The 144,179-nt window shown below is 37.4% G+C and overlaps 4 protein-coding genes across 6 annotated transcripts; 2 read left to right on the plus strand and 2 right to left on the minus strand.

Annotated features, from left to right (window-relative positions):
* The first annotated feature begins 7,946 nt into the window (after window positions 1–7,946).
* On the plus strand, window positions 7,947–89,190 carry LOC140232999 (serine/threonine-protein phosphatase 2A 56 kDa regulatory subunit delta isoform-like). Of its 2 annotated transcripts, XM_072313110.1 has the most exons (17): window positions 7,947–8,037; window positions 13,424–13,495; window positions 33,734–33,887; window positions 51,952–52,151; window positions 53,069–53,179; window positions 59,923–60,015; window positions 64,714–64,844; window positions 66,367–66,426; window positions 70,359–70,467; window positions 72,052–72,105; window positions 72,661–72,711; window positions 73,034–73,153; window positions 74,067–74,194; window positions 77,077–77,178; window positions 78,501–78,573; window positions 80,712–80,816; window positions 83,366–89,190. In XM_072313110.1, the coding sequence occupies exons 1-17, from the start codon at window positions 8,011–8,013 to the stop codon at window positions 83,507–83,509; spliced, it is 1,734 nt and encodes a 577-aa protein (XP_072169211.1). In that variant the 5' UTR covers window positions 7,947–8,010; the 3' UTR covers window positions 83,510–89,190. The 2 variants fall into 2 exon arrangements, with proteins under 2 accessions (XP_072169211.1, XP_072169218.1); XM_072313117.1 differs by lacking the exon at window positions 80,712–80,816.
* Window positions 89,191–93,263: 4,073 nt separating this feature from the next.
* Window positions 93,264–101,293, minus strand: LOC140233018 (proteasome subunit alpha type-6-like). Its single transcript, XM_072313128.1, has 7 exons — window positions 100,822–101,293; window positions 98,875–98,969; window positions 97,809–97,890; window positions 97,259–97,414; window positions 96,342–96,520; window positions 95,730–95,824; window positions 93,264–94,883 (listed from the first exon to the last, which is right to left on the minus strand). The coding sequence occupies exons 1-7, from the start codon at window positions 100,895–100,897 to the stop codon at window positions 94,826–94,828; spliced, it is 741 nt and encodes a 246-aa protein (XP_072169229.1). The 5' UTR covers window positions 100,898–101,293; the 3' UTR covers window positions 93,264–94,825.
* Window positions 101,294–101,771: 478 nt separating this feature from the next.
* On the plus strand, window positions 101,772–118,712 carry LOC140233039 (dynein axonemal assembly factor 10-like). 2 transcript variants are annotated; one of them, XM_072313158.1, is made up of 9 exons: window positions 101,772–101,956; window positions 102,433–102,607; window positions 104,258–104,358; window positions 107,562–107,692; window positions 108,810–108,911; window positions 110,776–110,891; window positions 113,175–113,309; window positions 114,376–114,473; window positions 115,739–118,712. In XM_072313158.1, exons 2-9 carry the CDS (start codon window positions 102,434–102,436, stop codon window positions 115,944–115,946), a joined length of 1,065 nt encoding a protein of 354 aa, XP_072169259.1. In that variant the 5' UTR covers window positions 101,772–101,956; window position 102,433; the 3' UTR covers window positions 115,947–118,712. The 2 variants fall into 2 exon arrangements, with proteins under 2 accessions (XP_072169259.1, XP_072169251.1); XM_072313150.1 differs by having other exon boundaries at window positions 101,772–102,607.
* Window positions 118,713–120,912: 2,200 nt separating this feature from the next.
* Window positions 120,913–142,730, minus strand: LOC140233055 (fumarate hydratase, mitochondrial-like). The gene is made up of 10 exons (XM_072313170.1): window positions 142,563–142,730; window positions 137,152–137,277; window positions 136,361–136,471; window positions 134,107–134,283; window positions 133,228–133,383; window positions 131,867–131,978; window positions 129,682–129,762; window positions 129,174–129,377; window positions 125,213–125,444; window positions 120,913–124,577 (listed from the first exon to the last, which is right to left on the minus strand). The coding sequence occupies exons 1-10, from the start codon at window positions 142,650–142,652 to the stop codon at window positions 124,385–124,387; spliced, it is 1,482 nt and encodes a 493-aa protein (XP_072169271.1). The 5' UTR covers window positions 142,653–142,730; the 3' UTR covers window positions 120,913–124,384.
* Between the last annotated feature and the right edge of the window lie 1,449 nt (window positions 142,731–144,179).

A 144,179-nucleotide genomic window follows, 5' to 3' on the forward strand; every position in this document is an offset into this window, starting at 1 on the left:
ATAAAAACAAATTAATTGCCGAAGAGCGAATTCTTTCATTTATTTCAATTTTCCACAAATTACATTCTTAACATAGGCCTAATTTACAGCTCAGAAATGTGAAAGTTCCATGATACATGATATAATTTACATGATTCAGTGTACATATAGTTGTATTTCAAATTAAAAAGATAAGAAAGATTTGTAAAGGGTAATCCCATAAATAAAATATTAATGGAAAGAAAGTCACAATATTAGCAAAGAGTAAAACGATAAAAATGACCAACGACAACGTTCACACTCTATATCATGTCCCTTTTAAAGGTAGTTAATCTCACAGATTTCTTGAATGTTCTGAATTACATTCCATCTCCTTCCGAATGTACCATTACCTACTCGTATCACCATTGTTACTCTTAATCATTTTGCATTTTTATATACATGTAAATGAAATGGAATGAAATGTTACTCTTACCTCAATAGCTGCAACAGTAGATTTTTTTTTTTTTTTTGGTATTACATTCATTATTCATGTGTGTGTTTTTCAATGCTCGCAAATCCTAGTAATCTTAGATAAGTAAGATAGCTAAGCATGAATAATTTTCCAAGGAGGACCTACTTTTGTACAAATTTTGCTACCGAAAATAAGAAGTACCTCACTTGTAATAATATTGTTTGTCATTGTGTCAATACAGGTTTATGACAATCTTTACACTTGATTTCTTGTCTGCTTCCGAAATATTATTATCATGTATATACTAATAGTGATCAACGAGATTTCGTCCATTATGTCTGAAATTATATATATATATATATATATATATATATATATATATATATATATATCAATAAATTTCATACCTTTGTCAATTTGTTAATTATTGATTGCAATAAACCCATCATGATAGGAGAGCCATGAATTAATGATATGTCATTCATGTTCACGCACTGGCAGATATTATAGATACAAAGGTAAAGGAAGAAAGAAAAGAAGGACGATGAGAAGAAGAAAGAAAAAAGAAATGAAGAAAGAAAGAGAGGTAGAGAGAAAGAGAAAGAAATAAAGAGAGAGGGGGAGAGAGGGGGGTAGAGGGAGGGAGAGAAAGAAACCATTGCAGAGCAGACTATATAAGGTACTAGTACACATGACTTATGATCTCCAACTGCACCTGATCACGCAGTAATTTCTCCCTTTACAGTGGAATGTACTAGTAGTTCTAAATTTACTTATACATTTGTATTTTAGAAATAGTAATATTAATGTTGCTTATGAATTTTCACATTGAAAATTCATTAGCACTTTCATCCGTGACGAAGGGTGAGGCCCCCCAAAATTGGGATTTTTAATTAAAATCAAGGCAATTGCCATTTAATGCATTCCTCTAGTGTGACATATATATATATATATATATATATATATATATATATATATGTATAAACACTCAGCAAAAATAAGAATTAAAGTAAACACTTTTTCAAGTTCGTATTTTTCATAGAAGATTTTGATAAAAAATCATTGTGTCATACACTATACAAGGTTATGTAATTGGCTATCAACCTGGTAGGTTTATACAAAGGGAAACTATACGCACGAGTGAACACATTCGTTTTTACCCTCCAAGGCAGAAAAATAAAAATTGCAGAAATTGACATATGGATATTCATTTGGAAATGCCCTTCAAAATAGCAGTGTTAACAAAAGACTAATTCAAACGCAATGACAGACATGAATGAAATAGCAGAAATAAGTTTTCGTTCCCTTGTTTCTCTTTATATTCCTAAAACAAAAACATAATGGGGAAAGTGAAGGGAGGGAATAAGAATTTTCTCTCAACCCAAACTTTAAATAAACATAGGGAGTAAGCCGCAAAGGTGATAAAATGGACAGAATTTCTTGATTTCATTTTTTTTTTATGAAGGAATCTAAGAATGCATGAGACAAATTCAAGAACCATGCAAATATTATTTCAAATTTTCTTAATTTGGAATAACATTTCAAATTTATACCACCTTTAATTGTTACCATAGCTTCTTCTCTTATGTCTTTTGACAATGGATTTGACAGAAGATTCTTCATTTTCCTCCATTATTTCTTGCCTTTCTTTATCTTTGGAGGGTTACAGAGGCATTATAGAGATCCTAAAACATATCGCGTATACAGTGTCCTACATGCGTAAATAGCACAAGACTATATCAGGGGAGACCCTCAAAGAAAAAGTAACGAAATAAAATCCTTCAGACTTAAGTTTTCCTCTCCACTGACAATCTTATTAAATCATATAGAAGTGTGTCTCCATTCGATTTGGCATTACTTGGTTTTATCCCACTTTCACTGCTGTGTAGGCTATAGGGACCTACTGATGCCATCCTCTTTAGGCCTCTGTGCTTTATTGACTGTTTCATCAGAAATTTGTTGTTTTAAATCTTTCCTAAAAGTATGATAGCAGAATTAAACCTAATAAGAGTTTCATTATTGTGTCATATTGCCTAATTATCTCGTCACCCAGTGTGTTAATTATATAAATTTATTTTAGGTATTACTGCATCCTAGTCGTCCCTGAGTGTTTGGCAGGTCATCTTTTAAGGTTTATTGATCATTCCTTTAAATCTGCTAAAACTGGAATTATTTCTCTCGAGGATAGGCCTAAACCATGTTTTGAACTCCCAAAGAGCAATCAAATGGCATAAGGTTATCATCATTAAATACTGATTTTGTGCAGTGTTGACAGCCCATGATAGTGAAATGTTGTATGTTTCATTTTTAATTTCATTTCATTCATTTATTTATGCACGGCACATACTTCAGCCCGAAGGCTGTTCTTCCGCAGGTCCGTGCGGATAAAAAATACAACATAGATATACATTTTATACAGACATGAACAAAGAAACCAAACAAACAAAAACAAAACTCATACTTAAAAACAAAAAAAATATAGAAAAAAAAAACACAATAACATGTTGATGAAACTGCGGCACACATTTCGACAGAAACAAACATGATCAATCAAAGATAACCATGTACAATTAAACAAGTACATCGCCGTAGTTTAAAATGAAAGAGACGAAAAAAAAAATGAGAGTTCAGGAGAGAGAGAGAATGAGGGAGACAGACAGAAAGAGAAACAGAGAGAGAGAGGGAGAGAGAGAGAGGAGAGATAGGGAGAGAGAAGCCCATACAAAGGGGGGAAACTGAAAAAGTTGTCAATGAACAGTTTCGGTCAAGTGCGTTTTTAAAGCTTACAAACGTTGGTTTTTGTTTCAATTCCAATGGTAAGTTATTCCAATGCATTGATCCAGAATATGTCAAACTTTATGTTTGAAACAAGTCTTAATCAAAGGTAACACAAAATTTAACGATGAATTCCTTACGTTATAGCTGAAAACTTTAAATTGAAACATATCAAGCAAATATTTCGGACAAAACTTGTGTGCAATTTTATACATAATTTGTAGAGTATGTTTATGTCGCCTCTTATCCAGTTTATCGATGGGTAGTGCTGTGTATAATAAGTCAGTTGGAAACCTAGCTTGTACGTTCAGTACTGCACGCAGTGATCTATTTTGAAGAATTTGGAGTCTTTGAATATGAGATTTCTTTATATTCCTCCACACAACATCACAATAATCTAATTTACTTTGAATAATTGATTTATAAAACAAAAGGGCAATATCATCAGAAATAAAAGACCGAATTCGTTTCAACGAGTACAAATTTTTCACTGTACTTTTACACAAATAATCAATATGTTCATTCCAGTCAAGTGATTGGTCAACATAAACGCCAAGATATTTACGACAAGAAACGTGTTTAATGGTTGTATTGTTAATTACTCTATTGATATATTGCTTTTTAACTCGCTTATGTGAACCAATTATCATAGCTTCACAATTATCGGAATTTAGAACTAAGTGATTACACTTCAGCCATTTAGATACATATTCCAAATCGGTATTAAGTTTGGCTTCAATCTGACTGATTCTCTCTCCAGAAAAATAAATACATGTGTCATCCGCGTACAACTCTCTTCTCCCCTCCTCCCACCCCCCCCCCCCCCCCTTGTCCACCTCGGACTTACTACCTTCTTCACTACTATATCCTCCTCAATTTTTTCCTTACAAGAGAGCCGCCATGTGTTTGTTAATGTGCGTCCGTAAGTGTGCTTGTATCTGTGTATTACTCTTGTCTGTTTTTTTTTTTTTTTTGCTACCGCTTAGGGAAATTTGTTGTTGTTGTTGTTGTTGTTTTTGGCATTTTCTTTTTCTTGATGAGGGGACTGCATTCTACAAGCTCTGCTTTTTAGCAGTCCCCTCCATTTCCAGCAATATCGTTTCTGCATTTACCACAGTGACGTATAACAGATATTTGTATCTCTGTTGATAATTTACCTATATTTTTCTTACAATGTTATTCTGTTCATCGCATTGTGGTATTGATTTCATGACGTCTGTGTATATGAGTGTTTCTTTGTATTTCTTATTTGTTTGTTGGAAGTGAAATAAAATCAACTTGAACAACTTGAACAACTTGAACTTGAACGCAACAGATGAATGCTGCAAACAATTGGGTAGGTCGTTAATGTAGATCATAAACAAAAGAGGACCGAGATTGGACCCCTGTGGGACGCCACACCTTACATTCAAAGGCTGGGATCTAACTGCATTGACTTCAGTGTACTGAAAGCGACCATTCAAATAATCCCCAAACCATTCACAGGCGAGAGGACCCATACCAATCAAGCGCAGTTTGTCAAGAAGTACAGAGTGATCGACTGTATCAAACGCTTTTCGCAGGTCAATAGTAACCATGCCAACGAGTTTCCCTGTGTCCATAGAACTTAACCAGTCTTCCGTTACTTTTAGGAGGGTGGTCTGAGTGGAGTGCAGAGAACGAAAACCAGACCGGTTTACATTGATAATATCAGCAGCTTTCAAATAGACATGAACTTAATTGTACACAATTTTCTCTAATATCTTAGCGCAAAGAGGTAATATAGATATCGGTCTATAGTTATTCATATCAGTCTTTTTACCACTCTTCAAAACGGGTGTAATTCTGGAACATTTCAGTTTCATTGGAACCTTCCCTGTTCGGATGGACAGATTGAACATTTGGGTTAAAGGAATCGCAATATATTTAGAAATAGGTTTCAATAAAAACAATGGTAAATTATCACTTCCACAAGACTTTTTATCTGGTAATACGTCTATTACGTCGATTACATCTCTTTCCGAGATCGAGTGAAATTCAAACGTATTGTCACGTGCTCTTATGAACTGTCTGTATTGTGCACTATCATCACACTCCACACTTTTTTGTATGGACTCACCAATTTCAGTAAAGAATGAATTAAAACAGTCTGCTATTTCTCGTTTGTCACTTATAATTCCATTCTCTTTTTCTATAGACATAATATTTTCTTTCCGACTTTTGGATGGCATGAGATGTTTCAACGATTTCCAAATTGCACTGGAATTACTAATATTCGATTTTACGGTATTACTAACAAATTCAGTTTTGGCCTTTCTCACTTCCTTTGTGACGAGATTCCTTAGTTTCCGATATTCAAACCAATCACATTCTTGCTTAGATTTTATTGCTTTTTTCTTTTGTACATTTCTTGTGCGAATTAATTCCAGTATATTGACAGTCATCCATGGCGAGTTTTTCTTTTCAACTTTTTGTTTCTTTAATGGTGCATGTTTATCAATGACTTTCATTTTTCCTCAAACGAGCGATATGCATCATCAACATTTGTCATAGTTGTGATATCACTCCAAATTATTTTACTCACATCATCGACAAATTCTGTCATATTTACTTTATCAACATTACGCATTTCTCTGTACCTGTGACAATTTCCTTGTAATCCAGGCGATTTATTTCCCCATGTACAGTGTATCATAAAATGATCGCTCAGAGAAATGGGCAAAATGGGCATCAAAAGAAAAATTCAGGTGTCAGAATAATTAAGAACAATAACTCCATTTAGATATTTTTCCAGTCCGTGCTATAAGTATTGAACTGCACAGATCAACCAATTTTAATTACTTTCACACTAAGACGACACCGAGGGGCAAATAAGTTTGGTTTCACAAGATACGCCAACTTCAAAGGAGTATGTTATCCAAGGTACCACAAGGGAGTGTACTTGGCCCGATTCTAATTGTAGTGTATATAAATGACCTCCCAACATGTGTTCGGTCTAGCTCAAAACTCTTTGCAGATGACACAAAGTTGTATGTGCGCTCAGATAAGCCAGGAGCTACTGAGCAGCTGCAAGAGGACTTAGAGGCACTTGAGTCATGGGCAGATAGATGGCAGCTTCGTTTCCACCCTGACAAATGTGTTGTAATGAAAATTGGTCGGTCATATTATTGTTCAGACTCCCAATATGTCATGAAGAAAGGGTCTGACACAATTGTCTTGGCTCAAACAAAAGCTGAGAGGGATTTGGGTGTTTTAGTGGACCCACAATTGACATTCAAGGACCATATTTCCCAAGCTGTTGCAAAGTCAAATAAGCTGTTAGGAATTATTAGGAGATCCTTTGTATATTTGGATGAGGATACTGTTAGGCTCTTGTTTAAAGGCATTGTGAGACCCATCTTGGAATATGGTCAAGCTGTGTGGTCACCTTTCAAGCTAGGTGAGCAAAGAAGACTTGAAAGTGTTCAGAGAAGGGCGACTAAAATGATTCCAGGGATTAGGCATTTGTCCTACTCTAAACGTCTACGTCACCTTTCACTGCCATCTCTCAGTTACAGGCGAAAAAGAGGGGACATGATTGATGTGTACAAGTATCTACATGGACACTATCACACAAAGTTTGACATGTTCTCTCATAATAGTAATGGACGAACACGTGGTCATTCCATGAAACTGGGAAAACGGTTTGCACGGTTAGATGTCAGAAAGTATTTCTTTGCTAACAGAGTTGTTGGTATATGTGGAACTCTCTCCCAGAAGAAGTGGTCTCTGCTTGTTCCATAAATGCCTTTAAGAATAGGCTAGACGAGCACTGGAAAGATGTTGTGTTTGATTATGACTGAGTATAGTCATTACATGTATGTGTATTGATACATACTACATGCTCTTGGTCTCCAGTAGCTGTTAACTCCTGCCATAGACCATTTTTGGTAATAACGCAATAATTATATGCAATAGAAGTTGAGCTGTTAATAGCCTGTTAATATTGTAGTAGAAGGGTAACAGCGCTGGACAATTGCTTGAATGGAAAGAGAGCATCAAGAGACAACACTACCTGATCGATGAACAGGCTCTGTCCTACACCATCGTTCCGGAAAAGTAAAAGTAAGTAAAGTAAAGTAAGGTATGTAACTTCGTGCCCTGAAAATACTGGCATATTAAATTGCTATGCCAATGCTTGATAGCACTTGATTCATTTTCAGCCATTAACAAATTTGTGAAAAATAAGCTCTGAAACAGGTCTTTGTAGACGACGACATTGCAAGTGTTTAGTAGTTCAAGAGGTGTATTTCCTTGATACAGATAGGTCTAGATACCTTCTGTAATTTACACAATTATTTAACAGTACCACTACCAGGGTAATTATTAATCGCCATACTTAAAGTACCCGGAAACCCTCTTTCAACTATCCGAGTAAAGACGTGAATATTTTTTACGCTTACTGCCTGTTCTTGCCCTCGATGAAATAAGAAGGAGCAAACTAGAAGAATAAAAGTGAATGTAACATCGGAGGTGAAAGGAAATATTTTAGTCAACCAATAAATTGACAACTCCTGACACAAACTCTCAACAAACAACAACATCACGCTAAAAGGATGACTGTCGTTCTATTAGTCGTGATACGAATTGCAATTGTACAGCGCTAGCTTCCAAACTCTTTGGGCAAGTACGGTGAGCAGTACTCAGTATACTACTGAGTCATGTGATTGTTTTAGACCAATGACGACGTTCGGCTCTTGTTGCCTATTATCCGAGGTCGCGCAAACGTAGAAACAGGGACCTATCCATGTTGGGAAATAGGCGATAATATTCACTGATCAGAAATGCCAAATAAAACTAGAAAGGACAAGGTGAGTAATAGAGTAAATTTCGTGTCCATTCCACCCTTTGACTATGTCTGAGACATTTTGCTTGTAAAATTACATACCATGACAGTGTTCGGTTCTATGGATAGTATTGTCATCGTAGTTAGACTCCCATAGACCCATGTGTGTTATTCAAGTTCAGCGTAGCTTGTGAGCGGGATAGATAGGCCTTTGGCTTTGCCTGTGTACTGTTGTGGATAATTCTAACAATAATGTTAACATTAGCATAGAGCGAGAGGTAGTCTACTTAGAACATATATGTATAGAGGATGAGTCGACGGTACCCTGTTGACGACAGCTAGCAGTGGCTAGTGGATGATATGGTACATAGTATGGAGCTTGGAGTGATAAAGTTTCCTCCATCTGATCTGTACAGCAATGGCTAATGCCAATCACCATCACTGCCAATGGCAATGCTAATGATTGCTATGCTGCTCCTCTGCACTGCACACACACACACACACACTGCATTGAGTAACATAAGACATCTAACAATTTGCAGAAATATCCACTAGTTTAACTGGGTGAATTACAGAATACTCGCAGCTGCAATTGTAATCACATCACACACAAAGCGCAAATTGCTCGTAAACTGAAAGAGCGTAATTACGTGCTAATTTATCTACATAACTCTAACATGTTAAGGCTTATTTTTATAACATACGATTGCAATAAGTATTAAATTAAAGTAAGATCCTTTCCAACGGCAATGGGAGATACAGAGCCAGGGCGGGAGAAATTAAATCTAGAGCAGGAAAACGGGAGATTTTGCAAAAATGGGCTTTCGGCGGCCGGCGGGAGATCTCTCGTTGAAAGCGGGAGATCTCTCGTTGAAAGCGGGAGAGTTAGAGTCTCTGTAACTGTAGTTCTAGATCCTTAATACGATCCTAGTCTCGACCAGCCGTTAAAATTTCGGCCTAGAAACTAGTCTAGGGCGTTAGGCCCCACCCAATTTACGAATACGATGTTTAGATAAATTTTAGTTGAGACTATATAGAAAACAATCACTAGGATCTAGAACTCTACTTGTAACTAATTGCTGTTGCTTGAGCTTATGCACTGTCAGATGCAGGTATGCTTAACAGCCCACCATGTTGACTCAATGCAGTACTTGTGTGTGTTGTGTACATGTGTGACAGTGGTAGCACATATTGAGTCTGCAGAACGCCCGCATGTTTACTAGTATACGGTGTACAGTACGTAGCAGTTGAACGCGCAACAGTCTCGTGACAATACGCGTACGTGTTGCCTTACCAAACTAGTGTGATGTGAGTGATCGTGAATGACTTGTCAAGCGTCGAAAAGAGATGACAGAAGAAGGATGCCTGCACACTGTAGATCGCATTTCTCTTCACGGTTATCACGCTACTACTTGCATATTGCGATGGTACACTCTGCTGCATGTTCCATTAAATCTCTATAGAAATCAGAGGTGCATGCACAGAAGCTATTGCTGTAGATCTATGATCTACATTTGTATAGAGCACTTCAGTCACGCATTCACACAATCTTGCATCGTTCAAAGTTTGTATTTTGAATTGTGCAGCGATTGTCAGGATTTGCAGTTAGAAACTGACATTTTTGCTCCATGTACCTAGTGCGAGGGCTCGCTATGGACTGATAAGTATACTCAAGTCCAAGCATCCTACTCCATGTCAGTGTAACATAATATTTACGGTAGAATGTAGAAAATTTCAACAGTTTTGTAGCTGTGTCAGGGGTATGACAGTTGGTATTTGGGTTGAACTTCAGATGCCATGGGCAAAATTTGTTTTCTTCTAAACCCTATTGCATGTTAGAACTAGTGGTGTTTGCAGTGTTTGTCATATACTGTATGTTGTTTAAAGGTTTGCAAGATGGAATAACTGAGAAGGAGAGGTTTGCTTTTTTACATGTTGTATATACCTTGTGTAATGACTGAGAGTGAGTGGTTCTGTGACACCAAAACATGTGCTGCCTGAGGAGCAAAAACAAATCGTAGAAGTGTGTTTCAAGCACATAGCTCACTAGCAGTAGCCTGGCTGGCCCAGATAATATAGCATGTAATGATGGGATGTGGGATATAACACTTATGCGCTTGCCCACATTTTATTGGGGCCCCCGTACGCAGTTTTTGCCCCTCAGTGTGCCTGGATGACATCATTCTTTTGTGGCAGTAACAACTTACCTTGCTTGTGTTGTATGTGCAGATGTTCTTTGTGAGCTTCTGTATTGCCCTAGGGACCATAACACTCAACCTGTGCTGGCATGGCACTGACAGAGCTGGGTTATGATGAGTGCAGTTTGTTCATTATGCATTGCTGCAAATGACAAACTGTTCTTTTTTTTTATGACTACATATAGTTTACCTCCAAAACCATAAATGCAGTTCTGGAGCTGCATGGACTATACATATGTATATCATACTGCATGTCATTTAACACTAAATTTATGAATGTTTTGATTGCTGACCGTCATCATGAAGGAAAAAAAAAAGATCATTACTAATACACAAAGAACATAGTAGTAGAGTACCTTTGTACTCCACAGGATTGCACTAGTCAGCTACAGCGTGTGGTCATTGTTGGAGCAGGACATTGTATGGCAAATTTTTCATTTTGAAATAATGTAGAGTGAGGAATTGTCTTCTTTGTTCCAGATTTTTTTTTTTAGGGCTATGAGGCATCTTGCAATGATGTGATATACTTTGGGTGTGTGTGCCCATTGCAAAAATTAAGTGCCCTTTTTGTTTCATTCAGTTTAAATTTGTGTTGTATTTATTTATTTATTTATTTATTTATTTATTTATTCATTCATTCATTTATTAAGGTCTACAAAAAGTAAATTCTGTTGAAATTAATCAGTGATCGTGAGTGAATGTACAAGAAATATTAAAGCTGAGTTGTTGTGCAAAGGTGCCTCTTGGTTAATATGCAAAATGGTCACACTTTATTTCATCATGGATTTGTGGCATATATGTTTATAAGGATATTTTATACAGTGGCATTACAGTAAGACTGTTCAGTATTTACAGTGTACACCTGTAGTATGATACCATTGTCCCAACAAGTACATGTAGCGCTCTTTGCTTCTGTACAAATTACATTGTAGATTCCAAGAGCTGATCTTCATTTTAACAAGTATGTTTGTGCAGAAGATAACAATAAGGATGAAAAATCAGCCATAGCACATCTTCACCCTGTGCATAAATAATCAATTTCTTTCATTCAAGTAGAGTCCTTGTTTGAAAGGTGTTTGTCTTAGAAAAAAAAAAAGTGAGGCCATGCTTGTGTATAGAATATCAAAATCACACTGCTTGATTTCTACATTTAGCAGTGGTATATACATGTATATAGCGGTGTGGTTCTGCATCTTTTCAATTTTCATAGCATCAAGACTGGTGTAGGTGTCCCATACAATGGAGCAGTGAATATTCAAATATACAAATTTGTAAGGGCCTACCAAATATATTTTACAGTACATGCAACTTTCCTGCAATACATAGATAGAGGCCTGATGATAGCCTTCCAAGCTGTTTTTTGTTGTGGTAATTATGTGATTACCACTATTGGGTTTTGGAGATTGTGAATTCATAAACCAGAATATTAATGATTGAGGTATTTGAATGGAAAGAGAGTTGAATAAAGAAGCAAAAAGAATACACCGTACTTAGGAGACATTTCACCATACTGTATCTTTGTTGACAAGCAATCTTTACCATAGACCACCCTTTTTGTTTGTCTGTGAAGGTGTCGTAGCCTTTGACCCTACATGACATAACTTTAGGTATTAGTGTGCAGCAATTGATAAAAAGGAAAGACAATTGAATTCCAGGCCATGAGACCACTTTGCAGATACTGTAGTAATATGGCAAAATCAACAGACGTGTAAACTTATCTTTGAAAATTGTGGGGTAAAAGAGGCATCTCTCATGTCGAGTTCAAATGTATTCATCATAATACTACAGTATGCAGTCCATTTTAATGTACTGTACCTACTCAGAATTGTGCCTCCTACATGTACATCATTCATGCTCTATTTTTCAACAAATTTATTGTAGATGCTGATGACAGCCATTATAAGATTCACATTTTTATATGTTATGATGACACTTAATATGATCATGAATTATCTAGTCAATTGTCCAATTTTGCTACAAGTTTGTGTACTATTTCTTTGATTAGAAGCAATAATCATACTCATAAAGATCATGTGCAAGGAGGTGATAGTAAAATATGGATGAAAGTTCATGCACTTTGGTTTTATGCTAAGAAAAGAGATGATAGATGCATTGCTAACCTATAGGAGATTGCAAGAGGAATACCGAAATACAGAGAAAGAGTTGCATGTGTGCTTCGTTGATCTGGAGAAGGCATAACTTGATAGGGTTCCATTCAGAGGAAGGTGGTTGAGTGGGCACTGAATGAGAGGTGTAACGGAGGTAATGGTAAGGGCAATGATGAGTGTATTCAGAGCAAGAGTTAGAGTTGGATTGGTTGGATCAGAGCTGTCTTAGTGTCAGAGGAGTTTGGGTGAGAGTTGACATATTGTACATCAAGGATCAGTGTTGTCACCATTTGTGTATGCGACAGTGGTTGATGTGATGATCGAGAGTGCAAGAAAGGGATTAGTGGAGATATTGTAAAGGGAGGGAACACGCAGTGAGACGCAATGAGACCAACTGGTGCAAGTTGCTAGTGAGCAGGAAACGAACAGAGAACGTGCTACTAATATGTGTAACATGTTGAGCAAACTGCGTCTATAGTCCTGCTTCTGTGAGCAGCAGGGAGTTGTAGTGAGGTAATAAGCAATCATACGCAACTGAACGCAGTCATATTACGGGTAGCATACATGTTACCTATGAGCTGATATATATACAAAAGTGTGACTACAACCTTCAAATTTACTGCAAATTGCTGCTGTAAATTTGATGTATGCCAGGAAGCGCAGCACTACGCAGCGTAATATTCAAAGGTGTGACAGTAGCATCAGAATGAGGTTAATGTAGCCACTCCTGTTACCGGGAACACACCAGGATGAAAACTGGATGATGATGATGATGATGTTAGTATAACTAAGATGAGTAAAACTAACTAAGATGAGTAAAACTGAGAACAAAAATCAGAAATAAATCTGCATTTTGTACTATAAATATTATAGGTACACCAGCTGACATGTTTTTCTGTTGCTTCTTTCAAGATGAACATTATGGTCATGTGATGGTATACTGTGTACACATGTACACACAAAAAAGAAAATAAGATAAGACAAAATGACTATAAAGATGGGGTCTTTCTTTTGCATACATGAAGTATGCAGTTTGTTCCAGAGAAATAACATTGTAAATAAGGAAATGCTGATTACTTTTGTTAAAAAATGTGCTTTGTTTCAGGCACCAGCCAAGACTGGAACTGCAGCTGTGAGTAACAACAAAAGCAAAGATTCCACAGATGGTGCTGATGAGGTTTGTATGTCAATGTTGTCTCAAGTATCTTCAGTCAGTATATTCAACATTACAAGTTTCTGCTAGTCATTGGAGAAGTGAAATGGAAAAGAATTTTCTTTTTTTTTTTTCTTTTTGCTTTGGAAGTATACCTGATAAAAAAGTGCATGGAAATCAGAAACTCTATAGTTTCTCCTACAGAATATGGCTGTTAATTAAGCAGCTATTTACTCCCCTTGTTAGAGAGGGGTGTACCTCATAATGAGATTAAAGGCTGGAAGTTGGTGTCACAACAAAATCATTCTCATTCCCAATTAGCAATCACAACTCATTGTGATCCTCTGAATTAGATAGGTTTGGAACAGCAGCCGTAGGCAGGTACACAATGCTGTCTATCCTGCATAACATCTGTGATTGACACATGTATACTAAAGTGCCTGCTACAGATGTCTTGAATACTGTATACGCCGAATATTTTGCGAGGTTTTTATTTTCGCGAATTTCGCGAGTCAGTGCTATTCGCGAAACTAAAGACACGCGAAAATATTGACTCTGATCCCGATGTGAATGTGACGTACGCGTGTACACTTCTCCGTTCAGTAGGGGACTCCCCAATGGCGAATTTAACCACTCGCGAAATCGTCGAGAGTTCCCGATTCGCGAAAATTTAGACTCGCGAAATATATGGCGTATACAGTAACAGCGACACATCAGTGAACAAAGTGTAATAAATGATGTATTCAACCTTAGCCAACATTACTTTGCCATTTAAAAGTGTAATGTTTCTGTTCTGCTACTCTGGGAGGATTATATATAGCAGTATAGTCTTTGTTATAAGGCTTCCAGGCAAGGTTTGTATACCGACATGATGCACAAATAGCACAGAGCACACTTCTTTGTGTGACAGACAAATCAAGACAGTAGCACTCCAACAACTCAAGCCCCTGTGTACTTATTTCTCAATCCCAGTTATCGTATTGTTTGATCAATTATTTATAACAGGCTGAGTCATACAAACCCAGAACAAAGAAAAATACTGATTTACATTACTTTACCTGCAGTTGCTGGTTTAGTTGTTTGGAACAGTGTTATATATATAGTTATATGTGTAGATAAATAATCATGTCATCTGACAGAATTCAATGCCTATTTTGCAAAAAGCACTGGTATGTCACTGTAAAATGATTGTATAAGGAGAGGTGTTTGATAATTTCTAAATCACTACTATACAAATTGTATATTTCAAGGAACCACTAAATTACTTGAGTTTGCACCGAGAGATCTTGTGACAGAGACATACATTACAATCTTTGATATAGTGCATGCTACATTGTATGCCTAAATCTGCCTCTTGGTACTGTCAGGATATTAGCAGTTCCTGAGACATGACAGCTTGCTATCAAACATAAACAAAATACATTGTGTTGTTTGATGTATGTCCCTTTACTGCACTTTGACCCACATTGCAGGACAGACGTTAATCTGTAGGTCTTGATGTTTTGAAGACTATGGTAGTTTGAGATACATTATATAGAATTTCTAATAGAAAATGTATCATAATTGGAGCAAGATTATGTTGAAGTACAACCGTACTTTACAAAGTACCGCATGATTACAATAATCAAGCGTTGTTGCAACATACACTGTACACAAAGAACAGCATTGCTATGTACTGTTTTGTACTGTAAGTGACGTGAATTGCAAGAATCCTTTTGTTAGAATCATTATATCATGTATTACAAGTAGTGTGCTTTGTAAGGCAGTGAAGATGAGTGACTCCCTTTGCAGCTCTCAGTTTGTGCAGTCATGCACTGAGCAAAGACCATTAACATTTGAGAGAGAGCAGTGGCAGGCAGAGTCAGCTGAATGAACGAGGGCAGTTGACCCACTTGTGTGTTCCTCAAATGGACAAATGGATTGATGTATTGATTGGTCACCTGGCCCATGTACTCTCTACAGAGATTACTCTCACTGCATCTGTGTACTCTGGAACATTTCAGCCATGATGTGAAAGCATTCTGATTCCTCTACATGGATATACTGTATAATGTCATATTTCAGAGTGTAAGTTATATATAGTAAAGGAAATATCTATTACCTTTGTAGAAATGAAAGCTGAAAATTTGAAATGGCTTCCCCCATCATTTCTCTTTTGTTTTTGTTATTCATTTTTTCTTTGCAGGGATGGGGGGAGCTGTTGATGGTGTAACTTTTGTACAGGCAGATGTACAGCATTTTCTTCTTACAAAACAAGGGAGACGTTTTTTTTTTTTTTTTTGCAGAATGTATGGACAATGGTTTTGTTGTATTTTCAGGGCCATCAACGCACATTACACTGTCATTTACTTGTGAAAATTGCACAGAATTCCAAGAGCTGTAGGACAATGTACTCGCTATAGGTGCGGAGCTCAACATTAGCGGGTGTGTGGGACCACCAGATATTGATGTCTGGCCACCAAATCCCAGTATGGTTAACTGTTGGTTTCCTGATCAGCAACTATGATCAAAATGGATTGTTATGATTCCTTCTTATTCGGGCCAATACATTCTCTCTTTTTTTTCCTTTGTTCTGACCACCAAAATATTGAAATTTAAAATGGAAAAAAAAAAAAAGGTTAGTGTCATGCCCTGAGTAGGTATATAAAAAGTGGCCAATCATAGAGTCAAGAAGATGAGGATGACTTTAATCAAGATCCGGTAGCATGGGATTCATGGAGTGAGAAGGCTGGTCTGGTTTGTTCCAGAATCCCTGTAATGAATGTGTACAGCCTTATCACTAAACAGTATGTACATAATACACACACAGCTAAGGAATCTCGACTGGAGTTGACCGTTACCGAAGAGCATGTATGTATGCTTCCGTGCACATATTCGCTGACATGTGGCTGATGGGTACTATTCATGGTTTCAAATGTACTCCGTTGAGCCTTGAATATACCCTGCTGAGCAGCGAATGAAGACCAATTCAATTAGACCACCATATTTCCACATGCCTCTGATTTCAGGTTCTTTCAAATCACCTTCCTTAGCTGACCTACAGCCAGTATTCATACAAGTGTAGACTGTACATGTGTTACATGTAAACATGAAAGGCACTGTGATTGATAAGTTTACTGATGATATTTTTCATTTGATTCTTTAATATGCACATGTAGATCTAAACTAGGTTGTTAGCTTTTCTAGTTTCTCAACTCAGTCACAGCTTGAAAGCAAAAAGATGATAAATACAATGTAGATACAAAGAAAGAGAAATAACCAAATAGTAGTCAACCCGATTAACCCCAGTAGCGACTAATGAAGAAGAAAAAAATATGTCTGCCATCACAATAAACTGCTGGTAGTAAAATGATGTTTATCAGAGGCATTTTATTGATACAAAAGTTGTCTCATCCTGTTTATAAAATGTGGTAGAAATAACATGTCTCAAATGTATTTCTGCAATGTTCTTGTATTATCCGATGCCCAATTAATGGTGACTGTTATGTTCCATTTATATGCATGGTATAATAGGGAGACTACACAACTATGCATTGTTGTTCATAGGAGATAATTAGCGCCAGTGATATAATGACTGTGGTAGTCAGTAATGAGCTGAAGTGTTTGTTAGTCATAAGTCCGTGGCTTTATTGTTTTAAAGGGAATCTCTCCCCTAACATTTAAATTTGAGAGGTGTGAGAGCATATCCTAAGAACTCTAGAGAAAATTCTATCCCATCACAATAAATGTCCCAAACTGTGAAATATCAATTTTAATAAATCAGCATGCACTAGTGCGTGCTGCAATAGTAGCCAGATCTGAAAATACGGTAGTAACCATGCGTAGACCATCATTGTGTGCACGTTTCCTTCGTTCGCCTCCGTCTGCACACAGCTATATCGAATACTGTTTATTGGTATCGCCTCATCGAGCCATAATTATGCATCCACATGAGTAGAGGCTGCTGCGGCTGCCTGGTCAGTAGCCCGGCGCAGCGCGATAGCACCAACCTACGTGTAGCTGCGTACGTGGACATTTGCGTGCATTTGCTTGTTTTGAGAGTATGATAGTAAACTGATCGTACAGAAAATTATCGAACTATGCAATCGTATGCAGTCGATAAGGCCAGAAGACTACTCTTAGATCAAGGCGCATGTAATTTTTGGCATTTTAGAGATTGCTCTATGTCTCTTTATATATTGCTATATCTCTGTATTTGAGTAACGTTGCCCTCTATATTTCATCTATAAGGGATATTGCCAGTACAATAACCTACAATGTCAGAAAACTCAATTTCTGTGTACAGATACACTTTAAACTACCGGTACAGATGAGGTACAATCCCTCATAATGGAGCCTTAATTATCGTGGAATATCATGCAGGAGGCATAGCGTTTGCAAGAAATTACAGCACAATATTGATTGGCTGGTCATTGGAAGGGAAAATGTAACTTGAAAAATTTGTATGGTTCTCTTGGTAGTTTATGACAAACCATCCTGCAGTCATCATGTGATAAGTGAAAAATCAAAATCAGTTGATTGTTCAGTAATCTCTTCACTATCGATAGTCTCCCATCTAAGGCTGCAGTTTGTGTGCCACATATGGGCCACAGTGGTACTGTTTGTTAGAGAGCTCGTACATCAATCATTGAAGCCATTCTGTACCTTGATATTTCCCAACAATGTGTATTCTAATATGATTTTAAAATATGTGCACTCATATAGGAAACAGAATAGGTAACTAGGTAATGTAGTGGAATATTTACTGTAAAACAAAAAAGTTTTCATATGCATGAGATGTTTGCAAATTTCACCAGAAGCTGAGATTCGCAAAAGTAAAATGCAGGTGAAAGTGTTTGTTTGGTTTTTTTTTCTGTACAATGCATTGAATGCAAGTGGAAATTGGTGAAAGTTTCCTGCTACACTGCACACTAGGCTAGTGGCTCCAATTCAAGAAAGTTTTACACCATGAGTGTTTCTAGTGTTATTCGTAGACTGGTCAGAGTTATCTTGAAATGTCACAGTGAGGCAAAAGCCAGACACAGTAATGGTGAGCATATCTCTTCCCCATCTCTTTCAGCTTCTCTCTAAATGTAAATAGAGTACGGCTTTCAATGCATCCTATGTATGTAAATTATGAACCATACGTTTCCTGAAGTCACTAGGCTACTGCGAATATCCCTGAACTCTGCACATATTTGTCTTGTAACCTTAAGTTGCTTGTGTGCTTTTCATGCAAATTTCTCAAAATCAAGATAATTTTCAGTGAAAGACAAATGCATAAAGGTGCAAAACACTTTGCATACAGAAGACATGAAGTATGGCAGTGGAAGAGATACCGAAAGATAAACACACTGTATTCAGGTCACATTTCCATGCATGAGTTTCATTCAATATGCTCTTGGTGCAGTGGTCACAAAACACATTCTGAAGCAACATGATCATGCACCTGGTGTGCTTGCGTGACATACAGGTGTCCTGAACAAGGAAAATCAACTCTGCATTACAGTGTACATTTGTAGTGCACGCTCGGCACGTTCTTCTCATGCTGATTTCTGGTACGGAACACTTTTGGACCACTTCGTGTTCGAGTGCTCTGTGCCATGGTATGGTACAGTACATGTACACTTTAGAGAGCATTCGAGGGCCCCTATAGCATGGGTACGATATGGTACGAACAGTACCCTTCGTTAGATTCCTTGGGATACTACATTAATTTTCAACTAACATCCATGAAATCATCATGTCTTTAATATGAGCGTCTTTTTGTCTACTACATGTACTTGTACTTTTCCTGCAAGAAAGCTTTCCAATTATTTAAGTACTAAGTATATCCAACACCAGGTTGGAGGTAAGTTTATGTATTACTTGACATGCAAATGCCAACTTATGAAGCTACATTGTATCGTAGTAGAGGCATGGTGAAGGGTAGACATTTTGCAGTGCCAAGAGGAAGCCAATTCACCAGTTTGTAACTACTCAAGAGGAAATGGGCAGACCATGTTAGTGAATTTGCAAAAGTGAAACTTCACAATATCAAAGCATGCACACAAGAAATAGAGTTGATCAATACGATGGGAGTGCTTTTGAATATTTAGGACTATGAAAGGTATGATTCATTTTGTGGTTATCAAAACACTGATACTGCATTTAGAAATAAAAGAGGTTTGACTGTACACAAACACCCTCTCCCATGAATACTAACTGTTGACATGATATTTTGCATGCTGTGGTCTGTATAAAGGGGTGGCAAAGTCCATGGTTTAATTGCATTTATCAATTAGGCCAGTGGGCATAAATAAAAAGGACATGAAGATGGTCTGCTGTACAAACATCACCTAATGGTAATAGGATGTGTGTGCTGTTATGCTGTAGTTGCTAGAACATACAGCAAACCCCTCTTACTCAGAACACAGATGGTACGATAAGTTGTGTGGACTTGCAGAGGAGCAAACACCCACTCAGATGAAAGGGAATGCTGGATTCCATCTTCATCTCATGCTGTAACTGATATTGATGTGTATTCATGTCCTGGAGCTACAACCTTTGTATTCATGGAGATCTGTGGTGTATGGGAGGGAGATACTAATTGCTTGATTGCCCTTAAACTGTGTGTATTGTGCCTGCCTACAATACGCCACATACTGTGTCATTGCTGGCATCTCTAGCAGTCTCAGAATGAAACCAGTCAGTACTGTATACCAGTATCGTAGAGAGAACATTTCAGCCATGAACCAGAGGGACAGCTCAGATGCTTTATACTACCAAGGGACAAAAATGATGTCAATGTATGTAGTGTCATTTCTCTGCAAGGATTCAATTGGTAGATCTTGATGAGCCTGGAACTAAGGCAACCCACTTGGAAATTGTACAGGTAGTCAATTACTCAATGACATCCACAGCGTCGGCAACTGGAAAACTGGTGTTGAGAGAGCCAGTCGGTGGTGTGTTGTGCTGAGAGCTGGTTTCTGCCTTCTCTCTCTTTCCCTCCCTCTAATAGCGTTCACAAAGTATCAGTTCCTGTAATCTAGAGCTGTCGCGCATTGTTCCATTCAGTTGTCTGTTGGCTCAGACCTCTGCTAGGTATCTGGCAGAGAGAGCCAATTTGTAGAACAACATTTATCAGCATGTCACGAAAGAAGCCTTCAGAATGGATATCTTCATTGATTGTAAGTTCAGTAGCACCAGAACATTCATAGAATTTGTTTGTTGTTCATCGTTGTAATGTTTGATATTTGTTCTAGTGCACTTCATGTATTACAGGAAAAATAGTTTTACCACACTTCCACCAGGCCAGTACTGATGTAAAAACCTGTACTGACATGCATCAAAGCAAAAATTAAAGTATACCTGTTTGGCTCAATTTCTGTCATTTTGATCAAAGAGGGGAAAAGTTTGGCAAAGTTGAGAGTTTTATTTGCAATGGTTAGGAGTTTTAGATGCAAAGTCATGTTATTCTTTGTTTTATGGACTGCAAAATAATACCAAAGAACTCACCTCTCACCTTGAATTGTTAATGTAAGTCACATCTATAAAGGTAAGTGGGATAAGTACTTTTTTCTTGGTAAGAGAAGAAATGATTTGGCAGTGTGTAAATTGCTCAAATATTGGTTACAGTGTTATGTTATATAAAGCTTCCTTACCTGGTTTGTGTTTTATTTCCATTCATTTGAGCGAGAACAAAAGCAGCACATGTCTGCCAGTTTCCAAAAATCTTCAGGGGCTTCAAAGGTATTATCTTACATTTGCCAAACATTGTTCAAGGTCTCCACAAAATGTATGTGATACGAACATTCTTAATAAATTACAGTAGGTATATTGTAACTGTCAATATATTACAGAAGACACTGTGAAGCAGCTCTTCATTGTTGGTTTGAATACAGAAAGATATATTACAAAAATATGATTTTCAGAAAAGCTGATTTATGAAGTCTCTAAAGGCTCAGTCACTGTGATGCACACCGACTAACAAAATTAAAACCTGATAAAAACATTTTATACAATGTACACTTTGAACTATCTAAATTATGCAATGGAGCACCAACATAATATGTGGACAGGTGAGGCACACGCTTGTGTTTTTGTCAGTGAAACATGATTTCATATAATCAAATGCCAATTCTTCCAGAGAATTGTCTTTTTTTTCTTTATTTAGAGTGTCTTGTTTCATGTGAGCTTGGAACAAAAGCCAAATTTGGCCATATCTTGTAGGTTTTCAGAAATTAAAGTACGATTTAAGTGTCAGTGAGTCCAAAAAGAAATGTATTCAAGATTGCTTTTAACTCATGAACAAGTACTTCATTCAGTTTGGTCTGTGTTAATGATATACAAAATTACCTCAAATAGTACTTCTACAGTCAAGAATAGTTACTATTGGTATTGCAATACTGTATTATGTATTCACTGTAACTTTTATGTTTTTCATTGATCAAGTTTGATTTTAATTACATCATATACTTCAACATGCTACAGTGTATTGACTCTATCTCAGGTGGGTTAGACATTATTGAAAGGACAAAAGTATGAGATTTCCATGCAGTTTTCAGACCAATGTGTTCTGCAGGAACTGGCCTAGTCACCAATACTAGTGAATATCATACTGAACAGACAGGATCAGCCATGCAGTACAACACTGTAATACCAGAGAACTAGTATCGTGCAGCTTGTGCTTTCGTATCGGACAGTATCCTCCAACCTTCATATTTGTATAGTGGCATGTGTGTGAGTGAGTATGTGTGTGTGTGTGTTTGTATGCATGTAGGAGTGAGAGTGAGAGATTGAGAGGGAGGGAGTGCGAGACCATGTGAATTCATTTTGAAAATTAATTCTAATTCAGTATACTGCCTCAGTCCATGCTGAGTTGAACAAGGATGTCATGTACAGTTGTTGGATAGTAGAATAATATTTATTGTATGTGGTGCCTATACCAGTGGAAGTTCCATTGTACTCTTTTGTGCTGAACACACAACATATGACTTGTTTTTCTACTCTTCTGTCACATGTTTTAAAACAACAATGTAATATGCAACAGACATCTGTACGATTTTTTTTTTTTTGCAAGATGTTAGACTTTTCCTTATGAATTGTGTGAGTTGTTGTGTATCTTTGTGCACCAGTTTTTCCTGTTTTTATGCTGCATGGCAAAATAAACCAGATGTTAGGAAGTGATGAGTTGACATTTTATTGTAACTATTTTGCTCAGAGTAACACATTTTATTACAAATGTACCTCTGGAAAGACAACTACTGGTACATATTTGGGTGTTTACTTTTCTGAAGAAAACATTGAATTCTGTCTGTGTGTGAAATTTACAATTTGCTGGAAGCAGGCTGGACAAGCTACTGAGAATGACAAAACATTATTCTACATCAGTGATGTCCAAAAGTCTTGTGCTTTGCAGCAACATTCAAATAAAACATGTACTGCAGTACTCGTCCGACTAAATTGGAGACTGCTTTAAGCCCCGGTCACACAGCACTCCACGTCCAAATCACGTACAAAAAGTTATGAAACTGGTGGACGTGGTCGTAAGTGGTAATTTTTTGTTGAAATTGTCGCGCAATTCGCGCAACCCGAAACTAGCGCGAAAATAAAAGCACACGAATATTTTTGCTTGCCATACATTGTATGTTCCAGTAGTTGATGTCTTGATTCCGCGGAATTAAAAACATGCGAAACTCTTCTCAGCCCGCCGAGGGCGAAAAAATTAGTCACGCGAAAATATCCACCTTTACAGTAGTGTATCATGTCTTTTTTGTTCCCATTTTTATCACGATTTTGTTTCGAGGTGTTGTAGTGTATATTACTTTACTTGCTGCCATTTCAATGGGATAGATGTATCTGCACATGGTTTAGTGTAATGCCCACATACTGGATGTCTTGTGGTGAGATTTTCACAGGCTAATACTAATACAGACCACGGCTTGAACAGGAGAAAAGCATGCCTCTGGACCCCTCATGATTAAAGTAAGTTGGGGCCACCGTATTACTATTATGATACAAAGTTATAGTGCACATATATGCAAAAAGACCACTTGATCAGAGCAGAAGTTGAACAGCATGAATATTTAGTCTTTGTTAGCCGCTGCTTTTGAAAAAGAAAATGCAGTTCAGCATGTCCAGACTAGACACACAATGCTGGCCAAATTCCATACAGCATGGGGACAGAGTGAGTGTTTAGATTGAGTGCTGTAGCTTGTTTCCTACAAAAATCCTGGTACCTCGGTTGAGCCCCAACCTGGGACCATTGACCAAGCAAAATAAGAGCTACATTGTATAACAGGAGGTTTGTTTGGAGATTCTGATTTCAAATGCAAAGTAAAGTTCACTTCCTGACATTCTGTGGTAAAAATTTTCAGTGGACAACCAGAATGTGACTGCATGGGACAAGGATAGAAAAAGTACAGGGTGTCCTTACAGTACATGTAATCATTAGGTACTCTTAGTACGTCTTTCTCCAGGCACAGATTGTTTGTGCAGAACTTAATGTTTGGAATGTGATCATACATCTGTACTGTCCATTCAAATATTGATGAAGTGTGTAAAGTTTATGAGTCTTCAACCAGTGAAATGTGAATTAATAGTGAATTTAGATACTGACAACTGGCTGCTACAAACTGTATGTCAGAAGCTTAATAGAACACATAAACAAATGTCTGTATTGTTGTACACAGAAATTGTGCATCTCTTTTGTTAATTACTAGAATTATAAAGTAGGAAACATTTGTTTTTTCCCAAGTATCAAATTATGCATGATACATGATTATACATATTTGTATTGTATAAAATATTTCTCTTTTTTTTTTTGGGGGGGGGGGGGATATGTCATGCAGTGTGCTATAGCGTCCAGTCATAGATCATGAATCTACAATAAGCCAGTTCGGGGTTAGCTCATGGGCACATCGGTACAAATGACCTTTCTTCTTTCTCAGTTGATTAGGCACTCCACGAGTTTTCAAGCAAGAGAAGGTATTTCAGCTTACCCGACGTAACAATTTATGGAATTCATCAGTCATGTTCAAAGAAAGAATGAACTTGCGTAGACCAGGTGACCAGAATGATCCATCAATTAGCACTTTGGAAAGCATCCATTTCATTATTTCGCATTGAATGTATTAACAATCTTTTTCTATTGATATTGTCAAATACCGCATTTGCTGTCAGGTGGATGTGCTAGCAAGCACCACTCATAATGATCACTTGAATAATCATTACATCAAAGATGCTTATCTCAGTGAATAAAAAACCAACATGCTCTGCCGGTACTGATGACCTTTTTCTGCTCATGCTCAAAGTGGAACCCCGAACTGGCTTATTGTAGGCTGTTGCCATGAACTTTAGAGGCTAAGTAGGATTTTTCTATGGCTTCCTGGTGTAGGCTTAGTGTAATTTCTGTTTCATTTTCAATGTTCTTGCTCACATGCAGCATACATGCTACACCCATGTACCTGTAGAAACTCCTGCACAATGTCCAGGCTCTTAGGTTACCTTTTCTTCATTCAAAGACATTATATTCAAATGCAAGTAATCCTTTTACATGAATGCTTAAAGGTTGTAAACATCACAAAATTTTACATGGTTGAAGAATATTGTCTCCCAACATCATGTGTATGAAATCTTACAGTAACACACTTAAAGAGTTTTAAAAAGAAATAGAAAACTAACCCCACATCACTTGAGAATGCATTCTTTTTTGTACCTAAAATTATGGATTTTTTTTAAATTTGTTATTTGTTATTTTATTTTATTTAATATGTATTTATTTATTTTTTTATTTTTATTTATTTATTTATTTTTTTTTTTTTTTTTTGGGGGGACTCTAAATCAATTCACTGGCAATCTAACATATAGGATTCATTTCTCCTCCATCATTCATAAAAGATTCCTGTTTTATTGTTCTTATGAATTATCACTGGAAATTCATTGTTTTTATTCCCCCTCCATTACAATGTATGAAGTTTCATGTTTTGTCATTCTGAGGAAAGGCCTGAATTACCTACTTCTGCAATATATACCAGCTTGAATGAAGGGAATCTAATATCTAGAGTCACAAAACTAAAAGGGACATGCATTTTTTGAATCATGAATCCTATAGCATTATTTCTCCTGATGTCAGTTAAAAAACAAAAACAAAACAAAACAAAAAACAACAACATATATTTTCATTCAGTACATGTGTGACTGTATGTACAAATGTGTATGCAGAATAATATGATCACAATTTCGCATCCAACAAATCTGCAAATTCATATTGTGTGGTCCACATCTTGCTTATGAAAGTGAGCTTGATTAAATTTGAGGTGCAATTAGGTCTAGTTAATAGTTCAAAGGGGAATGAACTTGAAATGAACAGTTTATTATAGTGCCTGTAAAGATGGGTTGAGACTCTTTATTGATGTACTTTATCTGATTTCATGCACACTTTCATATCTGGACAGAGGACAAAAGCTTTGATGTTCGGGCAAAGCTTGCAGCAGGTCTGCAGTGGCTTTTTCTTTGTGTGTATTTATACAATGTACACTATACAAAGAAATAAACTGTGACATGACTTGAGTGTAGTATACAATGTTACTGCAATTGTATGACTTTTTAAAGGACAAGTTCACCTTCATAAACATGAGGATTGAGAGAATGCAGCAATATTAGTAGAACACATCAGTGACAGTTTGAGGAAAATTGGACAATCGATGCAAAAGTTATGGATTTTTAAAATTTTTGTGTTGGAACCGCTGGATGAGGAGACTACTAAGGCTCGTGATGTCATATGAGTACAACAGTATAAAGAAAGTGTAAAGAAAATTCAACATATTTTCACTTTTTTTGCATAATAAAAGAGCACATGACTTGCTTCTTTCTAAAGGCAATGGGAATAATATTACCCAAAACATATGTCAGTAACGAGTCAAGGGAATGCATACTTTTTTCAAAAGATGTAATTTTGTGAAATTCTCTTTATATTTTCCTTATATTGTTGTACGTATGTGACATCATACACTGCAGTAGTCTTCTCATCCAGCGGTGACTGCAGAAAAACTTCAAAAATTCATAACTTTTGAACGGATTTTCCTCACACTTTCAATGATGTGTTCTACAAATATTGCTACATTCTCTCAATCCTTATGTTAGTGAAGGTGAACTTGTCCTTTAAGGATCCTTTTGCTACCTTTTTATCACCATATTACTGCTAGAGAATTACAGATGCTTACACAGATAATAATGATATCACAAGTTATGATTTTTTATGAAATCATAAATTGTACCATGGTACAGGATGTATCAGAATTTATCCTCAGATTTACAGCTTGCTTTCCTGATAATACAGAATCTCTTAAGTAGGAATACAGCTCAAGTGCAACAAATCTTTTTCAGTTTACACTGTATTTTCTCCACAAATTAGGACTACATCACCGTTCCATTGTCATTTCATAGGAGAATTATGATTGTGCTGTAGCTTCTTGTGTGATGGTACCATGATTTTATGAAATACTGTATACGCCATATATTTCGCGAGTCTAAATTTTCATGAATCGGGAACTCCCGACAATTTCATGAGTTGTTAAATTCGTGATCGTGGAGTCCTGTACTGAAGGGACATACGTACATACGTACGTCACATTCACATCGGGATCAGAGTTAATATTTTCGCGTGTCTTTAATTTCACGAATAGCACCTGACTCGCAAAATTCGCGAAAATAAAAACCTCGCGAAATATTCGGCGTATACAGTATTATATTTGTTAAAAGGTGAAATTACATCTCAAACCACTCGGTAGCTATCAGAGTAAGCCGCAGCAAAATGCCAGTTGCAATAGGGTTGACAATTAAGTGCTTACAGGGTTTAGATGGATGCAAAATGTACAATACCATCTCACCTGCCATGTACACAACTTTTGTCAAAGCAGAATAACTAAATTGTTCTCACTTTGCTGTCTTGGCAAGTTATTTTGCTGATTACTTAGTCAACACTGAATTTGGAATCCTTTTGTAATCTATGTTTGTATTATTAAAGGGAATCTCTCCCCTAAAATTCAAATTTGAGAGGTGTGAGAGCATGTCCTAAGAACTCTAGAGAAAATTCTATCCCATCACAAAAGATGGACAGACCATAATGCGACAAGACGGTCTGTCCACGTTACACGCGTTCACCACTGAGTCTAGAAATGGTATAAAACACAATTTTCAATAGAATTTTACAGCTGTTATTATCTTCTCTCATCAAACTTAAGCCATTCAATTGAAAAACAGCAAAGTTTCAGTGAGCATTCATGATTTGACCTTCATGTGTTAGTACATAGATTTCTGTCCTGCGTTAAACGCATTCACCCGAATTTTTTCATTTTGGCATAAATTTTAATAGATTGCTTGTTTGAAGCAATTTTGGGACAAAGTTATCTCTCATTGAAGTGTTTTTGAAGATCAGATTGTATTTGGGGGTACTGCACATTGGAAACAGAAAATAAAGAGACATCCCTGAAAAGTACCCATTTACTGTGGAAATACCCATGTGTATGTGTTTTCTTCGAATTACAAAACAATTGTATATTTACCCCTTATGTTAATGGGTTTGAACTTTATGGTTTCAGATGGCAAAAAAATTCATTTAATTTCATTTATTTCCAGATTCTTATTTAAATGCAAAAGATCAACAAAGGTAAAACCATTGTAACATGCGCATTGTATGTGATATCTCATACAAACACACACACACAAAATGTGGGATACTATAAAGAGAGAATATAACCAAGCAGATTTTAAGAGAGGGGGGGGGGGGGTGCACAGTAGAGACCATTACAATTATTGTACCTTTCTGTAGCTGTGCTCCGGCATATTTATACACATTCTACGATACACTTAAAAGAGAAAAAGAGGGAAACTATGGGAGGAAAATGGAACATGCTGCAGACAAATAAGTTTTGATTAATTTTAGTGCTCAGTATTTTACATTTTTAGTGCTCAAAATTCTAAATACTGTATGTACTACTTGATATGTACAGGATCTATGAACATTATGTATCATATTTGATCTAGGTGAATATTGAAGTCATCGGTTTGTCTAGTGTTCATAAGTGTATTATGTCTCTTTTATGTTGTCAAAAATGCTTCAAAGACTGTCATCCTAAGGTAACAAATGGATGTTGGAATCAATGAGTTGTGACTGCTTGTCTCTGAGCTATTTTTTGAAACTTTTTTGCTTGCTTATTAGCTCACCTGAGCCAAAGGCTCAAGTGAGCTATTGCGATCGCCCTTCGTCCGGCGTCCGTCGTGCGTCGTGCGTCGTCCGTCATGCGTAAACTTTTTACATTTTCATCTTCTTCTTGAAAACCCCAAGACCGATTTTCATCAAACTTGGCAGGTAGCATCCCTAGGGAGTTAGGAATTCAATTTGTCAAAATGGGCACCATGCCCCACCCAGGGGGCCCCCAGGGGGGCCCAAACCCCCCCCCCCCCCAAACTAAGGAATCTGTAAAAATCTTCTTCTCTAGAACCAGAAGTGATAGAGCTAACTTAATACTATGAGTTAGTACATTGATGACTGTAGTTTCAAGTTTGTTCATGGCAGAATCAGGGGTGCCCCCCTTGGGACCCAGGGGAGGGGGTGGGGAGGGGTCCTAATGGGGCCTAAATTGTACATTTTCATCTTCTTCTTGAGAACCCCACGACCAATTTTCACCAAACTTGGCAGGTAGCATCTCTAGGGGGTTAGGATCTCAATTTTTTTAAAATGGACACCATGCCCCACCCAGGGGCCCCAGGGGGGCCCAAACCCCCCAAAATGAAGGAATCTTTAAAAATCTTCTCTAGAATCAGAAGTTACAGAGCTAAGATAAAACTATGAGTGAGTACATTAATGACTGTAGTTTGTTCATAGCAGATGCAGGGGTGCCCCTCTTGGGGGCAGGGGGGGGGGGTTGGGAAGGTCCAAATGGGGGCCTGAATTGTACATTTTCATCTTCTTCCTGTAAACCTCATGATGGATTTTCGTCAAACTTGGCAGGTAGCATCCCTAGGGGGTCAGGATCTCAATTTATCAAAATGGGCACCATGCCCCACCCAGAGGGCCCCAGGGGGCCCCAATCCCCCCAAATTAAGGAATCTTAAAAGATTTGGGCCCTTATTGTACATTTTCATCTTCTACTTGAGAATGCCTGGTCAAATTTTAGTAGAGCTGTGAATAATTTAGATTAGTGACTGTGTGAAAGGTGAACTTGCGATACTCAGGCGAGCGCTAGACCCGCGGGTCTCTTGTCATTATCGTCGCCGGTCACACGAACCGACGAATCCCTCAGGTTTGCGTAAGAATGACAATTCGAGAAAATCGCGTTTGAAGTTAACCCATTTTTGACTTATGGTTGCTACACTTTCATGTCTATAATTTCCAATTATTTTTGTAGTACATCAGACTTCAATTCTTGCTCTAACTTGTGAAGTTTTTATCGAATTGTATTGTTAACAAATAAGCGGGAAATTGTCAAAGAGCTGCATGCATGTATTTTCGGTCTGCAAAGAACGTTGTCATTTTCTATGTGTGTCCATATGTACATGGGCAATTCCACGGTAACTGACGTTACACGTAAGGATTTTCATGAAATTGTTTACCTTGTAGTTTTGTGAATGAAAGCACCTTGGGCTTGCAATTAGCATTGATGAATAAGTTCATGAGAATGAAGAAATAGGTGGAAAGTTTTTCTCTCAAACTGCATTTCTTATCACATAGCAAGTGAAAATGTGTCGGTAACTGACGTTACGGAAAAAGGACATGGGAAATTATGGTGTAGGTGTAAATGGAAATATCTCATGTCCCTGACTTTGAGCCTTTATGTGTTTAATATGGCAATACACCTAGGTTCTTAGGAACAGGTGTGCAAAATAATGTGCACTTTAGCTGTCTCCTTTTACCACCATGCCAATTTCAGTGAAGGCATGACGGTAACTGACGTTACGTAACTGACGTTACGCTTACATTTGCCATAGGGTTTACACATGCAAAATCTTGATTGGGAATAGCTATGTGATATTTCATAATTCTGACCATTCAGAATGATTTGGTTGATATGGAGTCATACCTTGGTTCATCAGTCATAAATACACAATGAAATGAAACAGTAGTCCATTTTCTTTGTGTTCTATGAAAACTTAAAGGTAAACATGTCAGTAACTGACGTTACGTAACTGACGTTACACATACTTTGCCGTGGGGTTTACATAGAACTAATTTATTTAACAGGTTATTATACTGCTGCAATGTACCAGTGACAATCCCAGGCAACTACAGCAACAAATTAAAACAAAATCTAAAGACACAAATAATATTGGGTGGGCCCTTAGGGGGCACCCCCCCCCCCCCATGCCATAGCACAGTTGGGCAAAAATAATGTAAATGCACAAGAGGATATTTCTTGACATTTGTCTGAAGATTGAATTTTTATTCAACATTTATGATTACACAGAGCCAGTAATAGATTAAGCAGTTCCAAGTTTAAATATATTGACATGACTAAGGGCTTTTTTGTTTGTTTGTTTGTTTGTTTTTTGATGAACAGGAAAGTTTTTATCTACATAGAGTGCTCCACCCATAATACCTTGCAGTACTACACAAAACATGGATATTTTTGTGCTTGAAAATAATATCAAAATATCTTCCAGGTCATGGGGAAAAAAACATGTATCAACTCATAAATATGCATAAATATGTATGAAATCTATTGTGATATATTTCTCCTTCTTTTCTTTATCTTACTCCTGATGATCTCCATCATCAATTGATTTCAATGAAAAGTGTCGCACTTTTAATATTTCTTTGTGAAGAAGAAAAATAAATGCTTTTTTGGTCAAAAGAGCATTATTTTATTCCTAGCTTGAAGTAATTTAATTGTTTTTCTTTTCCTTTTCACTGATATATCACGGCTTGCAAATACATTCGAGATACCAAGAAATCGGACTTTGTAACGAAAGAATACTAAAATCAATATAAAAAACTCTTCCTGTTCATAATTATCATGTGTTGTATTACAAAATGTCTCTGCATGAATAGAATAAAGTAATCAACAAATACACACTGTATGAACAATTTTTTTAAAAAACCCTATAGAATCCTCTCTCACTTTGAGCAACATCAGTGTTAAGTTTCAAACAATAATGAGTACATGCCTTACGTACCATAATAGAAGATGAGCCATGTTAACTACACCACACATTTAAGTGCAAGAGAAGAAATATCTGTTTGTGCATTTGCCTTGAGGTAGAAACTTGACTAAGCTTCCTGAAAAAAAAAAATGCCAGCAAAAGTAAACATTGGTGAAGATTGTTAAACTGTTGGTATACAGCTGTGCAGAAGTTTGTTTTTTGTTTTTATAGAAAATGTGGTTAACATGCAATCATGTCACTGATTAGGCCTACAAACTTTGGTAGCTTTATCATCCCGTAGGACTGGGAATGTACTAATTTGAGTGCATATACTGCATGTGGCAAACTAAACTTCCAGATGATTTAACCTTAAACTTGTGCTGAATCAAAAATCGAAAGCTCAAGCCGCCCCCCCCCCAAAAAAAAAAAAGATAATCGTGGTAAATGAATGAATAAATGAATTTAGAAATAAAATAAAATTTAAAAAAATATCCATGGACATACCATGGTAATGGCATCATTTCCTATGAAAGGGATTGCTGCTCTTTGTTGTAAGTTGACTTCCCAGATGTATTGAAATGGCCAAAAGTCAAAAAATTTGCCTCAGTTGTAATTACTGTCATGGTAACTGACGTTACATACTCGTGTATGACGTTTCGGTAACTGACGTTACACATTTTGTAGTGTTCATTTTGACTCTCCAGTATGCCAAGTATCCTTATTTCTGGTATCAAAATAAAGGCATATGGGCATACATTAGAAATCCCAAGTTACATCATACAGCTCACTTCCTTTGATGAATAAACTTATAAATTCCTTGTTTTTGGTAACTGACGTTACATCCATCATTACCAAAGTAATTAACAGTTTTTATCAAATTCTTTAAAGCTACCAGCTTTTTTTTTCTATCTTGTGGTAAAAGACTTCTCTGGTAACTGCATACATATGAAAGATTGTTGTTTAGAGTACTAATAAAGTGGATATACAGAGAGTAAGTTATGCGACAATACACTCTTTTCACCATTGAGTTATAGGCATATTTTGGCAGCCATTTTGAAAATCAAAATGGCCGCTTTTATTGAAAAACATAATGATTCTTAAAACTTCAACTCAAGTACTGTCTGAAAATGTATGGTGTTTGAAACAAATATCATTTTGAATTTTTGGCACCTGTGTCCTAGTTACCGTGGAATTGCCCACATGTACATTGAGCGTTGTCATTGTCAACACATGTATTACATAGTACGCGCACAGTGCGCGCGGTCAATGAACTGTTGAATCTCAAAAATTACACGCAAGTCAATGCGCACTGCGCACTGAATCGCCTGATTGTTTAACACACGCGTCTATGGGGAAAACAAATAATTTTCACAAATGGAATTACATACTTCTACAAAAGTGATAACTACGTAAAAATTACACCGAATTACACACTGAGAATGTCAGAATATGTAGTATGGAATATCTACTATCGAAATGATTGAAAATCTCAAAATCGAAAATTTGACCCAAAATCGAGTGATTCGTCGGTTCGTGTGACCGGCGACGTTATGTTTGTTTTAGGTGTAACATACCTCCATTTCTGTTAAATGACAACGCAGTTATGATAGCACAAATAGCAGCATTGTGTTTACTATCACCTTGACATATCTTGCCTAGTTGTAAAATAGAACTGTTATGAGTTTATGGTAATATTCTCTTATATGAAAAAAACTGTTTAAGAAATAGATTTTGTTGATAAGTACTTTGTGACAGGACATTTAAAACTACACCTTTGAGATTACTGGTGTAAGTGGACATAAAAGTTTGATAATTTCTGCAGATTATATTTTATTTGCTTTTATTGCTGACCTTTTACACCCAGATTGTCCATCTCAAAAATGATCAAAGCTCATAAGGCAGTAAGAAGTCAGCTATTTGCAGAGTACTGTACAGTGTATATTGCCAAGCCTGAGTATAAGAATATACCAGACCTAAGTAAAACCAGAATGGCCCATTTGTTCTGTCAGCTATGGTTTCATAATCTTTTGTTATTCAATGATATGGAGTGTGCACTTATGCAGGCATCAGTATTTAAAAAGAGAAAGTGAAATGGCCTTTGTTTAGGATGATATTGTCACTTTAATGGCTTCCTTCTTGTTTATCTCATATCTCTTGCAGGGAAGTAAACATCGGCCCACCAATGTGCCTCCACCAACACAGCTCACGCGAACCAAAGGCACCGGTCCCCTGGTAAAGAAAGAAAAGAGACAAGGATCATCACGATTCAACATCTCAAAGAACAGGGAGCTCCAGAAGCTTCCACTACTAAAAGGTAGCCATAATATATTTTTGTGTTGGGTTGGTCCGTCCATCCGTCCGTCCGTCCGTAATCAATTTTGTGGACAGCGTAACTAAAAAAAAAAAAATGTTTTAGGTATCCTAATGAAACTTGGCATGTATATGTATGAGTGGGCAAAGTTGTGCCTATCAACTTGAAGGTGCACATGCTCAAGGTCAAAGGTCAAAAGGTCAAGGTCAAATGCTCAAAATTTCAATATTTCCCCCATATCCATGCAATGCCTGAAGGTATTTACTTGACACTTAGTGTATGTATGAACTACCAAATAAAGATTCTCCAGAGAGAGTTTTGGGTCATGAGGTCAAGGGTCAAAGGTCAAGTCAAAATCTTGAAATTTCATGTTTTTTCCCATTTCTCACAAATGGTTCAAGGTATCTTCGTGGAATGAAATGCATATGTACTAACTGGCAGTGATTATCTAGGGAATTTGGGGGTCAAGGGTCATGGGTCAAAGGTCAAGGTCAACTCCTCAAAATGTCACGACTTCCCTCATATCTATGCAATGCCTGCAGGATTTTTCTTGAAACTTGATATATACATGTATTACCCAATAGAAATTCTGAGGGAAGTTTCTTGCCAAAAGGTCAAAGGTCAAGTGAAATGCTAAATTTCACTTCTTCCTCCATATCTCGAAAGTAACTCAAGGTATCATCATGAAACTTATGACATATTTATGCATGTTCTACCTAACAGTGGTTCTCTTCGAAACTCTTAGGTCAAAGGTCAAGGGTCAAAGGCCATGTTTGAATACTAATATTTTACCATCCAATACTGAAATTACACTTTTTCTCCATACCTTGAAAATTGTTCAATGCACGAACTTATAAACTGGTCAAAAGTCAAGTAAAAATCTTCATATCCCCAAATATCTGCACTCTGACAATTTAGTCATTCATCCAATTTAACCTAGTTCAAGGAAAGTGAACATTCAGCACATTTGTGACAAACCTGTCATTTTAATATTTTGCCAATTATGTGAAACTGTCATCACACATTGTCAAGACATTGTACTGTAAACCTATTAGGAGAACCATGCATTATGGTGAAGGCATACCAGTCGCTGTAGCGACATTTCTAGTTGTATCATGGTGCTGTAAACGATGCCTTGTGTTTCTGCAGTATTGTACTATGTACGATGTGAGTTTGTTTCTTTTTACTACCACAGCACAGCCATATGGAGGTTGTAGAGCTGGATTTACACTGTACAATAATTCACTCATGTTTGAAGTACCTGTGGTGTGTTTAAATTGTAACATCCAATGTGTTGAATTTTTTTGTTTGTTTGTTTGGGTTTTTTTTTTTTTTTCTGTGCATGGGGAAAACACAAATGCATAGGTCCTTTGCTTCCAGACATTTACTCCTTCACTACTTTCAAAAGAGAAAATGGTAAATGTATCCTTAACACTGGCACAGACAGTCCCAGATGGGTATAGATGGGTTGTTGGTATGCAAACCTGAATTTGAGTTAATGTACAATGTAGAAAAGTACCTGTTATAGTATGTACGTGTATGGCAAACATTTCTGGAGTGTGGGCCACATGGCAGATTGAAATTCAGTATAGGTTTATGTCATCACCTCTAAACAGCTACAGGTCATGAAACCACCCAGGCTAATCGTAATGGGATATCATTGAAACACATAGATACAGTATCATACAAAGGCAGGTCCAGAAAAAAGACAGCATTGCAAACTATGTGGCTGGGAGACAATGGTAGACTGATTGATGGCACTTTGATTTTTTTCCTTCTTTTTGACATTGTTTAGCATGATATAATATTCAGTGTCATCAGTGTCACATTCTTCAGTGTGTTTACAGCTGACAATACTTACTACTGTGTTCTGGCTTTGAGGACACAAGATTGTATATCATTCACAGGCTTACAGCTAAACAAATTTACATACTGCAACAAAATTTAAGAATGTCCAAATATAAATGTAATCGGCAAAATTTTAGGTCAGTAAAGACACAAACACACACACACACATGGTATATTTCATATATCTTATACCCATATAAAATGTGAGTATATTTCCATTTCAATTCTTAAATTTTTCATGCACAAAATGCTTCACGTTTGATATTAACTTGTATTATAAATCAGTTTATAAGCACAAAGAGTGCTCACTGCATTTGATAAAACGAGAAGTCTCTTGCACCCCTGCCCCAACAAAATAATGAACTATACCTTTACAACTGTCTCCTCTGAAGCCGCCGGCTCCGGGCCCCCGAGACCGGTGCCGTCGGCAGCGGGAGGGTCTCTTCTATATCCCGTTTGGGTTTCGTCCGCGCTCCTCCTCCGTGTCGACGTCGAGAGCGGTACAAAAAACAAAGAAAAACAAAAGACAAACAACAACATGCAGCGTTTGCGCACTGGACTCCCGCTTCAGTGGCGAAAGCTCCATCATCGTTCTTGGACACACACACACGCACACGATGTATACGGGTAATACCGGTATATACAGCTCGCGCCAGCTCGCAGGCTCAGGTCGCACACACAGAACTCTATACAATCTGTGGTAGCACAGTGGGCATTCTCGCTCGCCCAGCTGATTGTTCGCGGAGACATGATACACGCACTATGGGTACTGGGTACGGGCAATATATCGCAGAGAGATAAGTGTATGCATTGAGCCTGTCGCTGTGTTGCATTGCATATCATGATGCGTTCTCGGTACACACACACGGGAAGCTACGAATGCCGTATTTTATTTCCAAAACTGCAGGATCCTCTGCAGCTCAGCTACGTCATTCAGTTTACTCTCAAGTGGGGTATCATTGTACTCAGATTGTTTAGCAGTGATGTTGACGGCTAAATATCCACTTAAATTTTGTCCTTGCCGATCGTGCCTTTCCATCATATCAGATTACAGGCCTGCGCCTGTGTATGTATCGACGATGGTTACACGAAACCACTATCTGCGTGCACGTGATATGAGCTCTCATAATGGTAATACACGGCTCGGTCATACAAGGGCATTTACGTACAGTTCGCCATTGGCGTGCCCAAATGAAAACAGCGAATGCTGTTATTTTATTGTATTTTGCACAACTACAGGATACTATACAGCTCAGGTACGTCATTTAGTTTGCTCTCACGTCGGGTATCATTGTAGTCAGACTGTTTAGGACGGCTAAATATCCACTTAAATTTTTATCCTTGCCGATCGTGCCCTTCCATTTCAGATTACACGCGCCGCTGTCCATTCGTTTATTGCATAGCTGCTGTAAACATGAATATTCATAAGACATGTGCGGATGTAGGGGAAAACCTCGCTTTGCCGACCGCCTATTTTTGAAGTTACAAGTGGAAATTAAATGGGTGGTTCTATAGTCCGGCAAACCAAGTTTTGGTGATAAAAATAAAAAAGAGGGAGCAAATGAAGACAAAAATATTCTTCTTTTTCCCACAACGTGGGAAAAGAAATAATAAAGAAAAAGTACGAGGCCCTGAGACCCATGGATACCCACAGATGCCTACTTATTAAACCTATAATGACTATATCATCTCCCCTTCCAAAATAATATTTATAAATGATGATACAATAATAGTATTCATGATATAATAATGATAATAATGATAATGTACAGTCTGAAGCAGATAAACGGGCGAGGATATGTAAACATATTGTTGTTGTGTGTGTGTGTGTTTTTTTTTTAATGACGTGGTAAAATGAATATTATTCATGACATACGCCACTTTTCAGCTTTTTCATGAAGAGAAAAGATGTGTGTGCGTTGGGGCCAGATAGGGCTCATGTCGAGACTGAGGGCGAATGGCATGGGGAAGGGGGAGATATGCAGGGCAAAATGTCAATGGCACCCCCCCCGGAAGAATCTTTGGGCAAAGAAGACAATCCTCAAATTTCCACGGGTGCTGCTAAGTTGATCTGTGATAACAGCAAGCGGGGCGATTTTAAAGGCATAATTTACCATTTGCAGATGAAAGCATTAGTGCTTTCATCCAACTGTCAAAATTTGAATCCGTATAGTCGATGTTAAGTGTTGTTAAATACGCAAAATGTGAACAATAGTTATAATAAAAATGTTTCCAGACTAAACCGTATACAGTTACGGTTTACTGAGAAAAACCCTGATATCTCCTTATATTTTAGGTTTTATTGCAAATATTTCATATGGTAGGATGTTTTATGATACAACAGACCTACACATATGCATCAAATGTGATATCTTGAACATTTTTGAAATCACTGCTCCCAAAGGTAAACTGGACCTTTAAAGTCCCATTCCATGGACCGGCTCCTCAGCTCAGGTGTTAGGAGGGCCATGGGTAGAAGAGGGTGCAAAAGAAGAAAGGAGAAAATAGTAAAGTTCTTTCTTTTTGACTACATGTACTAAAAACGCAGGGAAAATAATATGAATAAATTCAAAAAAATATGAGGCCCTCAGACCCGTGGATTTCCACGGGTGCTGCTAGTCTTGTTATATTAGCGAAGGAAGAGCAAGTTTCACACTGTCATTGTAGAGCTAATTACTGAGTGGGGTGATACAGGGATGATATGAACGTGGTGAAGAATTATACACACACACACACACACACACACACACATGCACGCACACATGTGTATCGACACATTATCTATTCATACACGAATGTATATGGTTCAAGTACTAAAAATGGTTGAAGCTTCCTTTTTTTTTTTTTTTGTCTTCAAGTTCCAATGAAGAAGGAAGTTCAGTGGCTAAGGGAGCGACAATATACATTGTATCCTGATATGATTTTATGGAATGCATTTTAGTGTCTCTAGGCATAATGCACATGAAGCTAACAGTTTGGCCAAAATATGCCCTGAAGTAAAGGTTGAGATGCAAATGAACCTAGAGTAAGACCGTCTTGAATACTGTGGTATTTTATGATACAGTAATTGATAATCCGCAAGTAAAATAGTGTGATCCAGCCTTAATTATGTAGGGCCTACTGTGTAGATGGAAGCAACAACATATTTTTGAGACCTAAATTGGGAGCTTCTTCTGCTAATTAGGCAGACAGCAAGCTACAGCTCACGACCTAGCAAGCTACAGCTCACGACACAGCAATCCTATTCTTGTTGATTGCCCCATCATGATGGGCATAGTGCAGTGTACTTTGGAGAGCAATGATGTATGTCTTGGCAAAGAACCCTACAACTGTATGAAATGAATGAGGTGTAACGATATAGACTTCAAATGGCTGCAAACAACTCTTTCTGGGGCATACCTTGAAAAACTTTAAAAAAAACCAACAACAACAAACACTTAGGATAAGAATATAACTATACACACCTTTCACTGGCTCCCTTTCTATTGATATTGAATTTTAAGAGACATGTTGTCTTTGGGGGAAAAGGTCTGAAAATTAACGTGAAGTGAGCTGCAACAGCACTGCTGTATGCTACCGATGTCAGTCTACCAAGCTACCAACAGCCAACCTAGTAGCTGGAATACGCGATGTACAGGTATCATTACTAAATTACCGATACCGTAAAACTTATCAATGTACTAGCATCAATATGGCCATAGACAAAAGCTGTAAAATACGGAGTAGGATCGACACTATGTCACCGTAAATATGAACGATGTGTGAAGCATGCATGCATATCCATGTCGTTCATTTGCTCTTCATTTCACGAGGCCAGCTAGGATAGCATAGCTACACTGCTAGCTAGCTAGCTAGCAAGCCTTTGTGGCAAAGGCAGCAGCTGCAGAGAGGCTTTTGCAATGGACTCGCGTGCACACAGCGATCGGATCGGAGCGCGCTTGCCCGTTGCGCGCTGTGTGTGCAAGTCCAAGTGACATGCGTCAATATTGAGACACCCTCTGCTATGTATGACAGCAAAGATCGTACTGTACACTCATGAGTACGATATGCATGACACATGTACCACAATTGATAGGCGAAACAATAGCAAGTGAGTACCGAGACAAGTCTCGCATTTTGCGTCTTCCATATTTTGCCGATGTCTGATGAATACCGTTAAAAGAAAGTATAAAAAGAAACAAAAAATGGAGCAAATACATGCTGCATTCGAGGGAAATTTTGAGCTGAAATAATATGTATGACACACGCAATATTTGCGTGGAAATTTTCGTTTTTTTTTTAATTTTTTTATTTTAGGTCCGAAAGTAGGGGTGCGTCTTATACACGGGTGCGTCTTATACACGGAACTTTACGGTACACAAAATTGATCCTACCAGGCCCAGCACGAAATATTCCTCACATGAAAATATCCACTTTTCCAGTAAACCTTTTCACAATCGTGATTTTGATTACATTGTAAGAACGATTCTCATAGTTATCATATTAATGTGATTTGCATGACCTCTGTCATGCAAACTACCATTGTAATATGCTGTGTACAAAAACCTGAGATGTTATTCATAACTCAAGATTATGGATGCCTCCCAATAATGGACAAATCTTCACTGTGTTTTCATTCACAACTACATGTGTGCAAATCTCTTCACTGTTCCTTAAATGAAACTGTCATAGATTACAATAATTACACTACATATAAGAAGTCACCAGGGGAAGCAGTTACCTCATAAAACAGCAGAGTGAGAAATGGAGAGGGGGGAGAGAGAGAAAGAAAGAGAGAGACGGATGTGCAGAGTGAATGAGAACAGTTTCCATGGCAATATGAGAGAAGTGTGAGCTATTTATGTTTGTGACATTCAGGATATTCAGACAGTCTCATGCTTTGTGTACAATGCTTCCTACAAGTGAACACCTTCTTTCTTAAACAAGAGAATTGAAGCTCTCACAAGTTCAATTTCTGTCAGTGTGTTAATTCATTAAACCTGAAAATCTTTCTTACTGTGGTCATTTACTCACTAGATAGAAGAAGCTATAAAATGCAGATCTATATTTTTGCATTGGTTGGTTTTATCGAAACAACAAACAATTTTTCTATTTATAAAATGTATTATATTTTAGAATGTATTATCTTTTACAACATTTTTTTTTCAATTTCTTTTTTATTTCATTTCAATTTAAGCTATATATTTCAGCACTGGGCTAGCAATCCAGTGGTCTTGGGTTAGAATCCCAACGGAATCCCATTTTCTTTGTTCATTTTTTCCAGTAATAAACCAAAGATTGTCAGTTTTGGTGTACATGAGTGACCTTTTGTCATTAACGTAAAACAAACTACAAGTGTTCCATTGATTGATCTTGTAGCATTGCATGAGTTTGAAATATGTGAAATTTCCCTCATCAAAACCTCAATTTGAATACAGACTGTGAGAGAGGAGACCAGATATTATCATGTGTAATGCTAGCTTCTTTGACTCAGTACTTTTGAATCAATGATATAGTGTGTATTGTGTAGGTGGCATTATTATGATGAAACATGTTTCTTACTCATCTTAGGTTACACAGTTTGCATAGTGACTATGAATCAGAGGGAGTTCACTTAAGATTGTCATAGATAATTCCAGGGAGAAATCAGCTTTAAGACTTTTTCACCAATCAAAACTGAAGTGATGAAATCAGAGCACATGGTCTTGTGAGATGATACACAATTTTACCAGCAAGCAAGATAAAACAGCAGAAATTATCTCCAGCACCTGTAGCCTGGCCAGTTTTCTACTATTTTATTGTTAGTTCCTCTAAACTAAAGTTAACCTTAGCTTTAGTTAATCAGCAGTAGTAAGGCCCTTGAATATAAGTGTAGATTATAAGTAAATGCAGTTGGTATTCTGATAGCCAGAACTCGCTAAACCTCAGACTAAGAGTAGGCTAAATATTAATCCAGTGCAGCTAAAATGTACATTGAAGAACTGGGTACACAAAACTCACACTTTTTCGCTGATGCAATGCACAAAACACAACACTTCCAAAACTACAGCTTTTTCGTGCTTGCTGGCACAGTCCTGTGAATCGCCAGACCAACAAACTCTGGAATTGGGCTCATTTGTGTGCATGTTGTGTAGGGACTGCGTATACATTGGCACAACAGTTTTGTGTGGAAAGTGAACAACCACTGAACTCCACGGAGTTCTATGATAAGATCACAAATCTAGGCTGATTTCATGGAAAAAATGAAGAATCAACATACCTGACAGGCTGATATGACAGACTCATACATATGGTGAGAAAATTTGCTGATTACCACATCTTATTGCCATAAGAGAATAAGTTAAAGTTGATAGTTGTATTTCAAAGATTTGTGCACTGGCGTATACTGGTATACACAGTATGCACTGTTTAAATCTGTGAAACTGGGGCAGATTTTTCCAGTCATCATCGCATTGCACTCTGTTTCAATAGATGAGCCATTGCTACAATATAGTCAAGCCACGGTACACATGTATGTATAGTATGGTACATACTATTGAGTTAGTTCAGACTTTAAACTACCCCCTGCACCAAACTAAAAAATGTATGATTTTGTTCACACTTAAGTTTAGGGTCAAGGCAAAAACTCTTATGCCAAACATTAAAAAAATCAATAACAAAAGTTACGCCTTGCCTAAATTGTGCAAGTCAATCCACCATTGATCTGGACTTAAGGTCATTGTCTTGATTGTTTTGAAGATGAACATTGAAGCTGCTGGTTTAATGCAGCTAGCTTAAATGTTGTGTTTAAACATTCATTTCTTATGTCAATGAGAGGAAGAAATTTGGCATAATGATTCAATGTACTCATCAAATATAAGAAATAAAATAAAAATAAAAACTTTTTCAATATGTTCCCCTATAGATAGCTTCTTTGATTAGCAGTGGTCACCAGGCAGTCAATGAATGTTTCCTTTTTGCATGAAAATAGTTGTTTTGTCTTTGCTAAAAGTTTAGTCTACCTCATGATATGTGGATTACTTCATTTTTTAAATAGTTGGACCATAATGACATCATGAAGGACTGTTACCTCTAGGAAGGAATCAGCTTTTATGAAAGTGCGTAAGTCATGAAATCAACCAAAAATTGATCAAAGTGGGACATGTACCAAAATACAAAACATGACACATTGAATGTCTTCTACAATGTAGCAAGTATCAGCCTCTGTAACTTTGAATGATAGAAGGTACCTACAAATGTATGTGTTTATGATCGCCATAAGCTAAACGACCAATATTTTGATATGAATATCTTTATAAAGTTGTCAACTCACGTTCTAGGGTGAATGTTACATGTCTTCGATACATTGGTGAGTAGAGTTATACATGAAATACTGTAAAACCAGAAATTTTTCGCATACATTAAAATTTTGCAAAGAGCTAAGATTCGCAAAAGTCAAATGCACACAAAATTTTTTTGTCTACACCTTGCATTGAATGCCAGCGCAATGCAGTACACCATCATGTTAAGCAATTTGCGAGAATTTCAAACAGCAAAAGAAAACTATACTTGGAATTTGTCATCAAGTTGACAAATTAGGTGATCCGATCTTTTCGAAAATCAATGATTTGAGTGCTGATCCCATTACGCATGACCATACAGGTTTCATTTGTGTTTAGGGACATTGGCCGTGTGATGTTTGGATTCTCATTTAGAAAATGGAGTCAGGTCTGCCATCTTTGGTACCAAATTCCGTATACACTAACGAAGATACAGAATGAAGTATGTTTGACCATTGACCCTACTTTGCACAGACAAGATGGCATCTGAGCAAAAAGTGGTTATTTTGTGAAATGATTCTTGTAACATGGTCTTTGCGTGTGCAAAATATGGGAAAGATAGGACATGTATTCACCAAGATACAGGATAAAACATTTATGACCTTTGACCCTAATTACCATACCGAAGATGGTGTCCGACCAAGTAGTTGTTATTTTATGAAATAATGCACGTGACATGAACTAAACATGTGCAAAATATGGTGGTGATAGGCTATGTTTTTCTTGAGTTATTGCAAAGAAAGTTGCAAAAAGAAAGGAATATGAAATTACATCGAAGATAAGCTTTAATTTCAACCAAGTTTTTTAACGGGATCCCGACATCTTACAAAAAACACGAAGAGCACATATCCGATAGCGCAAAGTCTCAGCTACAACATATTAAAATCTGGGAGAAATTCACCGAAGGGTGAGTGAGCTAGTGGTCGATAAAGGCAATCATGTCAATTTTCACATAAGAAAAATTTCCTCCCATAGAGATAATACGTCATAACGAAGATACAGAAAGAAGTACATATGACCTTTGACCCCACTTTGCACAGACAAGATGGCATCTGAGCAAAAAGTGGTTATTTTGTGAAATGATTCTTGTAACATGGTCTTTGCGTGTGCAAAATATGGGAAAGATAGGACATGTATAGACCAAGATACAGGACGAAACATTTATGACCTTTGACCCTAATTTACATACCCAAGATGGTGTCCGATCAAGTAGTTGTTATTTTATGAAATAATGTACGTGACATGAACTAAACATGTGCAAAATATGGGGTTGATAGCCATTGTTGTTGTTGATCGACAACTGTATTGCACAGAAAGTAGAAGAAAGAAAGAAAAATAAAGAAAAACTTAAGTTATTTTATAGAAATTTGAAGGAGAAGCATAAAAAACTAACTAAAGAAAAAGAAGAAAAAAATGTTTAAAAAATAAAAAAAAACTAGAGATTGTAATTTGTCATCACTGACAAATTAAGGTGATCCGATTTTTTTTTTAATCAATGATTCAAGTCCTGATCGCAATAGGCATGGCCATGCAGGTTTCATCTGTGTTCAGAGACATTGGCCGTGTGATGTTTGGATTCTCATTTAGAAAAGGGAGTCATATCTGCCATCTTTGGTACCAAATCTGTATACACTATAACGAAGATACAGCAACAAGTACATATGACCTTTGACCCCACTTTGCACAACCTAGATGGCATCTGAGCAAAAAGTGGTTATTTTGTGAAATGATTCTTGTAACATGATCTCTGCGTGTGCAAAATATGGGAAAGATAAGACATGTATTCACCAAGATACAGGATGAAACATTTGTGACCTTAATTTACATACCCAAGATGGCGTCTGATCAAGTAGTTGTTATTTTATGAAATAATGTACGTGACATGAACTAAACATGTGCAAAATATGGGGGTGATAGGGCCTGTTTTTCTTGAGTTATTTGCAAAGAAAGTTTCAGAAACATAGAAATAGCTCAATACATCGAAGATAAGCTTTAATTTCAACCAAGTATTGTAACATGATCCCGACATCATATGAAAACACAAAGGGCACGGAACGATATAGCGCAAAGTCTCAGTTACAACATATTAAAATCTGAGAAAAATTCACTGAAGGGTAAGTGAGCTAGTGCTCGATAAAGACAATCATGTCAATTTTCACATCTAGAAAAATTCCCTCCCATAGAGATAACACGTCATAACGAAGAAACAGAAAGAAGTACATATGACCTTTTGACACCACTTTGCACAGACAAGATGGCATCTGAGCAAAGAGTGGTTTTTTTGTGAAATGATTCTTGTTACATGATCTTTGCGTGTGCAAAATATGGGAAAGATAGGACATGTATTCACCAAGATACAGGATAAAATATTTATGACCTTTGACCCTAATTTGCATACCCAAGATGGCGTCTGATCAAGTAGTTGTTATTTTATGAAATAATGTTCGTGACATGAACTAAACATGTGCAAAATATGGTGGTGATAGGGTATGTTTTTCTTGAGTTATTGCACATAAAGTTGTAAAAAGAAAGAAATATTACAATACATCGAAGATAAGCTTTAATTTCAACCAAGTTTTTTGACGTGATCCCGACAACGTATGAAAAAACAAATGGCACATTTACGATAGCCCTACGTCTCAGCTACAACATATTAAAATCTTAGAGAAATTCACCGAAGCATAGGTGAGCTAGTGCTCGATAAAGGTAGTCATGTCAATTTTCATTTCCATAAAAATTGCACTCCCATAGAGATTACACGTAAACTGGTCAAATTTGACAAGGTTACCTTCAATCCATTTTTTTGAGGTGATGTCGTCATCTAATCAAATTTGTGTAATTATATTTATGAAAGAGCATTTCATAAGCTACAACATATTGAAATTTAGGTGAAAATTGGCAAAGGATAAGTGAGATACGCTCGAGCAAACTTGAAATTTGATGACGTCATTTTGAAAATTTACTTTTTTTACTTTATTAAGAAATTTTATATCTTTTAATCATTTTGTCAGCATAGCCAGCCCATGAAATGACATGTACAACTCATCAGCTTTCAGAATATGTAAAGAAAATTGGGGGTCACCGTCCATCCTGACGAGTAAAATCCGATTTAAAATTGGCGGTTTTTTGGCATAGTTGCACTGTGTATCCCCATTGACGCACGCGCGGAATTTTGAATTTGACGGGCCCGTATGACGTCATATTGAATTGGATCGACTTGAAACTTGGTATAAATATTCCTTGACATTTCGGACATCCTATCCGTGTGAAAAAATTGAAAATTTCTATTTCATATGAGCTGTGCGTGCGAATATGTGCGCGCGCGTACGTGTCCGTCCGATTTTTTCAATTTTTCAAAAAATGCTCCAAATGGTCTGAAACGTGTGCAAAAAAATTTTGAGCTCGATTTGAGCATACAAATATTTAAACGCGCGCGTTTTGAGATAAAAATGAATTTTGAGAATATGAGTAGAATTCGCATGACTTGAAATATATGTGACGTAAATTTCATTGAAATATTCTATTCCATTAATGAGATATGCATGAAAATGAGTTTTCATATAATGACGTCATAGTGACGTCACGGTCGACTGATCACTTTGATTTTACTTGCGCTGTCGTCTTTGCGACATGATACATATATGGTATAAGTTTGACATTGAGAGGCAATGCACTTTCTGAGCTAACCTCTGCACAACTTTTGAGGAGAAATAAAGAAAGAAACAAAGAAAGAAGAAAGATTCAGTACAGATACAGAAGGTGATCCGAGAGGATACTCGGATCACCTAAATATTGGCAGGGGTGAGCCTCGAACCAGGGACCTTAGGATTACGAGTCAGATGCGCTATGCACTGACCTATTTCATGCTCCATTTGCCCTGTGTATTAAGCAAAATGACGCTACATCGAAGCCACGTGCCATTTTCAACCAAATTTTTTGACGTGATGCCGACGTCATATGAAAAAATGGAGAGTACACTCACGATAGCCCAAAGTCTCAGCTACAACATATTAAAATCTGGGAAAAATTCACCGAAGCATAAGTGAGCTAGTGCTCGAAAAAGATAGTCATGTCAATTTTCACTTCCAGAAAAACTGCTCTCCCATAGAGATAACACGTAAACTGGTCAAATTTTACAAGGATACTTTCAATCCATTTTTACGAGGTGATGACGTCATCCAATCAAAATTTTGTAATGATAAATAAATATGAAAGTACATATAATAAGCTACAACATACTGAAAACTGGGTGAAAATTGGCAAAGGATAAGTGAGATATGCTCGAGCGAACTTGAAATTTGATGACGTCATTTCGAAAATTTACTTTTTTTTTTTACTTTATTAAGAAATTTGATATCTTTTAATCATTTTTTCAGTATCGCCAACCCATGAAATGATATGTACAACTCATCAGCTTTCAAAATATGTAAAGAAAATGGGGGGTCACCGTCCATCCTGACGAGTAAAATCGGATTTAAAATTGGCGGTTTTTTGGCATTGTTGCACTGGATATCGCCATTGACGCGCGCGCGGAATTTCAACTTTGACGGGCCCGTATGACGTCATATTGAGTCGGATTGACTTGAAACTTGGTAGAAATATTCCTTGACATTTCAGGCATCTGATAAATGTGATGTAAATTTCATTGAAAATTTCCAGTCCATTAATGAGATATGAATAAAAATGTGTTTTCATATAATGATGTCATCGTGAATTCACGGTTGACTGATCACTATGATACATTAGATCTGTCATCTTTGTGACATGATACATACATGGTATGATTTTGAAATTGATAGGCAGAGGACTTTCTGAGCTAACCTATGCACAACTTTTGAGGAGAAATAAAGAAACAAAGAAGAAAGAATCAGTACAGATACAGAAGGTGATCCGAGAGGATACTCAGATCACCTAAAAAAAGGCAGTTGGCTCAAATTCATGAAAGTTTCAGGCCGTGATTTCAGGCCGTGACAATGATTTTTACTGGTCAGGGACCGTCGGACTAATGCCAGTGTGCAGCGTTTGGTACGGTAAGCACTATCTGATGCCCATGTATGTCCTTAGACTATTTGACAGAAGGGTAGTTTTTGCTTTGTTTTCTTTTCTTTTTTCTTCGATTCCATAACATCTAATTTGTACACTCACTGTAAATGTATTAAATATGAGGAAAAAATCCAACTGGGCAATGATGTACAATACACTTCTAGATGTACGTGTTGTACTTGGGGTTATGTTAAAATTGTTGGTAAGCTACCAGTATTGTGAAGTTAGCACAGTTGATCCCATCACAGCTAGTCTTTGATGTTTCCTTAGATTACTTTAATGAAATAAATTGGGGTCACTCACTTGCGGAAAGCTAAGAAAGCTACAGGTAGGCTTACTCAATTCAGTTGTGAAAAGGAAATCATACCTACGTTGTAATGTGCATGTACTCTGATCAGGACACTGTGAAACACTTAGCATGAAACAAGGAAGTGACTGGATTCAATTTGAAGTCATGTACAGACTTACAATATGTCATATTGCTGCACATTGTAAAGAGAAAAAAAAAAGTTACTTAGATACTGAAAGGTCACGTCTGTCGGCACTGATGCGTTCATACATGTACATGTACCTTCAATGTATACATACTTTACTGTGTTAATACACAAAGCTGCACGGAAGTGCATACAGTATAAACAGAAATACATTACTTCAGACTAAAAAAAAAATGGGGCAGTATTGTTATGAGAACTCGTGCAATTATACAAAATGCATTTTATGTGTTTTATCATATTTTGTCAATGGCTATGTTTGTACAGTAAGTCTCACTGAACAGAGTGTAAACTCACACAATATGAATAAGCTATTTGATTATATGACATTTCTTCTGATCATCAGAGCTGTTTGTGTTGTTCCTTTGATTTGTTGATCGAGTTTCTTTTGATCTTAATCATCACAATTAGCATTGATTTATAACAGGTGACAAACCTACCAACCAACCAACCCGCCAAAACTAGTTTATAATCACAGTTCAGTGGTCTCTGGATGTATGAATTCCTGCACTTCTTCAATGAAAGAACTGCACCCTCTCATGGTTTTGACTGAAAGTGCTAGGATATTGTGGACCTTTCACCTCAACCCAGAAAGTCCTGTCCATTCCCATTCTTGGTTATAAAAAAAAAAAAAAAAATATTGTAAGATAATGGAGAATGGCTTTTGAGCCCACTATGCATCCTAAATGTTATGATTAGGATTCATAGTATACTCCCATCATCCACTTACAATTTATTTCATGTACATGTAATGTGAAGTAAATTATTTGCTGTGAAGAGGGCTGCTTCTTATACAGTGTGGGATGAACTGATCTGTAAAAGTTGTTATTTCAGTACTTACATGTAGAGGCGACACATGTGCAATCTCATCTAGGAAATTTACTACTGTCTTGGTCAAAAACTGATCTGCTGAAAGTTCAATTACAGATATCTATACAGATATAAATGTTAGAAAGCTAAGGCATTAGTGAATAAAAATGGTAATGGCAGGAATTTAATCACAGCTCATTAGATTTAAAAAAGAAAAAAAAAAAAAGAAGGTCAGCTTATTCCTGTGACGTTGTAACCCACCCTATAATTGCTCAAAATACGCTGAGTCAGGGATTATGTACATCATACATGTACTGCTTGCCTTCCGAGATGTCAGTTGTAGCTGCCCATGTAGCAGTATTTGAATGAGATGCAGTGACCAGTGAGTTAGTGAGAGCCTTGTGTGGAGGGCCATTCCTTCTATTTGTCCTCCTCATACGGCATGCAGAAATATTGATATGATCTCCAAAGACAGTAGGTGAATATTTGTTGCTTGTTTCGTCATGTGATTTGATAGTAACCTGTTGCATATAAGGAAAGCTGCACGTTTTCAGACAGTGTCTCAGTGACTACTTGAGACCATGATGTAAACATACTCTCTCTCTATGCAGTCATTTGTAAGTAAGTTTACAGGCATCCTCCTCTGTGCTCTGATGTGCAATGTCAGAACCTGAACTGTGCATAACTACCCCCAAGCCATGCCACCAGAAATATGTTATTACAGATAAGCTCAATGGGCTGTAAAATAGTTGTTCTATCAGTTCGAGAATCAAATGTATGCCTGGTCAATATATGAACAGTTTTAACTGTCATGGTGTATTCAGCAGTCTTACTTATTTTTGCTAGTATTGTATATCATGATGTAAGGGTGATGCAAATATTAGCCTGTATTCTCCAGTTCCCATATGTTCGCATTTCCTCGTCAAATTTATAAAACTAAATTTGAATTGTCACAGATCATAGCCAGGGTCAGTAAAATCAATGGAAAAGACCAGAGATAGAGAATATTTTCTATGATGGAATTCAGTAATGTATCAATGACTGATTGCACTGATCAAGATCACAACATTTAGAGCCTTTTGAAGAATGCTGCATTACAGAGAAATGTATGAATACAGAAGAGAATCAGTTGTTTGTTGGTGTTATTGTTTTTGTCAAATGTCTTGTTCCAGGGAAATATGTTTTGCGCTGTTTATCAGGGCAGCTCTGACAGTTTGTCTTTTGCATACAACAGTGCTCAGTCTTTGTACTGGTCAGTATAGAGTAAATGGCCAAATCATAAATTTGTGTTAGCAAGAGTAGAAGTGTACATTGTATCCAGTTTGCAGTGCATCGCCGTGGAGCTCTTTGTGTGACATTGTAATGCCAAGATTCTTTCTCAGACTGCTGTTAAAATAATGGATGGCCTCTCTCACTTAGCTAATTTGTAACATGATTTACAGCTTGTATTAAATGTGAAGTCCCATTTCGTGCCATACTACATTAGCCTTTGTTTGCGTCCCATGATTGAGTGATGTTAAACGTTCAGATGAATGTCAAATACTTCAGTTTCCAAGATGATATGACTGTCTCACAGTGAGGCTCTGAGGGAATTTACACTGTATGCTGAAAGATTGCTAATGGGAACTCCTATAGATGAAAAGTTATAATTTTCAAATTGAATTTACTAGAATTTAAAAAATTGTTGTGGAGAGCTAGTATATTACTATTAAATTAGAGCTTGTGGACATGATTTTACATGAGCCCTACTTTTCACAGTTAGTGCATGTCACAAATTTCAAAGCTGTACCATTCTTTAGAACATTTTCACATACTATCAAATGTTGTCTGAAATTGGCTTTGGGTATCAATTCAACACATCTTAACAGTGAGAGAGTGAAATGTTTCAGAAGTTTCTTTCATCAGCAATGGAATAGTATGCGCTGTGATGTTCAGTCACTGAGGATAAATTGGTAATGGAGACATACATCTGTACAGCTGTAATTTACTGCATACAATATGTCTTATATTTCATGAATCCTAAATTGTTCCACAATAAAAGTTTTGTTAAAGGTTAGATACACAATTGAGAGGTATCTATTTCATGTTTTCAAGGTAGTGCTTTCCCACTGTGGATGTGATATACTGTACGAGCTGAAATTTTCGCGTACAGATATTTTCGCGAATTGGTAGGACATTTTCGCGTGTTGGTAATTTCGCGGTTACGAGGGTCTAACTGAACTTACTTATTTGCGTGTTGTTATTTTCGCGTGTTGTTATTTTCGCAATTCAAAGGCGATTCGCGAAATTCGCGAAAATAAAACCACAGCGAAAATTTCAGCTCGTACAGTACATTGGATTTATGTTACCGTGGGCAATATTTTTTGTATTTTTTAAATTTGGCTAATATCAGTGAACATGTGTAGATGAAACCACAGCAAAATAGATGGTATTATATACAGAATATCATCAGTTCCCATTTGAAGCTGTGATGACGAATTTAGTTCGAGACCAACCCTGTTGGTCAGCAGTACAAGTTAGATCGTGTCTAATGTGTATAATTGTTACATCTCTTGACCTCTGACCTTCTTTCATCAGATGCAACGCCAGGAGAGCGTGAGGAGCTCTTCACCAAGAAGCTGATGCAGTGTTGTGTGGTGTTTGACTTCGTCTCAGACCCACTTAGTGACCTCAAGTGGAAAGAGGTAAAGAGGGCTGCACTTCATGAGCTGGTGGACTATGTCACACATCAAAGGGGTGTCATCACAGAACCCATTTACCCTGAGGCCGTCCAAATGGTTAGTATGCAAGATATTTTTTTGGGGAAAAAAAAGCTTTTTGGTGGCATTAGTTTACATATTTTGAAATGCTTGCACTGTTTAGATGGCATTTGTATTTATGCAAAAATGATTTGAGTCCTTTTTCAGTATGGAGATTAAAAGACATACCAATGGGAAGCAAACCTATGAAGAAAAAAGGAGAAATGAACAATGAAACATTAAACACCATCTAGCTGGAACAGAAACAAGGTATTATAGTGTTTCCAAATTTATATGCATGTATAACCGTGTGTATCTAATTGGAAAAGCTGAACTGTTCAGTAGCTGAACTGTTCAGCATTTCATGTGAATTGATGTGCTATGAAATTTGTTATAATGTAGCAACCACTGAAGGAGAGCAAAAAGTGATTTGCATAGGCAGCTGGCCACTTTAAAGAGGTTGGTGGCTAATTTTATCTTTAATCATATCATAAATGCAATAAATGCAGTATTCATGTCCCCATACACAAAAGGAATGTAAATGCTCTTGACATGTTACTGATTTTGATTTAATTTCAGAAATAAATGAATTTGAAAAATGTGCTTCATCTTTCTCTAGATCTTGGTTAGTTCTAAAAACCCACGAGGTGAGATTCTGAAAATGGCAGACGAATAATTCAATTAATACTATGAAAGACAAGGCTCAACTTGTAGTCAGTGGCAACCAATATTGTCCTCATTACATAGATCATAGTATGCATGTAAGGCAGGGTCTTCAGCTCATTTCACTCCAGGAAAGTTTTCACCATTTTATGTGTAGCAAAATTCTTGCAGAATAATGCTTTCACTAAGTATTTAACATATTATTTTCTTCAGATCAGAAATGAATATTGAGAAATATTGAATTGTATACTTTGCTGAAAGATTTAATGACATTGCTCTTTGTTTTGTTGCAGTTTGCAATCAACATGTTCCGCACATTGCCGCCCCCATCCAATCCCTCTGGTGCAGAGTTTGATCCAGAGGAAGATGAGCCTACGTTAGAAGCAGCTTGGCCACACCTGCAGGTAAGGTCCCTTAGCTCACCTTGCCTGGTGTCTACTACTGTCACAGTGCCATTAAAGGTCCTGTTACCTTTGGGAACAGTGATTTTAAAAATGTTCTAGATATCACATTTTATATATATGTGTAGGTCTGTTGTATAACAAAACATCCTACATGTACCATATAAAAATTTAGCGATAAAGCCTAAAATATAAGGAGATACCAGTGTTTTTCTCAATAAACCATAACTGTAGACGGTTTAGTCTGGAAACATTTTTATTATAGTTATTGTTCACATTTTGTCTATTTAACAATACTTAACATTGATTATACAGATTCAAATTTTTACAGTGGTTTCTATCCCTAACTCACATTTTAGAACTATTTTAAAGCACTAATGCTGGGTTTTTGTTTCTTCTGCAAATGGTAAATTATGTCTTTAATGATTGGAGAGCTACAGACAGAATGATATACATCAACAAGTAGGATATCATAAACCATTGTTTATGGTATAATAATGAAAGAACAGTATCAAAAGTAAAATCACTTGTACTGAAAGGAAACTTTATTCTGTGTTTGAAATGAATTCATTGAAATTGGGTAGAAAGTTGTGGAATTTTGAAGTTGAACATGAGTTTGCAAAACAATGCTATCAGTCACATCAAAACCAGGTAACAGTAAATATTTAACTTTTACCTGACTGGAAACTCAGATGCAAGTAGTTCAGGTTGTTGAATGTTTAGTGTTAGTTTCTGTGTGTTTAATAATCATTATACTAGGCGATGCAAAACTACACTAGCAACTTGAACTGTGCTGAGGCTTCAGATAAACAGGACCTCCTGTATCACCTCTCTCTGAAGAATTTGAAGGAAAAACTACTCTTTTTTCTTTTACTTGACCTAAAGTGTCTTGTAATGTAACTAACATAATTTTGCCATGATTAGGACAAGGGAAAAAGAGTGAGAAATTCATTTGATTTCATCTGTTTTCTGCAACATTGTTTCCAAAAACCTCTTTTTGTCCAGATTTGTGACAGCCCCAGTTTTTAGACAAATGCTATTATACTTGTTGTGTCACAGTCCATTCACTGTTAGTGCAGTTTATATCAACATATCAATGTGCCTCTACCATTAGTGATATCCTGTTATTCCCAGTAGCCTTCAAACAGACTGTTCCAAAGTTCTCCACTCCAAACAACAGCTACAATGACCTCATTAACATGCTTACTGCTGTTTGCTCAGTTGTGCACACTTGTACAGATGCCCAGCTGAAGATTCTAAACATGGACAGTGCTTGTTTATCCAGAGTAGTTATGTTCAACATTATAGAATTTACCTTATTTTGGAGATATGAGATTGTTTTGTCATATGCAGACTCAGAATGGCTGTGTAAAGCCATAAATGTGACCAACTAAATGATACCTCCCTAGAATTCTATGTAGAATCAGTTGGTTATTTGCATGTTCTTTCATCATTTATTCTATACTTTATCCTTACTGTGTCAATTGTAGCTCTTCCTATTCTAAATCTAATGTCTATTTATTTATTTATCATACACTTAAATGCATTTTCATGCTTGCTGTGTAATTGTTAAGCCTTTCATAATCTGTGGAAATATTAAAAATCAAAGTACTGGGTATATTCAGCATTCTTTTGTACAATATAAAATGTAAATGAAGAAAGAGTAGGGAAGATATTCACTTTTCATGTATCTCCTAGAGTATGTTTTAGACTGCACGGTATGAAATTTTGCTGTATGATATGTTATACACATACTTCTACACATGGTATAGAATATTACTGAAAGAGATTACAAAAAGTTTATGAGATAGTATGCAGGGTCCGACATTATCGGTGGCCCAGTGACCCAAGGCCACTAAAAGTTGGTCTCCGGCCACCAAATTTATCTCTTGTGGCCGATTGGGCAACTAAGACTGAAAATGGATTGTTACTTAAATTGCTTTTATTTCAGGTAACTATATAATACCTCATTTGGGCCACTAAAATTTTCAACTTTAAAGATTTTGTTTCCCAAATAGGCCACCAAGACAGAAAGTTATTGTCAAGCCCTGCATTATGTTTGATTCTTTTCCATGTATGAGAAGAGATAACATGAGAGAGAAAAAGGCGGAGGAAAAAACAACAACATGTGCAATAGCTTGCCATTGCATATTTCATATGAACTGATGACTTTTAACCACAGCCAACGATTAACAAGGCAGTTTCTCTCAGTCTAGTTAGGAGCACCACTCTACCAGCTAAACAACAACAACAACAACAACAAGGGGGGGGGGGGATGGGGCCTGTGAGGCATGGTAATTCCCAACAATTGATTCTGGCAAGAAAGGCAAGGTAGTGTAACAGTTCTTGCTGAAATCTGATGCAGGGGAGAAAATGACTTGTGGAACCCATGGGAGTGGGTCAGATCAAATTAATACTGTGTGTGAATGTGCCCAGGTAAGTTCACTAGAGAACATCCCATGCCTTGTGCTTTCTCTTCAGATATTTTGCCCTCTCTGTGGTGTGATGCTTGGCAGGTATATGGAGGCAAAGGGCAATGTGTCCAACACCTGGCAAGAAGCACTTTTGATCTACTGAATTATTCATCTCTGATGTTAGGGATGCAGTATGTACTTACATGTACACTGAGCTAAAAGCTCCATACTAGAAAATATAAAGTGTCATTAATTGCTTGAGTGACTTTAAACAATTTGCATAAATGAACGTATATTGTAGGTTCTATTCACTCAGAGAAATAAAAGCATGTGCCATTTTAGTTTGACCCCTCACTCTACTTTATGCGTAGGACTTACAATGTAGTCCAATAGCATTCAAAGAGTAGTAGGCTGGAGGACGATGACAGGAGACTCGGGTTATGTTTAACCCTAACCAGGCCAGGCTTTTTTTTGCTGCTCTGTGGCCAGGGGAGGGTTGAATCAACCCCCTCTCCCCAAGATCTCAGCCATCGATCGTGCAATTGCCATGAAAATTGGCACCTACATTACCTGTGGCATTATCTACCAAGTTTTCAAAAAAGAAACTTCAGTTTTTATTTTTCATATTTTATATTAACAAACAATGCAATTAAATACATGTGTGAAATATACATTTTGCTATAAATCAGAAAAGAGAGCTTCTATAATCCAAATTTTTGTGACAATACTCATTGTAGCATTCCAGACAATGTACTTGAAAAAAAGTTATCAAAATTAATTTCTTACGTATTGGATTGTTTTATGAATTTCTTAATATGTATTTCTGTTTTTCGACCTTTTTGTTTTTGTCAATTTTTTTTTCACAAAATTTATGGCAGAATCTATTTCAAGCATAATTATGCCAAATTCGATTGATTTCGGCCAATAAAAGTGAAAATAACCATATCTTTCTGAATAAGGTGAGAAAACTCCATTTTCATAGACTTTGTACACAAAATCACGTTTTTATGCCTCCGCCACGAAGTGGTGCCGGAGGCATTATGTTTTCGGGTTGTCCGTCCGTCCGTACGTACGTCCGTACGTACGTCCGTACGTACGTCCGTACGTCCGTCCGCTTTCGTTTACGCGATAACTTGAGTAATATTTACTGGAATTTTACCAAACTTGGTCCAAGTATGAAGTATGATGGGGCAACGATTTGATAAGATTTTGGGTGAAATCGGCTAAAGGTCAAAGGTCAAGGTCAAATCATGAAATTGTATCCGTTTACGCGATAACTCAAGACTGTATGGAGCAAATTTCACCAAACTTTGTTGGAGGATGATGTATGATGGGACAATTACTTGATTAGTTTTTCAGTGAAATCGGACAGAGGTCAAAGGTCAAAGATCAAGGTCAAATCCTAAAATTTATCTGTTTATGTGATAACTCAAAACTGGATGAAGCAGCTTTCACCAAACTTGGTCCAAGGATGATGTATGATGGGACAATTAGTTGAGTAGATTCTAGTGACATTGACAAGAGGTCAAAGGTCAAAAGGTCAAGGTCAAATGCTAAAAATGTTGCTATTTCCCCCATATCTATGCAATGCCCGCAGTTATTTTCTTGAAACTTAGTGTAGACATGTACTACTGCATAAGGATTCTCCAGAGAGAGTTTCATGTCATAAGGTCAAAGGTCAAAAGGTCAAAGGTTAGGTGAAAATGTTGCAATATCACTTTTCTCGCAAATGGTTCAATGTATCTTCATGGAACATGGTACATATGCATGTACTGACTGGCAGGGATTATCTAGGGAATTTAGGAGTCGTGGGTCAATAGTCAGGGGTTCAAAGGAAAGTGAACATTCAAGATATTTCTGACAAACCTGTTATTTCGATATTTTGCCAGTGAACATTCAAGATATTTCTGACAAACCTGTTATTTCGATATTTTGCCAGTTATGTGAAACTGTCATCACACATTGTCAAGACATTGTACTATACACCTATTGGGAGAATCATGCATTATGGCGGAGGCATCAGTCGCCGTAGCGACATTTCTAGTTTAGCCATTTTTTGTCTAACAAGCATGTATAAAAGGTCGTGCAGTGTAGTAAAGGTATGCCTGATTTTCTTGAAAATGATGTCTTTAAAAGTAAGAAGTCAGTGAGCGGCGCGGTCAAAAACTTCCGCGCAGCGGAATGGTCACAGAAAATGTCGGGGGGGTTGATTCAACCGCCTGGCCGTTTTAGTGCTAAGGAGCCCAGATAAAATGATAGAATGGTGGCACGTGTTACCAGTTCAGGAGTCAGATACACTAGCTAGTCATGAGCACATGGCATGACAAGCTGTATGCTACAGACAATACTTTACAATAACTGGTTTTTACAAATCAAATTGTTTACATCTTGCTAGTTTTCGTGAAATTGAGTTACTTTCATTTGAGAAAATGGCCATCGTAAGCTACAGCTTCAGGCATGTCAATGTCTGCATCAAATGTATATGTTTTAATACCAAAATGACCGGACAGCAGGGAGACCACCAAACAGCAGTGGCCGTAGACAAAAGCTGTAAAATACGGAGTAGGATCGACACTATGTCACCGTTAATATGAACGATGTGTGAAGCATGCATGCATATCCATGTCGTTCGTTTGCTCTTCATTTCACGGGGCCAGCTAGGATAGCATAGCTACACTGTAGTTAGCTAGCCAGCTAGCAAGCCTTTTGCAAAGGCAGCAGCTGCAGAGAGGCTCTTGCAATGGACTCGCGTGCACACAGCAATGGGATCGGAGCGCGCTTGCCCGTTGCGCGCTGTGTGTGCAAGTCCATTGCTCTCTGTGTGCGTGTGCTGAAATTATAGCGAGCTGCCTTTTGCAAAAGGCTAGCACTGTGCATACAAGCATGGTACAAGAGACACACGTTACTGGTAATCCCTCCGGGCGAAACAACAATGAGTGTAATTACCGTACGCACCATACGTCTCACCGTATGATCCCTCTGCTACACTTGTTGATGTTTTTCTTATTTTTTGTAATGAACATTCCAGTCTGACATGCGTCAATATGCGAGACACCCTCTGCTATGTATGACAGCAAAGATCGTACTGTACACTCATGAGTACGATATGCATGACACATGTACCACGATTGAAAGGCGAAACAATAGCAAATGAGTACCGAGACAAGTCTCGCATTTTGCGTCTTCCATATTTTGCCTATGTCCGATGAATACCGTTAAAAGAAAGTACAAAAGGAAACGAAAAATAGAGCAAATACATGCTGCATTCTAGAGAAATTTTGAGCTAAAATAATATGTATGACACACGCAATATTTGCGTGGAAATTTTCGTGTTTTTTTTTTTATTTTTTTATTTTAGGCCTGAAAGTAGGGGTGCGTCTTATACATGGAACTTTATGGTACTAGTGCTTTGCAGAGTTATCATGGGTCTGGCACTATCATGCAGATACAGCCTTTGCGATGTACAAAACATACTATGCCACAAGCAGCATTGATTTTAGCATTGGCTATGACTTCCTGTTACCCAAGCAATTTCTGGGACTCCATTTGTAACTCATGAAGATGGAACTCTCACCTTGGAAGTTTGTAGAAATGGCAGTCCTTCAGATGAAACCATTTTTGACTGAGAGGGATTCCTTCTCCGGGATTCCTTCTCACAGAAAGGGAAAATGTAAACATGACCTATTGATCACTGGCTGTTAAAGCAGCTGAAACATACTGATAGCATTTCTGAGCCCTGTAACCAGGATTAATTTGGGAAGAAGTGTTACCCTGCTGTTAGAACTTGCTGTAAACTTTACCTAGGTCATGTTTTTTCATCCAGGAGTATATTTGATAATTTTGTCATCAGTCATCATGTGACCAGCACATTGCACCTTTGCAGTGACAATGGCTCTAATGCGCAAATCAGTCAAACTGAGAAACTGTATTAAATTTTCTTATACAAAATTCAAACCAAGGAAAAAGAAAGCAATGAGCAGACTGCATGCATTGATTGCATTGCATTGCATTGCATACATGCAAGTACATGTCTATACATGCATGTGTATGACGTATATGAGCTCAACAATCAGAACAATAATGTCACCAAGCTATATTCCACAGTTCATCTATGACAGGGCTCTACAATGGTGTGTGCCCATTTGCGATACCAGAATTACAGTCATATGAGCTTTTGTTTGTCTTTTCCCCCACCACAGCAGTTGTTTAATATGGTGATGAAAATGAGTAAATCATAGAACTACATGTATAGGTACGCATGATTACTCTTTAGGGTTTTCTATTATCATGAGTGATAATTATTCATTTGTCTTTAACATTCCTTTCATGCAGCTTGTATATGAATACTTTCTTCGGTTTCTTGAGTCAGCGGATTTCCAGCCAAGCATAGCCAAGAAGTACATCGATCAGAAGTTTGTGCTCTCCGTAAGTGGCTCTTTCATTTATCCATGTCTCTACCTAGTTTATTAGCTGGGTCTGAAGGATGAAGGTTTGGTTTTTTGTTTTGTTTTTTTGTTTGTTTGTTTTTTGCAGCTTTCCATCATCATATATATGCATTGTAACATGTTTCATTGTTTGATTAAATCATCATCTTTGTTCATAATCATTTTGATCATGCTGATTTTCATCCCAAAGATGAAATATTTCTTTTACATGCTGGCATGTGTCAGTAGGATATCATTTGATACTAACTTTTTAATCAATTTCATCACGAGTCACATCTTTGCAGAACCTATGGGTTTTATTAACTGCATCATGTCATACAAGATGACGTCTACCCTTTCTTCTTATAATATCCTGGTTACAAGCTATCCCTCAATGCTGTCACACTGTATGTCATGTCTACCTACTCCCATAGAGTCTTTCCCTTATGTTGAAATCCTATTATCCTGTGTGTAATGGAATACTGTAAAATGAGGAATGTTCGCATGCATTTTAATTTCGCGAATTTTGCGAGAGCCAAGATTTGCGAAATTAAAATGCACATGAAAGTTTCATCTGCACTATGCGAATTGAATGTTAGAGGCAACTCGCGAAAATTTCATGCCGCGAAAAAGGCCAATGGCTCCAATTGGCAAAAATTTCATGCCGCGAAAATATCGTGTTTTACAGTGTCTGGAAGCAGAGAGGGCACTCATTCCTTCAGCCTGCTTATTTAAGATGGTTTGCTGAGTGTTCAAAGAAACTATTTAAATAAAACTGTTTGATTCTTCATCAAAAATGGAAATCCTTTTGAAAACAATAAATCTAGAAGCCTTTTTTTCATCATTGTGTTCCTTCGGTAATTTGCTGTAGAATGGAAGAAAAGAATATTTTGTTGTAATGCTGAGAACCACTGGCACAATTTTTGTCACTTTATTACCATGAATATAAACATATTTGCTGCTCTTTACATCTCTTAACTCTTCTTTCTGTTGTCTACCATTCAAATCCAGTAATACTTATACTGTATATCACTGTTAAAAGTAAATTCTGCCCGAAATATCACGTAATGTAATTGATGGGCTGATGTTGATGAGAATGCAATATGCAGTCAACACATTCCTAGATGTAGAAACCTCTGACATTTTATAGACTATGATTGAGTCAACCATGTGTTTCTAATTCTCCAAGCAATCTTACATGAAGGGGCTGTGGGATCCGCACACAGTGTTATTATCAAGTAGCATGCATTATACCAACACTCAGTGGCATTCTCAGTGTTTGCTGTGGAAGGGAATAGTCTGAGATGTTTGATTTGATTAATCTGGCTGGTTTTGCAGAAAGACACAGTCATCAAGCAATATCAAGGGTAGCTGCCTCTCACAGCCCCTGTGCCCCAATATTGATGCACTAGATTTCTCAACACTCTGAAATCATGCTATACCTCACTGCGTTGCTAGGAAACTACACTTACATCAATGGTTCATATGCCATGGCACTGATGTAGAAAATCATTTGTTTCTTCTGAATGTGATTATAATATGTAAGTATGCCAAGATATTCAACATTTTATACCAATGAAGCATACCTTTCAACTGCTCCTCTTCTATAGAAATATTCCTTCTCTCAGGAAAGAAGCTTCCCACATTTTTAATGACCATCTGTTAGTAGTGGAATATGGGAGATGGATGAAAGATTTGTTTATTATTATATTTTTGACATGTTTACAGTGTTCGGATTGGTTTAATATCCACAGAGTTGCCAGGAAGGATAGAGTTGTGTTGTTTTTGAGGTCTTCGTGTTTGTAAGAAATAGATTCATTATTTTCTATTTTTTGCTGTTATCGGACATGAAATTCAAACTAATAATTTAATGAACATTACTGCAGCAAATTAAAATTGATTAAAAAATGAGATGTGTTGTGTTTTCACAGATCTATGTTCATATTTGCACAGCTTCCCTCAAAATATTCAGAGTGAAATTATGGCATTACTTATTGAAAACAGAAAAATGAAGTGAAAGGGTCTGCCAACTGGTATATCTTCACAATATTTCATGTGTTTTCTTTATCAAATATAAAAAGTATATTTTTGATGAAAAATGCCATTTTTGTGAAAGTATAGTGGTGTAGTATGTGCATTTGCTTATTTTATTTGTTTGTTTGTTTGTTTTTTTACCTTTGTATTAGTAACAATTTTTACCGTACATTAGTCCCTCGTGCAGTAAACCTTGTATTTACATTGTATTTATTGATATGCAGAGGTTGGCAACTCAATCTGTACAAATTAACAAAATAGAAGTTTAATAGGGCTTAAAAAACAAGAATCCATTCCAAGAACCTCATTCATATTTAGGCAACAGCCCCACAACTAAAATGCATACAAATGCAACAATAATTTCTTACCAAATATTGATTGTAATGGGGTAATCAGCCCTCTATGTTCATGATACTGTCACTGAATAAAGATGCATTTCATGAGTTTTTAAAAAATCAGACTTTATGATTGAGGGTAGAAGAACCAGTTGGCCTTACGGGAGATCAGTCGTAATGGAAGGAAATCCCTTTGCTCAAGATAGCTATTTGTGAGCTCTCATTGGGTAAACTCACATCCCAGTGTGCTTCTTGGCTATTGATTCATTGCACGATCAATGGACGTTCCCTGAGCTTCTATTTTACCCTGGATCAATACCAACCTTTAAGCGAAATCCAAACATAGGTTTTAGCACAGAATCCAATTGTATGACACTTTGAAAAGTATATATGGCCACTACATGACTGCATTGTGAGTGCGTGTATTATGTAAATCTTTAGTTGTAAGCTCGTCATATTGCCTGCATGGTGAGCAAAGGCTCTTTTTTAGATGCTGTAGCCTGGTTTATAGTGGTGGCAGGGAACTGGTATCTCTCATGCCATAGAAGAAAATTTCATAGTTTATTCCATGTCAGACACTATGAGTGCATACAAGTTTTGTGGATGTTTTTAGAGTAAAAAACTGTAATCCCATTATGCTGTCAGTGCTGTCACCCAGATGAAGCTACAGTATATGAGTATTAATAAGGTATTGTTTATGCTCTCCATGTAATTAAGATTACTGTAAAACACAATATTTTCGCGGCATTAAATTTTCGCAAGTTGCCTCTAACATTAAATACATATTAGTGTAGACAAGAACTTTCATGCATTTTAATATCAGGAATCTTGGCTCTCACGAAATTTGCAAAATTAAAATGCACGCGAACGTTCCTCTTGTTACAGTAGATATCTAATCTTTTACATGTCTAACCAAAAACAAAATAAAATAAAGTACGATAAAATAAAACAAAATGAAATGAAATGAAATGAAATAGAATAAAAATTGTAATTTCTATTCACAGTGAGCACTGAGAAACCGTTTATGAAACTTAAAGGTAGGGGATACCTTTTACAGACCTCCCAAAATGCTGCAAAACATTAAATATGAACCTCGGGGGACTTGTTTAGGCTGAGAAATTTGGAAGTCAACAGTTATCTACAATTTGAATAATGCACAAAACTCAACTACTCAATAGTTCTGTGTGTCAGCCACACTTAAGCCTTTTTGTTGCAGTCTTCTGTATCTTTTATCTATAAACACAAATCTAAAAGTATAAGAGCTGATGTAATAACATATAGAGTGTGTGGCAAGAATGTATATAGAAATGTTTGTAAGTTTTGATGAACTTTCTTCACAAAATATACATGATGGACACACATGCAGTGCATGGGTCTGCAAAGCTAGCCTAGTAATGTACTGGAATTTACGGTGAGCCCCGGAAAAAAATTCAATTCAAAATCTAACGGTCAATAAAAATGTACTAAATGTTACCTTCCACTTTCAATACTTTATGGGAGTTTCTAAAATGATACTCTCTTCAACATACCACTGTATTTATACAACTCTTCATTTAAGGCATGCAAATGGGATTCCCTACCTTTAAATCTTTCCCTTTAAAGCCATTGCCAACGAGCTTAAACTGTCTAATTGGAAATATATACCACCGAAATACACACCCCATGACAGAAACAAATGGATGAATAAATGTGACCTGTTCTAATTCAAACAAGCATTTGTTCTGTATAGCAAGTCCTGAAGTTCAATTCCTTGCTGGTACTCTCACAGCACCAGTAACTCAATACTTTATAGAATAATCATATGAGAGATCCCCTGCAAGAACCAAGGGGAGGTTTGTGGCTGAGCTTCTCAGTGGGTTTGCTACATGCTTAACACATCTCTCACCAACTTACAATCTTCAAGATGAAATTCAAGGTTGCTTAGCAAGATTGGTCACCATGGCAATAAATTGGTATAGTCACCATCCCTGTGCTGAGTGTGAAGGTAATTATTGTATGCAGGCTTCAGGATTTTAATGCCTTGCTCCGCTTGTTTTAATATTACAAGGACATAGGGAAGGAAATTTTGTCTGAAAAAAGTCTGTATAACCCAAAGGTACAAACTCATCCATGTGCATATTTGAATACAATGTTTTATGCATGATAATATGGAAACTTCATCAATGTCATCAACAAATTAGCCACGTAAATAAAATTAGCAGAATTATTTTAAATAACAAGAAATGCTGTATACAGTGTATGTATCCCATATTACATCAAATCATTTGTCTGTTACAAGTATTATATATGGCCTATGTAAGCATGATCTTTTCTTTCTGCCTCACACGTAGCTACTGGAACTATTTGACAGTGAGGACCCTAGGGAAAGGGACTTCCTGAAGACAACGTTACACAGGATCTATGGAAAGTTCCTTGGCCTAAGAGCATACATTCGCAAGCAAATCAACAACATTTTCTACAGGCAAGTGGATCAACATTTTCAATGCATTATTACTTTGAATGAAAAAAAAAAACCAACAACAACAACAAGGAAAAGTGAGTTGTATTATGAAAAAATGATATCAGTAGAAGGCAGATCTGCTTTAAAGTGTAAATGTTTGTTTTGGAAAAATGAATAATGAAGTCATTTATCATTGAGAACAATGCAGATTATCCATTTCTACTGTTAATTTGGTGTCTGCATGGCTATGATGGATGTCTTGGGTTTTTAATTGATGTGTGATGGAATCATGTTTGATGAAGTATTGAAGAAATGCTTCAATGTCTATATATGCATGTCGTATAGTTCCTATTAGTAAAGCATTTTGCATTTTGTAACAAGTTGAGGTGATGAGAGGTAGTGTTTGATACTTTCATGTCTAAGTCACTAGAGGGTCGCCATTCTTTGTGTGGAGTCTTTTGTGAGTGGATTCGAGGCAGTGTTGGTTGAATAGCTTTCCATTCATTTCTCTGGTATTGTGATATCTGCCTGACTTTCACTTCCTCTATCCCTTGTCAAACCAGCCATGTCTTGGGATTCATTAAGAAAGCCTTTCTAGTGAATGGTTACCCATATGGTTTGTTGAGATATGTGACAGTGAAATGTTCGTGAAAGTTACATTATGACTCGATGTCATTTCCCTATAGGAGAAAGGTATGAGATTAATTTACTCTCTACATTTTGGCTGCCTGAGACTTGTTTGTGTCTAGAATATGTATATAAAAATCAGTTTTGAATAATCAGATGCTAAGATGGTGAAATATCCTCTGTCAGTGTGAAATAAAAGCACGCAGTATAGACAGACAGACAGACATTGCAAAGCCAATAGTTCACTCAGGGTGGTGATTGTTGTTGGAAAGGAGAATTGCTACAGCAAATATGTTCAATAAAAGTAGTGTATTAGAATTACTAATCATTCACAGTTTGAATGAGGTCAAGTAAAGGGGAGGTTACTTGTATTTAAAGGTCAGTCAAATCATTCAATTCAACCTTGTCTTCATACTTGGAGAGAGAGAGAGAGAGACAGAGAGAGAGAGAGAGAGAGAGAGAGCTTTGTGTTCAGAATGAATTTTGTACAGAGACATTGAGATACTAATGTTTACTTGAGGAAATATGAAATGTGTGACATCTTGTACATGAAATGAACAAGAAAATATTAGTTGCATCATAAGTATGTAACCCCTAAGGTCATTTTGAGGCATCCTAGGATACCCTATCAAATCATTTTACCATTGTTAGCAAACTTCTAACTTAAGTATTATTTCTATGATTTTGCTCAAAGTTTGATGTTATGATATACCGTTTCTGGAAAAGTAACGATTGTAATGCAAACTTCTGAGTAAAACTATTTTTGTTTTTATTGTGATTGTGAAAATGGGATGCATATTTTGTATAATAATTGTATGACAAACTAAGAATGGCATAACCTCATGTTAACACTTACCTGGATACCGAAGCTGATTGAAGATACATGCTAGAGGTATTGCTCTTTTGTCTCTAACAGGTTTGTGTATGAGACAGAGCATCACAATGGCATTGCAGAGCTACTAGAGATTCTGGGAAGGTGAGTCATCAATTAAGGCTGTAAACCATTGCCAAGAATAGCTGTCCCTTGTCATTTGTGACTATTCAGATTATCAGGATGTTGTCTTTGATTGTGCTGATATCTGTTGTATTATAGATATTTGACAATGTATACTGTGCAATGTTTTTCAACTTCAGTAGACTTTGATTAGATCAAGTCAGACCATCTAATGGTTGAAGTTTTATTAAAAATGACCTTAAGATAAGAAACTTGCAGAATTGTACAATCACTTGTACGCATGATTTATGGCAGCTACACCTAAAAATTCTCCATATGAATGCATTGTTTCATTCATGATTAAGAATATAAACTTGTGTATATTTGAATGTCCTCCATATTTTGGTTTTGATGATTGTGACAGGTATTTAATGTTGTGTTGTATTCATTTGCCAGTTTGAAAGGCCAAATTGCTGTGTTCTGTTTGAAGTAATGACAAATCAATCAAATTATTTAAAAGATATAATGAAAAAAAAAAGAAAAGACAGTGCTCATCTTAATCTTCAAAGACTAAATCATGAAAGAAAATTTAGATAATCATGGTGGTCTGTTCAGTCACAATTCTTACACATGGCAGGCTTTATTGAATTCCATTTTTGAGATTACGAAACAGGCATTTTGACTTTGCAAGCCAAAGCCAAACAAAATAGAAGTGTTCAGCTCACTTTCCTGCTCAATGCAAGTATCATCTGTGTGATGGGATTATTTGATGGTAGGCTGCTTAAACATGCATCAGTGCGTGTTGATGGCGAGGATCAATCGTTTAATTTCAGTGCACTTCAAATGCAATTTACAAAAGTGGTAATCCTTTTACCTCAGGTTTTTGCAAGGCTGAAGCCGTTGTAAGGATGTGACTTACCAGTACATGTGGTAATATGAAATAGAAAGAAAAAAAAATTGACTCAAAAATATGCTGGAGATAGCCAGAAAAAATGTAACATACTGTATGTGTATATGGCATATGATTCAGGTGGTTTAATTTTGCAAATCCTGTGAGTTGACTGATATTTGTACAAGTTACAACATGCTCAAGTATTGCTTCCCACAATACAAATGCATTCCAGAAATTGTAAACTTTGCTTTGCAGATAAGGATAATTACTTATTTTGTATGTCATTGACAGTAGTCTCAAACCCACTCCCAAAATAGTCTCACCAATCTTGATTTGCTGATTATAATATTACTCTAATACAGAGCTGCCAAGTCTCCCTGATTCTGCAGGAGTCTCCCTGAAAATGTCAAAATCTGTTCATGTCTAAATAAGAGAATATTAAAATCTCCCTGATTTTGGAATTATTTTTGCCCATTGAAATGCATGTCACACACAGATATCTCCCTGATTTCTGTGAGGAATCTCCCTGGTTTGGATGTGGGAATGTTGGCAGACCTGGGCTCCATTTCATAAAAGATGTTAGGATTGCAACTCTTGCTGGAATGGCAACTTCCAATAGCAACAGCCAATCAGGAAGCTGGATTCTTGTTGTTTCCATGACAACTGCCATCCCAGCAAGAGTTGCTATTGTATCAACTCTTTATGAAATGGGGCCCTGGACTTATTCAGTATACACTGTTTTCATGCAGTGAATACTGACCCTCATTGAAACAGTGTCTGCCATGTGAATGTGGTATCTTTAACAGAAAGGGAAGTCATACAATCTCTGTGCATTTGATATGAATTCCATGAATCAAGATCTACATGTATGGGTATTTGATGTGAGAACTTCAACTGTAGATATGAAATATATTGCTAGTCAGTGTAGGAAGCAGATATCTATTAATTGTTCCTTTCATACCACATTAATTCATGCTCATGTTGACTCACACAAGAATGTTTAGCCTGTATGCGCTTAATTACTACATTGGTATGTAGAACTCCCCCAAAATAGGTCAAAGTAAAGATTGGCATTGAAACCAGTCCCGAGAGACATCTGAATTGCACTATACAGTACTGTAGCATAGAATAATTGATTGTTGCTGTAAAGGTAGGGCGTCGGTAGCGCGATGCGCTTTGTCATCCCCTTCAAAATTCACGCACAAGTCGCGAGTTCACAAGTCATCTTTGACCTAGGTCTGTATGCATTTACAGAACATAAAACTACTCCAAAACATTTTTTTACAATAGGAGAAATCTATCATATTATCTTCGATACAAATGATATCACGGAAGTCACATTTTGGTTGCAAAAGCGCTAACAACTGTTAGCATTTTCAAATAAACTTACGACTACCAGATGCGTTCAGTGCGTGTTAGGCAATGGGCAAACGTAGGTCGCGCGTTCGGTCAAAAAGTGGACCCACAATTTTGGCTTAAAATCACCTTTCAGGCATTTTCGCGGGTTTATCCCGGGAACAAATCCCCATAAATTTGGTATTATATGAAAGCTTGTGGTGGTCTCATTCTTCTCGTCCTAGGCCGAGTTCAGATATCAAGACGTATTGCTACCTAAATTCAGATTTAAGCCTAAACATTGCCATAACTCAGCTGTTCCGTCCGAATGTGTAACTGGCCATGGTGGTGTAGGAGGATTCAATGGTGCTGAATCCAAAAATAGCATTGGTTTTTCGCTTATTCCACGGGATGAACCCGCGAAATACCGATTAAGATACCCTTGTCAACATAATAACAGCATCAGCGAACTAAGCGAGGCGGGGCCTAAGTCTTAGACATGTAGTTACACGCCATGACTCGTGGTTACGGCGCGCACTTACGCGAAGCTCCATAACAGTCGAATCGGTTTTGCATGCATAGGTACGATGTTCAGCCTCCGCACAGCATAGCGCACCGCCGGTACGTAATGTGAGTACATGTGCGCGTCTCCGCGTAATCTGTAGACCAAAAGCTATAGCGACGCACATGCACCACTACTATGTGCGCTTTTACTCCGCCGCGCTGTTAGACCGACGTTTGTGATACGTTACTGTACTAGAATGGGTCATCGGTCTCGTAAACCTGTGTACAAATCGGTTTGTGGCCGGGAATATGTTCCGCGGAGACTGCACTGTACGACTAGCTTCACGGAATCCTTTCTCATGGAAGAGAACCGTGAATGTAAAAAATGAGTTAAAATTCCTCCGGACCAAGAAATTTTTCTGTATACGACCTCGGTTGCTCACTTTCAGCTACTAGTAACCGTAAGTGCAGTACGGTAGTTAGCGCGATAGCGCGGTACCATGCATATATACTGAGTATTGCTGGCATGCATGACATCACAGAGAAAACCAGTGCGTGCTAGTACAAGTGCGTGCCGCGGGATCGAAGCGGGCCTCCTCGCACAGCTCAGCTAGCTGGGTAGGTGTGTGCTAGCTGACAAGGATGCGCGCTTAGCCTTAGAAACACGCGCGCTTTGAATGTGATAAACGCAGCGAATAGCACCGCCCACTGGAGTGCGCTTGACAGTGAATTTTCATTACGCTCGCAACCCACTTTTTTGCCAAGGTTTCAACAGCGTGAGGATGAAAAATACCCTGTTTTTATTTGCTCATAACTTCACCATTATTTATGATTATGGTGAGAAATTTTGCACATGTATTATGTTAACTATGGACATTATGGATATGTATGTTTTTGTGTGAAATGACTTGTATTTCTCCAGTTGCAAAAATCTACCAGACACCCTAGTAAAGGCGCATGGTACTTTATCAATTTGGTTAATGTTGTATCAAATCAAAATGATAGGAAATTTTTATTAACTGACATATAGAGCTAGATATCAAAGAATTATACAAGAATCACCCATCTCATAACTTAAACATGGGCATTTTACTGACTACGCATGTTCCAGTGGATAGAGAATGATGCCATGCTGTACCTGATGGTCACTGTATGGGTCACTCTGTTGGTCACTGCTTGCTGCATTCATCACAAACAGGATGTGTTAGATGTGATAATGGTCAAAATCTTCTCGTTTCCATAGCATCATCAATGGGTTTGCATTACCACTGAAGGATGAGCACAAAGTGTTCCTGCTCAGAGTTCTCATGCCACTCCATAAAGCCAAGTCCCTCAGTGTCTATCATCCGCAGGTAAGCACCATTCACTGTAAGCTGGGCTTTAGTTTTATCATTTAAATAGTCTTGAGTAGTTTCACTCTACTCACTTATATTACATATTAACTACTTTCTGCTTGATATATTATGGAATAGGATACAAACAATTTGTGATCAATAAGACTCATTAAAACATGGCACTTGATACTCTTTACAAAGAGAATGAAGTGTTGCATGTCATACGTGATGGATAGAAAAATTATGTATGTGTGTTGATCATGTTATGTAATTCTAACTTTCAGTTCAGTTATTTTAAAAGGTAAAGTGGGTGGTATCTTAGCATAGAGATAGTTTGTTTTAATGCACTCATGTTTGTTTGCCATGAATGAGGAAGCCAACAGTGTTAATGATATTTGTTTATTTGCCTCATGCTTCTTTGTTTCTACCTCTACAATTCATATTAAAATTAAAATTTAAACCAATCAGTAGGTAGCTGTCTAGGAAATTGTACCTTTTCCTGTGCTGTTACCCAGTACCCAAGACAAAAAAGAGATAAATATTTAGTGCTTCCACAAACATGTACCTTTCCAGGGCAGAGAGAGATCTGTGTATGAGTGAAATGCTAGAAATTTATCAGTCCACTAGGCTATGACCCCATGTCCTGCTTCCTCCGTGATCAGGGCGAGTCAACTTTTAATCTAACAATCATTCCCCCAAAAGATGGGCTAATTAAGGGCTGCAGGGCTTTCCCATTTTCTGTCTTTAATGAAATGAGAAATTGTCCCATTTGGCCTGTAAGGGTTGTTAGGGTGGAATGAGGCCAAGAGGGAGGTAAGAGTGATTGTCTCTAATTGAGACCAAGAGAAGAGAATGACGTAGGTAGAGGATGGCACACTGCTCTTTACTCTCAATCAACTGACATAATCAGTGTCAGTCCTCATCTTGACCTCTGGTCTTTGCATTTGAATGCTCTTTTATGGTGTTTATTAGTGCATGCCTACATATCAGGCTAGATTTCATAATATGTGACCATTGCCCTGTGACACATGCTTTGTACAAATGATGACATACAATGTTTGATGCACTCAGAATTAATGAAGAGCATGATTAAATCCCTTCTTCCCCTCAATAGTGGCAATTTCTTTCAGCACATTCATCTACAGCAAGATCTAACAAATCATTCAAGAATAGAAAAAATAATCACAGAAAATTAAGTGAAGGTCAAGGAATAGTTTAACTCTGTAATTCCTATTAGTAAACTAATTACATTCAATGTCAACAGTATTTTGAGCTGCTGATCCTGTGGGAGTTAAGTAGCGATGTTAGCACTTTACTTTCTTTCATGGCAAGTATCGCATCAAGTTATAGTTAACAGAGGGAAATCCAGTTTGGCAACAATAAGGAAATTTTATTATCAAAGTGTGTGAGAAAGGAAAGAATTCTTCTTCCACAGTAATATTTTTCATTTGCATTGAGTATGTTCAGTTAGGTTCGTGCATATGTTCCATGTTTGACATTTGCTTTTTTGATAGTATGTTGTATTTGTTCACCAAACATGATGATTTTCAATGAAGTTGTACAACATTATTTTCTTTATCTTCATATTACACAACTCAACAGCTAGCCTACTGTGTAGTTCAATTCTTAGAGAAGGACCCTACATTAACAGAACAGGTAAGTTGAGAATATTTGAACTTCCTGCTTTGGTGACTCTCTTCAAGAAGTGGTTCTATTTGTGGTCCTGTATAGCAGTTTAGTGTATAACTTGATGACCATCTTATTTAATTGAAAAAAAAAAAAAGAATATGTATATATATATATACATAAGACAGTAGTAGTCATTTGACTATATCGAATAGTGATATATATATATATTTTACCAAATAGTACCCTTTGCAAAAACTGCTATACAGATCTGATAAAATACTTGAGTGGCATCAATTTCAAACAACCCTTCCTGTCTAAAAACAAACAAACAACAACAGAGAACCTTACTTTGGCTAGAAAGGACTGAATTTATCAGTTGCCGACTATTATGTTGTTGAATGTGGCTCAGACAACAGTGTTAGGAATTTCATGTGTGTAATGTGTACTCTATATGTACTTGGTCTTTGGAGTTAATTTTATGTCACAACTAATTACACGTAGTGTAAAATTGAAGACTCTGGCAGGTGTGGTTTATTTCGTAAAACTTGATTTTGTGTTTTTTATTGTTTTTCCACAATGCAGGTGCTCAGACTCTTGCTGAAGTTCTGGCCAAAGGTTCACAGTCCAAAAGAGGTAAACAGAATATTGTGCCTTGTACTATGTATTGTTCATATATTATACTCTCAATATTACAAATTTATGCATCAAGGTTGTATCTATAGATTTCAAAAAGATTATCTGACTTTTGGAGTTTTTTGAGTTTTTTGGATCGATATTTTTAGTTCATATGTAATTTAGTCAGTAGTTTGGAAAACTAGAGAACAACCAGATTGATGTTAAGTAACCTGCTATAGACATTTGATTTGTGTAGAGGGAAGGTTGTCCCCACCAGGTAGTGTTGCTGATGGCTTGCGAGAAGAGAGCTGACATACTCTGATATCTTAATGGTCCACAGGTTATGTTCTTGAATGAGCTGGAGGAGATTCTGGATGTCATTGAACCAGTGGAGTTCCAGAAAGTGATGGAGCCTCTCTTCCAGCAGCTAGCAAACTGTGTGTCTAGTCCTCATTTCCAGGTCAGTCCAAATATTGCATGGTATTGAATGAGTGAAGAATAAATTTTAGACTGATATGTGGACTACCCGGTAGTACAAGTAGCAAGCTGTTTGTTAGTCCAAATATTGCATTGTATCGAATAAAGGAGGAGTAAAGATTCAACTAGTGTGAATAAATTATTATAGTATTGAATTGGGGTTGTAAGCACCAGGAAAATGAACAAAAAGAAGGTAAATTGGAGACTCTTTGTCAAAACTGTTCTGCCCGTCATATATTGTTGTCCTTTTGTGGAGAATATCATTTCTTTTGTGTCACAAAAGAAGTGTATAGTGAGAAAGGTACTGGTCTTCTCATCAAATACTATAGTCAGTATTAAAATGAACTATGACCAAGTTTATATTAACAAGTTTTACTGTTTAAACATGTATTAACTAGTTTCTGGTATCTTGTTTCAATGAAACTCAATCTGATGATATAAACAACACACATCTTTGCTTATAAATACAGTAATATTGCCCCTCGTCACATTAGTAGAGCTTTTGTGACAGACAGTCTTTGTGTTCCTTTTAATGCTTATTTATTGTGTGTGTAAATGCAACAAAATTATGTTTGATTCATGTTGTAACATTTTCAGCCCAGGATTGTTGATAAAGGAATTGTTGTATCTGTCTAGTCATCATACAGGAAACTAGTGTATTATGCTTGATACTACAAGAAGCATGTGATTCAAATCTTCCTTCCTCTCATTAAAGCTAAACATGTGTTTGTGAATAGGATTTTGTCTGATATACATGTATAATAGAATACTTGACAGTCATGCCATCTTTGACTTCCATCTCTCTTTGCCTGTTGTCATGCATTGCTGAAGGCAGATTGTTTGGCAGTGATTATTTTCTGACTGACAGACCAAATTTGTTGTGTGTCCCTCACTAGGTGGCAGAGCGAGCCTTGTACTACTGGAACAATGAGTACATAATGAGCTTAATAAGTGACAATGATGAAAAAATACTGCCCATCATGTTTCCAGCCTTGTACAAGAACTCCAAAGCACACTGGAATAAGTGAGTCCTTTTGACATTTTTGTTGTTTTATACTTTATAGTACTAATTTAGATGAAAGCAGTTTGTATTACAATCATAATGTGTTTGTATCTGTGTGTGTGGTGGTTCCTCAGCTACGTCAGGACAATCACTGCGAATTCAGTTGCAAGACAAAAAAACAACAACAATAACAACAACTTTTTTTCATATGTTTTGTTTTCATATATTAAACCCAAACAAAGAAAAAAGGAAATTATTGTCATTGTTATAAAGTTGCCTCTGACTATGTGCGGCTATTGCAATTTGGATTTGAGTGGATATGTTTGCTTGATTATTGGCATTTTATAGATAGATGTTGGCCTGTGGAATTATTGTAACAAACTTCAAAATATATGCAGGGTCTGAAGAGCAAATTATGAATGTTGCCCAAAGGCCCTATGTCATTAATGTTTAATCTTCAATGGTTTAAAATCTTTGGCAGAACATGGAATAAACTTTGTGATGTAATGTACAATGTCCAGTGACTACTCATTCTAGTACCTTTCCTTGGGAAGCAATGATTGCAGTTAGTAGGACAACTGTTCAATCCCCACAGCATATTGGCTCTTCATGGCTGTTGCCATAGTAAATGCAGTTCCTGCAGCATGCAATAATTAGTTTTCATAAATCAGACCCCTGGGGTTTATTGATGCTTTTGTGAATCCAGACACACAAACCTCTTTAGCTGTGCATGTACATACCAAATCTGATATACTTTCAAATGGCATATATGCATATAAGTTTGTGAAAAACAAACAATGCCTTTGTATTTAAAGGTACTGTTTACCATTGGAAGCAGTAATTGAAAAATGTTCGAGATATCACATGTGATGCATACATGTAGGTCAGTTGTATCACAAAACATCCTTCCATATAAACATTTTGCAACAAAGCCTAAAATGTAAGGAGATATCACTATTTCTCTCAATAAATCATAACTGTAGATGGTTTAGTCTCGAAATGTATATTTATTATATCCAGTGTTCACATTTTGTATATTTAACCCTATCTCTGTCACGGGCCGATTAAATCGGCCCAAAAACTGCAATAGAATGCTTCGGCCGATAATATCGGCCCTATTTTGATTGACAGATTACTTCAAAGGCTATGACACTACCACTCTATAAACTCATTTGTGATTGGCTGACAGTATAAGGAAACGATTTCCAGCCTGAAAAAAAGCTTCCCCACCTTTAACCAATCAGGAAAGCTTTCTCAAAGTCCAAGAAATTGTGGTGGCCCGGCCCCGCCCATGTTCATTTGCATTCAGACTGCAATGTATTGTGTACAGTTTTGCCATGTGTGGAGAACTTACACGAATCTGTATATGTGGGACTGTAATAGAGATCGCCGTGAGCGATGAAAAGATCGTACACGTGGGTCAATTTTCATCTATTTTATCCAAGTCAAAATAGTAAAACATGAAGTGAAAACATCCAGATTAGGGATTTCAACATCTCTGAATTCTGTGAAGGGGTATAGTTTCAGTAATATCGGCCTCATAAATGATCTGAAGAATAGTTGAACACTGCACATTCGGTGCAGCAGTTGCAACTGTTTACTCAGCACTAACAGCAGTGCAATGGGTCTCTAGTTAGCCGGGGCCAGCGGGGCAGGTGTAAGGAGCAATAGGGTTACAGTAGCTTCTTGCTGGCGGCCTGAAGCTGTACAGTCTTGATGTTGGGGTATGTTTGACTGTTTATTATTATTACATGATGAAACTGTCACTATGCGAAACTTCAGTTCAATGCAGGTTTATCATAAAGAAAATGACTGCTGTGATAGTTAATTCTGTTTCAATAAGGAAAGTGCAGAAAGTTGTAGACTAGCATATGATGATCAACTGGAATGCATGGACACTCAAACGTCGATATTTTCAATAAAAATTTTTATCCTTAGATTATCTTATCATTATGGCATTATCATAGGACAAGATTAATATAGATTTGAAAGAAAAAAGCACAATTCAATTTATATTTTCAGCTTGACAAGATACAAAAACGCTTTGTCTACTTTCAGGCCAACATCACTTACAAAATCAGAAATTACCACGGTACACAAAATGTGTGAAATCTAGGTTGTAATTGCCACAGACTTTTGTTCATAAAATGAAAAGTACTGATGCTATTGATGAAAAAATCATACCATCTGAAAGCTGAATAAATTCTCTACAACATCTATGAGACCTTTTTGTGATGCAAGCTCATGTTGTGTGGAAAAATGAGGTGGTAACATGTGGAAATAAGTCTGCATTGATAATTATGTGACATAAGAGGGCGTCCTACTTAAAACTGAAGTGCGCCCTCACTCAGATTATTATGGAAAATGAACGTTTAGACCATAAGCTTTCAAATGATGTATAACATGACACATTAATATCAATAATGATAATCAGAAATGGCCATCAACAATCTTGTGTCTGTGCACTGCAAAATGTCTGAGCAGTCTGACTACGGCGTATGTGACAGATATAGGGTTAACAATACTTAACATTGACTATACTGAATCAAATTTTTACATTGGTTGTTTCTGTCCCTAACTCACATTTTAGAACTATTTTGAAGCACCAAAACTGCATTTTTGTTTCATCTGCATATGGCAAATAATGCCTTTAATAATTTGAAATATTAGTTGCAGACACCTAGCACAAAGAGTGAGCAAGAATATACAGTAGAAACACAAAGAGTTTACTTTGCATAAGCTGTAAATCTATCCTTCCTGTTCTGTTACTTGCCTTTATTGCACTAGAGACCTCTCGCTTGCCCTTTGGTTTCCTCTCTACAAGTATAAAATGGACTGGAAAACCAGGAAGGACTCTATAAACAAATGTGGTTTAAAAGTGAATGCAACTTTTGTCGTTTCAGAACCATCAATGGCCTGATCTACAATGCTCTCAAATTGTTCATGGAAATCAACCAGAAGCGTTTTGATGATTGCATGCAGAAGTACAAGGATGAAAGAGAGCAGTAAGTTGAATGAAGTATTATCACTCTCACTCACACCTAGCATACGAAATGAATGCAGTTATTGCATTCACAACACTGAACATCGCAGCCATACGCATGTAACTAGAACAGTATCACACGCAGTCCATTTGCAATCTTTCAAGAATTTCTGTGAATTACGACATGTGTTTCTATTTCAGCTTTGATGAAAAAAAAGAAGATGAAGAAAGGAATGGAATCTGTGTAGAAAGAGGGTAAAAGAATAAACATGGACAAACTGTTTTTATTGGATATCGTAGTTTCCCATGAAACACAGACTGTAGAGCTCATTACTTGAGGTTGTTAGGCAGTTTATAAAGCAATCTCATCCAAGTTAAGTGAAAGAGCACTGTCATATGAACAAAAATAATTAAGCAATGCCTTGTTAGCTTTTATTTTTCTTTATGTCATGTATCTCTTAGTTTTGTATCACATATTTCAGTGGTAATTGAGGAGTTCTGGTCATTTTGTTCTTGTTTTCATACAATATCCAGAACAGGTTCAGAGGTACACAATACTATAGTTGAACCCTCACAGAACAGTTTGTGGATTTGTCCAAATGTTTGACTTCATCAGGCTTCGTGCCATTTATGTATGGTGTGAAAAATTAGAGATGAGAGGAATTTCTTGTGTTTGTGGTGCAAATGATTCTCAGACTACATGGGATACTGTATACGCTGTTATTTTTGCGTACAGATATTTTCGCGAATGAGGAGGTCACGGACATTTTCGCAAGATGTTGTTTTCGCCAATTGACACGGAGGCATACATAAGTGCACTGCTACATTCGCATATGGTGACATTTTCGTGTGTTGTTAAATTCGCGGTCCAACTGTGATTCGTGAAATTCGCGAAAATCAAACCCTCACGAAAATAACAGTTTATACAGTACTAGTAGTTTGGACAGCTAAAATAGAGCCTACATTTTAGCTACTTGATTTTTATATTGCTGATTTGGAGACATCAGTAATATCAATATGTGTCTAAAAGTACTAATGTTGTATTACTTTATTTATTCTGACAGATATTTTAATATCAAGGGCTTTGTGTGTGATACAGTATAAAAACACATTTTTTTTTTTAAACATGTTATTTTGTACTCTGAAACAATCTTTTCTGTAACAAGGCTAGGCATAAAGACCCAGGGAAGTGTCACAATAATCTTTCATCTCGACAGTATTCAAAGTCTGTGTGACACATTTCTATGTTCTTCGTTCATTTTACTCCATGTATTTTTATCTATCTGTCATCCAATCATTCTGTATGTGTGAATGTGCATCTTGTTTTCTGCTCACACCTTACAGGGAAAAACAGAAGCTGAAGAAAATGGATGACATGTGGGATCAGCTTGAGAGTGCAGCCAAGAAAAACCCTCTGGTAAGACCTCTTCCATTCAGCTCATCCTCCTTCTCTGGCCTCTACACACAGGATATAATTTATGCTGGTCTGACTTGGCAGCACAATCTGCCCTTACTGCGGTATCCCACATGTTAAAGTGTATGGTGAATACAAACCAAGGATCAATTTATGTATGACATTACTGCGATGTCCTGCTGCAATATCTATCATGCATTCATCATACGCACACATGTGTGGGACACCGCAGTCAGATAGGTGAACAGAAAAAATATGAAAATATTGATAAATGATATGTTTGCCCCCCCCCCCCCCACCCCACCCCATAGTTCTAGAGATGTGGATTTTTTTTTTTTTATAGAAACTGTCCAAATATTTCTCCTAAAGTGTGCACCAAATTGCTCAATTTCAAATCTGAAAATGCAAAATCTTCCTTGCATCATCTACAGTAGGTCCCCTTCCATACACATAGTACACTTTGGTGATTGACAAATTTTAAAAGTGTGCATCAGATCTGTCTCTTCAGTTCCAATAAATTCAAAAGTTACTTTATCCTTTTTTTAATTTACTCTTCCCCTGCTCGATTTCTTTTTCTGTAGATTTAGACTCTCCACACTTTTGGGACTGACTATTTTCCAAGTATTCTACAAAAGTGTGCATCAGATCATTCCATTTCAGTTTTCAAAATATAAAAGATCTGTCATGTGGAAGTGGACTACCCCTTCCACACCCCTTCCATCAACTTCCATACACTTAGTACACTGTGATGTCGCATGCCATGCAGAACAAGAGCTGAGATACAGTGTTATCATTTTTCACATATCTGTAAATGTTTATTTTTCTTACGTTTTTGATAGGAAAAAAAATCTAACAATTTTACCCCAAGTGTGCACCATATCAATGAATTTCAGGTCTGAAAATGCAAAATCTGCCTCGTGTAGAGGGGGGCTATCGCCCTCCCACACCCTCCCTCCCACACCCTCCCCCTGCTCCACAGATCGTCCACTTCCAGGTCTTGCCCCCAATCATGAAAACAGATTGACGCCCCCTGCACTCAAAGCATTCACAGCCACCCTGTTGAGCCCTGGTATAGTTGCTTAAGCACACATAGGAAAGTGCATGTTAAACACCCTAAGACAGACAATACCTGGCTAAATGTTATTTCTAGAGATTTTTTTACTCAGCTGGATTCTTCTTACATTTGTAAGATTTATAATATGGGTCAACATCTTAATTCAGCCTTAGTCTTAAACCAGTTGAGAGTGTCTTGTAATGAGTTGGTGATAATGAATAATGACACTATGACAGCCATACAAATATTCATATTTATATTTTCCAGGAGAGTAATTTACATTTGTAAATATGTTCAAAATAAAGGCAATCTTTTCCACAGCTTAGTGAGAATGACAGGGATAAGTGCTTTGGTATTATTAAACATTTACTGTATAAGGTTCTATTCAACATGGAGTTTTAGAAGGTATATATTCATTGGAAGTGTGGTTCAGTAGCTTTAGTTAAACCCTGATGTAGCTTTAGCCACACTTGGTTGTTTGTACTTTAGAATAGCAAGGATATGTGTTACTGGTCACAGCTATAGACACAGTGTGTGCACATCTCTTCTCAGCATGCAAATTGTGTATGATGTGGTTTGTACGTCTCTATGTTGGATGCTGGATGTATACAGACAACATTATTCAAGGGATTAGAGAAGGTAATTCTCCGCCACTCATTTTGACATTTAAATCAGTATTGTATGAATGTATCAAAACAGTAAAAAAAGGAGTAAGTTGTGGATGGGAACAAGAGGAGCCAAAATTCTTGTAAGGATTATCTCTCATTTCTACTCAGACATACAGGGGGACATCATTAAATACACATAACCATAAATACCCACATAAAAAAAAAGAAAAGAAAGAAAAGCCATATAGTCAATAACCCAAGTACTATCTGTAGTACATATGGCCTACAAAATGTACATTGATAGTTATGACCATGAAATTTCCAACATCTGTCAGTGTCTATCGTTAATTTACAGAAATTTTGGAATCCTCTCTGAAGAAGAATATTTCGTATTCTACTCTTCAGTTCGCATTAATAAAACTTTGGGGGGAAAAAAGAAAAGAATAATGTTTTAAAAGGGCTGCGCTCTTGTTTACTAGTTCACCCAGGTGAGTGTACAGGGCAGCAAAAGTTCAGCTGGAAGTAACAGCCCTGAGTTGGAGATGGATACTGAGGCGGAGCTCAAAGACCACATCAAAAATGAGGTCAGTGCATTTCTTGGCACACTCCTCTATTACAAACTTATTTTTTGGGGTGTGAGAAGTCTTTGCAGTGCACTCAGCTTCTTCAGCTATTCATTACAGACATACGCTCTTATTTGATTGGAATCAAAAGAGACTTGAATTGGACTGCTTTATCTAGAACTTTCCCTGGTCCTTTGTCTTTGTGAACAGAGCCCACAGTCTGTTCTTGCAAGAATAACTCAGATTCATTCCGAAGTCCAGTAGTAGGACATGCTGTTTGTGTAAGGAATAGAAACCAATTTTGGGAGCCTTTCCAAATAAGGGTTATAGGCTCTTCTCAGTACACATTATGCCAATTAGTGAGCTTTTCTGTGAAAGGGCTTTCTAAATAGTTTCACCGTCAAATAGGAGCTGTACATTCCCATAGGTGGGAATAAATGCTGGTGTGTATATATTCCAGTAGTAGTGCTGTGAACCCTGGCTTGTGCTGGTGTGTTATAAGGCAGGCTGCCTTTCACGGGGTCTTGACCACATATATTAACCCATACTTGTTTTAGTTGGTTGTATTACATTTGGTGTGAAGCATTCATGGTGCTTGTCTCTTCTTTGGTGGCACTAGATTTGTTTTATTCACTTAAGTTTATCACAACTTTTGTTCATTCTAACTCATGCTAACATGGTCTTACAGAATATTCATGTAATCCCGGACAATGGCTTGAAGCACAAGATAATTTGCAAGGATTTGAAAAAGTCGCTTAGCTGACCGTGTAATAAGTTACTGTGACTGACATAAGTTGCACAGAGTGGAAGTGTTTGTCATGCTGTAATGTAAATCTTAATTGTATGAATTTGGACTCCCGTTTTCTTCCATGACTGGCCATGTAGCACATATAAAATCTAAGTTAACATTTATGGTCAGATATGAGCTTTTGTCAATCAATAAGAGCAGAGTCATAAGAGCAAGTTGTCAAATAGTAGCAAGAGATACAACTGAATGCAAGAATTCATTAAATTGGAAAAGATAAGAGCTGTTTTTCATTGATTTTCAATTCTTCAATTGATTTTCTTCCTATCAATGCTTGTGACACTTACTTGTAGCTGTTTATCAGATTCCTTGCTTTCTAATACTCTTTGAATGCATTGCAAGGTTAGTTCTGATCATTCCTGGTAGGGGCTATAGGTGCTCAAGGGGGAGATTTTTCTAAAATAAGGAATGAAATTACTTGAGAACTAAATGACCTGTGTGCTCTTGAGCTCAGTCTTGCCCTAGTGGCTGCTAGATGAACACTATGTGATTAGTGTCTCTCCATCACCATGTTTTTGTGCTATCTGCAGAACCCAATGATGTTCATCATGTGGTATATTGGATTCAGTAGATAGTTGGGAAAAATTTAGTTTAAGATAACATGTAGCTTGTCAGTGAACTGTGCATGAAAGGAATCTTTGTCCTCACTAACCCAGCAGAGTTGCTTGGTAAAAGCAAACACAAACATCAAACACATGTACACACACACACACACACACACACACACACACACACACACACACACACACACTCAACAGAAGCAGCAAGTCAGAATTGTTGCCAATGTCATGTGATGTGGCTGTCAGCACCTTGTCTTCACTTTCCTTTCATTTGAAATACCTAAAAACTTACTTTGCTTTGCAGTGCTTTACAGGTCTATGATGTTTATGTTTGTCACACCTTGTATTCACTGCGATGCTTTCCATACTGTAGTACTGTAAAAGCTGTTATTTTTACGGACAAATAATTTGGGAATAAGAAGGTAAAAGACATGAATTTTCAGTAGACATTGTTTTATGGTTTGACACCGAGGCTATCATAAGTGCAACAACGGCTGCCCGTTCACTCCACAAATATATGTAGTCAATTTGTGTTTAGAATTTGCAGCCAAGCAGTGATTTGCAGAATTGGAAAAGATTGAACCTTCACAAAATAGCAGCTTTGACAGTAAATAATGTTCCTTCATATCATGCCTGCTGTGTTTTTTGCTGTGTTTAGGGTAGGGGCATCATGGGGATTAAATTACTTTTATGGAAGTAAAGTTAGCTAGTGAATGCAATGCTGATGAGTCCACATAACTGAAGTGCTGGTGTCTGCCAAGTTAGTTGATGAATTGCTTTTGCTCTTACATCTTGTGTTCTGTGTGGTTAATCATTAACTCTTCAGAGGCATGTAGACAGTGTATCAAAATTTTCTTGATAAAGTGTTTCCTTCATTTTAATTGCACTGTATGAAAAGCTAATGTGTACATTTTCTTGATTTATGTATGAAATTGTTGAAAGGTATGAAATGATTAATGTTTTTATGCTGGTAGGCCTGCTTAAGCTCCTAATACACCATAAAGATATGGAAAGCTGCTTTGCAAATAAGTCAGTAAAGACTGTGATTAACTTTTGGGTTGCATATTGTCTTGGAAAGGTAATGCCAACTATATCTGTTATTAGCACATAGATAACAAAAACATTGCATTGTGGTAAGATTATCATGTACAAGTGTCCAGGCACTGCATTCATAGCACACGTTTTCTTCTCTTTATGTGAACCAGGCGGCTGAGGGTGTACGGAGGGATCCCAAGCCACTTCTGAGAAGGAAATCAGAGCTTCCACGAGACGCCTTCACAATCAAAGCTATTGGCTCACACAAACGCCATGAGGAATTCCTGGTTTCATCACCTGAGACTAATAGTTGAGCCCTGCTGCACCCCTTCCCTACTATCTGGCACTCTGCCTGCCTGTCTATGCCCTCCACTCTTCTCCCATTTTACTGCAGAGGCTCTCTTAAACTCCCTCTTTCCGTATCAATCATACAGTCATGTTATGCCCTCTTTGTAGCCTCTAGTAGTCTCTGTCCAGTCTTTTTTTTTTGTCTAAGTGTGACAGAATTCCTGACGTTTTCTGCCTCATTAATACTTCTGTTTACCCTGTCTGATATTGAACAGTTTCCATGACAACTGCCAATATGAATTTTGTTATCCTGGCAGCATCATGTTCATCAATTTGCTGTCATGCTCCTTTCTGAATGACCTTTTTCAGTCCTACATTGTTCTCTTAGTTTCAGCAAAAGTGTGTCATTTTTGGAATGAAGTTAGCATCCAAACCACAAGTAAGCCCTGTCCCATCCCTAGCCTGAGATGTATGTTTTCCATAGACAAATATCCATGATCAGTGGTTACCATGTTTTGAATAGCTGTGTTTGTAAATAGATAAGCAAGTGAAAGATGCTATCAGCTGGATGAAGATTGTGATGCTATGCTAGGACATCAATGATGTGTGATATTCAAGTGATCATGATGGTGGACAACTGTTTATCATTGAAATCTACATGTAAAATCATATTTTTGTAGTGCTGAGTTGATGTGGAATTGATGAATTGTCAGTTCTTAAAAAACATACTGTAATGCAGTGTAGTATATGATTGTACCATGAAAATACACACTTCTTGCCCTCTAGTATGCAAGCTAGTGAATCCATACATCCTACAGCCCTTTTTCTTTCTTTCATCATGTTGCCTTGCATGATAAATTCTAGTTCTAGTATATGAAAAGCCAACATCACAAGGATCCCAGACTGATAAGATGGATAAATGTGAATGCAGAATACTTTGAGCACAATTGCCTTCTGACTGTTGTAGTGCTTTATTCATCTACCTGGACTTTGGTGATTCATGTGTGCACATATTTCCCAAAGATATGAATTGTTGCAACTTTGATTCTTTATTCTTGATTAACATGCATCCAGATTACATTATGTAAAGGCCGTGAAGAAATGGCCCCAAGGAGTTATTTTTTGTATTGTAGGATCTATATCTATCTATATGGGTTTCAGATGTGATATTTGATGTACTGGGCTATATTTATGTATGTATGTATGCATTTGTATGTTACACAGAAGAGATACATATAAATGTTTTATGACAGTTGTCTGTTACTCCTTGACAGGTTATTAGTTGTTGAGTAGTACATAGATAACGCAAGATGACATTGCATCATACAACCACTAGTACATGTGTACAGTTGAATGTTTTCCAAAAGAAGGCAGGAAGATTTATCATCTACATGTTTGTGTTTCAAAGTGCCTACTTCCCCAGACCGTCTTGCTTTACTCTCCAAGGCTAGGCTATGGTTTCAATCAGATCTCTGTGTTTAGGGACATACACAAATTGCTCTGTGTCTATTATCTTTATGTAGGAGAGCTTCTTTTTCTTTTTAATTTGTTTTTTGTCTCTTCCAACTTTCCATGCTACCAAGAATATTGTCTCACCTAAAATAGCACATTTAGTTTGCAGGTCTTGGAATCCTGATGGCAACGTTCCAAGCCTACCCACTCACTGCCTTCTGGTAGCTACATACTGGCTGATGTAGGGAGATATGTGTAGGTCAGTAAACTACATTGTTTGCCACTTGTCTCCTTTAGTTTGCCAACAGGAAGGAGTGTTTCTCATGCTGTCATCACTTGTGAACTTTGTTCTTACTACACAGTCTTCTAATTGCCAACACTAGGTGTTTTTAAATCATGTTTACTCATTGATGGTATGGACAATTTTTGTGTGACCTCTTCTGTGTTTATTTTTTTAAGTGTACAGCAGGTTTGAACTGTGGAGAAGTCGTGGAGTGCTTGGACATTTTTGTGCACATTCATCATATTGACTTTTAGATCATGTGTTATTGTGTCATGAAGGAAAATTTTTGTTTTTCCAACCCTTAAGAAAAAGTTAAGATATGAGCATGAAATCACTGGATGTTTATCCTTGTTATTGTCTATGCTCCAATCTCTATTGTGTGTTTTTGAGGCAATGTGTTTTGTGTTATATGTATTTCTTTTATGCTATGCACTATTCAGGGATGTGATAGAGCCAGATAGAGACAAAGCAGGCATTTAATTTTGCTAACTTTTGGGAAGCAAACTGGAAAAAGCTACCTAATTAAGGAAAGAGTTTGAATTAAGGACTTTTGACAGAATGTGTTTAGATTCCACACAGAAGTATGTCTATGCTATGATTATCAAAGAGGGGGAAAGATATATGGTGATTAGCCTTTTTCTTGATTAAGTAGTTAGCACAATGGCTTTAAACAAGAACCTACAGAGGCAACCTGTGTTGTATTGCAGCTTGTCACAATTCTATCATTCAAGACTTCTTTGAGATAAGTAGTACCCTGCTTGACAAGGGAAGATGGGCACTGTCATCTGTGTGTAATGCTTGAATGTACTGAATTGTGTAATTCAGAGAAGTAAAGCATATTTATTACAGTCTCAAATAAGAGCGTGAAAATGGGCAAGTTTATCAGTTATATTAAAGTTTTCTTTATGTGGGCAGTACCACAATCTAACTATGTACAGCTTTAATCAGTTTGACAGTAGATGAGTAGGCAATGTATCAATAGGCAGGGCTCCACATTATCAGTGGCCTAGGGCCACTCAAAAATGGTGCCGGGCCACCAAATTCCAAAAAGGCTATCTTTTGGTGGCCTGATCTAAGATTCCAAATGGATTGATCTAATTCATTTCCATTTATTTTGGGGCACTTCCTTACTTTTTCGGGCCACCAAAATTTCAGATTTTAGTGGCCTGAATGGGTCACCAGAGAAAAAGAATGTCGAGCCCTGCTATAGGTGCATTTTTTTCCTAATGATATGAGTTTGCAGATATGTATAATTCTATTTACAGAATGACCTATGTGGATTGAGAAGGCAGTGAGAATACACCCAAATTTGTCAGAGATATTTTAGTAAACATTTTACTTCCTGAAATGTCCAGTAATCTCTCTGATGTACCTGGAAGTTTTGTTCTTGTAAATCAAAAGACAACTTTCTAAATACTGGTATTCTAGATTCCTACACAAGCTGCTTCTGTTTCTGATATGTAAGTGGCACCACTGTATTGTGCCTATCAGAAATGAACTGTATTTTGGGTGATGTAATCAGAATGACAATGTTTGTTCCACATGGAAAGGCCATTATGTGGGATATCAGTGGAGTTGCCATGACTAAAGCCTGCTCTGCACCATACAAGTTTTCTAGTGTGTCAATCGGCATAATTGGCAGTTGCAGTATCTGTTCCTCTAGCTGAATGTGTTGATGTAAGTTTTGAAATTTAAAAAAATGTATTTAAATGTGCATTTTGTCCAATAGCCGTAAATCAACACCTTATGTGGTTGTTACAATCGTGCTTTAAAATCGTTGAAGGAGATATTTAAATAATCTTAAATCTCACTAGGGAGGAGCAATCTGTAGATAATTAACTTTTGTGTTCTACTTTGGCATGGTCCTGAAAGCTTTATTCTTGCAAAATTTGTAAAGAATGTTTATAGTAGCAATTGTGTCATATAGGAGGTACAATAATATTCAACATTTCTTTATGATGCATTATGCCAGTAATTTATCTAACACATTTTGAATAAACCATGTACCGTTAGTAATAAATGACCATCTAGCCGGTGAATAAATAGAGAAATGACTGTCCAAGAAATTAATAGAAAGAGTGTAATATCTTCTTCCACTTTCTACTCACATCCCTAAAACAACAACAACAAACAAAAGCAATAGCCACTGACATTGTAAAAAGACATTTGGCACTGCATTGCATAGCAAAGATAAGTATTGTAATGCTTATTATCACTCCTGATGTTTGCGAAAGGAGGATGAGGTAATAACTCTATTTCACATTTGTGCTACTTTTCTGGAGAAAACATGGTATCAGTAATATCTTGGTTATCTGGAGTACTGTACGAGGGACATTTTATGAGTGCTGTTACCTTCCTGTAGTCAGTCTTGATTCTAAGGCTTACTCAGTGCGTGTATTATCCCACCTGGCACATTTATTTTTATGCATGGAAATTAATTTTCTGTATGTACAAGCTTGACAATGAATGTTTAATGCTAGCTACTTTTTGTTCCTTCTCTATCATTGCGCATTGCAATCTATGAAGAGAACACGGTAGATTTGCAATGAAAGGGGAGGTTGGACTTGATACTTTGGTGCGTTCTCTCCACTGACAGGGTTGAATAACTCTGTTCAATGGAAAAGACAAATTATATATATGCAAGAAAAGTTAGAAATTATATAGGCAGTATGAAACCTGACACAGATGTATATTATATGAAAGCACTGCTGTGAAGAGAGCACTGTTAATGCCATGGACAAGGGATTAATGATCATTTTTGCCGTAAAGAAAATTATGACTAATTTTAAAAAGATATAAAAATGTGCTCGTGTAATTTTGGATGCAGAGATGACATTTCTTGAGTCTGGACACAGTGTAGAAATGGTAAATATATTTTAATGACCGTACTTATGTGAAACAGGTCGGATTGTTCATTATATATTTCCAGAAAACCACGGGACTGTTGCAAGACATCTGACTATAATCTAAAGTCGTAACATGTTGACGTTCATGTTGCTCTCTATTGTTGAGTCTTGTTATGTCATGGACAGTATGACTTATTTAGTAGGCTAGTCTTATGCTCTGAAGCTGACACATTTTGGGCGTGCATTCAGACACACGAGAGATCCCTACATACATGTATCGGCCTGTAATGGCTATCTTGTTCACTGGAAGACTCTTCCACTGTGTTTCAAGGGGTTACAGCAAAACACTGCGGGCAGGCAAACCCCTTGGTCACCACGAGCATTCATCTTTAGTTGAGATAGATCATCTCTAGCTCACAGTCAGTGGTTGAATTTACTGACTAGTATTTACAATACCAGTAGATCGGTCGTGTCATTGTGTTACTTGTCAAGCCTAGTGTAAGAAAAGCCGTGCACTTTTGCTGAACTTTCCTTTTGCACTTTTGATATTTTCCTGGTAGATTCTTGATTTGCTGACATGCAAGGAGTTTTTTTTTTTTTGCTAGTGAGAAAATAATGTCACAATACATGGCGAAATCATGACTTCTAATCTCTTTAATTGCATTTTCACCAGCAGTATTTTACCATGTCAAGCTGCACCTCCCGGTTGTCAATGCAAGGTATATATGGGAGCATTGCTTTTTTTTTTTCGTTGTCAGTATGCCTAATCTTTGTACAAGCAAATATATTGTTAGTGTAAAGATAAATATTGCATTTCCCATATACTGGGCTGGATTTAAATTTGTATTCAGAATATTATGCATATGAATACATGAGCTTTGATGTGAACACACCGTTTCTGTGGTGGGAAATACTCCTTTGTTTCTCTCACTCTTTCTGAAGCACAGACTAGGTAGGAGAATAAGGCTTCCCCCATGTAAGCACTATTGTATATTGTACTGTATGATATGTAGTAGTGACAATAATGTATAAAAACAACCAAAAAAAAATAATCTAAAGATGACATTGTAAAATGTGGTTGATGATGATATACAGTTGTGCTTTGTGAATGAGAGAAAAAAAAAATGTAAACAAACTTCTTATCGTGGTATTTGTTTGTTTTGTGTGCAGTGTCCATACTGTGATGTGTGCTTGGGGCAAAAGATGATGATTCTGTGACCATTCTTTTGGCAATTATTTCTATGAGCTTTATTAAAGGACATGTTCACCTTCATTAAAGGTAGGGGATACCTTTTACAGACCTCCCAAAATGCAGCAAAACATTAAATATGAACCTCAGGGGGCTTGTTTAGGCCACTGCTGAGAAATTTGAAAGTCAACAGTTATCTACAATTTGAATAATGCACAAAACTCAACTACTCAGTAGTTCTGTGTGTCAGCCACACTTAAACCTTTTTGTTGCAGTCTTCTGTATTTTTTTTTAATCTATAAACACAAATCTAAAAGTATAAGAGCTGATGTAATAACATATAGAGTGTGTGGCAAGAATGTATATAGAAATGTTTGTAAGTTTTGATGAACTTTCTTCACAAAATATACATGATGGACACACATGCAGTGCATGGGTCTGCAAAGGTAGCCTAGTAATGTACTGGAATTTACGGTGAGCCCCGAAAAAAATTCAATTCAAAATCTAACGGTCAATAAAAATGTACTAAATGTTACCTTCCACTTTCAATACTTTATGGGAGTTTCTAAAATGATACTCTCTTCAACATACCACTGTATTTATACAACTCTTCATTTAAGGCATGCAAATGGGATTCCCTGTCTTTAACATAAGGATTAAGAGAATGCAGCAATATTAGTAGAATACATCAGTGAAAGTTTGAGGAAAATTGGACAATCGATGCAAAAACTATGAATTTTTAAAACTTTTGTGTTGGAACTGCTGGATGAGGAGACTACTAAGGCTCGTGATGTCATAGGAGTACAACGGTATAAAGAAAATTCAACATAAAATTATTTTCACTTTTTTCGCATAATAAAAGAGCACTTGACTTGCCTCTTTCTAAAGGCAATGGGAATAATACTACCCATAACATATGTCAGTAACGAGTCAAGGGAATGTGTACTTTTTTCAAAAGATGAAATTTTGTGAAATTCTCTTTATATTTTCCTTATATTGTTGTACGCATGTGACATCACACACTGCAGTAGTCTTCTCATCCAGCGGTGACTGAACAAAGAATTCAAAAATTCATAACTTTTGAACGGATTGTCCGATTTTCCTCAAACTTTCAATGATGTGTTCTACTAATATTGCTACATTCTCTCAATCCTTATTTTAATAAAGGTGAACTTGTCCTTTAAATTTAATACCCAGATACTGTGCAATGTCATTTCACATAAAAATTCTGCCCAGGCTTTACCCCTACACGAATCTGTTGAAATGAATTGAGGTTCCATGTAAAGTCCAAAAAGCAGATGAATGAAAGTTTGATCAAATCAGACAGGGATAAGGAATAAATGCGAATACCTTGAATGACTGGCAATATCCCAGTTTTTTTCCTTTTCCAAAAGGTGACTGAAAAAGAAAAAAAAAAAAGCTAATGTGGTGAAGTGAGTACCATATCAATTGCAGATTTGTATCTGAACAAAATATGATTTGTTAAAAGGATGGTATAGTTATGGTTGAGATGGGGCTTCAGGTTTCCAACTTTTTTGTTACATAATGAGAGACCTCATATGAAATATCAAAGAGCATACAATTTCAAGAAAAATTCAAAGGCTATTTGATGAAAATCTGGTTTGAAATTGCCGAGATGTCCAAACAAGATGTCATTATACACAATAGTAATAACAGGGCCACTTCATTTTACTTTGATTTTTGGATATCTTGGCCATTTCAAAACCAATTTTCATCAAATAAACTTTGAATTTCTCTTGGAACTGTCTGCTCTTTAATATTCTTGTGTTTTGTGATTATCTCAAAATGTCAAAATCTAAATACATGTACCCCATCTCAACCACAACTACTGTAAAACGAGGAATGTTCATGTGCATTTTAATTTCACAAGAGCCAAGATTTGCAAAATTAAAATGCATGTGAAAGTTCTTGTCTACACTATACAAATTGAATGTTAATGGCCCAACTCGCGAAAATTTCATAATGTGAAAAGGGCCGCCGGCTCCCAATTCGCAAAAATTTCATGCCACGAAAATATGTTTTACAGCATACCATCCCGTTACTCTACTCATTCTGTGCTTCTCATAAAACAAAGCAGATTTGATATGTACATGTAATTTACACACAATGTCATCTCATTGAGGTGCACTCTCTCATGTTTAAAAAAAAAAAAATGGGGCCAAATATGCTGTGTGTTACTTTAAAATGCCTTTCTATAAATCTTTAAATGGTCATTGTGGTCATAGGGCTGAAATGTAACTTGCAGACCTCCTTTTACTTTTGAATAAATGCAGCATCACCAATTACTGGTAGTTTTACATTTCCTGGGAAGAAAGGGAAGAAAGGGATAGGAAGAAAGGGATAGGAAATCCCACCCAAGTGAACATACATGGGACTGGATAAACTTTGTCCAGTTCCAGAACTGTCAACTTTCAGGTTAAGTCAACAAATATACATGTATGTCTCCTTAGAGTTTGAATAGCAGTATGGTGTATATGTACTCCCAGTACAACAGAGTAGAAATTCTGGTCTCAAAATATATCATCTATACATACCCTTGAATACCTTCATACACTTTACTGTCCAGGTACAACAAAATTTTGATATACCAGGTAATGGAAGAAAACTGTCAGTCCCGAGTACATGTACTTTGTGATAATGGAAGTCCCCTGTACTGGTAATTTATTAATCCTTGCACTTTACTTTTCACTCTTTACTGTTCCTAGGACAGAGACATTTTGAAAGTAAGAGGGAGAAGTTCAGCTACAGGTCTCGTAGTATCATGAGCCCACATGACAATTGTATGATCAGCTCTGTAATTCATTCCAATTAATTCTTGCATCAAGTTGGTTTTGATGCAAATGATAAAGGGAAAATCTGGACATCCAACTACCTTGCATACAAATCACTTCCTTGAGGTTAAATTCTGCTGCATTTACTGTAGTTCCAGTTTAAGAACAGAATTTGAAGATCTGTGCAAGAGAATATACAATATGTATTAAATGCCTTCTACAGCAATGGAGACATTGCAAACATAAAATCTGGTTAACATTATGTTTTTTTATTTTTTTTTTCTTTGTACACCAATCACACGAGGAACACCAGCTCAGCATAATGAACACCACAAACATCAAAAGAACCGTGATTCACCCTGAAGCCCAAAAGGCTCTGTACTCATAAAGAAGTGCCAACATACTAGATGTATCAATCAATGTAGCCTTGCCAAGCTCTCCCTAGAATGTCCTAAAGAGATGGGTCATCAGCTCCGGCACACAATGAGTCAAGTGAGAAACAAACTGTAGCAGTGAGTTTCCTTTGAAGTACTTTGTATCCAGTCCAAATATAAGTTTGTCTGATATAAAACAGTAAAATCTTATGATTTGAACGGTAAAAATTTGACTGAAATTGGATGAAAAATAAGGAAGTTATGACATTTTGAAATTTTGCTAATTTCTGCAAAACAGTTCTTGTACAGTGGATATGAATATGCAAATGAGTGAGCTAACCATGTCATACTCACAATTCTCCATTGATCGAGTTAAAAAAAAAAAAAAATGACGAAAATTCAATGTCACTGTCATTGAAGTCTGAAACATGATGTTATTCCTGGATAAGTAATTTCAGAATAGTAATCAGTTAGATATACGAGGATTTGAGCCTCGGGCATAACTGCATTAGAACGAAAAACTGGAAATGTCAAAATTTTATGTACAAACTATATGGTAAGTTGTGAGGGCATGACATGCTCACTTTTCCATTGCATAATCATATTGACTGTTCGTTTCCCCCAAAAAATAGCGAAACTTCACAATGTCATAACTTCCTTATTTTTCATTGAATTTCGATCAAAATATACCACTGAAATCATAATATTTTACTCTTTCTTATCAGACTAAATTATATGTGGACTGAATTTCCCCTTTAAAGGAGAGCTGTGAAAATGAGGGTGACCCCTATCAGAGTCTCATCTCAGCACTGGTAGATAGAAGATACAGCATACAAAACTGTACTACAGTAACCTTACCATGATGTATGCTAACATCAACATTTATTTCACTGAATGTATCAAATCTCAATGGGACACTGAAAAAAAAAAAAGTAAGTACTCATCTCCAATCAAATCAGACACATACATGTACAATTTTTTATGTCCCATACAATTCTAACCACAAACAACATTTTGACTTGTAGTAAAAGCAGAATATGCAAAACTATACGCTCTTCACTGAAGTCAATTGAGTTCCTGGTAAACCCTTTGGTTTACTGATTAAACATTGAAGTCGTGAACATAGTACAATGTATGCAGTGTCAAAGTTTGACGAGATGAGCTTGCTGATTTCGTCAGATTAATCTCGTTGAGCAGAAAATAACACACAATGGAGAATGCTCCCCTCAATCTCTGTAAACATGCTAAAGAGATTCTTAGTCAGTGGCTGGCTCTCCATTGGGGCTCATCTACGGTTCTGGAATAATCATTCATCCATACACGCGGTTCTATATGAACCACTGGTATATTTCTGAAGAAAATGAGTTCCTGTATCAGGTCATCCATCTCTGCAATCTAATTTGTTTCAATATTCATATTATGGAAAATTAAACATAAAATTGTTACTCAAACTTTGTATTTTAACAGGGAGAGCTGTAGAGCCAGTTCATAAAAAAAGGAGTTCAAATGTTGTGTTTTTAGGTGTGGTCATTGTCTCATTCTCCCAATTGTCATTATACGTGTGATCAGTGAAAATTTTAACAGAATTAGGCTAGGCCTATGTACCTCCTGAGACAGTCAGAAGGTTAACACACTGTACATAGTTTACAAGGCTAGATCAAAGGAAGTTGCCGCATATCTGAATGTAAAGCATGGATAAATTATCAATCTCACTGTGTTTCAGTGATACAGCTACCACAAGAAGTCTTGGAACTCATTCTTTTTTTAGTTCCCAACCCTCGCCACTCCTTTTGCAATTCACTGTAGAGTGTAACCAGGGTTGAAATTACTATCTCTTGTGGATGCATGCCAGATTTAGAAACTTTTATGCCAATCCCGGGGTCTCTACAGTTTGTACCAAATACCAAGGTCACACAAATACCAGTTTTTCACATGATTTGGCCATAACACACAAGAAATGGCAGTGGCAGAAGAAACATCATCATTTGTTGTTTGTTTTTTTCTTTATATCTACCTGGGCACAAAGAGACCGAGTGTTCAATATCATCAAGTCAAAAAAAAAAAAAAAAAATCACATTTCACCACAATGCAGGGGATCTGTACTGAGCAAGCTTAAGCATATCTAATTCAAAACATATCTAATATAAAACTGAGAAATTACAGGACTACATGGGTAGTTTGCACCTGTATTGGGGAAAAAATGAAAAATCTTTCTTCCTCAAACCACTTGCCACATCTTATGTCTTTTGTCAAATGAATGGTATGAGGTATTAACATTCAAGTATCCTTCAAAGAGACTTGTGCCAGTTCAATGACATCTTAGAACCAATATAGATTGTCTTACAACCCAGGCAACTGCTTTTGAAACTTGATCTACTTTGGAAAAATAATCCCTGTCGACATCCACTAGTCCTTCTCAGCTATAGCTACCAGATGGGCATCAATATCTTCCTCCGTTAGTGTCCTGTAAGACGTACAGTGAAAAATGGTGAATGATGCGAGTTACATTCAGATAAAGACCAGAGTTTGCTATAGCATGTTGTTGCATAATCTGAGAACTACAACTCACTACTTGGTAAGAGAGAAGACAAGAGTACAGACCTGTCCAATGCACAGGAAGCTTACCCGACTGCTTAATCAAGAAGCAAGAGTGTAGTACTTCCACCAAGAACCCATCTTCAGAATAAAGATGCATCATGCATCATATTCAAACATCTTTAGGTGATGTACCTGTGGTATGAATTTGGTGATCATAACTCAAAGCTCTGGAAAGTTATCGAGAGTACACCACAATACTATGTGTACCGTGCTTATCACAACAAGTTCATTGACCTTAAGACTTTCTTGGTCTTCACCAATATTCGAACTTGACTGGCCATTTTAGGTTATATACGTGTGGTGTGAGTTTGGTGGTCATAACTCAAATCCGTGGAAAGATACTGACAGTACACCACAATACTGTGAGTACAGTGCTTATAAGGGCAAGTTTATTGAACTTTTGACATTTGACCTTGTAGGACTTCACCCATATTCAAATTTCACCAGCATTTCGTCGGTTGAGAATGATAAGGGTGTTAAGTTGCCACTAAACTCATAGTGTTCGAGACAACTTAACGCCCTTCTCATTCTCAACAGACGATTTTTAGGTTATGTCCCTGTGGTGGTCATTGCTAAAAGCTGTGGAAAGTTAGAGAAAGAGTACACCAAATTGTTGATGCCGCCACCACCGATGATGAAATAAAAGTGATGTCTACGTCTCAAGACAGGAAAGGTTATAAAAAAAAAAAAAAAATTAGAAAAGGAAACTTACCTAAAGCATGGATTGTCCCTTGTGACAACTGCTACCTCAATCTCGGTTGGTTTGAAGTCCGCTGAGAGAATTGACGAAAGGCATTTGATAGCAGTCTATAGAAGGAACACACAGAAAGAAATATGGCAGATGGTCACTCATATAACCAAATTCATACACTGCATTGCCATAACAGCATCAAAATGCATTGCAATACAGATAATCATGCACAAAAGCATCACTTGATCACACAGCTCTGGAGGAAAAAATATAAATTCCAGCAACATTATAAATGTGACTACTGGTAAGTTACAGGTATATCATTTTATGTCAACCTAATATACATGTATATATATTTATTTCAATTATTATTATTCTTAGAAAAAAAAAAAATTATTATTATTCTTTCTTTAATGGTAAGACTGTGAAGGCATCTCATCGACTTGCCAGCCACTGGAGGACCATATTTGGCAGAAAATTGCCGTATGAAAGGCTACCCAAACTGATGTTCTGTTTGTTGGATGAGTCCAACATAAGGTCGGTCCAGCTAGTCACACACAAAAACAAACACAAAATTGAATGCAATAATCTCTTTTATATGTCACTTTTTCCCAGGTGTAAGGTGTCTCTCACCTCGACTGCTTGGTCATATGTGAAATCCTGCTTCTTCTTGAGCTTCTTCTCCAGGAAGCTGTTGGCTTCTGTCTGTTTGACCCCAACACTGGTAGCCTTGTAGCCACAGAAGTAGCCTGCTGGATCTGTCTTGTAAAGCTGTGGTCCCAGCTCCTCATCCCATCCAATCAGTATCATGCCTGGTATAAAATCATAAATAATCTCAAGTGGCCATAATTCAATGGACTGAAAGTGATAGATACAAGTTGTATCTATCAATTTCATTCAAGTGCAATCTGAATGGAATTATGGCCACTACAAGAGAAGCTTGAATGTAACCTCCTTCTATTTCCCTGAATGATAATGATAATGATAATGAATAACATTTATATAGCGCTTAATACTGATGTTTCTAAGCGCATCAAAGCGGGGAAAAATAATATATATAACGTAAAAACAAAATACAGCATTATGTACATATTATGATAACGACAGCAACAACAACAACAGCAAGATTAAGGTTGAATGATTGTGAACAGAATTATGATACTTCCTGGGATTTTCCTTCATGAACTAATGGTACCCAGTACATCAATGCTTCCACTCCTACAGTTAAATCTTCATGGATCGTTAATTAAGGGGAAGAAGTATTTACCCACTGAATGAGGTCAACATCATCCTTTTACAATTTCCCATCTGTATTAACTAAAATGTCACTCCAAAATAGTATTTGTTCTAGTTAGTGCACTTTCTTATCTTTTGCCATGATGGCAATTCACTTTAACATTTTTAGGTTGTGCACTACATTTAAAAATACCCATTTTGATTGAGAGTAACAGCTAAAGTAGTGTCGATACTACTAAGTACATAATATGTCAGAGTTTAAGAGAGGGTAAACATGATATGACACAAGACTGGATACAGAGGTCAAGACTTACTGCATCCCAGAGGCCTCATCTGTGCACTCTGTGTGTAGACTTGGGAGATGTCAGCCATACGTTTACACAGCATGTCAACAGGAATCTCATAGCCGTACTTATACTTCCAATTGGCTGCCTCTACTCGGGCTCGAAACACTTGTGATCTGCTGTCGGCTAGAGGGACAGTGTGGGATAATATCAGTGACAATTACTTATGAGAAACATAAAAGAGCAAATCACTTCATAAAACTACAAGAAATGTGCATACTCATTTTTACATCCTAATAATCAGTTGGATTACATAGGGTTACACTGCAGAATTTAACATTATTCTAGATGCTTCATGAACCACCCAAGTTGATATCAATCAATTTTGACTACACAGAGTAAAAAGCCCTATATGATTTTTTTTTTTCCACAACAAAATCTTACCTCAGTAGATGTTTTCAACACAAGTTTAGGAGTCACTTAGGAGTCAGATATTATAAACTTGAAATCAACGACATGCAGGGTGAATATCCCGGCCGAGATAAAGAATAATTTGGTACTGTTTACTGATTGTGTTTACCTGTCATTCCTGTCATGGCACATCCTATGTGCTCGGTGATCTTGTACATGTGAGTGATGGTGGCTGGGTCCAGCAGTTTATCCTGTAAATAATGTATGCATGCAAGTGAAATCAAGAAGAAATGTTAAAATATGAATACCAGTATGTTTATAAATGTCTTCAACAATAAATGGATCTCTTCTCACCTCACACAAACTTTTTGTACTATTGCTTGCCTAATTCCAATACATTGTTGGTCATTTGTGTGTTATACACCTCTTTCGGCTTACATACATAGGTATCCTCAGAATTGACATCACATTGTCAACTGTTGTAGCCTTACATACCTTCACACATCTTCACCAGGTTTCTTTGGCTTTTACCAAACAATCATCACAGTTTGCCTCGACATGAAAACTGTGCTCAAATCTTTAGGAAATTGGATCTACAAATATCAAAGCCTTGCATAGAAATACAAATGAGAGAAAAGAACGCCATATATCATAATTACATCATTCCTCCATAAGCCACAAGACGATTATCTAGGCATTCAAATATACACATCCATCAACGGTCATGCATGCCTCTTCCATCATACTTACTCTATATATGTACACAACCCAAAAGAGAATAAGCCAGTTCAGAGTTAGCTCATGGGCACATTGGTACGAATGACCTTTCTTTTTTCTCAGTTGGTTAGGGGCACTTCACTCGTTTTCAGAGCGACATAATGCATAAGCTTTATGTAACAATTTATGGGATTCATCAATCCCTTTCAAACAAAGAATAAACTTGCGTAGACCAGATGAGCAGAATGATCCGTCAATTCACACTTGAGAAAGCATCCATTTCATTATTTTGCATTGGATGTATTGACAATCTCTTTCTATTGATATTGCCAAATACCACTTTTGCTGACAGGTGGATGTGCTGGCAAGCGGCATTTATAAAGATTACATGAATAATCATTACATGACAGATGCTTATCCCAGTAAATTTAAAAACCAACATGCCTGTTGGTCCGAATGACCTTGTTTCTGCTCATGCACAAAGTGGAACTCCGAACTGGCTTATTACGGGTACTCACTGGAACTTTCTTCTGTGTGACAGCAACTACACAGTCAGGTCCCTTGACAGCAACAGTTGTCATACCACCCTGGTTGATAGCTTTGAATGCATATTCTGAAAAAGAAATGTAATACACAATTTGAAGGTGTTAATATCTTTTTCTTTCTTTTCTTCTTTCATTTTCATGTAGAATCCATACCTAAATTTCCCTCTTCTTCCTATCAATCTTTTCTTTGTGGTTTTCCTCTTGTCTAACTTTCTCAATTTCCTATCTAACTGTACATTCTGCCTAATTGTTCTTTGTTTCCTTCATGGATTGTTTTTCCCTCTAACTACAAGGATCTTTCCTTTCTGTCCTCTCCAAAACTTTTTTTCTTATGTATCACTCTAATGAATCCTTTTCTTCATTCCTTTTTTCCCCTTACTCTACCTATTGCTTTTCTGTTTTCAATCTATATTTTTTCCTTGCTTTCCTCTTTTCTTTAAACATATCCATCTCTCCCTTGCTTTCCTGTATACTGCAAGTTTCTCTTCTTTCTTTCCTTCCATCATCTTTGAGTGAACTCTCTATTTTGTAAACCTTGTTTCATATTTTCCAGCATTTTTTAAAATCTTTTCTTTCAATCCTCATTTCCTTTTTCCCCTTTTCCTAGCCTTTTTTTAAAGGCTTTATGTTCTTTCACCCTGGACTTATAACCACCCTTTTCACAATCTTCTTTCATGCACACACACACACACACACTCGCCCATTTTTTTGTTTTTTGTTTTATGATATATATGCACTGGTGCATGCACACACACACACACACACACACACACAAACAACACAAACAACCAATCAATCGCTGCCGCGACTCGGTACAAGCTGAGAGAAAGACTAAAAAAGTATTATCTTTTGAAAGATACCATAGACGAACTTGCTCTGATCGCTGTGAGATAGATCTACATTATGTTTATCTTAGCGCTTGCTGCAATTTAAGGGTGTGTACAGTTCTGGTCGAGGTGAGGATTTAGCTTTTAACGTTTTGCGAGATATTCAGAAACCACTCTATGAGATGTCAAATAGCATGCAGTTCTAAGGGGTATCAAAAGTTTATTCTATGAAAATCGGTTTTGAAATGGCTGAGATATCCAAAAACAAGGTGAAACAAAGAGATCCTAATAAAGTTGTGGCATGTCACCTTTTGTTATTATCAGCACTTTTTTGGATATCTCAGCCATTTGAAAACCAATTTTCATCAAATAAACATTGAATCCTTCTTAAAATTACATGCTCTTTCATATTTCTTAAGACTAAGAGGCTTTTCATTATCTCACTTAGGAATGTTCAAAACATGAATCCCCACCTCAACCAGTACTGTACAGTCCCTTTAATGAATGTCTTTTGTACACCATACTGCACTGTCTGCTCCTGTACATGTATGTGCAATGCAGTTATCGCAAAGCGAACTAGCTGCGATCAACATACATTGTAAATTTACTCCAACAAGTGTATATTAAGTGTCAAAACGGTGAAAAATTCCTTTTCTACTGCCACTGGACTTCAGTTTCATTCATATACAAATATACGAGGCTATTGGATATCTAGAATGAGTTTGTGCAAACAGGTGCGAAAGTACACAAGCGCCCCCAAGTGTCAATTTTCATGAAAAGTATAAATTTTACAATGACTTTAATACAGACATAATTCACTACACAGTGATACACCACTAGCCGGCAGTCAAATTTTGGACGGAATTATGGGCAGTTTGCTTTAATGTTAGCCATCTTCTGATTAGGGATTAGAAACCCTACATATCACATGCTACGATAAACATGTTTTACTTCAAGTTTCAAGGTTTATTATCTAATGTTGTTATGGATTGGTCCAGACAGCCAATGGGCAGCTTAAATTAATTAATATAAACTTACACGATGTCAATGGCCAATGCATGCAACAGTGTTGTTGATCCAATATTAAACTTACCGACTTGATACAGCCTTCCTTCAGGGGAAAAGACAGTAATGAAGTGGTCAAACCCTGCACTTGAACCTCGAGACATGATGGTCAGCTCAGCTCAGCTCTTTATCACTTATATTAGCCTCTTTTTGCTTTTTTTTTTCTTTTTGGCCTCTGTTGGGTAGAGCCACAACACAACTGCTATGTTAGCAAGGCCTGTAACTAACACGTTTTGTTATGTTAGGGAGTTCTGCACTACTGCCTGCACTGCAGTACAAATTTCTTGACGAAGAATTTTCTGAGATGAAGATCAAGCTCCTGACTTCAGATTCAGATTGATGTTTGTCTCTCTTGTTGGCTCAATGTTGTGATGCCTTCTAGATCTGGTCAAACATGCACTTATACGGCGCAGCGACATCGATAGCTATCTCCAGTTTTCACATCACCACACTAGCGATCGGGGCGGGCAGGCTATGCACGCATTACATACGGCCCTAACAAGAAACTTATGCACTGAAGAGAACTGTAGTGAAGCATCGACCCTGTATAGCTGTGCGGTCTGTATGTACACTACTTGAAGCGTGCAAGTCATCTCAGCTCGATCCATTAATAGTGGTGAATCTGATGCCTTAATGACTTTTTGTTTCGTTACTTGCAAATTTTAGGGAAAAAATAATTTTACATGACAAAAATTAATTAAATATATTTATATTTTTAAATAGTTTCAATATACGTTTCTTCATGAATTATAATTTAAAATGTCTCATGATATATAATAATATTGAAATTTTCATCACCGTTTCTGTAAGCTGCACCTGCAGCTGCAGAAATAGTGCAAGGCCATATGCGGCAGGCAATGAAGTAAATGTATATCAGCGAAAAATGAACACCGGCCATTTCGAACTGTGGTACAATGTACACCACCGAACTAAAACATCGCTCGTCCGTCCTGTAACCCAGGCCCAGGTTCACACCAAGACTTCGTAGATTCTTCCTTCGGCATCGAGTCAACTCTCTCGAGATCGAGCACCCTGCTGTTTCTGGCATTTTATGCACCGTGGGCCACCTGGCGCTGGGGCTAGATTGCAGATACAGCTCTACATACCGATACAGCAGGGTGCCGGTGCCCGCTGCCACCATACCAGCCGGCTCCAGCCCGGGGGTAGTTGCATGGAATGATGGATGCGCGATGATGCAGAGTGGATTGGAATGGAGTGTCTGTTAGACATGTGTTAACTTGAATCTGTGGCGAAAGAGCTAAACGTTATATAAAGTTACATAAAACCTCTAGACGTTCTAAATCAAATGCGTACATTGGCAACTTTTTTTGGTCAAATAACAATCATAACATCTAGAGAACCATCTTAAGTTATAGTGTCATACTCGTAGTGATCTGGCTAATTTACAGCTAGAAATCAACCATCGACAGTGATCGAAGTGACAAAAATATTCACAAGTCTGATTTCATTTTGAAAGTGGTAATGTACATCAGTGGCTGTGGCTAGATTCCTCGCAAGCAAGAGTAGAACCTTCTTTAATTTTTGGCTTAAAGCTATAGTATAAGCTACAACCAACGCAACAAAGGTGTGTCATCTATACTTTTTGTGTTTTTGTAAGAAGAACTCGGATTCTTTGCAGAATGGATAAGCCACAAATCATCCTCCATGCCAGTAAATCTCTGAACATCACACTGTTTGATGTGAAGTGGATTCCAAGGAGTGCTCGTTTTGTTGTCCTGGGATGTTACCCCAGACAGACTGGTGCACTTCAAATCTATGAATTGGATCAGGGAGATGTGAAATTAACCAAAGAGGTAAAGAATTCCCCTTGATTTTTTTTTTAATTGATTTGAAGGATAAAAGTCAGAAATAGATTTTTTAAGTATTGATTTTGGATGATACAAATGCTTTTAGTACGGTACATCAAATGTAGGCCTCGCCCAGTATAATACAATTAAGGCCCTACAATTAATTGGCTTGTGTAATGGTGTTTATGGTAGGCATACCGTTTGCATGCACGCAGTTATAAAACTTGACTGATGTAAACACAGATCAAATGAGCACACAAAAAAAGTGAAGAGTGGAGACAGGCACACATAATGTAGATGACAGACTGAACCATGACTGAGTACCGGTAATCAGTGCTGGCTGGTCAAGGAATATTAGAAAAAAAAAAAACTAAAGCTACTGTAAAAAGATATGTGGGGAAGGGGGGGGGGGCTATGGGTATTTCCACATTAAAAGGGTATTATTCAGGGATGTGTTTCCAATATGCATCTTTCAGAGCACTTTAGTGTGAGATACATGAAACTTTGGCCCCAAATTGCCTTAAACAAACAGTCTTGGAATTTTTGTCAAATTATTATAATTTTTTTTTTTTTTTTTTTGGGGGGGGGGGCAATGTAGGGCCTATGTTGGACAGATAATATGTACACTTTTATTATATGTAGGTCAAATGATGATATTGAAAATTTGTTGTTTTTCAACTGAATGGTTTGATATCAATTGATTCGAAAAAAGTGAAGCCCTCAGACTGTATTTCATGCCACTTCTAGACTTAGTTGTGAATGTATGACTCCACATGGACGGACCAAATTGTGATGTTTTGTAGTTTTGAAATTATCAGCCATACACATATATTTTAATTATATTTTTGTGTACAAACCAATGGTTGTTGTAGGATAACATTGCCTTTCCAATAATAAGCATGTACCTGTAGGCCTACTACTACATTTTATCACATTTCCATTTCCATAACTTTTGTATGAATTCATTTTATGTCCGAGTGTAATGATACTACTTACTGTTTTTATTCTTTCTGTTGGGCTTTTGTATACAGGTAGATTTGAACATGGTATGGAATTACAGTACAAATAAAGATAAGGTACTCGGTGTGAGGTATTATATTAAATGGGTTAGTCAAATACCGGTTAGTGATTGGCTAAACACAGTCACGTGATTGAGGCACATTCGTTATGTTCACCCATGGGCGAACATTTTTGCTATGTTCTCCCATGGGAAGACATTTTCACGTAACAAATGACAGAAGGCCTAGGACCGCGCGCGCACAGTGAATTTGGCTCTGCAGCTCTGCAACAGGCGAGCGAGCGATCGAGTGCGTTGTGCTGGTGGGTGACGTTGACGTATTTGACTAACCCATATAATATAACAGATGATGACTTTTGTTGTTGGGAACATGTACCAAACGTTCCACCCTCAGGGTTTGAAATGCTTTTTCGGGAGGCTATAAGTCCCTCGACTTCGTCTCAGGACTTATAACCTCCCTCAATAGCATTTCAAACCCTTCGGGTGGAACATTCGGTATGTTCCCTCCCCCGCCAGTCATCATCTATATTATGTCCTAAAATGTAGGCAGATGACAGCTTACCAGTCTGGGATAAAAATAGAAAGGAAATTTATTATTTGTTGACACATGACTTAATTGGCTTTTTTCTAATCTCCAGGTTGAGAAGCCTGAATCATTAAAATGTGGAACCTTTGGTGCTGCCAGCCTGAAGCAACGCCATTTTGCTACAGGGGATTTCAAAGGCAATATGACAATATGGTAAGACAAAGATGACCTAAATATCATGGGTACAAAGTCCAATTTGGTGTTCAACATCACACCCATGAAGTAGATTTTAGTAAGAAGTTTCCAAATGTGACCCTGCATCACAAAACCAACAAAAAGTAGCCAGACATGGATTTTTAATTAAGAGCAGATTCTGAATGATGTGTAACTCAATTCAAATGGACTCTCCTAACCTATCCTAAAATTGGAAAGAAAGCACACACTTCAGTGGTAAGTGTGAACTGAGAAAAGAGGCTCTGAAGTACAGGGTCTATTCAAGTGTTTAATCTTTACCAAGCCATGCTAGCTGTGCGATAAATGGAACAAAAAACAGGATGTTAACCACTGGAGCAACAACAATAAAGGGATTATCAGATTAAGCTGAAATTTAGCATGCTTCATTAACACATTAATGTAAATTATTAATGCCGACTTTCAAAGCAGTAGCATGATTCTTTCCAAAGTTATTGTAACTGTAAGTGAAGAGTATGGACAGGGTTTTTACGTAATGAAAAGAGGACTCTTATGAGAAACACCTAATCAAACTATTCTACCAAAAAGTGTTTGAGGAAAAACTGCTGGAAACACAATTTTCTGTTCATTTATGATCCCAAATATTAGTATAATGTAGAAGAAGACTTGTTCTTTCAGAAAATGTGAAAAACTCAAGATTGGCTGGGTTGACCCATTTCACCTATTTTCAGTCCTAACACAAAATCTGTGCATGTGACTTTTTGTTGGTTTTGTGATGCACGGTCACAAATTGGTCAGACTCTGCCACCACTCAGATGCCACATGTTGACATAAAATTAATTCTATAGGATGCAAAGTTTCAAACAGTGGGCTAGTGCTACAAATTGCCTGTGTGAAGTGCATAGAACACTTTGTAAGTCAACTTTATCTGAGATTTGATGGACTCTCAATAGCCATTTTGTTTTATTCATCCCAGCTTCATTCATATCATTATGTTCTACCCCCAAATGAACCCAGGACAACAAACTACCTACCAGGTATTCTTTAAGGGTCACCCATTCACAACACTTAGCCGAGCTCAGCAATCCTTCCTTTTGCTCACATACTCCAGAATGGCTAAGCCCAAATTATGTTGCAGCATAGACTGGTTAAAGAGTTAATTCATCTAAGTAATCCCCCATGAAAAACAAATGTCTATCCTGATGTTTATTTATTTCAAGTGTATAACTATCCACCATCTCAGCAAATGAACCAATGTTGACTCCAATTACTAGTATCTGAGATCTCATCTTCCTTGCAAATTCTTATTACCAATTATGTATGAAACTCCATGTAGCTAATCAATGGTTGAAATCCATGGCTAAATGTTTTTTATGTTCTGAAATGGGCTGCAGAGGAGGCAAAACAGCTCTGATACCAGTTCTCATATACAGTGAAACCCCGTTATAGCGAGTTCGCTTATAACGAGGAACCGCTTTTAACGAGGTAATCACGTCGGTTCCATTTTTCTTTGAGTGTAAACCTATGGTAAAACGGATCGGTTACAACGAGTTCGGTTATAATGAGATTCCGGTTATAACGAGGACATATGCGGTGCGTCATGATAAAGAAACACATAAGCAATTTGATCGGATACAACGAGGTTCCATTTCTTGACCTGCTGCTTTCAGACACGCGACAGACGAAACATTGAAACCGAATCCACGCTATCCTTCTGTTCTCTTTCTCGTTCTGCAGAGTCATTCTAACCACATAGCGCGCGCATGTATCACGATTTTATATGTGCATAAACACGTGAGCTTTATTGTAGCGATCCTCATGCCGTCCCTCTATCAATGATCTGAGGCGGGAAGAGGAAACAAATGTGCTAGGCTCAGTCGTCCCGCCGTTATCCCTCTTTTATCCTCCATTATCAGTGACAAATATAATGCTGAGTACCGTTCTTTGCATGTTTTCTTATAAACCATGCGATAAGACACACGGATACCGCCCGATGTTCTTCAGTCTTTGAACATAATTATTTGACTTTTTTTTTTCGAGATACGCGTACGCGGCCTACTTGATAGCTCAAACCAGTCGGTAATGTGAAAAAAGAAAAATACTCATTCAAAAATGTTTCATAGTGAAACTGGTGACAGAACATGGAGATATATGTTTTTGGAATGCATGGCCAGCTTATCATAATCCTTTCCATATTAGTTCCGACTTCCAGTTGTTTTGCTGGTTGGGAAACATTGATGTGTACACTACGTAAGAGATTACAGGAGAAATAATTAATGAAATCATCGTGATGTTCGTTATTATTTCACACTGTATTTTACAAATGAATGATTTCATTATTTCAGAGTGGTCCGTTATAATGAGGAAGAGATAGGCGTAAAAGGGATCACGAATTCAACAATGTCGTGTACCTTTCAAGAACGCATGTACAAAATGCGAAGAGATTTGGGGGAGAAAAATACAAAACGCAGCCTAATAATTAATGTAATCATCGCGATCCCGCTGGGCGCACGCAGCGTGAAATAAGTTGAGTAATGCATGTTACTCTGCTTGCACCCATGTTCAGAAAAAAAAGTAACAAACGTTTTTAATACAATGTGATTTTGTTTCTTAAAATTTTATACTGTGTTTCACAAACGATATTTTCATTCTTTTAGAATGGTTCAATACTCGAGGACGAGATAGGTCTAGAAAGGATTACAAATTCAACCCTGCCGTGCACTTTTCAGGAACGCATGCACAACACTCGCGAAGAGATTTTTAGGAAGAAAAACAAAGAACGCGTTGTCAACCCTTCTTTTTTTTTAATTCTTTTGGTATCAACTCAGAAATGGTTCCTTTTTATTCTTTCTCAATGATAATGATCCATTTACTTGTGTAATAACAACGCAAAGACTGCTCATAAGTTTGATTGATTGGTATGTGATTCCATGCTTATGTTTTTCTTTGTTTTTAGTGCCTACGGTTATAACGAGGAACCGGTTATAACGAGACAATATCGGCGGTCCCACGGACCTCGTTATAACGGGGTTTCACTGTATAAATTTTACTAGACCAGTTGTACATACTAGTTGTACATATCAGTTGTACATGACTGACTTAAAACCAGCAGTGTAAATAGCAGTTTGAGCAATCGATTGAAACCACATTGAAAATGGATCCTGTCCTTCTTTAGACATTCACACAGTGTAAAATGATTCATTTTTGTGATCTTTAATTCACAGGGATTTAGAGGACCTGCAAAGACCAGTTTACTCTGTGATTGGACACAAAGAAATCATTAACTGCATTGATGGTGTAGGTGGTCTAGGTGTTGGAGAAGGAGCACCCGAGATTGCCACAGGAAGCAGAGATGGTATGAGTAACAATAATAATAATGATGATGATGATGATGATGATGATGATGATGATAATAATAATAATGATAATAATAATAATAATAATAATGATAATAATGATAATAATAATAATGATAATGATAATAATAATAATAATGATAATGATAATAATAATAATAATAATAATAATAATAATAATAATGATAATAATAATAATAATAATAATGATAGTGATAATAATAATAATAATAATAATAATAATAATGATAATAATAATAATAATAATAATAATAATAATGATAATAATAATAATAATAACAATAATGATAATAATAATGATAATAATAATAATAATAATAATATGATAATAATAGTAATAACAGAAGGGGTATTTATAATGCCTTTTGCCAATCAGTCTAGGTGCTCAAAGGGCATGAAAAAGCTGTCACACAGCATAAAAAAGAGAAAGAAAGAAAGAAAGAAGAAATTAAGTTAGTAACTAATCATATGCTATATGAAATAAGGTGTGTATTCGTTTCTCACAATTTTTCACGCTCGGCCGGGAAAGATGAGTTTTGCAAGTTTTTAATCCCACAGATTCAAGGCATTAACTAGTGAAAAATAAGGCAAACAAACATGAGTTTTTAGTTTGAACAAAATGCATTAATTTCCACTTTTACAGTAGTACACATTTGTTAAGGAAGCTTGTTCCAGAGAGAGGATCCTGCATGAACAAAAAACCTATCGCCCCTCATGGTTTTTGTTTTTGGAACAATGAGGCCAGTGTATACAAGAATGGAGTGATCTTGCTGGAGTGTACAGATGAAACACTGGGTGGCAGGATCTCATTAAAAAGCCTAGCAGAGATAAACTTAAAAAGGCCTAAGCTGTTGTAATTTCTTTGCTATTGTTTATGTAATTAGAGCAGTGCTGGACATTAGCACTTGTCTGTTTGCCTGGGGCATGTAAAATTTTGCTGTTTGTATGTTTGGCAAGTGAAACTGTAGCAATGCTGAAACTTACTTGCCCAATCATGCAAGTAAAATTTTGATTTTGATATAAAAGTCAGAATCTCTTCAAGTCAATATATCAAATGCTATTTACCGCCATATTCTCTGTGTCTGTCTGCCATAGGCTCTGTGAAGATCTGGGACCCAAGACAGAAGGACAAGCCTGTAGCATGTATGGAGCCTGCTGAAGGGGAAAGCAAGAGAGACTGTTGGGCTGTGGCTTTTGGTCGGTCCATTTAATCAGTTGTCATTTGTTGCAGTGTGGGATTATGTTTTAGTATGTTTTAACTGTCCATGTCCATCTTACACTTTAAATATTGTATGTATCTCCTTTTTGACTGCAAAAAAAAAAAGAAGAAATCCAGACATTGTCATGTTTGTTATACCCCCGCCACACATAGTGTGAAGGGGGTATATAGGAATCACCGTGATGTTGGGCGGGCGGGCGGTCGGTCGGTCGGTCTGTTTGCAAAATCTTGCGTCGCGAACTCCTCCTACAGTTTTGAAGCAATTTAAATGAAACTTAGAGTAAATGATGATATTGAGGGATAGATGTGCAAGACATGTTTTTTGTGTTTATCGGACAGTGTGTTGCCATGGTAACCATAATTTTACCAAAACCTTGTGAATTGAATAACTTCCATAGTATTTAAGCAATCAATTTCAAAATTGGTATCAATGATGATCTATAGGTGTAGTTATGCAAGACACTCTTTGTGTTTGTACTTGACAAAGCGTTGCCATGGTAACTGCATGTTTTCTTCGAAATCTTGTGGAGTGAACAACTTCCACAGTTTTGAAGCAATTGAAATCAAATTTGGTAGGCATTATGGCCTTGAGGCATAGATGTGGAACACATAATTTTTGTGTTTGTCGGACAAAGCGTTGCCATGTTATTCATAATTTTACCAAAACCTTGTGGATTGAATAACTTCCACATCATTCAAGCAATGAAGGTCAAATTTAGTATGTATGATGATCAGGAGGTGTAGTTATGCAAGACACCAATGTGTTAATATAAGAAAAATGTGTTGCCGTGGTAACCACTCATTTTTGTATCAAATTGAACCATTTAATCTATGAAGGTGAAATTTGGTGTGTATGATGCTCTTTAAGTGTAGTTTTGCAAAATGTCCTTTGTATTTGTATCGGACAATGCGTTGCCATGGTAACTGCATGTTTGTTTGTTTTTTAATCCTGTGGAGTGAACTTCTTCCACAGTTTTGAAGCAATTGAAACCAAATTTGGTAGGCATTATGGCCCTGAGGTATAGATGTGGAACACATAAATTTTGTGTTTGTCACACAAACCGTTGCCATGGTAACCACAATTTTACTAAAACCTTGCAGATTGAATAACTTTCCATCATTCAAGCAATTAAAGTCAAATTTAGTATGTATCAAGATCTAGAAGTGTAGTTTTGCAAGACACCAATGTGTTAGTTTAAGGGAAATGTGTTGCCATGGTAACCACTCATTTTTGTATCAAAATAAACCATTCAAGCTATGAAGGTCAAATTTGGTGTGTATGATGGTCTTTAAGTGTAGTGATGCTGGGAAAAAGCATGTTTCCATTTGCTGTAAGTTTTATACTCAGTGTCAACTCTGTAATTGTACAGTAAACTAAAATTATTCTGTTTCCAATTCGACAAATGCACAAACTTGGTATTAATGTCATTGCCCTCATGACATCACATACTATAAAGCAACACTAGGGGCGGGGGTATTAATCACCTTCAGTGATAATTCTAGTTTAAAGATATGAATGATCTTGCAGTTTGATTGTACCAATCTTTATGAGAATTGATATATCATACTATGTCAGAATTATTGTTCATCCAGCAATCATATGTCTGTATTACATATACAGTTATCATAGAATTGACTTGTGAATAAAAGTCAAGGCAATAATGAATGGACAAGTAAATAAGTGATGAAAGTCTAATGCAATATAATGTTATTTAGAGTGTTGAATTGATATTCATATTTTCCTAGATCAATAGAATGTTTTCATTAAAGTTGTATATTCCTGTCTGTAGATCATGGTCATAGGTTATGAAATGAAACTCCCAAAGCTTGTCTTTCTTGTAGGACATGCACATAATGATGAAGACCGCTGTGTGGCAGCTGGCTATGACAATGGAGACATCAAGCTCTTTGATCTTCGCAACATGTCACTGAGATGGGAGACCAATATCAAGAATGGGGTTAGTTTGTCTTAGTCTTGTTTCTTTGTTTGTTTGCAGGCTGTCAGCACAAAAAGAGTGTAGTTGGATCTTTTAGAGCACCTTATTTTTTCTCTGCCTTACTGAAAATATGAAAGAATTCGATACTGTTTTTGATACTGTTCAAGTCTTGAGTTCAAGGATCAAACATTCATTAGGCTTAATGTGTTAAAATGTCTGTACAATGTATATATAATGCCGATCCATGTTCAAATATTACTGTGAAAAGGAGAAAATTAAATTGAACAGAAGGCCAGAAGTTTCATTACAATCAGGCCTAAATTAAAAAAAAAAACCAAAGAATTGTGGAATTTTGATGTTTCATGTGGTTGCAACCACATTTATGCAAATTTATAGAGATGATGCCATCGTGTCAGAATCCTCCCACTATTGTATGCACAAAGACATAACCAAAATTATGCTTTAGGATGATAATTTAGCAACTGCATCCCCAACCCCATTACATGCCATCATTGTAAATTCTATCATAATGTAGTTATTTGATGCATTTTTTTTTTCTTCAGTTTTGTATAGAAACATAAAATTTGGTTAAGATTTGAGAGCCAGTAACATCCTTTCCTCATCTGATCAAGCATGTGGAGATGTTTCCCTGTCGTGGACAAAGTGAAACTAAAACATCCCACAACAATTTGAATTCTGATTTTACTAAAACTTCCAGTATCTGTTAGTATGACTTTATTCTATATAGGGCAAGTCCAAGCTATTTGATCACACAAGACTGAAAATTCAAAATGGGTCAATCTACATAAACTTGGTATCATTTTAAAGCTAAGAAGTTAAAATACATGAATTTCAAAAAGAAAAAGTAAAAATCCTTCCGCATAACTAGCAATGAATTAATTAATCTGCATAAATTAAAATTTAGAGTAACGTGTGGGACATTCAAAAATTCTGCATTTTAAAATATATCTTTTAATTTTTACAAGTTTTTATGAAAATAAGTATGGTGACCTTAAGTCTGACTAACAAGTTATCATGACTGTGATTTTCAGTTTCTCAACTGATTAAATATGCAAATGAGGGATGGGCCAAAATTAGCATGTCCCACGCGTTACTTTTTTAGGTCATTATTTCTCATTTGCATAAAAGTTAATGATTTAATTGACCTGAAACTTTCAAAAGACCAAATTCACAATGGACCTAATCATATCCAAGAGATAAAAAGTTAGTCTGATAAATCTCATACTTGCAATTTGCAATTAGATTTAGTAACGCGTGGGACATTTTAGTAACGCGTGGGACGATTTGTGTACAAGTCAATGGAAGTGTACGAAATCTTAGTCTTCTATTGGAAATGTGTACATTATTGAGGGATTTTTTGTAATTTTCTGAATTCTGACTTGAAATTTGGTGAAAAACTCCACTTTGGATAAATAATTCACAAAAGATCATTACATGCTATTTTCAAGGTCACATTCAAAGTCAAATGTCAAAAAATAAAGGATAACACAGGCATTTCATATTTTTTATTATATCTATTGTTTTGGTGGGTCTAAATCATTTGAATTTGCAAGAATTTATTAGAAATACATCTATTTAGATAATTAGTACCCCATATTAAAGTTTCTCTGAGCATATGTGCAATTCACATCACAATATTCATAGTGACAAAAATGTCCCACGCGTTACTTGTCCCACGCGTTACTATACCTATCTTTCTATAATTGACCTTGAGAGAAAACAGTTTCATGATTTTTTCTGAAATGTTTTGTTTCAGGTACAGTAATTGTAGGAAAAGATGTTTGTAATGATTTTATAGTATACCAAGTATTTTCACAATAATTGAGATAAAAGTAAAAGAAGAAAAAAAGGACAATTTTTATGGTCCCACGCGTTACTGGAGAATAAATTTGCATAAATTGAATACTGAATGCGTGATTCTCATTATTTCTATTGTTTTGAATGAAGATACCTACTAGCTATCAAAAGCAACCCAACATATGAAGTTTCAATCTTAACAGTGCAATATAGGGCTAAATCTTCTTGTGATGTCCCACGCGTTACTGGTGCAAAATAGCTTGGACTTGCCCTATATTATCTTTTTTTCAGTATAGCTTACTCAATATCAAGCCACCAAGTTTGTGGTACCCTTTTGACTGAGAGTCCACACTATGTGATCTGCATGGTACTTATGATAGTAATCTCACTGACTGGGGACTTGCCATTTGAAATATTATGCCACAAGCTTCCATGTTAATGCTGCAGTGTTGACAGAATGCTTTTCACTCTGCGATTTTGGAACAGGTTTGTGGCCTGGAGTTTGACAGAAAAGACATCATTATGAACAAACTGGTTGCCACCACACTTGAAGGAAAGTACCATTTGTTTGACGTGAGGACACAACATCCAAAAACTGGCTTTGCTTCTCTCAGCGAAAAGGTAATTTGTCAGTCTGAGGCTGGCAAAACTTCATTTTTAAGATAACAATTCTCGGGTTGAAGTCAGTTGTGTCAAGTCACACCATTACAACAGAAAGTGATTAAGATAAGAATTTCAGTGTACATACCGGTAATCATAAAAAGAGTCCATATTGTTGTATAGCGGTGCAACAAGTGGTGAATTTTCTGGTAGAATGTAAGCATTATTATTCCAACCATGTATGCTTGGCCAACTTCATGACACCAGTTGAACCAAAGTAAGTTTGTAGTATTTGTATACATGGGCACCATGCCCTGTTTAGAGACCCCTAGGGGTCCCAGAACCCTCAAATTAGAGAATCTTTAAAATATCTTCTTCCTTAAAATCAGAAAAGACAGAGTTGAAATGCTGAAAGTGTAGTGTATGTTTGTTTGTAAGCCAATTTTCACACTTTCATCTTCTTGAAAATACATTGTCGAATTTGTCAGAAAACTTGGCAAGTGTTGTAGGGTGGTGGATAATATATTTGTACAAATACTGATAATGACAGTCTTCTATATAATCAGAAATGCTCTAAGTAAATACATATTTGTGAATATACTTTCAAATTTGTTTGTGGCAAATCCAGGGCCTGGAAGTGAATCTTGGTGCAGTTTTTACATTTCTATCATATCTTTTAAAATGCATGGTCAAATTTTCTGCAACTTGGCAGGTGTTATTGCTAGTGTCATAGAATATACAGATAAACACCATGCCCCCCGTAAGCCCTCAAAACTCCCCAGGTTTGCTCTGATCTTGAGTAACAACAGTCTGCGAGAATGCATGGAAGGTAAATTTTCAATACCCAGGTGAGTGCTATTCTCCTGGGTCTCTTGCTCTTTCTCGAAGCTGACATGTACATCAAAAGAGTCTATCTGACCAAGAAACTGGTGTGGCCAACACAATTTGTCAGGATAACAAGTTTATTTACAATGGAGGCAAACAAGAAAAAGCTAGGTTTAATTATTTGCCTTATTTATTGTAATTGCTACACAACCCTCACTACATTGTTAGCCACCTTATTTCCTTCTGTTGTTGATTTAATCAGGCACACAAGTCTACTATCTGGAATGCACGCCATCTTCCACAGAACAGGGATGTCTTCATGACCACAGGGGGTTCAGGCACAGTGAACCTGTGGAAATAGTGAGTTGTTTTATAGCTTTGTATAGCATTATACAGCATTGTCACATCAGATTCATGAAGGCTGCAACCACTAATGTAGTTACAGGAGTTGAAAAGGAAAGAATTGTTGTGTCAGCATATAAATGCCATCTTCCATGAAGTTCTATGCCTACTAGCATATCAACATGAAATGAGTAATTGTTCTCTGTTAGCTTAAGTCCCAGTACACTACAAATGTCCTTATGGAGTCAAGAGGTAATGTTTGCAATGACACAGCTATGGTTGTTGGGAGACCACTTCAGAGCTTTATTCACAGGTTGGTAGGCCCAACTCTGTGCAAACTAATGACACCTCTGCTTATTCTGATGTTAAAGTGAAAACATAGTTCTGGTAATGGTTTGAGATCCTGTCTTGCACCATTTCATATTTGCTTGCAATATATTGAAAGAGTCTACCAAGAAACTTACCTGGCTGACGCGATTTTCCGAGATGATGAGTTGTTACGGAGTATTTTGAGATCAGAAGTGTAGAATAGTAGAAGTCGGTATACCGACTTTTATTCCAGATGGATCGAGGCCAAGTCGGTCTCAGGGACAACTCAGCCCTATTTTGGACAATTTACATGCAGTTTGTGATTACCATATTCTATTGATTGCAGGTTTTACATGTTTAACTTTAAACCAGCTTTAACCGTTTGATTTTTAACTCTGAATGTATTATTGTCATGTTTTCATTTAGTTATCTAAAAATGTAAGTTATGTAATTGCACATGAAACATTGAATGGTACATATCTTTTCGTAGTCCATACATTGATTGATTGACAAGAAAATTGTGGTTGCCAGGAACAAGTACTGCTTAAATGAGGAACTGCAGAAACTTCAAAAACTGCAGATACCCCACATTCTAACAGGATCCCCAGAAAATGAAGATATATGTGTGATACACATATGTGTATTTTCTTCAAAACAAAAACTTTTTTTTTTTCACATTTGTGAGTGATTACATGCAACTGTGTAACAATAACATGGATAGTCATGTACAGCTTTTGTGTATGTACACTGCGAGAAAGGGGCATTGTTGTGTGCATGTGTGTGTACAGCATGTCTGTGCTTTTTACACATTGAATAAGCTTATGAGGAAATCCATGCACAATGCACAACACTATAGAAAGTTCTTGCATGGTTCAAGCAATTTGTCTGTGCACTCCAATTCTTAAAGAGTGTGAGAAATTGTTATCATTTGATGAAGTTTTATCCTAAAATTGTTTTCCTCTTTCCTCATTTAGTGAGTATCCAACATCACGAGTTACTAAGGACTCCAATGGTGTAGACATGGGTGTGGTTGGATCCGTCTCTCTACTCCAGAATGCCACACTCTCCACTCAGCCAATAGGAAGTTTTGACTGGAGTCCAGACAAGGCAGGACTAGCGGTCTGCTCTTCCTTTGATCAGCAGGTCCGAGTGCTCATCGTCACCAAACTCAATACATTATGATGACACCAGGGATCGGCATAGGATTATGCCAATATGACTGTTTCATGAAAATGACTTCTATCTGTATGCAATGGTGACAGACAATTCAGGGCAGTCATTGTCTTTTGAGTAGGTTTCCCTTTAATAACAGCAGCTCTAGTTGACTGCCTGGAAGCCATTTTGTTTATCTCATCTTTAACTTTGCATGTAGTGTGATAATGCAGTGATGAAAGATGTCTCATTCATATCTAGTCTAACATTTGAAAGAAAACTGTTTTTCATAGTAGAGTGTTGTGTAAACCTTGATTTACAGAGCAACAAAAGTATTGTGTGTCATTATGGAAATTTCCTGTAGAACCATCCATGTATATACACTATTACACTTTGCGTCATCCTTCTATCTGCCGTCCAACTTACAAATACATGTACATTGAGCAAGTTTGCAGAGATATTGCTAGAGAGTGAAATTACTTAGGATAGATTGTAATGTATAAATGTTAAGCCATGACAAATGAGGTGATGTTTGAATTTATTCTACTTTTAACCCGTTGAGGACAAGTCCCGAGTATACCCGGGCAGGTGTCTATGGGAAATGCATGTTGTAGCAAAATCAGTCCGTCCTCCACGGGTTAAGAAAGAAACTGACAAATTCAACATGCACAGTAGCTCATTTGAGAAGATTAGTTGATATGTTTACCACTTGGAACTTGTGTCATGGCTTCTTTTTTTTTCATTTGCCATTCTCCACAATAGTGAGAATACATGTCTGTAGTGGAAAACCAACACTATGGCACAACGGCATCATTTGATATGTCACCTTGTTGTGACTACAAACTTTTGTACTGTACCTGATAGTTTCTGCTCCGGCAATAAATTTTGAGTGAGAATCATTCCATTGATAAGTGATTTTACTACATGCGACAAACAGACATCATAATGCCAGTGATTCTAAGAACATGTTGGTCTAGCCTTTGAGACAATGTATGCACTATTCATACTCGGTTTCCTATGTTTGATATGAAGAGACACACCACACTCTAACATTTCTGCAAAAGATGCTTGCATTGCAGCTTGTATTGCCCTTCTATACAGAGCAAATCAATATGATTAAGGGTAAAACTTCCCCTTACTCTTGCTGTTGCTATTTCACTCTTTTCTTTTCTTTATCCCTCTGTTGTTCCTTATCTTGTTTGATGTTGCCTCCCTATTCATCCTTTTCCTTCAGTGGTTGCCCCTTTGGTCCTCAGGATTATCACTGACCCTCCTCTGCCTTATGTCTGTCCACCCTCCTGCTCTAATCCCCCTCCATTTACCTGTTGGGCTCCTTGCCCATGACCTCCTACCCTCTCCTTTTGTTTTCTGTGTTCTGTGTCCCTAGCCTGTCCCTGACTGTTCTTGTTGTTTGAAGTCCTTATATACAGTGTATGAATGCTTTCCATGCCTGTTTGTCATTTTGCCTCTAACAGATTCTGCTAGGATCAAAAGTTCAGGCCCCTTTTGACTCCATTTAACTGCATTGGCTCGCCACTATTGGATGAGCAGTTTTCAGCAGCTTTATGTTTTTGCCACACTAAGGGTAAAACTGACGAGATTCTATGCTACTTGTACAGTTGTACAAAGAACAAGGTGGTGTTTACTAACATAATGTATGCATACATGTATATCACATCCAACCGCATTATGTTTGATCTCACAAGCTCATGAACAGAAATTGTGAGGTAGGGATGTGGGTAGAGAAAGAGGTAGAAAGATCCAATAATGGAGTGAGGTATCAACAATAACTGAATCTTCTTTATGAAAAGTGAGTCAATATTAAAGCAATGGACATTCTGCAAGCAATTGTTTAGCTTATCAATCACTACAGGGACTTGCCTCGTGTGCGATGTCAGCTCCCCATGGAAACTGTGCAGTCACCCTCCCTCCTTACTTTACAGTAGTCTGCAATGTACCATTTGTTTGAGTGTGTGTTGATTCTTGTGTACATAAAAGGTTTTTACTTTCCTATGATAAACAAGTTTGTGTTGTCATTTGTGGTGTACATGTACTAGTTCCTGCTCAGAATGGAGTGTTGCATCACATCGTAAAATTACAAGAAATGCATTCAAACTGTGAAGTTGACCATTGTGCATAGAAGAAATGTGCAAAATAATGCTGTAATAGCACAGTATCAATTTGGTAGTGACAAAAATGTGTGATGTTGGCCAAAGGTATTAGCTGGAAGTGAATATACGGTTGTACATGTACTACAGTCTGGAACATACCCAATTGTGGTTACTACATAATTTTTTCATGATCCATTATGGATAATTTACAAATAGGGCCACAGCAGTATCCTCTGATCTGTCATGCTAGAGTGAAACGCATGGAGCTTGTTGGGAAATACAGTGGCTAGGGCACAATCAAACCGCGTGTAATATTCCACCTACTCACTACAAGTACATGTATATCACAGGAAGGGCTCATTAGGAACAAAGGTGGATACACCAACTTAAGTTTGTTTACACTTTTGATCTCAAATGTACTCCAATAAACTCATTATCTTGAGAAATTGTGTCAGCCAAACAAGTTTCTTGGTCCATATAGACCCTTTTGATGTATTGCATTAAAATTCCAATTAGGGGAAGATGAAATTTGAGCTCTTTTGAAAAGTAACCATACATTATAATGCCATCACTTTTTTTGTCATGCAATTCCAGCACAAACCCATGGACTTCATGGTAGTGTGAAAATAACACCAGCACTGGTGATCAATAATTACCTCCGCCAAGGGAGGAGGTTATGTTTTCATTACCGTTGGTTTGTTTGTTTGTCTGTGTGCAAAATAACTCAAAAAGTAGTGAACGGATTTGGATGAAACTTACAGGAAAGGTTGAGAATGACAGATGTAACAAACGATTAAATTTTAGTAGTGATCCGAAATTTTGGGGGAATTTATGAAGGATTTTTTATATTTTGACAGGTAGGGTCAATGAACTTGGGAGTTCAAGCTGCGCATTTTTGAGGTTTTCAAATGCGCACTAAAGTGCGAGCTCTAGTTTCTGCTAATGCGAGGTGCGCAGCGCAGCTGATGGTTTATGACGTAACAAAGGCTTCTATATTGGGAAATCTGGCGATTTTTCAGCATGTATACCTGTGGGTGTGGAAATCACTGATCTCTATGGAAGAGCCCAAAGAGCTTTTCCCCAGTGGTGGAGGAGAAAAATCTCTTTGGGAAGAGCAAGATCATCTGTGGAAAGTAGCTGCTTGGCGGAGGTCTGCGCTCATAGAGTGCTTTTCTGGTTATGATTGGTATAGCTTACATTATCTGACTGTTGGTGTTGGAGCTCAATGGATTTCACACAGTTGTTTGGGAGATTATATATTCGTTACTGGGGTGACAAGAGCTTATCTCAAATTTTGGTGAAATCACTTTTCTGGATTTATAGTCAGATAATCGGTGAAAGCGATGTCCTGTCCAAATCCTAGCTATCTTACCAAAAAAAAAATTAAGTCACCATGTCATGTCAAAGGAAAGACGATCCCATTTGTGATAGTGCTTTGGCTGCCATGTTCTTTCGCTCTCTTGAACATTCAACATTTCAGATACACTATACATGTACGAGGTTATGTCACCCCAAGAGCAATATATACATATACGAGTGTATGCATGTATGTATGTGTTATATACATGATACAAATGTGTATATTATAGACCGTGACGCGAGAAAAGGGCCCTTAGGGCATTAAATACCGAAAATGAGTTTTTACCTCCACATTGTAGAAGGAACTCTGACGTACAGTATTTAAATATGCAAACCTTTTTCTGAAATTCCAATCCTAAATGACCCCATTTCGACATTCAAAAAAGCGTGTTTTATCCAAAATCCTGTCACTTTTTTGATGTGTCTATGGATGTGCGCGCAGTTAGCAGGTTGATCTTTTTTTTTGCGCGTATTGCTTTGTCAAACTTCCGCGCCGTTTTCTGGTGTTTGCGCGCAGCGGCGCTAAGGGCCTTTTTCTCGCGTCACGGCCCATATATATACATATGTATATGTATATTCAGAATGGACAGAAAATTTAAACAAGACCAATGAGCAGAAAGAATGAAGCATGCATTGATTACATGCATGTAGCATGGATCTAATCAAGGAGGTTTAAGAGATGGAGTTCCAAATGACTGTACATGTAATTATTCAAACAGTTATTCAAACAGTACAACAGAATTCCACAGGTGCATTTGTGCCGTTGATTGCCAGGTCTGATGCCGCCGTCTTGCTGAGCAATCTAAAGATTCATTTTGAGCGTTGACATAATGTTGGCTATACAAGTATTTTGCTTGTTCATTCATTATTAAATGAAATGAAATCTCACTTAATGACAAAGCATAAAAAAAAAAAGTCGGTCCCGTCAAGAAATACAGTGTATGTGCAAAAGTGTAAATCAGAGCTGTATCGCATGAAAATGTTTAAAACTGTACCCTCCTGGAAAGCCAGTTTTAGCACTTTTCCACTTAATTCCGACAAATAAAACTGAAATGGAATAATCTTATAATTCTTTATTCATAAATATATCAGATAAGTGGCTGGGCATGGCCAGTTGAGTAATTTTCATTTTTATTTCATCATTTTTTTGCACCGTTTCAATTTGCGCATCTCCGTGTCTTTACCATTACTGTATAATATATCACCTATCTTTTCTAAGTTGGGATGGTGAAATGTAATTACCATCACAAAGACATACATGTATGTTCCTTAGAAAGTGGCTGGTGATTATGCAATTGTCAATAGTATTCTTATCTGCGCGGCAAATCCAGTTTGGCACATGCTTCAAATATTTTCCAGTGGCGGCATCAAACATGGGTTCAAAGGAAATGAGACAGTTGTGACTCCATTCTCTTGAACCTCCTTGATCTAATGCACAAAGTATCTCTTCCTCAGACGGCTTTTTGAACAACAACAAAATCATACTCATAATAATACTCAAACACAAACGTGCGAGCAAACAGACATCCATAGTACAGTATACACTTTATTCAGCCATGCCCTCAGAAGGAATCGAGACCTACATGAACAAACCAAGACAATAATAATTCTACATTTCAGTATTGACTGACTCCTCGTCATACCACAAGTCCAATGTATGGACTATTCTTAGAAATACACCAGGAAATTTTTGAACTGCTCTTTGCACAAAGCAGTCATTGTGGAGTAAAATGTAAGTTATATTGTGGATACCATAACCCAATTGAAAACAAAGGTAGTTCAAATCAAATCCATTACAATTTAGTTCTATGTCTAAGATATCATGGTTAAGCACAAAATATGTTCCGACATATAATGTTCATTACAGTGAAACCCCGTTATAACGAGGTCCGTGGGACCGGCGATATTACCTCGTTATAACCGGTACCTCGTTATAACCGTACGCATCAAAAACAAAGAAAAACATAAGGACGACGTTATAATATACCCATTAACGAAAGTTAAGAACATCCTTTGCGTTTTATTACACAATTATGGCTCATTATTATCGAGAGAATAAAGGGAAATTATTTTATATCTATATTATTTTTATTTCTATATTATATTATATTAAAATCTGATTGTATACAATGCGTTTATTAAATTTTTATAAACGCCAGCGCAAATAAAGTAACATAAATGCGTTGTGTACCGTAACTTGCGAGATATTTTTACGCTGGTGGTGTCATGCGGGAATGCGATAATTTCATGAATCATTTCGGCTGTAATCTTATACAATGCACGATCGTTGCGCCCAAAATGATTAAAATGCGTTGTTTTTTTTTTTCTTCCGAAAATCTCTTCGCGTTTTGAACATCCGTTCTTGAAAAATATGCGACAGGATTGAAGTTAGAAGGTTTGATCCTTTTTACGCAGATCTGTACCTCATAGACCATTCTGAAAGAAAGAAAATATTCATTGTGAAATGCGTTGTTAAAATTGTGATAATGAACAAACCCAGATTTATTCAAATTGTTAAATGCGTTTGTTTCTTCTTTTTTTTTGAACACCGATTAAGTAGCTTAACATGCGTTATTTAACTATTTTTACGCTACTGTCAACCGGCGAGATTGCGATGATTTCAGAATAACATGCGTCGTTTATCGTAACTTGCGGGGTATTTTTACGCTGTACGTGCCCAGCGGGAAGCGATGATTTCATGAATCATTTCGACTGTAATCTTATACAATGTATGTTCGTTGCCCCCGAAGGGATTGAAGATGCGTTGTTCATTTTCTTCTTCGCGTTTTGTACGTCCGTTCTTGAAAAATATGCGACAGAATTGAAGTTAGAAGGTCAAGTTGTGATCCTTTTTACACAAATCTCTTCCTCATAGACCATTCTTAAAGAAAGAGAAATCTTCATTGTGAAATACGTTGTTAAAATTGTGATGATGAACAAACCCAGATCTATTCAAATTTTTAAATGCGTTTGTTTCTTCTTCTGAACACCGGTTAAAGTAGCTTAGCATTCGTTATTCAACTATTTTTACGCAACTGTCATATCCGGCGAGATCACGATGATTTCAGAATAACATACGTGCGTCGTTTACCGTAACTTGCGAGGTGATTTTACGCTGTTGGTGTCCAGCGGGAAAGCGATGATTTCATGAATCATTTCGGCTGTTATCTCATACAATGTATTATCGTTGCGCCCGAAGAGATTAAAGATGCGTTCTTTATCGTCTTCCGAAAATCCCTTCGCGTTTTATTTTTTTCGCTACTGTCACCCGGCGAGATCGTGAAGTCATTAATTATTTCAGCTATAATCATACACTCATATTTGCTAACCAGCACCAGCGAAAGAACTGGAAGTCGTCACTACAAATGGAATGGATAAATAAATGTTGAGTTGCACACGCATTCCAAATTCCATATTGGCCACGAGTGTCGCTACATGAAAAAGTTTTTGAGCGCGTTATCATTTTTCCCTTTTTGCGCTGTGTTATGGTCTGACCTATAACATTACGCACGCGTGTGATCTCGCGAAAAAGAAAATCGAATGATTATGTTTAATAATTTAGTAGGAACATCTGATGGTATAAATGTGTCTTACTGCGTGATTTAGAGGAAAACATGGAAGGAACTGTTCTCTGCAAAACGGGAAAAAGAAATGGATAGCGAGAATTCGATTTTCAATGTTTCGTTTGTCGCGTGTTTGAAAAGCGGCAAGTCAAAAAATGGTACCTCGTTATATCCGATCAAATTTCTTATGTTTTTCTTTATCATGATGCGCCGAAAATGTCCTCGTTATAACCGGAATCTCGTTATAGCCGAACTCGTTATAACCGATTCGTTTTGCCATAGGTTTACACACAAAGGAAAACGGGACCGACGCGATCATCTCGTTATAAGCGGTTCCTCGTTATAACCGAACTCGTTATAACGGGGTTTCACTGTATTTGACCTCTGATAGCACACACAATGAATCAAGTTCATTTAAACACTCAAATACAATATTGACCTAAGTTGGGGATGGAGAACCCCAGGACAGGCCAATTATTGCATTAAAGTCCCTTACTAATCATCCAAGTTGACTTCTTTTTATAGACATCCATTAGAGCTCCTTTCACTTGGCACTGATTAGTTGGCTTTAGGATTTGTACATTCAAGTGGAAAATGAAACTTTTGTTACCATAACAGCGACTACTGTCAAACCAGAGATTTTCACAATTTTTGCGAGGCACTAAGATTTGAAAAGATAAAATGCACAAGAAAGTTTTTGTCTGGACAATGCAGTGAATACAGAACAACACTGTACACCACCATGGTCGGCAGCACACAAAAGTTTCACGCCATGAATATTTCTGGATTTACAGTACTCCCAACTATCACTGACACAACTTTGGCTTTTTCTTGTGGCAACTGAAGGCTGGCTATACATCAATTTGTCCTGTTTGTTTATAAAATCTGTATGCCCCATGAGCACCAGCCACAATCATGCCATGGGTATGGGATGTTTATATATAATGTAAGAGCTTTACAGGTTACATCACAATGTTTGGGGTACGGGAATAATGGCAGCCTGTATAATGACTTCTATGTACGGAAAGAGCGAGTAGAACAGCTGAGTTCCACTGAAATTTTCTTCCTTGACCTAATGGCCGGAAATGGCAAGTTTCCTCAAATTTTGACACCAAAATGGATCTCATCGTGTGAGGGATGGGTTCCAAAAGAGTTACCCAGTTTGGAATATATTATTCTCCTTTTACATATGCAATTAGCACAGACAAAGAAACTGGCAGAACAGTTAGTGAAACCATTACCTTACAGAGAATCTATACATTATTGGTAGTTTCCCCATTTACACCTTAGAGTTTGCAACTTTGGCCAGCAATATCTTAATATCTGGTAGAATGTGACTTTCTTTGGTTAAACCCAACAGGATATCAAATCTCCTGATTTTTATCCATGATTGGCAGAAGGTAGAACACAGAAAAGTCCCATATGATGTATATGTTTACTTTGGTCCCAACATGAGTTCTGGACGCACAATCTCATCAAACTTTTCTTCACTAAGATGTCCAAGTGTCACAGCTGCTTTCTTCAGTGTGATGCCCTCCCTGTGGGCATACTTGGCTATCTGAGCTGCTTTGTCATAGCCAATGTGTTGGTTGAGGGCAGTGACCAACATGAGGGATTCCTTTAGATATCTAGAACATGGAGCAGAAAATGGGATATGTTTCACAATATATTCACAGCAAAATGTCAGTTCAGCATTAGATTGTCTCATTTACACAGCATGGAACAGGCATAGATAATGTCAAAAGGAATGTATCACTCCATTCATACACCTTACGCGCAAAAAGCAGATTCTTGTTCTTCTCTTCCATCTGGCTTCTCTCTCCCTCTTAATACAATTAAACCTTTCTCAACAGGTAAAAATGAAGATTACATTCACTGTCAATGGGACACTCTGGGTTTATGTTGTCATATTTACTACTGTCATCTCATGATAAAGGATCAAAGTGCTGCCACCAAGACTCACTCCAGCAATCTCCTCTTTCTTAGGAGGATCTTGTCAACCCCATACCATGAGATGACCTTCACATATAATGATCTCTTGTAAGGTCTCCATGATACCTGTCACTTAACATCTCTAAACATGACAATAATGCTGGGATCAAGCTAGCATGTTCCTCTAGATTCTTCAAGAGTCAGTTTTACTGTTTACATCTCTTGGACCACTTTAAACACAAATGAATCTCACTTACTTTTTTCACAACAAAACAACATTGGTAACAAATACAACAGATGATTTGAAGCCAGCCAAGAGTGGGTTTCCTACCTGCTTATGGTGTCCCTGTTAGCCTGGATGCCATCCACACAATTCTTGGTGAAGGACGTGCAGGCATCACCAAGAAGTCTCACAGATCTCAAGACATTAGCAACCATCATGGGCTTGAAGACATTGAGTTCAAAGTGACCATTACTGCCTCCAACAGTCACTGCTGTGTGGTTCCCCATCACCTGGGCTGCTACCATGGTTATAGCTTCACACTGGGTAGGGTTCACTTTGCCTACAGGTGGAAAAAAATGGGTTAACAAACATTATCAACACATGAAGCTTTCCGGGGTACATTTGAGAGAACTATTCCATGAAATATTTGTGTATTTCGGGCTACATACACAAAACATACACACACACTCACATATTTTGTTTCCTAGTGGATAATATTTATATATTTGGAATACAGGGGTATAATAATCTGTCAATTTTCTGGTGATGTAAAAGTACTGGTTTGTATGTTTATAATGTACTCCATATCCCAATTTTGGCAGCAGTTATGGATTTTAACATATTTTAATATCTTCTTTACCAATGTATACATGTTTGGAATAACATCCCTGCACATGTACTGCATGCGCAACTGGGCATACATGCATTTTCTCTCAGTTGATGCAGACATGTGCGCACATGTTTCGGGACACGGGGACAGAAAGTTTGATACGGGTGTGTAAGTGTGTGTCTATGTTGTCTGTCTGGGTATGTGTACGTGGCATGCTTTTGCAGTGGGTGGATATGTATCGGTGTTTTGGGTGCGCAGCCGCACACTGACGCTGCGGATGTGGATAGGTGTAGGGGTATGTACATTTATGGTGTGGGCTTGTATGAGACGTGTGTGGGTGCGGGTGTGTTTGTGTGTATGTCCGTGTGGGTGTGTGCGTGTGTGTGTGTATGGGTGTGTATGGCTGTGTGTATTGTTTTTGAGTGATGGGTGGGTGGGGTTCCGAGCCATGTGTGCTTTTTGTTTTCATTAACAGAGTTTCATTAACTGAGTCTACAGTGAAACCCCGTTAAAACGAGGTCCGTGGGACCGGCGATATTACCTCGTTATAACCGGTACCTCGTTATAACCGTACGCATCAAAAACAAAGAAAAACATAAGCACGACATCGGAATATACCCATCAATGAAAGAAACTTAAGAACATCCTTTGCGTTGTTATTACACAATATGGATCATTATTATTGAGATAATAAAGGGAAATTATTTGTGAATTAGACGAAAAAGTAGGGGTTGAAATGAGATAATTCTTTATTGTAATTCTTGTTTGTTAATTTTTCCTAACACCAGCGCAAATAGAGTAAAATACAGGCGTTGTTTACCATAACTTGCGAGGTATTTTTACGCTGTTGGTGCCCAGCGGGAATGCGATGATTTCATGAATCATTTCGGATGTAATCTTGTACAATATATGATCGTTGCGCTCGGAAGGGATTAAAAATGCGATCTTTATTTTCTTCCGAAAATCTCTTCGCGTTTTGTACATCCGTTCTTGAAAAATATGCGACAGGATTGAATGTGGAAGGTTACGTTGTGTTCCTTTTTACGCAAATCTGTACCTCATAGACCATTCTGAAAGAAAGAAAAATCTTCATTTTGAAATGCAGTGTTAAAATTGTGATAATGAACAAACCCAGATCTATTCAAACTAATAAATACGTTTGTTTCTTTTTCTGATTTAGGTTAACATGCTTATTCAACTATTTTTTACGCTACTGTCACCTGGCGAGATCGCAATAATATCAGAGTAACATACATGCGTTATTTACCGTTAACTTGAGAGGTATTTTACGCTGTTGGAGCCCAGCGAGAATTCGATAATTTCATGAATCATTTCGGCTGTAATTTTATACAATGTATGATCGTTGCGTCCGACGGGATTAAAAATGCGTTCTTTATTTTCTTTCGAAAATCTCCTCGCGTTTTGTACATCCTTGAACTGTTAAATGCGTTTGTTTCTTTTTCCGAACACCGATTAAGTAGGTTAACATGCGTTATTCAACTATTTTTACGCTACTGTCACACGGCGAGATCGCGATGATTTCATTAATCATTTCGGCTTTAATCATACACACTCATATTTAGATTATCATTTGTTAAATGATAATGAACAAATCCAGATCTATTCAAATTAATAAATGCGCTTGTTTCTTTTTCGGAACACCGATTAAGTAGGTTAGCATGCGTTATTCAACTATATTTACGCTACTGTCGCCCGATGAGATCGCGATGATTTCATTAATTATTTCGGCTTTAATCATACACACTCATATTCAAATTATAGTTTGTTAAATGATAATGAACAAATCCAGATCTATTCAAATTAATAAATGCATTTGTTTCTTTTTCTGAACACCGATTAAGGAGGTTAATATGCGTTATTCAACTATTTCTACGCTACTGTCACCCGACGGGATCGCGATGATTTCATTAATTATTTCGGCTTTAATCATCCACACTCATATTTGCTAAGCAGCAAAAGAACTGGAAGTCGGAATTAAAAATGGAAAGGATATAATAATGAGTTGCACACGCATTCCAATTGTCCATTTTTGGCCACAAGTGTCGCTACATGAAAAGTTTTTGAATGCGTTATCTTTTTTATTTCTCGTTGCGGTGTGGTCTGCCCTAATATCACGCACGCGTATCGCGGAAAAGAAAATTGAATGATTATATTTAATGATTTAGTAGGAACATCGGAAGACATTCCTGTGTCTTATCGCGTGATTTAGAAGAAAACATGGAAGGAACTGTTCTCTGCAAAACGGAAAAAGACGTAGATAGCGTGATTTCGGTTTTCAGGGTTTCGTTTGTCGCGTGTTTGAAAGCGGCAATTTAGTCAAGAAATGGAACCTCATTATATCCGATCAAATTGCTGATGTTTTTCTTTATCATGATGCACCGAAATTGTCCTCGTTATAACCGAACTCGTTATAACCGATTCATTCTGCCATAGGTTTACACGCAAAGGAAAACGGGACCGACGCGATCACCTCGTTATAAGCGGTTCCTCGTTATAACCGAACTCGTTATAACGGGGTTTCACTGTACTGAGATAAATTGCTGAAACCAGAATCTCGTGGAACGAGACACATGTACATGGGCAGGCACCAAGTGCAATATTTTAATTATTAGAATACGCGTACTTGATGTACTTTGTTTAGTGTTTTGTTACTTGCCTTTCAGTTATGTATACATATATATCTATTTTCCTTTACATGTGGAATTTTGAAATGGAGACTGTTGAGAAGATTTTTATGCCTTAGTGCATGACAATAAATGATCTTGAAATCTTGAAATACAGAATAAACATCCCTCATAATGCTCCTTTTATTTTGAAAAGCACAACTGTTTGGTATACAATGCGCAATATAACCTTGAAATCACTGTATTCATATATTGAAAACATACCATAGAAACAAAGGTAATGATGTTACACTAACAATTCCATTTCAAAAACATTCTTCAGGGTTTTGTTTTTCAACAAAATTTATTTGGGGATTATACAGTAGCATTAAAAACAATCAGTTTGAGCCCAATGTTCAGCACATCTTTAAATGAAACATTTTCTCTGTGACTCTATCAAAGACTTTCTGATGACGGGCAGTCAACCCAGATGCTTGCTAAGTTATCTGCAGAACTCATAAATGAAAGAATACTAACAATCTCACTATACAAGAATCAACCATCAACCTACTCTTGTCATTTTTTTTTTTTTTGGTAAAGTGAAGAGCATTCTGCAGACTGCTGTAGGAGTATCCACACATTATTCTTTGATAGTGCCAGATCTAGATATAGCCAAGCTACTGCAATTGCATACACTCCTAAATTATGAAACAGCTTAGGACACCAACATGTTCTTAAAAAATGGCTCCATGACAGATTTTTCAATGGGGGATGTCATGAAATCAATGGCTGAAGTACCTTTCTTCAAAGAAATATAAGCATGGAAAAGACTTACCAGGCATAATACTGCTCCCTGGTTCATTTTCTGGAAGGATCAATTCCCCAAGGCCACACCTTGGACCTGACCCTAGGAATCGAATGTCATTGGCAATCTTCATCAAACTGCAGGCAAGAACATTGAGGGTGCCATGCACTTCAACCAGAGCATCGTGTGACGCCAGAGCCTCGAACTTATTTGGAGCTGTGGTAAAGGGGAGTCCTGTTTGGGTTGTATAAACAGAGAAATTAATATCAATAACTGAATAAGTAGATTCTATCATAATTTTGGCAGTATGTCCAAAGTTTTTAGTTTAACGTCACCATGACTGCATGAAAGTGTGAGCATCTTGCTTTACAAAGTGCATATCTACTCTTGAAGATATTAACCTTGGTCTATGTAACGATCACCACCTGTCATATTTTTCTTCATTTCATTCTTCCCTTTTTCTTTTTGAATGCTTCATAGGGCTATAGTCTAGTTCACTGTTTAAACAAGAGTTTATTCCAGTCCGGAAACTTCTCACCTGTGTAAGTGGCAACTGTTGACGCAACCTTCTCGGCAAAGCCTATCCTTGTATTCAGCCCTGTGCCAACAGCTGTTCCACCTGGACACAGTAAAAGAAAAAAAAAATTCTGGAAAAATCAATTTAATAATCATACAGACTCTCTGCCATACATCATTTCATCTCCTTGTAACAATGACAAAATTATGTGCACAGTGCACTGACCTTGTACTGCAGTCATTACACTTTTGATCAAATAGAAGGTATAAAATTAATGCAACACCATAACCTTATCCATAATCAGATAAGCTGCGGTATTGTGATATCTGAAGTGGTTTGATATTTCCAGCATGCTTCATTCATCATTCCCATAGAAAAAACAATCATCATTGTATGAAGGGCCATTAACTAAATCTTTTAAACGCAGAAAAGTTAATGACGACAAGTTATAAACTTAGTGATAACACTGAAACATGTTTTCAGTTTGATTGTTACCATTATCACAGTGAACAACAGGTATGGTACTTAAAAATCCATTTTGAACCCTATGCAAACTATGCAGATAAACAATCACTGATATGCATCATTGTCTCTGTTAAAAATTGATGAGTCAAGACTTTTTCTTACTCATACACAACATATGAGAATTATAGTCTAAGTATAATTTGGGTGCACACACACAAAAAAATGGTTGTAAAAGGACTTCTCATTTATACCCGTAATTATGTCAATTAATAATTCATGTACATAGAATACATGGAAGATATGGAATAAAAAAAGCTCTGTAACAAAATGACAGTATTCTAAGAGCATGTCTCTGCTTAGTTAAAGGGAAGATAAACCCCAAGAGCAATGTGGATTGAGTGAAAGCAGCAACATTAGTAGAATACATCAGTGAAAGTTTGAAGAAAATCGGACAATCGATGCAAAAGTTATGAATTTTTAAAGTTTTGGTGTTGGAACCGCTGGACGAGGAGACTACTAGAGGTTATGACGTATGAGTGGACAACGATACCAAGAAAATATAAAGAAAATTCTACAAAAATCCATTTTTCATGAAAATTACAAATTCCATCAACTTGATATTGACATATGTTAGGGGTAGCAATTATTCCCCCTGCTTTCTGAAAGAGGTTGGTCCATTGCTCTTTCATAATTCTAGAAAAGTGAATTTTTGTTGAATTTCCTTTATATTTTCTTTGAATTGTTGTCCACTCATACGTCATATCCTCTAGTAGTCTCCTCATCCAGCGGTTTCAACACCAAAACTTTAAAAATTCCTAACTTTTGCATCGATTGTCCGATTTTCCTCAAACTTTCACTGATGTGTTCTACTAATGTTGCTGCTTTCACTCAATCCACATTGCTTTTTGGGTTTACCTTCCCTTTAAGGCTATACAATGATACTCGCCTTAATGACTGGTGCTAGCACAAAAAAGAACCTCTAACTAACCTAAAATCATCTTCATAGACATTTGGATTTAGTGAATGCAGCAATATCAGAACACATCAGTGAGAGTTTGAGGAAAATCAGACAATCCTTTCAAAAGTTATGAATCTTTGAAGTTTCTGCTCAGTCACTGCTGGATGAGAAAACTAATACAGCTTGTGATGTCACATGTATATAACGATATAAAGAATATAAACCAAATTTAACACATTTTCACTTTTCTCGCATAATAAAAGAACACTTGACTTGCCTCTTTGAAGTAACTACAATTTCAATCAAACTATGCAGAGCAAAATCTTTGATGGGCAGAGCAAGTGCATGATTATTACATTAATTGTGCACACAAGACACTTGAAAGGAAATATAAAGGTGAAATGACTATAAATAAAAAGTACACACACAAAAGTGAAGTAGAGAAGTTCTGCATTTCCTTTCCTGGTATTTTAATCTAGTATTTAGCAATTCTGGAAAATGAAACAAAACAAAACGAAAACTTTGAACTTAATTTTCTTTTATAGCTGTACTTTCAACTTAACAAGATATTTAGTGCACTTTGGCATAGCAGAAGAAGCTGCAACTTAATTTTCTTTTATAGCTGTACTTTCAACTTAACAAGATATTTAGTGCACTTTGGCATAGCAGAAGAAGCTGCAGCACAGAGAACTTATTGGTTCTCTGTTTTGTTTATAAAAGACAAATCTATTTATGCAGGGATGGTAATACAGGTGGAATCAAGAAGTGAAAAATTGTACCTACCAGCTGCTAACTCATAGAGGCGTGGGAGGGAGGAAGTCACCCGCTGAATGCCATTTTCTACTTGTGTTCTGTAGCCACTGAATTCTTGACCAAGGGTCATTGGAGTCGCATCCTGGTGGAGCAGTCACAAGAACAAAGATTTTGGGTAAGAAGAGAGACATATGGTTAAAACTTTGTCTTGGCCAAATAACTAGACAATTGTTTGTATTGCCAACTACACTTCATTCAATTAATAGTTACATAATCATACTTCAACTTTGTATTATAAAGCACTGCAGAGAATGATAAGTCAGTATTCTGCTTAACCCGCCGAGGACGGACTGATTTTGCTACAACACGCATTTCAAATAGTCACATGCCCGAGTATACTCGGGACTCGTCCTCAACGGGTTAAGATCTGCCAGCAATAGTTTTTGTTTTGTTACATCTTCATAGACACCTAATACCAGAAATCATATAACTTCGCCATGAGATATGGCAAGGAAAATTAAAAATAGTGATTTATACACATGTACTGTAAAAGTGGAAATTTTTGCACACAGGAATATTTATGCACGCCACATGTTCCAGTATATAGCTAGTGTCCTGATTCCGTTGAATTAAATACACATAAAATTCATCTTACCCGGCCAAGCACAAAAAATTTATCGCGCGAAAATATCCACTTTTACAGTACTGGTAATGTCTTTGTGCTTGTGTATGTGTGCACATAAGACTTTCTGTGGAAAGGCATAAGAGCATCTATGCATACTGTAAAACACGATATACTCGCGGCATGAAAATTTCGCGAATTGAAATTTTTGCACACAGGAATATTTATGCACGCCACATGTTCCAGTATATAGCTAGTGTCCTGATTCCGTTGAATTAAATACACATAAAATTCATCTTACCCGGCCAAGCACAAAAAATTTATCGCGCGAAAATATCCACTTTTACAGTACTGGTAATGTCTTTGTGCTTGTGTATGTGTGCACATAAGACTTTCTGTGGAAAGGCATAAGAGCATCTATGCATACTGTAAAACACGATATATTCGCGGCATGAAAATTTCGCGAATTGGAGCCGACGACCTTTCTCGCAGCATGAAATTTTTTCGCGAATTGCCACTGGCATCCAATGCACATTGAGTAGAAAAGAACCTTCGTGCGCATTTTAATTTCGCGAATGGTGGTGCTTGCGAAATTTGCGAAATTAAAATGCACGCGAACATTCCTCGTTTGACAGTATTTCACTAAACCCAGTGTGCTGTTTGTTTGCAGTGTAGCGTTCATGTCAGTAGAATCTGCTAGTCTCATTAGGGTATCAGTAAATCTGTGCAATAACAGTAAATGTCAAACCAAACAGAGCTCCTGGCTCACCTGAGTGTGTGTTCTACCGATTTTAATGACATCTTTGAACTCCTCTTCCTTGTTTCTGAGGGCGCTGTGTAGTAATTTGAGGCCAGGCATCAGTCTCTGCTCAATCTCAAGGGCCACAGCTATGTGCATTGCAGTTGGAAAGGTGTCATTAGAACTCTGAAACAAATGAAATCAATGAAAAACAGGTGCATATTGTGCCAAAATTTGCAAATGTTGAAAACTTCATTCTACAGAGATCTTACATTCTTGTACCGAATCAAAGAAAGTAGATCTATGACTTTGTGGAAAAGATGAGAGGAATCTTTAGCAACTTCAATGTCTGCAAGTTGTCCATGTCATATGGGCATCACATACAAGCTGTTTTTTGTCATGTCTTTTGCATCGAACTCCTCATGATTAACTAAAACATTTTTTCTTGATTGTGTTCAAAGTTCAACGTATTCTATTCTCAAATGCCTTTCAAGAGGAAAAGCACTGCTTCTCACACAGTCCAGCAAACGTTTAGTCTTCTGCGAAAGATAATTAATCGTTCAGACTTTGGCATTAGACATATCATAGTTAAGTGGTAAATAAGGTTAATAAGGCCAGATAGAGTATCATATCAGATAACTAATGCAACATTCATGACTTCTTTATAATCTGTCTGGATCATTTCAGATTTGTACAAAACAACACTACTTTCATTCTTGGAGGAAGATTTTTCTTTCTTTCTTCTTCTTCTTCTCTTTTTGCATACTTCTCCTTTGTTAAACTTCAAACATTGTACTTCCTTTAGCATGATGCCATCTTGTTTGTTGTCAGCAATTTAATGGCTTTAGAATTTTGTCAAAATGTGTGTGTTTTGGTGTCATGAATTCAAGAGCCTAGCATCCTCCATACCTGACTCTTGTTGACGTCATCATTAGGATGTACAGGTGTCTTACTACCAAGCTGTCCTCCCATCAGCTGGATGGCACGATTACTAATCACCTCATTGACATTCATGTTAGTCTGTGTCCCAGACCCTGTCTGCCAGATCACTAGAGGAAAGTGTTCATTCAGATTGCCTGCAATAACCTGCAACATGAATTTTCTGCTGTTGTTAAGTGCAAAAAACACTCTTCCATGTGACATGAACAAGAATGAAGTGTAGCATGACAATTTTTCAAATGAAGAAAAAACTAGATATATCGCTACGGCGACTGATATGCCTCCGCCATAATGCATGGTTCTCCTAATAGGTCTATAGTACAATGTCTTGACAATGTGTGATGACAGTTTCACACAATTGGCAAAATATTAAAATGACAGGTTTGACACAAATGTGCTGAATGTTCACTTTCCTAGAACAGGGTTCAATTGGATGAATGATTAAAATGTCAGAGTGCAGGTATTTGGGGAACTGATGACTTTTGACCCTTTTATAAGTTTATGCATTGCGTAATTTTCAAGGTATTGAGAAAAAGTATAATTTCAGTATCAAAAGGGAAAATAGCATTATCTAAACCTGGCCTTTGACCTTTGACCTCACAGTTCCAAAGAGAATCACTGTTAGGTTGAACATGCATAAATATGTAAGTTTCATGATGATACCTTGAGTTACTTTTGAGATATGGAGGAAAAAGTGCAATTCAGCACATTCACTTGACCTTTGAACTTTGACCTTTGACCTTTTGGCAAGAAACTTCCCACAGAATATATATTGGGTAATACATGCATACATCAAGTTAAAAAAAACAAAACAAAAAAACCTTCAGGCATTGCATAAATATAAGGAAAGTAGTGATATTTTGAGGAGTTGACCTTGACCTTTGACCCCGTGACCTTTGACCCATGACCCCAACTTCCCTAGATAATCACTGCCCATCGGTACAAGCATATATACTAAGTTCCATGAATATACCTTAGAACCATTTGCGAGATATGGAGAAAAACATGAAATTTCAAATTTTTTTTTTCACAAAATAACCTGTGACCTTTGACCTTTGACCCTGTGACCCTAAAATCCACACAAAGTATTATCCCCCAAGGATATACCCTTAAACCAAGTTTGATGTAAAACCACCACACGGTTCTTGAGATATCGACAAAAACAAAACGGGACGGACGGACGGATGACCCGAAAACATAATGCCTCCGGCCACTTCGTTGCGGAGGCATAAAAATAGCTGCATGTATACCATACTTGGCAAGTGAGCTTTTTAATTCACACAGAAATACCACTCTTTCTTCCTCTCTGCTTCCTACCAACAAAATGTTCACATTTGCAAAAAGGGACACTGCAGACACTGCAAAAGTAATTGTTTCATCCAATACTTTGTTCTATGTCATGCCAGATATACCCCATTCATTTTCTCAAAAACATTTTTCCTTTTTTACAGCCAAGGGGAAAGTTTAATTTGAGACAAAAGCAAGGTACACATATCAAAGGCTACTAGCTCCCACGGTGGTTTTAAAATGTACAACATTGAGTGCCTGCATAAGAGGTATAATATCTGATATACTGAGAGTCATGATATTATACAAATGATGCACAGGATAGAGTGCGTTAGTGGATATGTAGCGCACTTGAGGGTATTTACAATTGTGAAACATGCACGAGGCGAAGCCGAGTGCATGTTGCACTACATTGTAAATACCCGAGAGTGAGCTGCATCTCCACAAACGCCACGAAATAATCCTGTGCATCATTTGTTTTATAAAATGGGTCGAAAACTAACAGCATTTTTCACGTACCTTTGTGGGTCAATACCAGTCAGCTACATGTAGCACTTGCTCAAGAGTCAAGATGTCCGAAGATGTTCGTCCCAAACATTTACGCACGTCGCACTCGGAAATCCCGCACATATAAGTACTGTACGTATAAGAGTATACGTACGCCACACATGTTATGCACACAAGAAAGGCCGGCCGGCAGCCCGAACTAGAAGTTGTTTACAGGATTGACAGCGCGTATAGTAGCGCGTAACAACTGATTGAGTGCGCACTGCTAGTGTAAACATTGTGACGTCAGGCCGTGCATGTTAGTGAGAAATTAATGTACGCACACGTGACTCATTTCAGCGCTTCCAATTGGCTACATTCTTGAACCCATTTTATAACTGGGTTTATAAAAAGGGTTTGTCATAGATGCCTGCTGAACAAATCTCAGTACCTCATCAGCTGCCTTGATGATGAAGTTAGCCTTGTCCAAGTCAAGACCAAACTCAGTATTGACTTCTGCTGCACACCTTTTCAAAATCCCAAAGGCTTTGATGATAGGAGTCTGGAAACAAATGGAAAACTTCTTGTAAGAATTTCAGCCCATCCTTGTATTCTTGAATTATGTTATTAAAGCAAAATTAATCTTACACATAAAATACAAGAGGGTATCTTCAAGTTCTATACCAAGATTATTTTTCACATGATTGACATGAGTAGTTAGCACTTACAGTATATATGAAATTAATGCATAAATTACAATAAAAATGGGAGAAAGGATATACACCCTGTTGTTTAATTCAAATCAATTTACATGCCGTGCTATTACACAAGCAACGGCTGCATAATATCACACAGTGCCTAGCAATCAGTCATTAAAACAATTCTAGCTGCTTCCAATAACAATCTATTTCAGGTACCAGTAGCCAATTTTTCTAATCGCTGGCTAACATGAACAAACCAGCCATCATGACTGACCACAGCTGATTAACACTGTACAATGTACAACTGGCACCAAATGTTGCACATTTTTGTGCTCAGTCATGTTTGCAGTTATATAAAGAAATTCAAAAGTAGGTTATTGGAGGGAAACTTGATTGCCATGAAAACAGTGCCAGTCGGGGCCAGCTCTTGGCAGGCAGCCCGAGCAGCATAAACAGACAAAAGACAGCTTTTTCAATCCTCCTCGAGGAGGACCCAAAATTTTCCCCCACAGTATAAACAGTGGAAAAATGTCTTGCTTACAGGCATCTTCTCCATGTCACCACCGATGTCAAAGTTGATAAGTGAGCGTGCTGTCATGGCTCCATAGAGCTTGTCTGCTGGAACCTCAATCTCACCAAAGGTGTCTCTCTCCACTCTGTATTGGGCCTGAGCAAAAAATATTGAACTTGTTAACAGGATGCATTCATGAAGTATTGGAAGACATATATCATTGTCTTTCACTGACTGCCATTTTGAATAATTGGGAGTTCACATGATTGGAGCTGCACTTCTTGACCTTTAAAAGTGCAGCTCTGATCGTGTGAACTCCCGATTATTCAAAATGGCTGTCAGTGAAAGACAAAGTACCGTTCCCACATGTTGCACATAATCTTCGTTTTCAGTAAGTTCGTTGTGAATTGTGTATGTCAATATCAAAGAGATTATACCTACAGATAGAGTAAGTAGTCGTCATACGCGTGCGTACAAATAGTGCGTCCAAAATTGAAGAGGGAGCGCACACTCAGCTCCTGGCACTGGATCTAAGTCTACGTTCAAGTCATATCTTCTCATATCATATCTGGAATGATATGTTATTCTTCATTACACATTTTCATTTTCAGAATCGCAATGTGGTTAATTGTTTAAATATTAGTTTCTGCGATGATACCATATCATTTGAACCATTTAGTAGAGTCCAGACCTTTTTGTTGTTCGCAAAATTAACAGTGGGAACTTGGGTGTAGACTAGACAGTAGTTGAGCACTATGACGTTTGTTTCGCGTACATTCCCACTCACGCCATAAAATCAAACAACATCAGCACCATTATGACGCTTAAACATGACCATTGTGACGTCACAATAAAACAACGCAAGGTCACTGCGCCGAATATTCAAGTCAAGCGCATTTAACAGTGTGCTGCCATCTACTGTACAGGATCCGTGCAATGGCGGCTCCCACAATGCAAAATGGCAGCTCCCTCGCGCGGCTGCCTCTCTACTGGACTACGCCCTCTTGTGGTATAATCTCTTTGGTCAATATCGATAACATAAACATATTTCTAATATATGAAGACTGTCTGTAATGAGTTTGAGGTGACCAAAATGATGTCAAGTATCAAAACTCGACATGATCGACACGTTCGCTTTGCGTTCGCTTTGTTGTTGTGCACCATCCTGGTACAGCCCTGTTGCGTTTCTACAGTGACTGGGCTGTGTATTGACCGATTCGGGTTCGTTGACGGCAGCAGACATTTTATGGCACTGGGCGCAGCCATGAGCTCAAATTGCGGTGTCTCAGCCGACCCCCCCCCCCCTGCTCTCCCCCACCCCCCGGGCAACATGTTTATCGCGCACTTGTAACAAAGGTTCGCGCACTAAGAAAGCATTCGCGCACTCAGTACGAGACGCCCATTGGCTAAAGCAACCATGCATCAGTTTTTCATTCTGCGCGCGTGCTAATGTAGGGAGAGGGGTGGGGAGTGGGAAGCGGGGGGGGGGGGGGGTCGGCTGAGACACCGCGTAATGGCGCTGCCCATGCCAAAAAAAGACATAGCGCGTCACAGAATCGGTCAATAGTTATCTTGGAGAGTAACCGCACCGGCGACCCTATAAACTGTGACCAGCCCCAAGGCTACGCAGTATAACTGTGTACAAGGAGCGCCCCGGGGTTACATCGACCCCAACATGTACCGTTTTAAAGTGCCCCGCGCCGGGGTTACTTGGAGATCGAGTAGCCTACCCAGTGGCACTTCAGGCTTGGATCCCTCATTCCCATGCTATTAGTATCTAGCTACCAGATAGCCCCACCTCACACACACACACACACACACACACTTTTGGCTCGTCGAAAATGAAAAGGTAAAAAATCAGAAAAAAATGAAAAATCACAACACCCATTATCTATAACTATGAATTTAAATTTCCAAAGATTCCGCCCTGAGACTTGACCTTGACACCCCTCCCCCCATCCACACACACACACACACACTGAAAAACTTTCCGCGGCCCAACTTGTCATCGTGAGTTGACTTCTCGTCTCGATCTGCACTGATCTGCATGCCTTATGTCATAAATGTTATAGGCCTCTTCTGCAAGGTGATTTACCAAGTTGGCCAGCCTGGTAACCCCGGGACGCTCCGTGTACACAGTTACACACTGTGGGAGCGTCCTGAGTCAATAGAGTGCTATATCGGTAAGCTTGAAAAACATACACAGTCTGTCACAGATTTTCGCGCCTCCGTAAGTTTCGAATTTCACTAGAAAAAAACTTACTTTTATAGTAAACATAAGATTCTTATCTAATTCCTACCATACGTTCACCTTGTTCTTGTTCACACTGGTCCAATGATCTTGAAAAAATGTTTTTTTTTACAGGTCCATCTCCTAGCTCCCCATCCCATTCACCATTTTCGAAATCAGTATGCAGTACACTGCGCACATAAATATTCATGTGCTGGGCGGAGTCGCAATGCTTTTAGCCTTCTGACAAGGCCTGCGCGCGCGTACCCACCCAGAAAGCAACGCAATATACAGCGAGAGGGTTTGCCACAACAGTATGATACAGCCTTGCCATAAAGCTACAGCTGTACAGATGAATTGACGGCCAGCGCATGCGCACAAGTTTCATATCCATTGACTGTATAAGATGTCGTTCTCCCAAGTTCCTTTAGACCGAGTCGTATTTAACTCATCAATTCGAGCAGAAATGGAATATTGGCAGGACCAAAAGTTGAACGCAGTCAGTCTTCAACATTATAACTTCACCTGTAAGTCTTCATATTACAGAATTTTTGCGATTTCATATTGATATTTAGGCGCTATACTTCGCCTGTCATGATCATATCTGCTACAATGCGCAGCCCCAACACTGCGTGTTGGGGCTGCTCGCAGTTAGCCAGCGGATCCAGGACAACTCGCCCTCGAGACAGGTCCGAGGGCGAGTTGTCTCAAGTGGCGAAGGAATACTAGTATACCCCGAATGTTTGATTTAATTTCAGACAAAATAAAAGCTGCTTAAGAATGAGTTTGCATTTATCTGAATGCACACAGTTTCTATTTTTTTCTGATTAAAATCATTTTTAAAATGAAAATTATGGCATTTTGTTTTCGCATTTTCCCAGCCCTGGCTTGAGATTGCTAGAATTGCCATGCCCGATGTGAGCTCGCCCCCTGATTCTTCTTGGCAAACTGCAGTAAATTTTTCGACTTTGAATGCACCTCTTGGGACTTCATTTATGATTCAGGTTTGTATTATTGATTAATGATGCTATAAATTCGATTAATATTTCACTGTCTTCGTTTATTCAGCAAAAGAAGAAGAAAATACGATCTCGCCCTCGCCTCTTTTTCTCCCGCTGGCGCGGCATGCATTGTAGGCTGCATTGTGTTCCTGTTAACTTATACCCAGAGCTGAGCGTCGCGCGCCCGCGACTCCGGGGTAAACCTTCCTGTCCTCCCGCTGGCTTTCAACTGCCGGCGGGGTTTCGGTTGTTAAGTTGTAGAGAGCAAATTTAATGACTAAGAGATCAATCGAAATTAGGGCTATGTTCACCCACTCGGAGTCAAGTTCATCATCAAAACTATACCAAATTCAACTTCAAATCGTGAAGACGGCGACACATTAAACCCGACCGGCAGTGGAAAGCCAACGGGAGGCCAGAGAAGTTTACCCCGGAGTCGCGGGCGCGCGACGCTCAGCTCTGGCATAACGGGAACACAATGCAGCCCACAATGCACGCCGCGCCAGCGGGAGAAAAAGCGGCGAGGGCAAGATCGTATCTTCTTCTTCTTTTGCTGAATAAACGAAGACAGTGAAATATTAATCAAATTTAACCTACTATCTAGCATCATTAATCAATAATGAAACCTGAACCATAAATGAATTCTAAGAGGTGCATTCAAAATCGAAAAATTTACTGCAGTTTGCCGATGAGAATCAGGGGGCGAGCTGAGATCGGGCACGGACGATTCGGCGATTCTTGCGATCTCAGGGCTAGGAAAATGCGATAACAAAATGCCATAATTTTCATCTTAAAGATGATTTTAATCGGAGAAAATAGAAACTGTGTGCATTCTGAAATTCAATTTAGGCAGATAAAGTTAAATGCAAAATTATTTTGAAGCAGCTTTTATTTTGTCTGAGATTAAATCAATCATTCGGGGTATATTCCTTCGCCACTTAAGACAACTCGCCCTCAGACCCGAGACAACTCGCCCTCGAAAAACGAGGGCGAGCTGTCTTCCGGGTGACTTGTCTCGAGGGTGAGTTGTCTGGGGCCCTAGCCAGCTTGGTAACTATTGCACGTGTATGGACAGCTCGACAGATGCTCACTTTTGGTGAAAAAAGAAGCTGATCAGTGATACTAACTAGTCTATCTTATCTACCGTTAGTGCACCAGTTTTCAACAGGACCCAGATTTCGACACCCAGCAGATAATTTATATAAAATTTCATACTCAATACAAACGTCTGACTTCAGCAATCAACCAAGTTGTCAATCACATTTCTAGTCTTATATAAACACCGTTTGTCACTTGTCATCATAATCCGACGGTAGAATATTTAGGAGAAAAGCAACACAGTGTCAGCAGAAATGTTAATGTCAGCCATTTTTAGGGGTTCAAAACAATATGACGCATTTTGTATACATCGCCGTAAAATTAAATTCACCCGTGCCGGTTATCTTGCTTTAGTATCAGTTTGTTTGCCAAATCTTGATGTTTGATTTCATAATCGTCTTTAGTAATTTCATGGCTGAATTCGTGATAAATGAGCAAACTTTTAGAAAGAGTTGGCTTTGAGAATGTGGCACCAGATTTCGACATTCCCATATCAAGACACGTTATAGAGGAAACAACAAGTTCTTGCGCCGGTATGATTGCTAGTTTGCGTCCACAATGCAGTGTACGCGTACTGTACGCGCCATGTGATTTCTGTGTGATGCGCGCTGTGATTGTGTCGAAAAATGATGCTGCGTGTCGAAATCTGATGCCAGCGACGGCGTGACGGAAATCGCTTAAAAATTGAACGCGAGTGCATTCAAATGGGAATTCGTTTAAGGCATATTATTATTTGCCTTTGTAGCTCAACTTCATATCGAAATTCTGAGGTAAAACGGTGCAGTATTGATGGTAAACAAGGAAATGTGCTAAAGTGTCGAAAACCGGTACCCTTAGGTCCTACTGTACATAGCCAGTGCCAGCAATTTTAGCTCCCTAACGTTACCTGTAAAAAACTAAAGTGCAAAACAAATCAAAGCAAAAATAATGGTAACTGTCAGAACCTAAGCAGTAGAAGTTATAAAGCTAACCCGTTACACTATGAAACCAGAGTCATCAGGCACAATACCGGTACCTGTGTGAAAGACATTTGACTGTTCAACGTTTGGAGTCTCATCACACTCACCCACCCGCAGTCATTGATACTGTGTAGACAATTTGTTACCACTCACCATCTTTTGTGTGATCGTATTTATGTACCGACACACGCCAGCTCGAATAAAACCTGAAGTAAGGACCTTCTTCGTGATTACAGCCGTCATTCACTCAGTCTCTAGGGTCTGATGTCAACAAATCTCGTTTTTCGTCCTTGAATAAACTTGAAACTTGAAACGTGAACTTGAAACTTATTGGCTTTCCGTCCAGGATCGGGATCAGCTTGGCGTACTCGGCACAAAATTTGACGCTGGTTCATCACCGGCGAAAATAATCGAAAATGTACCGGTCGGTGCGCGGCTGACATAGCCTTTTGGCAAGGCCTCGTGGCTGAAAAAGAGACTAACTGCGAGAGAACGGGTACTACGGTGAATGCGAGACCGAGCCGAGCGAGCGGCTGCGCCACTCGGTCTCGGGTTCTCGGTGTGGCGAGTTAGTCTCAATCTTCAGCCACGAGGCCTTGTCAAAAGGCTACGGCTGACGCGACTCGACTGCACTGTGGGAAAAGATTCGCAGAGACGCGATACCACCATACCACCGTACATGTACCGGCGATCCCCGCGCTGCTGTACCCTGGGCGCGCCTCTGGCGCTGAGCATTACACTGTAGTATGCTCGGGCACGTACATTCGCACTCGGTTACATGTGGAGTCAACACGTGTTGTTTAGATACACCGAATGATGCTGAACAGTCGGTCTCCCTCGGCCTCGCCTGCCTGTCTACCATAAATAAAAATTTGCACCCACCGGAATTATTAGAGGCACAGCAGCTCAGGGGCGCCAGGTTGAGAGGCAGAGCAGAATAGAATCTGATGTAGAACTCTAAAAGGGGGGTGGAACCTACTAGATCTACTGAGTGAGTGAGTACTGACTGTGTCTTTATAATAAGGCAGTGTATACAACCACACGCGTGTGTCTTTACCATCCAGCCACACGAGTGTGGTTGTAGCCATGGCCCTAGTTGCTGGATACAGCCACACTCGTGTGTATAATGTACTGTACTATGTACATATCCACAAACACGTAGCGGGAATGTGTGTGTGGCCGGCCACATCAACACGCGATCATGCACCACTGCAAAGCAATGAACATGAACCTGCCTCCTAGATTAATCCCATTTAATATTATCACACCATCTAGACAAATTTACTTTTTTTTCATTTTTAACTTTATTCTCATTTTCTTGATTTGATGAGGTAAATTTAAAGTTACAATTGATTTTGATACATCGTGTCGCCGTTATTGAGACTTCGCCTTCGTGTCGTTCGTTCGGGTACTCGCAAATCGCGCATCCACGATCCAGCGTACACAGGCAGCCGGCGCGCGAGTCCGGGTCCCTCCTGGGGCAGGCGGCACAACTGCGCTGGCTAGGCTGCAGCTGCACTGAGCGATCGCTAGCACACCACCAGCAGTTTAGCGATGTCAATCCAAAGTCCCCCAATTTAGCGGCAGTTGTAACTTTGCTATTAATTCTAAATCCATCATATCAAGCAAACAAGATGAGAATGGAGCGAAAAATATATTTGTAAAATAACAATATTAAAAGGTATGAAAATGAGGTTACTTTCATCACTTTGTGAGCAAGCTGATTGCGTGGCGTTTACGTGTTTGACATGCACGCACGGCGATCATCTT

Source organism: Diadema setosum, chromosome 1, assembly GCF_964275005.1.
Source record: "Diadema setosum chromosome 1, eeDiaSeto1, whole genome shotgun sequence".
NCBI lineage: Eukaryota > Metazoa > Echinodermata > Echinoidea > Diadematoida > Diadematidae > Diadema > Diadema setosum.

What these genes read in the sequence shown, in the direction of transcription:
- LOC140233039 (XM_072313150.1), top strand. Translation starts at nt 102,434, where the DNA reads ATGGATAAGCCACAAATCATCCTCCATGCCAGTAAATCTCTGAACATC. An exon ending in ATGTGAAATTAACCAAAGAG is followed by an intron (nt 102,608 to 104,257) that starts GTAAAGAATTCC and finishes TCTAATCTCCAG; the next exon opens with GTTGAGAAGCCTGAATCATT. An exon ending in AGACCAATATCAAGAATGGG is followed by an intron (nt 110,892 to 113,174) that starts GTTAGTTTGTCT and finishes ATTTTGGAACAG; the next exon opens with GTTTGTGGCCTGGAGTTTGA.
- LOC140233055 (XM_072313170.1), bottom strand. Translation starts at nt 142,652, where the DNA reads ATGACGGCTGTAATCACGAAGAAGGTCCTTACTTCAGGTTTTATTCGA. An exon ending in ATACGATCACACAAAAGATG is followed by an intron (nt 137,278 to 142,562) that starts GTGAGTGGTAAC and finishes TTTTTTGCTCAG; the next exon opens with GCCCAATACAGAGTGGAGAG. An exon ending in GTGACATGGAGAAGATGCCT is followed by an intron (nt 136,472 to 137,151) that starts GTAAGCAAGACA and finishes ATTTGTTTCCAG; the next exon opens with ACTCCTATCATCAAAGCCTT.
- LOC140233018 (XM_072313128.1), bottom strand. Translation starts at nt 100,897, where the DNA reads ATGTCTCGAGGTTCAAGTGCAGGGTTTGACCACTTCATTACTGTCTTT. An exon ending in AGGAAGGCTGTATCAAGTCG is followed by an intron (nt 98,970 to 100,821) that starts GTAAGTTTAATA and finishes TTTCTTTTTCAG; the next exon opens with AATATGCATTCAAAGCTATC. An exon ending in CATATGACCAAGCAGTCGAG is followed by an intron (nt 95,825 to 96,341) that starts GTGAGAGACACC and finishes TTCCTTCTATAG; the next exon opens with ACTGCTATCAAATGCCTTTC.
- LOC140232999 (XM_072313110.1), top strand. Translation starts at nt 8,011, where the DNA reads ATGCCAAATAAAACTAGAAAGGACAAG. An exon ending in GAAGCTTCCACTACTAAAAG is followed by an intron (nt 33,888 to 51,951) that starts GTAGCCATAATA and finishes TTCTTTCATCAG; the next exon opens with ATGCAACGCCAGGAGAGCGT. An exon ending in AGGTTCACAGTCCAAAAGAG is followed by an intron (nt 72,712 to 73,033) that starts GTAAACAGAATA and finishes AATGGTCCACAG; the next exon opens with GTTATGTTCTTGAATGAGCT.